The sequence below is a fragment of the Dipodomys spectabilis genome, unplaced genomic scaffold (genome assembly GCF_019054845.1).
Source record: "Dipodomys spectabilis isolate Male_0828 unplaced genomic scaffold, ASM1905484v1 ptg000365l, whole genome shotgun sequence".
In the NCBI taxonomy this organism is placed as follows: domain Eukaryota; kingdom Metazoa; phylum Chordata; class Mammalia; order Rodentia; family Heteromyidae; genus Dipodomys; species Dipodomys spectabilis.
In genome coordinates, this window is record NW_024871042.1 from 9,791,578 (window position 1) to 9,915,761 (window position 124,184).

Sequence of the window (124,184 nt, forward strand, 5' to 3'; positions counted from 1 at the left end):
GTGTGTGTGTGTGTATCTGTACTTTGTATGCATGTGAGTAAAATTTTTTATTTCTCAAGAACCAATCATTACCCCTTTGCAAGAGACATTTCCCCATCAAAAATGTGCTACAAGGAAAACTACTTTCAAGTTAATGTATATAGAGTCGCTCCAAACTTCCTAAATACCTTGGAAACGAAGTAATTAGTAGTTGGAGAAAATGTAAATCTCACCTCCATCTTTTCACTCTCTAATCCTCTGATACCTCTTGCCCTACTTTAAACAAACAGGCAAATAAATAGAAAAGAGTTCCTGACTTTTGTTTAGTTGAGATAGAAGTAGTATCTTTTCCTGTCTGGGTATAGGGATGTTTTCTCTTCTAGAACATAGAGGATGGCTATTGAAACTTAGTTGCTTCATGGTGCTATGTTTTTCTTATAGAATATATTTCTTCTTTTTTGTCAGTTGTGGGGCCCTATAGAATATACTTCTATTGGTATAGACATAAGCAATCCATTGTTGTGCTTTCGTATGTTTTTCAACTTTATGTATTCCATATAACACGTACTGTCCGTAATCACTTAGAGTCAGTGCTATCAGAATATTCTCAGAAGTCTAGGTTGGCGCTCTCTCTGTCTCGCTGTCTCTCTCTCTGTCTCTCTCTCTCTCTCTATTTATATGTATATATATGTGTGTGTGTGTGTGTGTGTGTGTGTGTATAAAAAAATTCAACATTATTTGCATGCATATTTAAAATCAAAGCTCTGTTTCTATAAGATAGAGTAGAGTTTGGCTAAAAGCCCTAATTGGATTTCTCTTTTACCTCAATCTTACTATAGTGAAGGTCATCAGCAAGTCTTACTGCCTTTTTCTCCCAAATTCATTATCCATCTTACCTTTGGCAAGAGTGATCCAGAAATATTCCTTACATCTCATTAATCCTCAGTTCAAAATCTTCTTGTGTGTTGGTTCCATATCTTAGCTATGGTAAATAATGCTGCAATAAACATAGTTGTGCTGGTAGCTTTAGCGTGGTCTTGTTTGTAAACATTTGGGTAAATGCCCAAAAGTGGGATTGCTGGGTCATAGGGGAGTTCTATGTGAAGTCTTTTGAGGAACCTCCATACTGCTTTCCAAAGTGGTTGAACAAGTTTACATTCCCACCAACAATGAAGTAAGGTTCCTTTCTGTCCACATCCCCTCCAGCATCTGTTGTTGTTAGAGTTCTTGATTTTTGCCGTTCTAACTGGAGTGAGGTGATATCTTAATGTTGTTTTGATTTGCATTTCTCTTATGGCTAGGGATGTTGAGCATTTTTTCATGTGTCTATTGGCCATCCTTCTTTCTTCTTCAGAGAAGTTTCTCTTTAAGTCTTTCGCCCACTTATTTATTGGGCAGTTGTTTCTTTGAGGATTTGTTGTTGGGGGGGTTTAATTTTTTGAGTTCCAAGTATATTTTAGATATGAGACCCTTGTCCGTTGTATGGCTAGTAAAGATCTTCTCCCAATCCGTGGGCTTTCTATTGATCTTGCTAGCTATGTCATTTGCCCTGCAGAAGCTCTGCAACTTTATGCAATCCCATTTGTCCAACCTTTCTTTGATTTGTTGTGTTTCCGGGTCTCTATTCAGAAAATTTCGTCCTGAGCCAAGGAGACCTAGGGTTTCTCCTATTCCATCCTGTAATGTTTTCAGAGTGTCTGTTTTGAGTTCAAGGTCTTTGATCCATTTGGAGTTGATTCTGGTACAGGGTGATATATAAGGATCTAGCTTTAGTTTTCTACATGTAGTTAACCAATTTTGCCAGCACCATTTACTGAAGAGGCTGTCTTTCTTCCATTCTATTGTTTTAGCTCCCTTATCGAAGATTAGATGGCTATAGGTCTGTAGGTTCATTTCTGGGTTTTCAATTCTATTCCATTGGTCCTGAGGTCTGTTCTTATGCCAGTACCAAGCTGTTTTGATTACTATGGCTTTATAGTAGAGTTTGAAATTTGGTATTGATATTCCTCCAGCATTGTTCTTTCCGTTGAGGAGCGTTTTTGCTATTCGGGGTCTTTTATTGTTCCATATGAATTTTTGGATTGCCTCTTCTATTTCCTTGAAGAATGAGGGTGGAATTTTGATAGGTATTGCGTTGAATTTGTAGATAGCCTTGGGAAGTATTGCCATTTTCACGATGTTAATCTTTCCAATCCAGGAACATGGGAGGTTTTGCCATTTTTTAAGTTCTGTGTTGATTTCCTTTTTCAAGATTTTGAAGTTTTCATCGTAGAGGTCCTTCACTTCTTTAGTTAAGTTAATTCCTAGGTATTTTATTTTTTGTGGGGCTATTACAAATGGGGTTGCTTTCCTAATTTCAGCCACACTTTTCTCATTGTTGGCATACAGAAAAGCCATTGATTTTTGGGGGTTAATTTTATAACCTGCTACTTTGCCAAAGTTTTGAATCAGCTTGAGTAATTTGGGAGTGGAGTCTATGGGATTCTTTAAATACAAGATCATGTCATCTGCAAAGAGGGAGAGTTTTATTTCTTCTTTCCCTATTTGGATCCCCTTTATGTCTGCATCTTGTCTTATTGCTATAGCTAGGCATTCTAATACTAGATTGAAGAGAAGTGGAGAGAGTGGGCATCCTTGTCTTGTTCCTGAGTTAAGAGGAAATGGCTTTAGTTTTTCACCATTGAGTATAATTTATCATAGCTAAGATATGGAACCAACCCAGATGCCCCTCAGTAGATGAATGGATCAAGAAAATGTGGTATATATACACAATGGAATTCTATGCCTCCATCAGAAAGAATGACATTTCCCCATTTGTTAGGAAATGGAAAGGCTTGGAAAAAATTATATTAAGTGAAGTAAGCCAGGCCCAAAGAAACATAGGTCCCATGGTTTCCCTTATATGCAATATCTAGTATATGTATGAGTCAAGCGGAAAAGGTCAGATAATGTGATGTTAGGAATACGATCCCTTAAATATGTATTTTAATGTTTTTTTTCTTTCATGCATGTGTTTCTAACGCATTTATAAGATTATTTCTTTGTTGCTTTATATGTCCCTCCCCCACAGTGTAACCCCCGCTTTCACTATATTTGATGTCAGTATAACTTGTGGAGGAGATGGGGACAAACAAGTCGTTTAAGGATTCAGGTGGACCTGTTGCAACAATGAGAAGTACAAAATGTCATGTCAAAAACGAGCTTTACAATGTCGGTGTGGGGGGGGGGGAAGGATTGGGTAGGGGGGAGGGGGGAGGCTGGGAAGGGAGGTGAAGGGTAAACAAAGGAGGAGGCTGCAATGCTTGGTAAGAAATGTATGCATTATCCTGCCCATGTAATTGTAACCCCTCTGTACAGTATGCTCTCAAATAAAATAAAATAAAATTAAAAAAAAATAAAATAAAATCAGTTCCTAAATCTTGAAAAAAAAAAAAATCTTCTTGTGTGTACTGTTTAATATGGTAGCCACTAGTAAAATGTGGCTATGGATTTTAAAGTAAATTAAAATAAAATTTAAATTTCAGTTTTTCAATTATATTAGGCACATGTGGCTAATAGTTACTTTATTGGATCATTTAGAATAAGACATTATAATTATTACAAAACTATACTGGATAGTGTTTATTTCCAAATTGTATGTAAGGTAAACTCCCAAATCCTTTTAATGGCTCTTAAGACACCAGATCATGCATCTATTGCAGCCAGTTCCTATTCTTTCATTCTGAATTATATTCACTTAGTACTTTTATTTATTTATGCCACTCAAGGCTGGTGCTCTACCACTTGAACCACAGTTTTACTCCTGGCTTTTTGGTAGTTAGTTGAAGCTAAGAATCTTATGGACTTTGTAGACGTTTTTACCCTGGCCTGGACACCTACCTTTCCTCTCCACTCACCTAACTACTCTTTGGATCTTGTCTCCAAATGTCTTTAACTGTCAATTCCAAGAGAAATTGAATTAAGATGCTTTCTGTTTTTAAAATTTTTATTTCTTTTATTGTTTTGTTTATGTGGTACCATGGAGTTGAACCCAGGTCCTCATGCATGCTAGGCAGACGCTCTACTGCTAAGCCACATTCCCAACCCCTAAGATGCTTTCTTATAATTTTGACTTTTTCTTTTTCTTTCTTCTTTTTTTTTTTTTGGTTGGTCACGGGGCTTGAACTCTGGGGTTTGGCACTGTCCCTGTGCTCTTCAGCTCAAGGAGAACACTATCACTTGAGCCACAGTGCCACTTCCAGTTTTTCTAGTGGTTTATTGGAGATAAGAGTCTCACGGACTTTTCTGCCCAGGCTGGCTTTGAACCGTGATCCTCAGATCTCAGCCTCCTGAGTAGCTAGGATTACAGGTGTGAGCCACTGGTGCCCTGCTTGACTTTTTCCTTTTTTTTTTTTTATTGTGAAAATACCATACAGAGGGATTACAATTACATGGGCAAGGTAATGTGTACATTTCTTACTGACTTTTTCCTTATAAGAAGAAAAACCTATTTAATATTTGTGTCTTCTCCCTAACATTTACACAGTTAGCTTATAATTAACTTTCAGTTGTTTACAGTGTTTAAACTGTTGTTTACGGTTGTTTACCTTTGTTGGCTATGTTATGACTTTAGTATGTAAATTTTACAAAGACGTATCAGAGTTGGACTGTTCAGCTAGTTTTGGCATTACCATCATGACTTTGTGTATATAATTGATATAAATGCGGATATATTAAGTTGAAATAATTTCAAGTTGATTTGACTAGGACATCCTTACGTTTTGTTCTCATTTGGTCTTGAGATAGGGTCCCACTGTAATTCAGGCTAGCCTCAAACTTACTCTTCCTTCCTTATTCTCAGAATGTTGGGATTTTAAACATATGTTTCTGTTAGAGTAAATTAGACAGCCAGAAAACCACTCAGACATACAGGTACAAAGAATAAAGAAAAGGTTTATTGCCAATAAAAGGACAGGCAAGACCCCTTCTCACAACAGAGAAGAAGTAACAGCTATTGTGACTTTTATAACTTCTGAGCTTTTGGGAATCTTGCTGCCTTATATGGTTATAGCTGTCCCAAAGGAGTGCTCACTCAGGTGACCCATAGGTTTAGGGGATCTTGCTGCCTTATATGGTGCTAGCTGCCACAGACCAGTGCCTTTTCTAAATGGGCCTAGTTTTTGCCTAGGGAAAGAGCATGCTAAGCTATGAGAGAGGAGGCTATTGGGCTAACAGTTTCCATGCCTGGCAAGTTTTGGGAGGACCACTTCACTAGGTTTTGGTTGAGATAGCCTGGTAGTTGAGATAAATGGCAAGATGAGTTATCTTTTTGTCCTGTATAAACACTCTCTGTAGGTAGGCTTGGACACAGCCTTTCATTCTTTTCCAGAGGTCTTTGAAAGGTTTTGAGTAGTTTGTTGTTGTTGTTGTTGTTGGTGGTGGTGGTGGCGGTAGAGCTTGAACTCTGTGCCTGGGTGCTGTCCCTGAACTCTTCAGCTCAAGGTGAGCACTCTACCTCTTGAGCCACAGCGCCACTTCTGGTTTTCTGGTGGTTAATTGGAGATAAGAGTCTCAAGAACTTTCCTGCCTGGGCTGGCTTTGAACTGAGATCCTCAGATCTCAGCCACCTGAGTAGCTAGGAATACAGGCAGGAGCCACTGGTGCCCAGCACAGTAAAAAATTTTTTTTGGGTCCAGTTGTGGGGCCTGAACTCTGGACCTGGGTGCTGTCCCTCAGCTCTTCAGCTCAAGGCTATCGTTCTACTACTTGAGCCACAGTGCCACTTCCGGCTTTTTTCTTTTTTCTTATGTGGTGCTGAGGAATCGAACCCAGGGCCTCATATATGCAAGGCAAGCGCTCTACCACTGAGCCACCTTCCCAGCCCATCAACAGAGTAAAATTTTTAAGGAAAAAACCCCACTCCTCTCAAACAATTGCATCTTTTCTCCCATGGAGACAGGAGAAAGAAAGTAAAAAAAACAAATTGAAATCCTCAAAATGAATTCTGAATTTGGATTCTTATCCTGGATTGACTATGGCTGCTTTGTTGGGAAGGAGGAAGAAGTTTTAATTCCAAGCTGGTCTCAGTTCTAGTGTTCCAGAGATAATTTTATTATTGATTGCTCTTGAAGCCATTTTAAAGAACTTCATTTTATTTTGTTAAAAAATGGTAGGCAGGCACTGATGGTTCATGCCTATAATCCCAGGTACACAGAAGGCTGAGATCTGAGGATTGTGGTTCAGAGCCAGCCCAGGCAGAGAATCCTGTGAAATTCTTACCTCCACTAAAGTAGGAAAAAATAATTGGAAGTAGAGCTATGGTTCAAATTGGTAGAGTACTAACTTTGAGCACAAAAACTCAGGGACAGTACCCAGGCCCAGAGTTCAAGCCCCATAACTGGCAAAAAAAAAAAAAAGTGGTGGTGGGTGAAACCCCCTAAAAAGGGAAAAAAAGTGGATTTTTTTTTTTTTTTACTGAATCTGGTAAATCAATTAATACCAGAGCTAATTTTCATGAGACGAGCATGTTGGTTTATTAGTTTTTTATATGTATAAGGAGGTCTTCCCAAGAAAGAAATTTGAACACATAGCAAAAGTATATTTATATTTTAAAGGCAAACAACAGAAAATTCCTGAAGGAAGAGCAGGACAAATGGCTATCTGGACTAGTCGAGTAAGTTCTGGGAATGTGATTAAGACAAACATGGGGAGGAGATTACAAGTTAGTGAAAGATAAGTCACTTTCATGTGTTTTCTTAAGGCTCCTTGTGTTACAGGAATTAAAGAGGCTCAAGGGAGGTTTCAAAAAAGATGAAGGCCTCTATCTGGCCTTCACTTTGTGTACCAAGTTTATAACATTGTCACAAAATAGAATTTTAGGACACACTGAGGTAGAGATCAAGAAATTTGTTTGTCTAAAATAAGATACCATGTATATGTGATTGGTTCTGCTTCTTTCCTCAGTTCCAACGCTATCACCAATGTTTGAAATGATAAAAACAGATAAAATAGATAAAAACATGTTTGAAATGATACCCACAGAAACAGCAGAACAATGGATGAACCACAGTAACATTGATACTCACTTGACACTATGTTGGATATGAACATTACAGCTTGGTTGGGGAGGGGGAGGGAAGGGTAAGTGGGAGATAAAGAGGGACTGGGTAACAATGATTAAAAACAAATGTACTTATTGCCTTACCTATGTAACTGTAACCCCCCACAGCTCATCACCTTCTCAATAAAAAGTTAAAAGAAAAAAAGACCTTCAAGACTACCCTTCTCACTCCATTCCAGTGTCCAAGAGGGTAGGAAGACTGTCACTTGAGTATTACTTGTATTCAAGTGGTATAGTGGCCAAAGGTGGAAACTTTGAATTGATTAGATCTGGGAACTGGGAAATACCCTCAGCAAATATTTTCATATATACATGTAATATACTTGGGCCAAAACCACCTCCTCTGTTATTGTTTCTTCTCTTCTTCTCATCCCTTCCCTTCCTTTCCCTTCCCTATTTTGAAGCAGCACATTTTTGCAAGTCTCATTTGCGTCTTCTTTCAATCTTTGACATATCATGTTCTTAGCCTCTGTAGGCTTGTGGGAGAATAGTTATGAAAAAGCACATAATGTCTTAGTATTGTTGTTCTTCTGGTTTCTCATTGCTGTAGTAACAGATTGCCACAAACTTAGTGGCTTAAGACAATGAAAACTTATTCCCTTGTAGTTCTAGAGGTCAGAGGTCAGAAATGAGTTTTTTGGGATTAAATTAAAGGATTAATAGGGTTGCAGCTTTGTGTAGGCTCTCAGATGAGGCACCGTGTTTCTCCTAGAGGCAGGAGTGTGTGGGCTGGGGCCTCATTCATCCAGTCTTTTCTATCTTTGAGAGGCTACATGTGTTCCTTTCCTTTTGTCTCCATTTTCTATTATTCCACAATGTGCCTCAGTCATCGTATCCTAGAGAAGAAGGTGATATGATGAGTGAGGCTCCTCTGCCTCTCTCTTCTCAGGATTCCTGAGATTATATAATAATACAGGATGACTTCCCTTTCTCAATACCTGTAAATTAATTGTATCTGCAATTTCTCTTTTGCTATGTAGAAAAGGTGCATTATTTGAAGGCCATTGTCTAAACAGTCATAGTTGTGAAACATTTTCACGTTATGGGCTACCTGAAATAGTCTTAAGGACCCCTAGAGGTTTCTGGATAATCCTTGAGAAACAATTGTGATGGAAGAAGTAGAAGTTGGCATCTGTGGGGTGCATATAGCCTGAACTTGTGCTGACAAATGGCATTGAGTTAAGTGATTGACATGGCTCTCTTCTCCCATCATCACATGTAATGCTTGAGTGAATCCTGAGCCAATGTAACTTGCTTGTGCCTGTGATTTCTGTAGTTTTGCCTTGTCCTGGATCAGATCTGGGCCATGTTGGAGCTGAACTGGAGCTTCTTATTCAGGGAAAGACACTCAACTTTCTTAAAGATGAAGTGTTAAACAGTGACTATGGTTGCAGAGTGACTCCACACACTTACTATCTATGTGATGATCACTAATGAGACTTTTCCCTGGACCCTCACATGTTACCTTGCATGTGACTTTCTCAATACTATACTCTTGTCCATTGCCTGATGTCTGCTTTCCTGCTGCTGCTAGCAAACATAGGGATTAAGGTCCATGTGATTTGCTGAGTTGTTTCAGGACAAAGAGAGTGAGGAAAGCAGGGCAAGACAAAGATATGGCATCTAGATTCAGCATGAATTGATGGGAAGTTCTGGGACATAAATTGTACCACAGAGCTGGTTCTGCAGGCTGCTCTTTTAATTCTCATGTCAGTCATTCATTGCTTATTGGCTGTCTGACTTTGAGGTTTATCCTAGAGCAAGAGTATATTAACATGCTCAGATTGTCATAACAGAATGTTGTATACTGGGTGGCTTAAACAACAGGAACTTATTCCTTACAGTTCTAGAGGCTGGAAGTTCAAGGGCAAGGTATTGAATGACTTAATCTCTTTTGGCTTGTTGATGGCTGCCGTCTTCCTGTCTTCACATGGCAGAGAGCAAGTTTTCTAGTGTCTTTTCTTATGAGGGCACTATCTGTGATGAAGACTCCACCCACATGACTTTATCTAAACATATTGCATCTTAAAGGCCCCATGTCCAGATACTGTCACATTAGGGGTTAGGGCTTCAACATATGATTCCCACCCCCACCTTCCTCACCCCCTCCACCCCCTGTCCTGGGACTTGAACTTAGGTTGCTGTCCCTGAGCTCTTTAGCTCAAGGTGAACACTCTATCACTTGAGACACACAGCACCACTTCCGGTTTTCTGGTGGTTTATTGGAGACAAGAGTTTCATGTACTTTCCTGCCTGGGCTGGCTTTGAACCACAATCCTCAGATCTAAGCCTCCTGAGTAGCTAGGATTACAAGCGTGAGCCACCGGCACCTGGCTTCAACATATAAAATTTAAGGGAACGTAATTCAAGCCAGAGCATAATTGTAATTGCTAAGAGCAGCTCTCAATAATATGAGGATATATCTCTGGAAATGGGGTGTTGAGAGTCCCTAGCTACAGCCAACAATCACTGCAGCTGGGAGTGGCTACCCATGCCGGGAGTCTGAGAATGACATTGTGGTCTCAATTCTACCTGTAGTCCTGGTTTACATGCGAATCACCTGCTGCATGCTTCTCTGCCTCCTGAATGTGTCTGGGGCTACATCTCTTCACCAGAGACAAATGGGCAGTGAAAGAATCCAGATACTGCTGAGAGTAAGGCAACACAGATATGATTTTTACTGTTTTATTTTTGTTTGGATCACCATTACTTATCTTTCTCACACTGGTATTGTTTTTTATACTTAAAATATCAAATAAGAAGTTGTAAGTCTAGGTTTTAGTTAAAAATTTTTTTTTGTTGGTCCTGGAGCTTGAACTCAGGTCCTGGGAACTGTCCCTGAGCTCTTTTGTTCAGGCTAGTATTCTACCACTTTGAGCCACAGCGCCATTTCTGGTTTTCTAGTGGTTAATTGGAGATTAGAGTCTTGTAACTGTCTTGTCAAGGCTGGCTTTGAACCAGAGGTGTAAACCATCAGTGCCTGGCTTGGTTTTTATTTTAATTAATTAATTAATCAATTAATTTTGGCAGTCCAGGGGGCTTGAACTCAGGGCCTGGGCACTGTCCTTGAGCTTCTTTTGCTCAAGGCTAGGACTCTACCACTTGAACCACAGTGCCACTTCTGGCTTTTTCTGTTTATGTGGTACTAAGGAATTAAACCCATGCGTGCTAGGCAAGCACAATACCACTAAGTCATATTCCCAGCCCTTGGTTTTTTATTTTGTGTGTCTAAAATTTCAGTAACACCTGGACTTGTCTTGACTCTGTGGTATATTTTGTTTCTCTTTTCAGTCTGGTTTTAGCAATACTCTTGCTGTTGTATTACCTTTGGACACAGGCAAAAAAAGGAAGTCTTTGCTTTAGAGGGCCCCTTTTGGCCATTCTTCAGTTGTTTGCTCACAGACAGGTGTCTTGGGTCCAGTTACCTGGAGTTCCTGCCTGCCCTTTGGTCTATACTATGAGTTTCAAGGTCTTGGATCCCCCACCAGTGGTTCCTGCTCCCAGGGCCTGCATAGACCTTATTTACAGTCTATTCTTCTGAGACTTGCTCAAGGATATAGTGTGGTCAGATGTTCCTAGGAGTCCTGTGATGTGCTCTGTGCTAATATGCATGTGGAGTAGCTCACACTGTGTGGGGCTCAGTGGGAGCTCCCATCCTCTCCATTTTATGACAGGTCAACATTTTTATATCTTTCCCCAAGAGCTCTAAAAAGAAAAAAATTGTGATGATCAGTGGGAAATGGAACCAAAGTGTTGAAGACATTTGCCGTTAAAAGGTGGGAGCAGAGAATCTAGGAGTGAGGAAAGACAGGTTTTTACATTGTAAATGCTCTATTGTTCTAGGATAGATAGATATAAAGGACAGATATGATAAACATAGTTGAAACACTGCCTGCTGAAATTCGTCATGGCAGTAGACTGCTCCAAAATGGTAGCCTTCAGAGATTATTTCCTATATTTGCAGAACCATGTCCTTAAAAACAGCATTTTGTTCTTTTTACAGGGTTCCCCCAAGAGACTTGGCTGTGCTGCTGTGCAATAAATCCAGTGCATTTTACAGCTTTGGCAAATGGAATGAAGCATTGCTTGCTGCCAAGGAGTGTCTTCAGTGGGACCCAACCTATGTGAAGGTATGAGGTGATGTCTTGTTTCCCTGTATTCTTTATTTGCTGTCTTCTCACCCTTCTTTTAAATATTCATTAGCTGTTTTCTCCTCTTTCTTTTAAATATGGACGTGCTAGGAATACTTTTTCTTCAATGCCCTGTGCACTTAAGACAGAGGCCCATAGTCAGGGGAGCATTATCTCAAGAAGAGCAGAGACATACTTGTTGGAAATAGTGGAGCTTGGCTACCTAGCAAATGAAGTGCAGTGAGATTATAGAAGGGTTCATTTTGTCCTGATATAGTTACACAAATACTTACAGTATGTGTTCTGCACTGTCTATGTGTTTCATTTTAGTAAAGCTTTGTAGAAGATATGATGTTAATCCAGAAAGCATTTCTGAGAGTAGAAAACCACCCTCTTTGGAGGGACTAAGCAAGTGTCACCATTCTTGGTGCTCAGGAAAGTCAGAGGACTGGAAGATTCCATCCCCACTTAAACTGGAGAAAGGAATAGCATGAAAGTAAAATAACATTTAAATTAAATAGCTTTAAATTAAATGGCAATTCTGGAGCTATCTGAAGTAACAATTATGTGTCAAATTAGTTGCCTAGATGACAGTTTATAGAGAGACTCTATGATAAAGTGGGAAAAGCATCAGTTTTTCTGTCTCACATTTCTCCTATGAACTGGTTTCAATAGCAGCCACATTACTCTTAAGCTTTAATTTCCTCAACTGTAGAATGAATTAATACTTGCACCTTTGAGTTGCTTCAAGGGACAAGGAGATACTAAGTTATTAGTACTCAGTAACTAGAATTTTTTTATTATTTTGTATGACTCCTGTCTCCATCTCTTTTTCTTCCTTCCTTTTCCCATTCCTTTCTTCTTCCTTTTTTGAATTGTTTGGGATTGAGTGTTTTACCATGGAGCCACACCCCTAGCTCAGAAAATGGGAGTACATTTCTAAGAAATTCTTCCTAAGGACATTTTAAGATGTTTCCACCCTCTAGGTAAGATTGGGTGAGGCATAGTTAGGGTCTGTCCAGATTCCTGAGATTGTGGCTCTGGTCTAAGGCCTGATGATACTCCCAGCTTCACTAATGGCCAAACCTACAGCAGCAGCCCCTAATAGTATAACAACGTGGGCTACTTTCCCTTTCTTGCCTAGAGTTCTTGGATACTTCTCTTCTCTTTCCCTTTTCCACACTTTTCTACAGAGAAAGGACTCAAGTTTTTTTCTCTGTGTATTTAGGTTCAGTGCCTGTGGCCCTGTGAGTTTAGAATGACAAAAGATAGATTTGCAGGAGAAAAGCACACCTATTTGATCTTATTTTATATGATTTGGGGACCTTCCTAGAAAAGAAGTGAAGATCACGAAGAAAGGAACTGGCCTAAGAACTTACATACTATATATATATATATATATATATATATATATATATATTTAACAGAGTTAAAAATAGGTGATAAACTGTGGTGACATGACAAGACAAAGGAAAAGAGTTTTCAAGCTGCAGACTATAAAAACCGCAAAAGCCAAATGTATGAGGAAAACAAATGGAGGAAAAAGGCTGTTTTAATTTTAGCAAGTTTTGTGCAGGCTCATCTCAGTGTTTACCTCCTGTTTCTTTATGAGCAAAAACTTCTCTAAGGGCTGGGAAGGTAGCTCAGTGGTAGAGTGCTTGCCTTGCATGCCTGAGGCCCTGGGTTCGATTCCTCAGCACCACAAAAGCAAAAAGAAAAAAGCCGGTAGTGGCACTGTGGCTCAAGTGGTAGAGTGCTAGCCTTGAGCTGAAGAGCTGAGGGACAGCACCCAGGCCCAGAGTTCAGACCCCACAACCGGACCCCCCAAAAAAAACTTCTCTAAGAGAGGGGATTTATGGTAGTCCTCATTTCTTAGGAATTTCTGCTTTTAGTTAGGAAACCTCTATGAAGGCTTTATTTGGCATTTATTGAATCAAAAATACCTTCAGCTTAATATGTCATAGTGGTATATTCTGAACACCTTCACCTTTCTCCAAAATAAAAAGATGGAACTTGGATTTGAGGAAGCAAAGAAGTGGAGATTCTATATAAGCTTGCCTAATTAGTTAAAAAAAGAACACACACATATACAATACAAAATACATTTTTTCTTTCTTTTACTGATTGTTACCTTAGGTCTTTGACTTTCAAGTGAAGGTTAAAACAAATAATCAGAACTCAATGTTAGGTGGAGTTTTTAAGTATCTGCTTTTAAAGAACCCAGTGTGTGAATATGTTCTGTTGACTAAAAAAGTGTTTCAGTGGACCCTGGTGCTGCATTGTATAATTATGGTGGAGAAAGCAGAATCATATTACTCTTATTCTAGAGTCTTACAATTTGCGTAGAGGCAAAACTAGACTCCTTTTCCCTATTAGTCATAATTTCTTCCTTCTACAAACATTAAAAAATGGCCTATTGTGTATCTTGTTTATAATGTGGAACTCAGTAAATCAAATACATGTTTGTCATTACAACTTTTCTTATATGCCCAGTGGAAATTACGTTTATTTTACTGAAAGGAGCAGACAATAACTTTTGTGTCTACATGAAAATCTTATTTTCCTTAATGCTAGTCATAGTATTTTTTAATTTCTCTGTTCTGGCTCAGATTGTGATTAGAAGTATGATAATAAGCTGAATACATAGTTGAAACTAGGCCTGCTTCCTTCTTTCAGTATCATATATTAGATATGTTAGTTATGGGTCTGCAAATGTTTATGTATTTTCTTGGCAGTGTGTGGGAGAGGAAAAATATGGTACAGAATCAAAGCTTTTGCAAAGAGTCAAAGCTTTTTGCAATCTTAATTTTCCTTTTAGTAGCAGACTGAAAGAGATAGGGCCAATACATCTTTGTTCTTTATCCTGTTGCAGGGATACTACCGAGCTGGTTATTCTTTACTGCGCTTACATCAGCCATATGAAGCTGCTCGTATGTTTTTTGATGGTTTACGACTTCTGCAGAGCAGCCAGGACCAAGCACAAGTTCCTGATTTCCTTGTTGGGATCTTCACCACTGTGAGCAGTAAGTTGAATTGGGGAAGATTTTTTAGTGAAATAAAGTCATATATTTATTATTAAAAGCTGTACAGAGGGGCTACCATTTCACAAATTGGGTTATGAGTACATTTCTTTTTTTGAACAATGTCACTTTTTCCCTTGCTTTTCCCCAGATTCCCCCTCCCACTTCTGCCGACAAGCTATGTAGATCATTTTCCACATAGACTGAATAGCATGATTGAATTTGTTCATCCTTCTCTCCCTTTCTGCATCCCTTTATCCCCTCCCAAATGAGAAAAAATACAAAGCAAAAACACAACCTCCATCACCATCACCACTAATAATAACAACAAAAAAGCTATACTTCATTTCCTGGAGTTTGTTTCAATAAATAAATGTTCAGAGAAGTTATACCTTTGTGTTCCAGAGGGTTTAAATTTTTAAGTCCTTGTTATTTTATTTGAATGCCTTTTGGGGAGATAATTATAATTATAGTATATTTCTTTTTTGTACTTGATGGATATAGTCTGAGTGAGACTTAGTTTGTTCCTAGAGCTTGACTGATCTTTTGTGCTCAAGGGTAGCATGCTACCATTTGAGCAACAGCTTCATTTGGTGGTGAATTGGAGATAAGAATCTCACAGACTGGGGCTGGGAAGGTGGCTCAGTGGTAGAGTGCTTGCCTTGCATGCCTGAGGCCCTGGGTTCGATTCCTCAGCACCACATAAGCAAAAAGAAAAAAGCCAGAAGTGGCGCTGTGGCTCAACTGGTAGAGCGCTAGCCTTGAGCTGAAGAGCTGAGGAATGGCGCCCAGGCCCAGAATTCAGGCCCCATGACCGGACTCCCCCCCCCCCCCCAAAAAAAAAAAGATCTCACAGACTTTCCTGCCTGGGCTGGTTCCTAACCTTTATCATCAGATCTCCTTAATAGCAAGGATTGCAGATGTGACCCATTGGTGCCTAGCAAGACGATTTTTTTGTGTGTGTCTTTTTTGGGATTGAACCCAGGATGTTTGCTAGGCGTGAGCTTTACCACTGAGCTATGTTCTAGCCCCAAGACTATTTTTATTAGAAAGTGTTTTGGTAGATTGGGTAGCCTTTGTAAAGATAATGAAGTCCTATTACACAAATGACTTAAAGATTTTTGAGTTTTGTTTTGGACCTGGTATGTTTTCTGTGTTCTGTATAGATAGCTCTTTATTAATACTTCTTTGTTTTATATGATTTTTGCTATTTCCTGTCATCTTCATATGTATTTTTCCAATCTTTGAAAATATAATGTTGTTTGCTGTATAAAAATAAAAGTTACAGGTTCATATCTGTAATTCTAGCTACTCAGAAAGAGGCTGAGAGCTGCAGCTCATGGTTTGAAGCCAGCCCAGGCAAGAAAATCTGTGACTTTGAGCTCCAATTAAGCATCAGAAAAGCTGGAAATGGAACTGTGGCTCAAGTGGGAGAGCTCTAGACTTGAGCACAAAATCTCAGAGACAGTGCTCAGGCCCTGAGTTCAAGCCCTAGCGCGCACGCACACACACACAATAATAATAATAATAATAATCTGGAAGGGTCAACAGAGTTCTGTGACTCTACTCTGAGTGCTTGTTTTCACAGTTGTGATGCTTCTTGCCCAGTAAGGATTTTTCAGGCTGGTGCATTTGGTTTAAGAGGACTCAGAGGCAACCTTTTTTATCTCTACATTAGATTACTACTTATGACTGATCTGTGAGATGACTGTCTCAGAGTCCTAGATTAGGCAAAACAGAAACTTACATATAAACCCTTTGCCAGTAATGATCCAGTCTAAAGTCCTGCCATTATCCAAGATATTGTTTTTTTAATACTGTTTGATCAAATTTAAACTGCACTGATTTAAGAGTTTAATTTATGCTCAGCCAATAAAGACAGCATTACTTGTAAGATAACACACCTATTTCAAAGATGTTAGAATACAAAAAATGACAGCAGAATCACTGAAAAGTGTTTTTTGACTTTAAGAAGTAGAACAACAAGTGATTCAACTGTTACAGACTCAATTATTCCCATTGTTATTGTGTATTCTCTGGAAGGAGTCTTACAGATTTTGACAGGCCTAGAGAGGGGATTAGCAAATTATCAGGCATCAGTGGTAAGTACAGCCTTGGATCCCAGACAGGAAATGAAAGGTCTTTAGATAACTGCTGATGAACCACAGCTTTCTAGTTCACCTTTTGCTCACAGTGGCCAAAGGTGGCTTCCCCCTCCCCTACCAATCTAATGACTTGGCCCATTCCTTGAATTTTCTACCTTTTCTGGTCTTTCTGTATCTTTTTTTTTTTTTTTTTTTGTCACATTGGGGCTTGAACTCAAGACCTTGTACTCCCACTGAGCTATTTTGCTTATAGTTATCACTTGAGCCACACCTCTAGTTCTGGCTTTTTGCCAGTTACTTGGAGTTAAAAGTCTGATGGATTTGTCTGCTTAGGCTGCCTTCAAGTTTTTTGGTTTGGTTGTAGGGCTTGAAATATGTGCCTGGGCCCTGTTCTGAGCTCTTCAGCTCAAGGTGAGCACTCTACCACTTGTGCCACAGTGCCACTTCTGGTTTTCTGGTGGTTACTTGGAGATAAGAGTCTCACAGACTTTCCTGCCCAGGATGGCTTTGAACTGTGAGCCTTAGATCTCAGTCTCCTGAGTAGCTAGGTGTGAGCTACTATCACCTGGTTCAAATTTTTTTAATTTAAATTTTATTGTAAAGGTGATGTACAGAGGGGTTACAGTTACATAAGTCAGGTAATGAGTACATTTCTTTTTGAACAGTGTTAGCCCCTCCTTCATTTTCTCCCACTTTTCCTCCTCCCAACCTCCCTCCCCTCAAATTGTAAAGTTCATTTCCAACATAGTGTATAGTGATTATCACTGTGGAATTGGCTTACCCTCTGTCCCATCGTTTTTGTGACTCCCCTTCCCTTGCCCAAATCAGATAAGCTTATATACAAGACAAAGAGTACAGAAATAAGACAGTGACATCAGAGAATAAATCAAAGGGAAAAAAGAAAAAAAATAAACTTCAAACTATACAATAAAAAAACCTCTTGTTTCCATTTCTTGGAGTTCGATAAGCATCATTTTATATGGTCATGTGCACATAGCTATTAAGCCATTGTGATCCTTTCCTAAGAATAACCTAGACTTATTCTACTTAATAGAAATGAGGGAAACTATGTTTCTTTGGGTCTGGCTTATTTCGCTTAATATAATTTTTTCCAAGTCTTTCCATTTCCTTATGAATGAGGTAATGTCATTCTTTCTGATGGAAGTATAGAATTCCATTGTATATACATATCATATTTTCTTGATCCATTCATCCACTGGGGGGCGCTACTACACTGTTGGTGGAAATGTAAACTTGTCCAACCACTCTAGAAAGCAGTATGGAGATTCTTCAAAAGACTTAAAAATAATAGAGCTTCCCTATCACTCAGCAGTCTTACTCCTGGGCATTTACCCAAATGTCCACAATCAACCTGCACTAAAACCACCAGCACAACTATGTTCATTGCAGCATAATTTACCATTGCTAGGATATGGCTTCAAATTTTTATCATCAGTTCGCAGATTCCTAAGTTGCTAGCTTTATAGGTGTGAATCAGCAGTGCCTGGCTTTTATGAATATCTTGTAACAGTCAGTGTCCTGTAAGAAGCCAGGAATAACATGGGAATTCACACAACTGCTTCTTGGTAAGTATACCCTAAGACAACCTGGGTATACTCACACTAAGAAAGTGCAATTTTGAGGCATGTATTGGTTATTTTTCTACCAAGGTACTATGTTTTGCAGGGTGGATGTATGCCTATGGTTCAATTTCATACTTTTTAATAGAATATATGTTTTCATATTCACTTACGTTTTGAAATTAATAAATGTAAGGTACCATGTATTCTGCCCCTTAACCTGTCTTCTTGGACATTCTCATCTAAGTTTGAAAGATGTAGTTTGGAAGATCATGAGTTGCAGTGATGAGGTACTAGGTTAGAAAAATAGGTGTTAACTAAAAGAATTGATAGATCTGGGTTCCAGTCTTGATTTTTTATCAGTTAGCTACATGAGAGTTCAGCATAGTGGCTGATTTTCTAGCACTTGGGAAGCTGGGACAGATCATGATTTTGAGGACAGCCTGGGGTACATAGTGAAACTCTCTCTAAAACATCCATATCCTTTATCCAAAACCCCTACCACCAAAAAGAAAAATCTTTCAGTTAATTACCTAATAATATGCCATGAAACCTGCATTTATTTAACATAACTTCTGTCAGATAACAATAATATTTATTATAGGAAGTAAGAATTTTTTTCTCAAACCTCATTTAAACTTACTGTGTCAATGGAAATAATAGGCACTGTCTTAATGGTTTGTTTGAAAGATTAAATATAAGCTCAAAATACTGGGTTCTACAACCAGACAAGCCAAGTGAATGTTAGCTTACTTTATACTGCCTGATTCTTTGAGATTGATTATATGGATAAACTTAGAAGATTGCTACCTCAGTTAATTATAAAGACATAGGTATTTTGAAAATGCTTGTTTTTCCTGGTACTGGTGCTTGAACCCAGGGCCTCATGCTCTGGCCTGGCTTTTATTGCTCACAACTAGTGCTTTACCTATGCCTTCACTTATGGTATTTTATTGGTTAATTGGATATAAAATGTCTCTCAGATTTGTCAGCCTCAAGTTGCTGTGATTATAGGTGTGAGCCACTGATGCTTGGCAATGCCTTTCTTTTTAATATGTTTACTTTACTATTTGTCTATATGGTTCTCCAGTTTGTTTGGGGGACCTTGTGTCTCCCACTGTCTTCATTGGTGGACTTTCCGCTTACTGTTCCAGACTTTTCCACACTAAAATTTCTAAATTATAGAACTTTCTTTCAGGTGACTCCATTGTTTTGCAGAATTTCTTGCCCTGCTTTGATCATATTTTCACTACTGAATTTTCAACAGAGGTGTGGCAATCTGCCATAGAAAAGTTGGCAAAGAAAGGATTATGGCATGTGAGTAAAAAGAGATGCTCTGTTTTGGAAAGTTCACTCGATTAAATGATTTTTTTCTGTTGTCACTGAGGGATTTTTACTATTTATCTTGTACTTACTTATCTTGATGCAGAATAACCTTTTAATTCAGATATCATTTAAGGTATTGCTATGTTGCTGTGTTGTCACTAAAGCAGTAAACAGTTCATATGCTTAGTGGTATTTTGAGATGAGGAAAATAAACAATTTCATGCTCATCTTCATCAGCCTTTTTGTTTTGTATTAGCTAATGTAGGCCTGGGAAACCTATCTGTTCTGCACAGAAAGGCTTCTGTATAGTTTGAAGAGATTTCTATGAAGTCAAGCTAAATATAGTTTTAGCTAAATGAGATATAGCTATAGTCTACCTACTAATTTGGGCGAATTTACTTCCCCTTTAAGCCTTTTTCATTTGTAAGTTGTTCTTTTAGGTTTTGTTGAGAATTTAGAAGTAATGGACTAATGTATCTATTAATAATATCAGCTAATGTCTTATAATGTGCTAGGTACTGAGCTAAGGAGTTTTGTAATACCTGACATATGCTAAGTGTCCAGTGAATACTGGAGTTTTTGTTATTGATGAGTTATAAATTCTTAAGAGAATGGACTAGCTGAGACTGGGAGTTTAGTTAGAAAGGGCTTGATAGACTTTTTAGATTTGAGCAGTTTAGAAAAGTAACCAAAGGCAAGGGCAACCTGTTTAAGTACTGTAGGCCAGGTGAGTTGAATGACTTTAGAATAGAGAATTCTGTCATTTTTGTCAAAGTCATGAATTCCATTGGAAGTGTAACTTAATGTATGGGGCTCCATTTACATTTATAGACAACTATATATTATAGTTTCAGGTGGTTCATGGGAAACCCCCAAACAATTAATTATGAATTTCCTGATGTTTGCTCCCACATTAAAAGATCTTGGGAGGTCAGGTAGTTAGGATAAGGAAAGGAGACTATACTCTTAGGGAATGGGGTGTCAGAAATCTTGGCCCTGTTAAAAGACATTTGGGATCTTCTCTTTTTTAATAAGGTATCTAGACTAAGGGATCTATAAGAATGTTTGCATTTTTAATATATATTTTTTATTGTAAAGATACTGTACAAAGGGGTTACAGTTACATGAGTAAGGTAATGAATACATTTTCTATCGAGCATTGTTACCCCCTCCTTTGTTTTTCCCCTACCATCCCTTTCCTCCTCACTTCTCCAACTTCTCCCCTGCCCCCCCCCCCCCCCCCCAAGCTGTAAAGTTTGTTTTCAACATAGTGTCTGCAATTTTTAGGACTAAACTTTTTAAATATTTGCTTATTGTTCATTTAAAAATATTTTTGTTGTCTTTAAGTAATTGTACAAAGAAGTTGCCATTCAGCAAGGCAGTTTATGAATACAGTGTGTCTTGATCAGTGTTACCCCTTTCAACATTCTCACTAAACTCTCCCAACCATACCCCTTCCCTTACTTTTCTCAAATTTGTGGGATACTTATTGATTTTTTTTGCTATTTAACAAAGCAGTTTATGTATACAATGCATCTTGATTTGTGTCACCTCTTCTACATTTTCATCTCCCCCTTCCCTCTACCCTTTCCCAAATTTTTCTTAATTTTGTGGTACGTACAATGAATTCTTGACTGTATTCAACCCTCTTTTTTACTTTCATTTGTCTGCCCATCTTCCCTTGGTCCTACCCTCCTGAGTTGTACCTTTATTTAAAAAATAGTTCTGAAATTCTGTGATTCCCACTGGTAGGGCAGGTTTAATATGTTAGAGGCTTTAGTCCTCCTTAGTAGAAACGTAGTTCCATTTATGAGCCAGACCTCTTAGTAGATTATCACCTTATACAGTCAAAGGAAGGCCATAAAATCCAGCACAACTGGCAAGTTTAACATCCTGGCCTAAGTGGGACCCCAGTAATTCTTTAATATTGGAGAACAAGGCATCTTGTAAAAGCCTGGCCCCAACAATCAGTATTGCTTGAATCCTGAATGTGTCTTCTGTGGTTGACTATAGGGAATAAGTCTGTTTAGAATGCACATTTAAAGGTAGATACAAAGCTAAGAAATCAAGTAACAAGATGTGGCCATAGTCTCAGTTCCTGTGGTCCTTAGTCTGCTGGCAAGGGCATGCACAAGGAAGACTGAAGCTGAGACTAAACCTTTAGTTGTCATACATGAGCCTGGATTCTTAGGTTTGTTAGCATACATGGATGATCACATTAGGAGCCTCTTGGGATGTGCTGTGTGACTTAGGAAAAGTTTCTTAATCTCTCTGAGATTCAGTTTCTTCAAGGACTTTATATAGGGGTTGGTGGTTAAAAATACTGACTGTGGTAGGAAGCATGGTGGGTGGGAGTATTGATTCATAGCATATAGAAGTTTCTGTAGAGTAAGTATTCTCATCAGGACCATTTTCAGCCACTAATATGACATTCAGGACTTGAAGTTGGGAAGAGATAGATACAGTTATCTCACTAGTGAATAGGAGCTGGCTGTAACATACTACTTGATAAGGTCTAATGGATCCAAACTACTTGACCTTGTGGAATCTAGATATGCTAAAGAATGGATTGGGAAGAGATATTTCAGCAAGATTTGAGTCTTCTGTTATCTATGCTTTAAGAAGTCTGCAGAAATTACTTTTTTAAAAACCTTATTGCCACTAATCTCTGTAATGGTGCTCAACCTCAGCTAGCCTTGAGGACATATGGAGTGCATTTAGCCCCCAGTAAGACAAATAAAATGACTAGACAGAGACACTTGATTTTCATAGATCAGGCTAACAAACTTGGTGAGTAGTTTTAAAAAGAGAGAACTAGAAGATATTTTGTTTTTACTGATTTTGTTTAAAGCTTAAAATACTTTTTTTGCTCTAGTAAATTATACAGAGAATATTAATGTTCCAACCTTCTTTTTAAAAATTCTTTCCTATCAGTCATTTTTACTATTGTCCACAAAGAAAGACCAACTGCCAAGAAATATCCATGTCCCTGAGTTATCACTGAAAAGACTCTTTGAGGTAAGAAGTCCTTTTGAAACATGTGGCTTCAAATCAGACCACTTACCTGTGTTTAGGGCTTTCCTTTGAACGGATGTATTTATTACATTACAATGTATTATGGTATAATATTATATTATATTGCATGTATATATGATATATGTACACATATATGTATATACATATATACATATGTATTTGCCAGTACCAGGATTTGAACTCAAGGCATTACATTTACTTGGCTTGCTGGCTTAGCTGGAACTCTACTTGAGCTATACCTCTTGCCCAGCTTTTGCTGGTCATTTTGGAGATGGATCTGGCCTATAGCCACCTGAGAAGTTAGGATTACAGGTAGGGGCCACTGGCACCAGCAATTTTTAAAAATTTTTTTATTCTTTTTGGTACTGAGTATTGAACCCAAGGCTTTATGCATATTCATTTACCACTTGAGCCATAACCCCAGCCCTTTTGTTTGTTTGTTTGAATTAGAGCCTTATTAGGCTGGTCTGGCCTTGAACTCACTATCCTCCTATCTCTGCCTCCTAAGTAGCTAGGATTACAGGTGTACATCACCACATATGGCAAAATACATCATTTATAGAATCTTGGGCTTAAGTTATAGAGAATAGGTTTGACTGATTCCAAATTATGTAGATGAAAGACTTAAGTTTTATGTTGATGTAGCAGTTGATTTTTTCCAGAAATATGTCTTCATTGGGATTTATGAAAAAATGGAACAGGTGCCCAGATTGGTCCAGTGGCTGATCTCCATTGGTGCAAGTGTCGAGACCATAGGACCCTGCCCTCTCCATGCCCTCATGAGGCTCTGCATTCGAGCAGGTGAATGTTGTCCTGTCAAACGCCCACCCCTGTGTCATTTTCCAGCTCAGATGGAGCGCCAGGACCCTGCTGAGCTCAAGTGAATGCAAAATTTAGCTGCTTAAATATAGACTATTCAAATTGTGTTTTCAAATGGATAAAAGAAACAGGGGAAAATCACTTTTATTTCTTTTATTTTTTCTTTCCCCCCCGACTTTTTTTTTTTTTTTTGCCAATCCTGGGGCTTGAGCTCAGGGTCTGGGCACTATCCTTGAGCTTCTTTTGCTCAAGGCTAGCGCTCTACCACTTGAGCCACAGCACCACTTCTGGCTTTTTTCTGTGTATGTGATAGTGAGGAATTGAACTCAGGGCTTCACACATGCAAGGCAAGCACTCTACCACTGAGCCACATTCCGAGCCCACATCACTTTTATTTCTTATGGGACTTAGTAGCCACACAAGAGGTCAAACTGAAAGGATTTTGTTTTTTTAAACACAGACTCTTTTGTATTTAAGGTAGGAACAGCTGGGTGCTGGAGGCTCACACCTATTATCCTAGCTTCTCAGGAGGCTGAGATCTGAGGATCCTGGATCAAAGCCAGCCCAAGCAGGAAAGTCTGTGAGACTTTTATCTCCAATTAACCACCAAAAAGCTGGAAGTGGAGCTGTGGCTCAAGTGGTAGAGTATTCATCTTGATCTGAAGAGCTCAGGGACAGCTCCCAGGCCTAGTTTAAGCCCCATGATGGACAAAAAAAAGAGTGAGCAGCAGAGTGGAGTCCTTGGACTCAAGGGGAGTATTTGGAAATGAGAGCTGTTGCTGATAGCACCTCCAAGAGAGCTGTAGTCTCTTTCTGCTAGCAAAAATAGAGTGTGTGGTTTCCTATTCTCCAGATTTATTTTCTTTCTAGCCCAGAAGATGCTGTAATATTGGACTGTAGTTGGGAATTTCTAAGGGAAGCATGGGGTATTACTGATCGAATTTTGTTGTGGCTCTTTTGAAGGACAACTATTTTCATGAAATCATTCTTTTTAAAAAAGTTTTACGATATAGTTATAGGGCTTAATTTTTAAAAACATTTTTATTCTTTCATTTCACTTAAACACACACACACACACACACACACACACACACACACACACAAGTTTTTGTGTTTCCTTGCCAAGCATAGGGAGCATCACTGGTGAAATCCAATCATACCATTTTAGAGCCAAAGGGGCCAAGGGAGCTTGTCTAGTTGGCCTTTTAGTCTGTGCCATCTTCCTAGAATGGGTGTGGGTGACCATCACTTTAGGCTTTAGACACTAATCTTCGTTTTAGCCATACTTTCCCTGCCATTTCTATTTCATATATTGGGGAATCCATAAGAGATTTTATTCTTACACAAGGACTGGTTGACAGAACATTTAGAAGATCGTCTGATTGAAAGCAGTTTAACCCAACTGTCCCATTTTCAAATTAGGAAACTGCAACACAGAGAAGTGTGCCTTTGGTCATAAATGTCATGACTTCTTGTGTCTGCTCTTTAAGTTAGCCCCTGCAGTTACTGGCTGTCTTGATAAGACCAAGTCTTCAAGTTTATCCCTAATTGGCTTCTCAAAGGATAATTCTGACATGGTGACATTTGGTGTTCATAGAAGTGGCTGAGGTGTGTAGCTTTCCTAGATTTCAGGAGCTATAAGGAAGATGTCTGAGAAAAGAATTTAAAATATATGTCCTGCTGATAGTAATGTAGTAATGAATCATGCTGGCTTGATGACTGAAGTGGAGGCTGCTGATGTCCCTCTTAGACCAGTGCTCTGTCCCTGCCTGCTGTCAACATTGGCTGCTAACAATGATTATCTGCCCTTTAGGCAGAGAATAATACCTTGCCAATAAACATCACTTTGAAGGGAGCTGCTTCTTCAACTTTGTTTTCTTCCTTGATAATTCTGTAACTTTGGACTGACAGCTTAGGGGATGCAAAAGGCTGGCCCCATGCCCCAGAGTGTGTCAGTGTGGTGGTTCAGATCATGACCCAGAGCTGTTCAGGGGCATCAGGCTGGAGCTGATTGCAGCTGTGACTACTTCCTTGCTTAGTTCCTTCATCTACCCTGTTCTGTTTCTCATTCTTTTGAGTTTAAATCACATGTATGAGAATGCTTGTCTTAGGATTGCAGCCCCCTGACCTAAGGAATATTTTTTTCATCATTCTGGTTTACAAATGTCTGTCTCCCCTACCCCCATACTTGTTTGTGGTGAGTGGGAATATGTATTGAATTCCTCTTTTGGTTATGTTAGCATGGTGCATATTGATTTATTTCCTGACTTTGTGTATGCAGAAAATTATATTTATAACTTACTTTATTTCACTTCAGGTGAAAACCAACTTTTTAGATGGCTAATGAACAGCAGGCCTGAGTGGAAAGGCCGCATCAACCAGAAGGACGAGGCTGGTTGCACTGTCCTGCATGTTGCTGCTGCCCACTCTCCAGGATATTCCATCAAGCGTAAGTAATAACATGGTACCAGAGGGTGTGTTGTGTGCCAGGTGATCAGGCATTAACACCACTGCCTTCTGAATTTTACTTATCCTATCCTTCATCAGGCTCAAGGCCTAAACTTTCCCTTGTACTCTTTTGGCTTTAAATGGCTTTTTGTGAGGGTGAAGGATTCAACGACATGGGTATATTCAATGACATAGCTGCATATTTTCACTTCCTCAGTTGTAAAGTTCTTTTATTAGCAGCCTAAGATAAATTGTGAGCCAGACAATTAACATGCTTTGGCCCTTCATGGCATTTAGAACTTAACATGGGAATTATACGCTACCATACTCCTAGGGGCCAATCAAGCCAATGGAAGGGATTGGCACAGGTAAGGAAAAGTTACTGTGACAGGTACAGCCTTGTTAAACTGCGAGTCAGGAAGACTCTTTACTCCCAAGGAGTTCTTTGATGGCATGAATTTTCCCTTATACTTTCAGATCTGTTTTTGTGTGTTTTCTGTTTTGAATGGAGAAAAAACTTTTCTTTTTCCATAATGGTAATGGAGTTGGTGGGAAAGAGGTGATAGAATGGTGAGCTTATACCTGGTACTGCTACAGCCTGGAGCTATCTTGCATCAAATGATGTGTAAGATCTTCTGATGGAAAAATATTTTGAAATCTGAATTAAAAAAATTGAAATTTTGGGATTTTCAAATCTTGGATCAGAATAAAATGTTCCTGTGGATTAGACATGGCCTATAGCCCGCCTCCATTTGGGGCAACCTAGGAAATTGCAACTTTTCTATTTCAGTAGGTCTCAAGAAGAGCCAATAAGGCTTGTTTCTTTCTTTTTTTATTGTCAAGGTGATGTACAGAAGGGTTATAGTTACATAAGTAAGGCAATAAGTATACTTCTTGTCAAACTTGTTACCCCTTTCATTTTTTCTCCTACTTTCCCTTCCCCCTAGTCCTCCTTGCAAGTTGTATTAATCATTTCTGACATATTGTCTTGTGAATATCACCGTTGCATTGGTTCCCCTCTTGTCCTTTGTCTCTTTAATGTCATTCCTCACTGGCTCTGGGTTTGAATTTAGGGTCTAACATTCCTGCTTGGCTTTCTCTCTCAGGGCTGCTGCTCTACCACTTGAGGCATGTCTCTAGTTTCAGATTTTTTCTGGTTAGTTGAGACGCATAGATTTATTTATATGGCTTCAAACCACAATCCTCAGATCTCAGTCTTCCTCCTGAGTAGCCAAGATCATGGGCATGAGCCATCAGTACTTGCTTCTAGTATAGGACTCTCTCTAGCATTTCTCTTTTATTCCGTTCCCTTCCCTCCCTTCCCCTCCCCTTCTTTTCTCTCTCTTCCCCTCCCCTTCCTTTTTCCTCCCCTCTTCTTCCCCTCCCCTCCCTTCTTTTTCCCCTTCCCTCCTCTCCCTTCCCCTCTCTCTCTGCTCCCCTCCCCTCTTCCCCCTCCCTTTTCTTCCCTCCCTTCCCCTCTTCTTCCCCTTTCTTCCCCTTCCCTCTCTCCTCTCCCCTCTTCTTCACTTCCCTCCCTCCCTCCCTCCCTCTCTCTCCCTCCCTTCTTCTTTCCTTCCTTCCTTCCTTCCTTCCTTCCTTCCTTCCTTCCTTCCTTCCTTCCTTCCTTCCTTCCTTCCTTCCTTCCTTCCGTCCTTCTCTTTTCTTTCTCTCCTTTTCTCTTCTCTTCCTCTTCCTTTTCCCTTCCCCTTCCCCTGTCCCTGCCCCTTTCCTTCCCCTTCCCCTGCCCCTTCCCCTTTCTCTCTTCTCTCTTCTCTTTTTCTTTCCTTATTTCCTCTTTTCTTCTTGTTTTATTGCTGGGATTTGAGTACGGGGCCTTGCCCTTGCAAAGCAGGTGCTCTTCAGACATATCTCCCAGTCCTTTATGATCTCTCCTTATTTTTCAAATAGGGTTTTACTTTTTGCCCTGATCAGCCTGGACCATGACCACTCTATTTATACTTCCCAAATAGCTAGGATGATTGGTCAACGCCTTTGGTTGAGATGGGGGAGGGCTGTCTAGTGAATTTTTTTGTACCAACTGTCTATCCTACAGATTTCTGCCTACTGAGTAACTAATAGCCATCATACTCTACTCTCTACTTTTAAACATTTCTGTAGGACCCATCTGATGGTGATAAATCTCAGTTATTGCTTATCTTAGAAAATATTTCTTCTTCATTTATGATAGATAACTTTGCTTGATGTAGTTTTCTTGGTTGACATTTTCTTTCAGTATTTCCAATGTATTATCCCATTCTGTCTTAACCTGTTAAACTTTTGTAGAGACATTTGCTGTTTGTCTAATGGCAATTACCTTGTAAGTGATTGATGATTTTGTAGTTTTTAGAATTCTTGCTTTGTATATTAGTTTTGACAGTTGGACTACATTATGCCTTCGAGATCTGCCATTTTTTTCAGATCCATTTGGGGGCCTTTTGAACTTCTTGCACCTGGATGCCCATATTGTTGAAAGGTTTTCTGACTTTTCCCTTCCTTTCTTTTTCAAACATTCATATTATGGTTGGTCTTAAGCCCAGTTGTAGACTAGTTCTTATAAACATTGAAACATCTTCACCTTTCTGAAATGGACAGAATAAATGTGAAGGTCCATTCTTTATGTAGATTTATGTATAATACAGCTGCCTTCATGACTTCTGCTGAAGTTAGACCTAGAAATTCTTATATAGTTTTCTTCTTTCCTTGTCTTTCTCCTCTCTCTTCTTCTACTTTCAGCTTTTCACTGGGGAAACTAATCATTTAATTTTTTTCAAACTAATTTAGACTTACAGAAGTAATTTTATTTATTCTTCACCTAGCTTCTTATAATGCTAGTATATTCTACAATCAAAGTTGAATTTCAAAATTGACAAAATAACATTTTTGGGTACTGGTGGCTCACATTTATACTTCTAGCTACTCAGGAGGCTTAGACTGAAGGGTTGTATTTTGAAGCCAGACCAGGCAAAAAAGCCCATGAGACTCTATCCCCAATTAACTAGCAAAAAGCTATGCTGGAGGTGTGGCTCAAGTGATAGAACACCAACTGTGTGCAAGCAAGCTGAGGGAACTTAAATTCAAGCCCTGTAATCAGAAAAAAAGAGAAAAACATTAACATAATACTAAGATAACCAATATATACTATTATGCAAATTCTACTAGCTGTTTTCATGAATGTATCTTTTCTGTTTCAGGATTCCATTATCTTATATAACTTTGACCCTTTTAAAAGAATATTATTTTGTAGACTTCCTATCAGTTTGGGTTTATTTGATGTTTTTCCATATCAGAATGAGGTTATACGTATTTGGCAAGAATATGATAGGAATAATTTTGTCTTCTCAATGTATCATAGAAAGGCATTTACAATGTTAATATGTCTTATGTTGCTATCCTTAAACTTTTGATTAAGGTGTAATTGTGAGGTTTCTTCATTATAAAATTACCTTTCCAAAATGAATAAATAAATAAGTAAATAAAGTTATCTTTCCAATTGTAGTTAATAATGTCATGGATGAAATACTTTGAAGTTAAACAAAAAATTCTTTCTCCTCATTGTATATAGTATTAGGGATTATTTATAGAGTAGATTTTGTCAGTGACAATTAATACTTTGATTTTTTTGAGAAAGTATTTTACGTGCAACCAAGGTTGACCTCCATCTTTTAATCTTACTGCCTCAGCCTCTGGAGTGCTGGGATTATGGGTGTGTACTACTATACTTGGCCCTCGTTTAATCTTAATGTTGATTTTCTTCACTGCTTTGATTTCTCTTGTTATAAAGAGCTGTTCCTTCTCTACATGTGTTTGTTTATTCAGTTATAGAATTATTTAAGTATAGACTTATGGCTGGATTATTGTATTCTGTAGGATAAAATGCAGTATCTTTATAGTTCGGATGGCTCCAGCTTTAGCAATGTGTTAGTCCTTCAGATTAATACCTATGTTTCTTCAACAAACCTCCATCCATTATTGAGCATTTTTAATTTTCAGAGACCATAAGATATTTCAGGTTCGTCTTGAGTGTTACCTGTTCCAGCCCTGGAATCAATCACTTCTCTAAGAATTTCTATTTTTTTTATTACTGGAAATAGTACAGAAAGCAAGATCTGGTAATAGGTATGATACTGCTAACTGGAATGTCATTATTAATAGGACTTCTCAGTATATAGAGCTAGAACATACACATTTAATAAAAACCCATAATATCGACATATGTGTTACTGCCTGTATATATATATGTACTAAAATGAGTTCATATGATTCTTTTGATTCCAGTTCAATTCCATGGTGATTTAGCTTTTTAAAAGTTGGAACTAGGGCTGGAAGGTGTCTCAGTGGTAGAGCGCTTGCTTTGCATGCCTGAGGCCCTGGGTTCGATTCCTCAGCACCATATAAGCAAAAAGAAAAAAGCCGGAAGTGGCACTGTGGCTCAAGTGGTAGAGCGCTAGCCTTGAGCTGAAGAGCTGAGGGACAGCGCCCAGGCCCAGAGTTCAGGCCCCACGACCGGACCCCCCAAAAAAAATTTCAAAAAGTTGGAACTATAAAATAACCCCCTTAATTACAGGGTTATAAAAACGAAAATTATAATATCTCTTACCTACAAGCTTTTATTTATTTGTTTGGGTCTATGAGTTCCAGATTTGTTAACTCACACTGCTGGAAGGAAACATATTACTGACTATATTTATGTTCATTTTTACACTTTTTTTTGTTTTCAGCTTTGGAGTATCCAATAAAATACTCTTTTATTCCGCATCTCCTGTACTATAGTTACATTATACTAAATTAAAAATTTTTGTATTACATTTTTGGGTTCTCTCCATATCCTGATTGATTTTTTTGTTGTTGTTTTTGCTTTGGGCATGTGAAATATTACTGTGAAGTTCTAGGAATCTGACCTTATAAAACAGTACACTAGAGAAAGCATGACTTCCTCCTCATCTCTGTTCTACTTCTCCAGTTCCCACTTCCCTCTCCTTCTGTAACTTACCCAGCTACTCCTGTATAAAACCAATGTTTATAACTTCAGGCATTTTCCTCTTGGATTTCTTTTGCTGCAACAAATGGATACATGTGTATTTCATCTCCTTTTTTGGGGGGGGGTATGGTCGTGGGGCCTGAACTCTGAGCCTGGGCACTGTCCCTCAGCTCTTCAGGTCAAGGCTAGCGCTCTACCACTTGAGCCAGAGCGCCACTTCTGGCTTTTCTCTTTTTGCTTATGTGGTACTGAGGAATCGAACCCAGGGCCTCAGGCATGCAAGGCAAGTGCTCTACCCAAGCGCCACCTTCCCAGACCCTTATCTCCTTTTTTACAGTCATTTTGTATAGATGTTCCTTGGCACGTTGCCTTTTCTAATCACTTTATATGAATTCATAGGTATATATGCAGTTTCAGTTGGTATTATCAAGTTTTCATGTCAAAAGGCTGTAACAATTTCATTATGACCAACAATGCATAAAGCTGCTATTCCCACATACTGAACAACAGATTTTTTGTATTTTTTTCTGGTCTGATAGATGGGAATTATTATTTCAATATTTTTAAAATTTATGTTTTTGTAATTAAATATGTTTGAATTTTATCCCTTTATAGCCATTATATATATTCATTGTTAATTCTCAATTTTAATAATTCTTTGTTTCATTATATCTTTGTGGCATGCATTATGAACATTTTCCAGTGTGTCACTTGTCTTCTGACTTTGTCCTTTTCTTGTCATGTATTTTTCTTTTTAAATAGTCAGATTTGTTAGTCTTTTATTTTATTGCCCTTAGATTTGGAGTTAGAAAGTTCTTCCCTACAACAAGATTAAAGAGGTTCATACTGGGTTCTGGTGGCTCTGTAATCCTAGCTACTTAAGAGGCTGAGATCTGAGGATTGTGGTTCAAAGCCAGCCCAGGCAGGAAAGTCTGTGAGACTCTTATTCCAGTTAACCACCAAAAAGCTGGACGTGAAGCTGTGGCTCATGTGGTAGAGTGCTAGTTTTGAGGGAAAAGCTCAGGGACAGAGTCCAAGCCCTGAGTTAAGATTTACAAATACCTACTTCTAGTGTCTCTGTCTTTATTTTTGCACTTAAATTACTGGACCTTTGGAATTTAATAAGAATCAAATGTTGTCTTTATCTAAGCGGTTGTCTCTGCTCCATTAATTTAATGGTCAGTATTGACTTAAGTTACTTCACATGCCACTAATTCTGGACTTTCTGTTCTCTTCTGCTCATCTTTGTACTTGTTTATACATTTCAGAGAAGTCTAGTTAAAAAATTTAAGGTACAGTTTATTCCCAGTAGAATGACTAAAATAAAACAAAAACAGCAGTAACAAATGTTGACAAGTATGTGAAAATCTTAGAAAGTTCATTTGATGATGGATTAAAAAATGGTGTTTTAGAGACTGTATCAGTGACTGAAAAGTTAGTTATCATAAGACCTAGGAATATACACTTAGATTTATAGTTAAGAGAAATATAAGAATATACCCAATCAAAAATTGCATTTTATAACTTTATTACTTATAATAGCCCCAAAGTAGAGACAAGTTAAGTCTCTATAAACTTACAAATGTAGACAAAATGTAGTATATGTATATAATAAAATATTCAGTCATAAGGGGCCAACACTTAAGAATGTTATCCCTATTATAGGCTAAATGTAGGTAATATATTGTGTGATTTAATTTATGTTCAATGTCTAGAATAAGAACATTCTTAGATACAGAAAGTAGATTACTGGTACTGGTTTCCAGAGGTTGGGGACTGGAAATAGAGAGTAATTGCTAATATATATGAGATTTCTTTTTGGGATTAAATTGTTATAGAACTGGATAGTAGTGGTAATGTACAACTTCATTCCATTTAATATACTACACCCATTTAATTATATACTTTAAAGAATGAATTTTTGATACGTGAAGTATATCTCAATTTAAAAGTATTTATGAGCACAGGAAGGAACTTCCTTAACAGAGTCCTAGGGTCACAACAAATTGGAGAGAAACTCGACAAATGGGACTACCTTAAAATAAAAAGCTTCTGCACAGCTAAATCTATTGCAACCAAGCTAGAAAGACAACCAACTAATTGGGAAAAAATATTTACCAGCAATATATCAGACAAGGGGTTAACATCCAGTATATACAGGGAACTCAAGAAACTAATCCCTCCCAAACCTAACAAACCAATTACTAAATGGGCAAGGGAACTAAAGAGGGACTTCTCAGATGAAGAAATAAAAATGGCAAAGAAACACATGAGGAAATGTTCACCATCCCTGGTGGTGAAGGAAATGCAAATAAAGAAAACCCTGAGATACCACCTTACCCCAGTCAGAATGTCCCACATCCACAAATCAGCCAACGACAAATGCTGGAGGCGATGTGGAGAAAGAGGAACCGTATTACACTGTTGGTGGGAATGTACACTTATACAACCACTTTGGAAAGCAGTCTGGAGGGTCCTCAGAAAGCTAAAGATTGACCTCCCTTACGACCCAGTCATACCACTTCTAGGCATCTACCCTGAACAACAGGAAACAATATACAAGGACACATGCACCTCCATGTTTATTGCAGCACTGTTCACAATAGCTAGGATATGGAAACAACCCAGATGTCCCACCACAGGTGAATGGATCCAAAAATTGTGGTATCTATACACAATGGAATATTATGTAGCCATTAGAAATGACAAAATAATGGCATTTGCAGGGAAATGGATGGAGCTAGAAGAAATCATGTTGAGCGAGATAAGCCAAGAGCAAAGAGACAAACGGTACATGGTCTTCCTGATAAGTGGATATTAAATCCAAAATGTTAGATGAAACGACAAAATTAACAGGACTTAAGAAACAAAGAACTTCCACTCATCTGGTCGAACCACTACTAAATAACCCCATGCTGCTGATCACATGTATGGTGTATTTGTGTACACCGTTATATGTTATAGATCGTGATAGACAAGTTGCTCCAGGAAAGTTAGAATGAGCTTGTGACTTTAAATGAGCACAATACTGTGAAATTTGGGAAATTGTATAATCACTTAATCACAATAATAAAAACACCAAAAAAAGTATTTATGAGAGGGAATGGAAAGATTATGCTCTTGGTAAAAACAAACAAACAAGCCCTTCAAAGGATATGTGACCAAAAGTAAATCCTTGCTGGGCACTGGTGGCTCAAACCTAAAATACAAGCAACTCAGGAGGCTGAGGTCTGGGAAATTTGGTTTGAAGTCAGCTTAGGCAGACAAATCTTCAAGAATATTTTAACCAACAAAAAGCTTCACTTCTGGTGAAAGTGTGGGCCTATGAGTGGAAGTAGATGAGCAAATGCACAAGGGCCAGAGCTCCAAGTACTTACACACACACACACACACACACACACACACACACACACACTGTGTGTGTGTGTGTGTGTGTGTGTGTGTGTGTGTGTGTGTTGCCTACCAAACTTATTTTGAGTCTTCCTAGTCCTAGTATGTATTTATAAAGCCACTTTTCCCTTTTAAATATAAATTTAGGCATACAGTAAATTTTGTTCAACAATATATACTGACCATCTTTCTCTGATATCATGATGCTGTCTATTGTGACCATATGCTACTATTGAGTGTTTAACTATTTTTTTTTTGTATTGAAGAAATGCTCAGAGACCACTGTAGCTACACTTCCTAAATTTGTGCTTATGTAGGACAATTTCCTAGTTGACAATATCACTTATTTTTAGCTCTTTGGATAAATATAAATTGTATTCAAGTTTAAAATAGTGTATATTATAAGATTAAAAGGTACCAGTTGTGTATGTGGAGAAACTATCCTTCAGTCATTTGGGAACAAATGTTACTAAAATTTTATGTTTTCTTCTTCAAGTATTTTATGATGTACAAATAAAAACATGTATATTTAAAATTCCAGCATAATTGTTCTATATTTTGTCTTTGAAAGCTATTGATCCAAAGAAAGGTTGCTGTAACAGTGAATGATATTATCTCCATATTAAGCATTGAGCTTTTTTTTGTATGTGAAAAGTCAAGAACTTTTCAGATTCTTTTATCTGGTCTGAATGTCAAATGTATGATTTGATATAGTTGCAACATCATTAGGGCCTTGATATCTTCAGTTTTGTTGATGTTTTGGTGGTTTCTAGTTGCAATTTAGAGCATTTAATGAAAATACTCTTAGTTCTGATGCAGAATGAGTTTAGAGGCCTAGGAAGATAGCATCTCAAGGAATTGATTGGGAGGCAGGAGCAAACCCAAGAGTAAAAATGGCTATCTCCTAGGATTGAAGAAGTGAGGATTTAAAGGAGCTTCTTGGAAGTCACAAACTCAACCTGGTTTAGAAAAGAATGAGAACAATTTAACTGGCTCATATGAATGAAGAGGTCTGAATTTGATTCAATGCTTGCTTCAATGATATCTTCAAGTATATGTCTACCTTGAATCTGCTTTTTTAAAATTAATTTTATGCTTAGTCAGGTGTTCTTTCAGTTTAGGCATTAGAAAATTTGTCTGAATTAGAATTTAAGTCTGCCAAGTTTTGCTTTCATTCAGGTATACCTCTTCCTGATATTTCATTAAGTCTTAACAGTATTGACCTGACTGTGGTCACAAAGGATGGAATGATTTGGTTGGGTAAGTCTTAGTCAAGTGTGAGTCTTTGAACAGTGTGATGTGACAGAGCTGGCAGGATAGGATGATTTGATCTGCTAGGTTCTGGCAAGGCCTTTGCTTCTTGAAGTGTCAACTTTATATTTGTAGAGTTTCATCACCTAGATTAATAGTTGACTGAATAACGGGGAGGTATTTATATAACATGAATCAGGAGTGTTGGGTGCTTAGAATTCTGCCTACCACAGTAAGATTCTTTTTTTGGAATATTTGTATGCAAATAGTTGTACAAAGGAATTGCCATTCACCAAAGCAATTTATGAATACAGTGCATCTTGATCACTGTCACCCCTTTCAACATTTTTACCCACCCTCCCAACCTACTCCTTCCCTCACTTGTCTTAATTTTAGTGTATGTATGTATGTATGTATTTATTTATTTTGCCTTTTAACAAAGGTGGGTCAAAACTTTTTATGTAAAGATCCAGAATCACAACAAATGTAAGAAAGATTGGATTAAGTAGGATTGTATCAAACTAAATAGAAAACCCACAGAATGGGAGAATTTTACCAGTTATACATTAGACAAGGGCCTACCATCCAAAATATACTTAACCCCCCCCCCCAAAATAAACTCAAAGAAACAGCAACCCAATTAATAGAAGTGTTTAGTGACTTCTCAAAAGGGAAAAAGAATGGCCAATAGATACATGAAGAAATGTTCAATATCTCTGGCCATAAAGGAATGCAAATCAAAACAACATTGAGATTTTATCTCACCCCAATTAGAATGACCAGTATCAAGAAAGCTAAGAATAACAAATGCTGGCATGGATGTAGCCAAAGGTAAACCTGTTACACTGTTGGTGGGAATGTAAACTTGTTCAATCACTCTGAAAAGCAGTATGAAGGTTCCTCAAAAAACTAAACATAGAGCTTCCCTATGACCCACCAATCCCATTCCTGGGCATTCTTGATGTATGAATTTTATTTCTGTAAAGCAAGTGATTGACATGTGTAACTGGGGAGATGGAAAAAGAGACTGCCCTGATGAGCAGGGATGATATTTGGAATAAAGATGACAAACTGAGTTTTAGTAAAGGTTACATGTGGAAGTTGGATCTCAAGTGTTGATTTATTTAACTCTATGTGCCTACTTAAGTCTTTGGGTAGCCCCAGGGATATATCTGTTTCATTCTGAAAACTGTTGCATCTGTGGTCACAGAGACACCTTGATGCTTGGCAAATAGATAAATCATAGCAACAAATAGAACTGACAGCTAGAGGGATGGGGTTGGAAGGGTTACAACAACAAAACCCCTGATGCCAAAGCATTGCTTCTTTTTTCTTCTGTCCTCAGGCAGGCTTCCCTCCCCCCCCCCCCCCCCCCCCCCGCAACAATATTCTATTTCCACTCTAGGGAATAAAGAAATCTGAAGTCACAGCTTGCTCTTATCCTTACAGCTGTAGCGGTTGCCTAGTAACCAGATTTCCCCTCTCCTTGCCTTGTTGCCAAGGAGAGGGGAGAAAGGTAGAGAGAGGAGCGCACTTCTGAACCTCTTAAAAGCTATTGTCCTTCCCACTCCACATAGGACTTATTGCTTTGGGGAGTTGGGTGGACTGCTAAGGCTGGTAGTTTAGGTTCCTTAAACAGGGAGCCTGGTTCTTTTGCTCCAGGCAGCTAGGAGCAAGACTACTCATGGGCACATCTCCTTATGGAAGGAACCATGACAATCCCCCCTTTTCATTTTGGCCTGACCTAGGACAAACAGAGAATGTGCAGATGCTCTTGCGCCTTGGAGCAGACCCGACTATTCTCAATCGACAGTCTCGGTCTCCTGTGGATGTCCTGAAGAGGAATAAGAACTTCAAAGCCATTGAGAAAATCAACAGTCACTTGGAAAAGCTGGCTACATGTTCTAAAGACCTATCAGGTATAGCTACAGTTTTTTTTTTGTGGGTGGTTGGGATAAAATTGGTTCTGTGATACTAGATACAAATTAGGTTATCTCTTCTTGATATACACAGATGGAAGTGAGACTCCTTGCTTTCCAGTGTTCAGAAACTTAACTTTTTTTTTTTAAAAAAAGGCAGAGACAACTTTTACTTAGAGATATTCTGGGAACATTTCCCATCCTACCTCTGGAGAGTATGGATGATTTCTCCATGCATGCATAGAACAGAAAAGTCAGACATAATAGGAAATGACAAAAACCAAGGCTACTCCTCAGAAATAATTATGTTGACAATTTGAAATACTTTGATCTCCATTTCTTGATTTGATTGCTATGTTAGATAAAACATTTAGGTGTTAGTCCTATTTGCTGGGATTTATCTTGTAATGTCATCAGTATCATCTATATCTTATTCCTTAACTCTTTAAGTTTTTCATGCTTCATCTATTGACCAATTCTAAAAATTGAAAACCAGTGGGTAGCATTTTCATGATAGTATGATATACATATAAACATTATTCTTAAAAAATTTAAATTGTTATTATTATAAAGTGATATACAGAGGGGGTTACAGTTACATAAGTCATGGATTAAGTATGTTTCTTTTTGGACAATGTAACCTTTTCCCTTGCTCTCTCTCAGTTTTCCCCTCCTGTCCCCACCACATGGCTGGACTTATAAAAATGAATTACTGAATGTCCTGAAACTTTTACTTTTAAAATGGCCTCTAATAATTGTAGTTTAATGAAACATGGATGCATTTCTATGGTTCCTGTTTTTCTTGCCCTTATATATGACTCATGTGGCTCTTGTGATCTGCATAGATTTTTTTTTCTTGATCTACTAGAGAACCTACTCAAATTAACCTGTTCCTCCTCATGGAAGAGGTATAGATAATATAGTTAAGGACTTTTTGAAAATATATTTTATTCCCACATTGGATCATTTGTTTGAATATAGGCATTGAATTTTATTTATAGCAAGTTACACTTTCCCTTTTACCATCTTTGAAATTAGAATATGTTTTACAATAGTAACATGTCAGTTTAATTGCAACCTTTACTGTCTGTAATATTGTGTTCTATAGCTCATATATCTTTAGATTCATACACTATACTATATATAACCTTGTCACTTTTACATTTTACATTACATTTTACATTTATAAAGTATACTATAATTAACCATGTCACTCAAGATTGTGAAAAACGCTTTAGTTGCTACTGATTAGATGTCTGATGTCCTTCTCATATCTGCCTCCTCTGTAGTGGTCCCTATTCTTGAGTTCTGAAATTGCCTTGGGAAGAGGAATCAAGATGTGGTTCTTCATTCATTTTTCTAGCTCAGTACTTGCCTGGTCCCTTTGAATGTCTTTCTTATCTCAGAGAAAATATTTTCAGTTGTTTTATTCTTTTCTATTATTTCTTTTCTCATTTTTCCAGTAGCATTAAGTGGATGAAATTATTGAATTGATAATATATCCCTTTGTTTTATATTTTCATTTATAATTTAGTTTATGTATTGCTACATTTTTAAATCTGGAAAAATCATGGTTTTATTTTCTAAGAACTATTTTTTCTGATTGCTTCTTGTAGCTCCTTCTTTCTTTCCTTCCTTCCTTCCTTCCTTCCTTCCTTCCTTCCTTCCTTCCTTCCTTCCTTCCTTCCTTCATTCCTTCCTTCGTTCTTCCTTCCCTCCCTCTTCCCTCCCTCTCTCCTTTCTTCCCTCCCTCCCTCCCTTCCCCCCTCTCTTTCTTTCCTTCTCTCTCTCTTTCTCCCCCCCCTCCCCCTCCCCTTTTTTGTCTTTCAGATTGAACTCAGGGTTTGGTATTTGCTAAGCAAGCACTCTACCACTTGAGCTATGTCCTGAGCCTAACATCTTATTCTTGTTTTGCATTTGTCCCAGCTTTTAAAATTGCATTTAAGAATATTATTACCTGATTGAAGAATATTTTCTTCCTGAATCATGCATGTTAGTTTCAGGGATACTTGTTTTTTTTTCTTGCTTCTCTTTTGTGCTTTTCCTTAATCTTCTGTGGTCTGATAATATTTATGAATGAAGGACTAATTGATCAAAGTGTATGAAATCATTATTGTTCATATCTTGTAGATATTTAAATTTGTTTCACCAGAAACACTCCCTCCCATGAATGGGTAGGTGAAAACAGTCTGCAAGGGATGTGTGTTGGGAACAGGAGACAGTTTGACATGAATGATTACATTTCTCTACTTGTGTTTTATTTTTTACCTATTTAAATATTTTGTGTTTTATATCTGGCCATGATAGTGAGGAGAGAGAAGTCAATTTGTAGAGTTTTTTTTTTGATAGATGTTCAAGTTGTGATATACCAGTGTTTTGTTTTGTAAAGAATTCATATTTTAATGAATTGTGATTTTATTTTATTTTATTTTTGCTGAGGTAGGGTAAATAACAAACCATTGTGAAATGCCTTTTCTGTTTCCACAATTTGAGAAATTTAAAATAACTAAACATGTTACTTTGTTCATGAATTTCTACGTTTGAAAATAACAGTAACAAAAGGGATCACTAGTTAGTAGTAGAAAATCCTAATTTATTTTCAAGATTATCTTTTATTCAGATTTTATGTTTAGTATCACAGTTTTTTTTTAACTGTATCATTTGTTTAGTTTTTAAAAGTTTAATTGTTTGAATATTTGCTAATCCCAAACATACTCCATATAAGACAAGTTTTGTTTTTCTTGTCCTTCCTTCCTTCCTTCCTTCCTTGAAGTCCTTCCTTCTTTCTCTCTTTCCCTCCTTTCTTCCTTTCCTTCTTCCTTTCTTCCCTCCCTCCCTCCCTCCTTCCTTTCTTCCTTCCCTCCTTTCCTCCCTTCCTTCCTTCCTTCCTTCCTTCCTTTCTTTCTCTCTCTCCTTCCTTCCTTCCCTTCCCTCCCTTCCCTTCCTTCCTTCCTTCCTTCCTTTCTTTCTTTCTTTCTCTCCTTCCTTCCTTCCCTCCCCTTCCTTCCTTCCTTCATTCTTTCTTTCCTTCCTTCCTTTCTTTTTGCTCTCTCTCCTTCCTTCCTTGAAGTCCTACCTTCTTTCCCTCCTTTCCTTCCCCTCTTCCTTTCCTTCTTCCTTCCTTCCCTCCCTCCCTTCTTCCTTCCTTCCCTCCTTCCTTCCTTCCCTCCTTCCTTCCTTCCCTCCCGCCCTCCCTTCTTTCCTTCCTTCCTTCTTCTTTCTTTTCTTTCTCTCTCTCTTTCCTTCCTTCCCTCTCCTTTCTTCTTTCATTCCTTCCCTCACCTTCCTTCCTTCCTTCCTTCCTTTCTTTTCTTTCTCTCTCTCCTTCCTTCCCTCCCCTTCCTTCTTTCCTTCCTTTCCTTCCCTTCCTTCTTCCCTTCCTTCTTTCCTTCCTTCCTTTCTTTTTTCTCTCTCCTTCCTTCCTTCCTTCCTTTCTTTTCTCTCTCCTTCCTTCCTTCCTTTCTTCTTTTCTTTCTTCCTTTCTTCCTTTCCCTGTTACCCAGGCCTTGCCAGGCAAGGCAAGTGCTCTTCTACTGAGCTATCCCTTCAGCCCTCAAAAAGGGTTCTTTTTATTTTTAAAATTTTTATTGTGAAAATACCGTACAGAGGGGTTACAATTACATGGGCAAGGTAATGAGTACATTTCTTATCAAGCATTGTTGTCTCCTCCTTTGTTCCCCTTCCCATCCCTTCCCATCCCCCCTCCCCCCACCAAAATTGTGAAGTTTGTTTTTTTGACATAATCTCATTGTTTCAATAGGTCCACCTGTATCCCTATTTAAACAATTTGTTTTTTTCCCTTCCCGTCCACAAAGTATACCAACATCAAATACAGTGAAAACAGGGGTTATATCGTGGGGGAGGGACATACAAGCAACAAAGAAATAATCTTATAAATATGTTAGAAACAATCTTGGTTCTTGATCTTCCACTTTTCCTTCTTTCCCAGTTAAATCATTAGTCTTGGTTTGGAGCTAAGAGAAGACTCAATAGTAATTTCAGCTTGCCCCTTTAGAATTCAACTGTACTTGCTTGGCAGAAAACTGTATACAAAAGAAATGTCTAACATTCCAGGCTAGCTGGAATATCACCAGGTAGGCTGGGGTAATGTGTAGGCAATCAAGCCCAAATCCTCCATTACTCAGTGACATTCTTATTGTATGTTTGATTACTTGAAAGTTTTCCAAAGCATTGACCATGAAGATTTTCTTGCCATATTAAAGGAATATTGGAAGACTATATGGGAACACTAAGTTAAAAGTGAAGAAAACTGATAAACCCAAACAATGATGACTAGTAATTTGGAGTCTTCTTGTATTTTCCTTAAGTTCTTCTAGTGGTAGAACCCCTATTGAAGTCAATCTTGGAGTGTGATTTCTGAGTGTGATTATGTACCAACTATCAGTGCTCCGTTATAAGTTTGTGTGACTGCATAGGGTTGTAAACGTACATTTTGTGTGTAAGTTTTGCCCAATGCAAAAATCTTTCTAGATCAGCTCTCTGCCATATAATTTTTTTGGGGGGGTCTGGTCATGGGGCCTGAACTCTGGGCCTGGGCGCTGTCCCTCAGCTCTTCAGCTCAAGGCTAGCGCTCTACCACTTGAGCCACAGTGCCACTTCCAGCTTTTTTTCCTTTTTCTTATGTGGTGCTGGGGAATCGAACCCAGGGCCTCATTCATGCAAGGCAAGCGCTCTACCACTGAGCCACGTTCCCAGCCCCTGCCATATAATTTTCTGATGGAAATGTTTGAACGTGCCTTGTCTGATATGATAGTCATTAGTCTCATGCAGTACAGTGCATCTGAAGCATCTGGTGCATCTGAAGAACTGAAAATTTAATTTTATTTAATTAGCTTTTATGTAAATCAGCTGCTGGCCACTGTATTTGACAGTGTAGTTTTAGACTTTAGTCCCCTTAGATGGTGGGAGAGTCAAAGAAAAGGGCCTTGGGCAATGAGAATGAAGATGGATTACTTTGTTTTATGGGACTTAATCTGTTGAGTACCCTCAGAGGACAGAAAGAGGCCTCTTCTTTGGGAGGAGCTGCTGCTAAAATGTTTGTACCTTCATTCTTGAGTAGTCTGACTGACTTAATGTCTATGGTCCCGAGTACAGCACCATTAGGACATGAGTGTTTTATACTCAGACAATTTATTCATTCTTTCTTCTTTCTGAAGTTCTCTGTACTCTGCTAATCTCTTTAGTTAGTGATGCTTATGACATCTGGATGGGAACAAAAGGCTTAAGAAATAAATATTCTTTAGGCAGAGTTTTGCTATTCTCTAAACAGGAACTTTCTCAGTATTGACATGGGAGCCTATTGGGATCTATTGGGAGCCTATTAAGATGCGGATTTTGATTCAGAAGATTTAGAGCAGACTCAGACTCACTTATTGCCAAAGTGGTGACCACATTGAATAGCAAAGTTTCATCTTTAAAAATAGTCAAGATTACAGAATTATCTTTTCCTGTCTTTTGATGGCCACCACCAGAGGGCAACATGTTCACTTTCTCTAGTAGCTGTTCTTGCTCAGCTCTTTCTTTAGGACCAAGAACAAGATTGGATGGAGCTTTTGTCTCACTGCAGCTTGCATTGTCTCTGGTTCACTAGTGCTTTGTCTTTTCAAGTGAGTATAGATCCAAGCCACTGAAACAGAGCTAGATGTTTAAAGTTCTTTTTAAGAGAATGTATGTAATGTAGGAAATAGAATACTGACTTTCAACAAATCTACCTTCCCGAAAAATAATTAATGCATTTATGAATTGGTCATTAGTCTTTTTATATTTCAAGCATTTATAGTTAACCATTTTTATTTTATAAAAATTAGATTAATATGTTACTTTAGCCTGATGAAATTGTGTGCAATACTAGTTTTGCATTTTGTACCTTGAAAGAAAGATTTTGAGCAAAAATGTAATCTTTTTAAGATTTATTTTTTCTAATACTTTTGAGCATTGTTGCAACATCAGGAGAGCCTTTTCAATTTTAATTTCAAAGCTACTTATGTATATTTTCTTAATATGATTATTATAGAAACATTTTAAAACAATTTATGTAACAAAATTATTGTTTTTTTCTCTCACCTTTAACTTCACATGTGCCAACAGGTATTTTTTTGTTTATTTTATTTATTTATTTATTTTGTTGGCTGTGGAGCTTGAACTCTGGCCTGGGCGCTGTCCCTGAGCGCATCAGCTCAAGGCGAGCGTTCTACCACTTGAGCCACAGTGCCACTTCTGGTTTTCTAGTGGTTTATTGGAAATAAGAGTCTGGCGGGCTTTCCTGCCCCGGCTAGCTTTGAACGGCGATCCTCAGATCTCAGCCTCCTGAGTAGCTAGGATTACAGGAGTGAGCCACCCGCGTCCAGCTGTATTTTTTGTTTTTTGTCGGTTGAGGGGCTTGAACTCTGGATCTGGGAGCTGTCCCCCAGCTCTTCAGCTCAAGGCTAGCATTCTACCACTTGAGCCACAGTGCCACTTCCTAAATAGCAAAATTATTGTAATTATACCTTTTACATTATAGTTTTATACATTTTTAAATTTCATTGTTTAGTTAATAACCATCTTTAAAAATATCTGTTATTATAGTTTATAAGAAACTTAGTATCATGATGTTTTATCTATTAATATTTTCTTGTGGGAAATTTAGGAAAAAACCCCAGAAAACTTAAGAGTAATAAACAAGTTACCCAGAGCTTTCCAAGGACATTTGTCATATTTAGAACTTCTCTTATATGAATTTTTATATTGTTGATAACATTCTCTGATTTATTACCCTAATGGCTAGAGTTTTCTCTAAATTACAATTTCCTCTTAACTAAATCATCTAATTATGTACTTATTATACAGCTACAATTTGATTGTTTCTGTTGTCAAGCTAAGTACATTTCTGTTCAATTTTATGTGACTTTTATACTAAACTAATTTTCTTTGGGGAGTGATCTTTCTGAACAGCTTTTTAATAGCATGGTACAAGGTGGTGAGCAGCAAGTTTTCATCTACTTGATAATGAAGGAAGTTCTCCTTTTACAAAATGTTCTTTTTATTCTGTCAGTTATTGTTTTCTGTGTCTTCAAAGGTATTTTAGGATGAAGGTGGAGGCAAGACACAGTAATGCTAGCCAGACATTGTTATGCCAATTACATTTTCTATTTCAGAGTAGCCCTCCCAGTGAAGATAATGTGAGTTTGCCCTTGGAAAGTGGTGATTGTGTGTGTGTGTGTGTGTGTGTGTGTGTGTGTGTGTGTGTGCGCGCACGCATGCGTGCTCACGTGCGCCAGTCCTGGGGTTTGAAGTCAGAGCTTGGGCACTGTCCCTAAGCTTTTGTGCTCAAGGCTGGTGCTCTGCCACGAGAGCTACAATTACACTTTTGGCTTTTTTGATTGTTAATTGGATATGAGTCTCACAGACTTTCCTGCCTGAGCTGGCTTTCAACCATGATCCTCAGAGCTCAGCTTTTATCTTTTATGAAATGTGGTACTGTAGTAAACCCCCATTTTTCTGCCTACCACCAGAAACTCTTGACTGGTTAGTTTGCTCTAGAAGTGTTTGCCCTAGAAATTTGTGTATGAATGTTTTTGATGGTCTAGAAATATGATACAGATGTGTATCAGATAAAGTTGGAACTTTGCTGGACCCCTTATTTCTCTTTATTATTACTATCTGCGCTTGACATTGTTGTGCTTTTACAATCAAAAGCCATCACCTAAAACTTTTTCTCTTCTCATTGAGTGTTGGACTTACAGAGCCTGTGTTACTCATATTTCTTCTAGTGAGAAGTGCCTGGATACTGATAGATCTGAGAATATGAAAGTTCATTTCACTTATTTATCTTGCTTTGCAAGGGGATAGCTCTGAGGTATGACTCATACTCCAGAACTTTTTTGTGGATTTAGACTGGAGCCACCCTCTTCGAGACTGCCTGAACTCACATCCTCACTTGGCCTCCTCCTCCTCTTTTTTTAAAAATTCTGTTTCTCTTAACTTCTTGCTTGTTTTCAACTCCTTAATAAACTACTTGTACATAGCTCCTTGACTCAGGGTCTGCTGTTGGGAAGCTTGTTTGAAGAAGGGTACTTTCAATTTTTTTCTTCCATTTCAAATAGTTTGTCTTTTAATGTGTTTCTACTGAGGTAGAACTTGACATTGAACATTAATTCATCTCTTTACAGTCATGAAAAGATAGTACTTCTGAGGTGAGCCAGGTTCAGTTTTGTTCCCTTATCTGTCCAGTAAGATTCTGCTTAAACTAAGTGCTTTTGGGGCTGGGAAGGTGGCTCAGTGGTAGAGCGCTTGCCTTGCATGCCTGAGGCCCTGGGTTCGATTCCTCAGCACCACATAAGAAAAAAAGCCGGAAGTGGCGCTGTGGCTCAGGTAGTAGAGCGCTAACCTTGAGCTGAAGAGCTGAGGGATAGTGCCCAGGCCCAGAGTTCAGGCCCCACGACTGGACCCCTCCTAAAAATAAAACCAAAGAAACTAAGTGCTTTTGGAGAATATAATCTGTGTTTAATTACCTTGAACCAAAAGGATATTGTCTTACTTTTCTTGGCTGAAGAGATTACTCCTTATTTAACTGCTAATAAAGCATACAGATATGGGTGTCTGGCATATAGTTGGATGCTGCCATGGCACTAAGATACATTTCTGCACTTACTCTCCTGAATTATTGTATTGGCTATTTAAGCAAATTATCCCAAAAGCTTAATGCCTTAAATAAAAAAGCATTCTAAAGACTGCTGATCTTGGCTGGACTCTAATATCTCTGAGACCTCTGGACAACTGGGTTGGTTACTCTTTGTTCTATGTTGTCTTATCTCCAAGCAGGCTAGATGGGGGATAGCTGTTCTCAGGGCAGAGGCCAGGGTCTCAAAAGAACAATAGAAATAACTTCCCAAGCTTCTTTAGCCCTAAACTCAGACATAAAAGTTACATCTCCTGCAGTTTGTTGGCCATGCCAAATCATGTAGCCATCAGAACTAAAGGAGAGTGAGCGGGAAAATAGTCCCTACTTCTTGATGGAAGGAGTTGCAAAGTCGTGTTGCAAAGGATATGGACACTTGGGGAGAGGAGGATTGTATTTGTTCAGTATCCCACAGCAGTAATCTGTATTCAGAAGCATCACCTGGTGGTATTTTTCAGGACTCAGAAATGGTGATGGATCTATTACTGATGGTGACTTTTTCCGGAAGACTTCTGAGCAGCTGGTGCAGTACATGAACTCAGGAAACTGGTTATTGCATAACAATTTTCTGAAGGAAGAAGTAGTTCAGAGGTTCTTACACCTTCTTTCTTCTCTGCAAGGTATTTTTCTTCACAACTTTCAGCTGTGTTAAAGATGATTTATGCTAATTAAAAACATTCTACTAGTAGGGTTGAGTGTGGTGGTTCGTGCTCGTCATCCCAGCTCTTTGGAGGTAGAGACTGGGAGGATGCTCATTTGAGGTTCATATAGGCAAAAAGTCAGAGAGATTTCATCTTAACAGATAAGCCAGGTAAGATGGCATGTGCATGTCATCTTAGCTATATGCAGAGTTTAAGTAGAAGGATCTTGGTTTGAAGTTGTCTCAGACCAAAACACAAGAACCTATTAAAAAATAACTAAAGTAATAAAAAGGGATAAGGGCATGGCTCAAGAAGTAAAAAAAAAAAGTAGACTGACTGTTTAGCATGTACAGTGTCCCATCTTCAAACCCCAGTACTTCCCTAAACCAAAACAACCACAAATAAACTTTTTGCCTAAGGGCTAGGGCTATAGCTCAGTAGTTAAACAGATGCTTAATATGCCTGAGGTCTGCGTTTGAACTCCCCAGAACCACAAAACAAAAACAAACTTTTACAATATCTTTATTACTTTATACAAATGAAAGTAATGTAGATATATGTAAAATACTTAACACAGAAAGTTCTTCAGTGAAAAGTGATTTTAGGTTGTGTATCAGATCTTTTTTTTTTTTTTTTTTTTTGTCGGTCGTGGGCTTGAGCTCTGGGCCTCGGAGCTATCCCTCAGCTCTTCAGCTCAAGGTGAGTGCTCTACCAGTTTGAGCCACAGCGCCACTTCCGGTTTTTTCTGTGTATTTGGTGCTGAGGAATAGAACCCAGGGCTTCATGTATGCAAGGCATGCACTCTACCACTGAGCCATCTTCCCAGCCCCTAGATCATAATGTTTTGAGGATTGAAGTTTTGCATTTGAGTTTTGGCTCTACCATTTGCTTAATCTGTGATCTTGGGCTAGTTTGTTACATCCTAAACTTTAGTCTTGCCATCTTTGCCTCATCTAGGGACCAATCTCAGGAAAGTGTGGAAGTCCAGCACTTAGTCTGTATATAATACTCATTAACTATTAGGACAAATGGAGACAAATTAGGTTGTTATGATTGGCTTTTCTTTTTTGTGTAGGAGTATGTCAAAGATAAGTGGCCCACTCAAGACTCTCTTGCATGAGATTTATTAGATGTAGACATTCTGTACAAACTACTTCTAGGGAGCCTTTGAGTATTTTTTAAAAATTAGCATCAATTAGTTGTGTGGGAGCATACAATGCTTCTTGATCAGAATCACCCCTTTTATCAGTATCTCTTTTCCCCACTTTCTAAACTAATCTCAGCAAACTTACTTGTTCTCTTTTCATATATGCACATTAAGCATTTTGACCCATATTTACCTTATTTCATCATCTCTGTTTACCTGTTCCCATAACTAGTTCCTCAGACAGGACGTGTTCCAGCTTCCTAATATACATTTTTGTTAAAATGCAAAATCAGTTATTCAAAGTGGCTTCACTATAGTGTCTCACACATGCATATATCATACTTTTAGTCAGATTGATGCATATGTATAAGACACTGTATATGTTCATGTATGTTTATTTTGGGTCTAATATCCACAGATGAGGGGAGAACCTAGTTTACTTTTCTTAGTATGGAGGTTATCCATCTGTTTCCCTGAAAGTGATATAATTTCATTCTTCTTTATGGCCAAATAATACTCCATTCTTTCTCTGTGTGTGTATGTGTGTCTGCATGTGTGTGCCTGTGTATCTGTGTATATTTGTGTGTGCATCACGTTTTTTTGATCCATTCATCAGTTATAGGGAACCTGAGTCATTTCCATAGCTTGGCTATTGTGAATAGTGCTTTAGAGAACATGGGCATGCGGGTGCTCCTATTGTCTCATTCCTTCTTGTCATTGCCCAGGAGTGATATTGCTGTATTGTAGGGTAGTTCCTTTTTTTTTTCAGTGCTGGGCCTGGGTTTGAATGCAGGGCCTGGGCACTATCCTTGAGCTTTTTTTTTTTTTTTTTTTTGGTTAAAGATTTGCACTCTGATACTTGAGCTACAGCTCCACTTCTACTTTTTGGCAATCAATTGGAGATCAGAGTCTCAACAGACTTTCTGCCTGGGCTGGCTTTGAACCATAATACGTAGAGCTTAGTCTTCTGATTAGCTAGGAATACAGGCATGAGCTACCAGTGCCCAGCTTCGTTTAGTTTTTTCTTTTTAAATATATTTTTATTTTCTTTAGGTAGTTTTACAAAAGAGTTGCCATTCAACAGAGCAGTTTATGAATACAGTGCTTCTTGATCAACGTCACCCCTTTTAACATTCTTATACATGCTTCCAACCCCCATCTTCATTTGCTTTTCTTAATTTTTAGGTTGTGTTGAATTTTTCTGCCATTTAACAAAGCAGTTTATGTGTACAATGCATCTTGATCTGTGTCATCCCTTCAACATCTTCACCTCCCTTCTTCCCATCCTTTCCCTTATTTTCCTTAGTTCTAGGGCATATACAATGCATTAGTGCCTGCATTCTACTCATTTCCTTCATTCATTCTTCTTCCTCTCTCCTCTTGATCCCCTCCTACCTCACAAGTACCTATTTCCTAGTACTCATTTTGTTTGGCTTGGATTTAGTCTTTCTAAAGAATTATACTATTTGTGTTCTCTATAGGTTCTACTACACTTTATTTATAACTGCTTGGACGCCACCTTGTGTACTTTCTTGTACACACATTCTAGTCTATAGGCACATTCTAGTTCCCACTAATGAGGGAAGCTGTGCTTCTTTGGGTGTGGTTTACTTCATTTATAATTCTGTCCAAGTCTTGCATTTCCTTATGAATGGTTCAATGCCATTCTTTCTGATGTATGAGTAGAATTCCATGGTATACATATATCATATTTTTTTGATCCATTCATCCATTGAGGGGCATCTGGGCTGATTCCATATCTTGGCTATGGTAAGTAAAGCTGCAATAAACATGGTTGTGGTGGCTTTGGTGTATCCTTGTTTGTGCTCTCAAAGAAACAATAACCCAATTAACAAATGGGCTAATGGCTTACAGATTTCTCAGCAGAAGAAGTAAATATGGCCACTAGATAATGTTCATAAAGGAAATGCAAATCAAGATAACACTGTGATTCCATCTCATCCCAGTTAGAATGGCCATTATCAAGAAAACTAACAATAACATGTGATGGTGGGGATGTGGCCAAAAAGGAACTCTATTACACTGTTGGTGTATTCCACTCTGGAAAGCACTATTGACAGTCATCAGAAACTACATAGAATTACCATGTGACCCAGCAATTCTACTTCTGGGCATTTTTCCAATAGAGCACAAACAAGGATACTTCTTTTAGTTTTTTAAGAAACTTCTATACTGTTTTCTGTAGTGGTTGCATGAATTTACATTCCCACCAGCAGAGTATAAAAGTTCCTTCCCCTTGCAAGCATTTGTTATTGTTTGATGATGGCCATTCTTACTAGGGTGAGATGGAATCTTAGTGTCATTTTGATTTGCATTTCCTTTATGGTCCTGGATGTTGAGTGTGTCTTTGTATATTTATTGTCCATTTGTACTTCTTTTTAGAAGTATCTCTTCAGTTCATTTTCCCCTTTATTACTTGGATTATTGATTCTTTCACATTTTACAGTAAGATTTTTTTCTATTTCCTGGAAGCATTAGGATTCTTGATCCACTTTGATATATTCTTTGATCCACTTTCTTTTCTCCAGTGTACATTTGGGGTATAGGTGCGTGGATTCCTTTCTGGCCCTTCTAATTTATTCCATTGATCCTTAAGTTCTTTTTCTTTCCTCTTGCCTATACTTTGATGTTTTTGTTATGGCTCTGGAGTGGTAATGGTCTTCTTTTTCTCCTTTTCTTTTTGTGATCTAGATATTGAATTCAGGGCATTGCATTTGCTAAGTACATTGCATTTGCTAACCATTTGAGCCATAGTCATTTTATTTTTATTTTTCAGATAGATACTTATGCAATTGTGCCTGGGCCTGGACTTGAACTGTGATCCTTCTATCCCTGCCTCCCAAATAGCTGGAATTACAAGCATATACCAACAGGCAATACTACTTCATTAGTTCCCTTTGTGTCTTTATGGTTTGTGTTCCCAGGCTTTTTGTTTTTCTGAGAAGGATTATGTATATTGATAAGGGTTCTTCTTTCTTTGACTAGAATAATTTTTGTTCTTGCTCATGTTTTTTGCTCTCTCTGTCTTTAATGACCTTCCAGATCATTTTTGAGTTGAATGGGTTTCCAATCATTTAACTCTTTGGTCTCTCTTTCCCTCAATTTTTCCCTTTCTTTTTTTTTTCTGTGGATCTTTAACTGGCCATATTGTGAAATACCGGAAGTGAGTCATATTGGCTTAATTGTAAAGCAAAAAAGTGATTTTTTGATCATATGCTAGAAAAGTCAGAGTTGGCTTCATTATCACTGGGACTCATCCTCTTCTTATTTTTAATTCATCTGTCCTCAGTTTTAATCTCACACTCTCAGTGGAAACAAATCTAGGTAAGTATCTACCTGTGACTTAGCTAGCATTTTTGGACTTATGTGCCTATCCCACCCTCCACCCAAATAATTTGATCAAAACTTCTATCTTCCCTCAGAACCAATACCTTTTAGTAGGAGGTTTGGAGGTCTTGATGGGTTTAGGCCCAGATTTTATGTTGCCTATCCTTTCTGCACCCCAGGAGGTGTGTGGGAAGGTAAGAGTATTGTTACCAGAGATACATGAACAGATTCTGGGAGTTAAGGCTGCAAATCTCTATCTAAAATGTTTGCTTTTGCATTTGTATTCTAATCCTTGATTAAATAGGATGATAGACTAGACTATATTTAACTTTTATTCTTTAAAATTTGGAAAAGATGAGAAGCAAAATTTAGCAAATACAAAATAAATTTCTCTTTTTAGATAATCTTTGACTTCTTTCCATCTGGTTTTTCCCCTTGCTTTCTTGTTGGTAAGATTGTCTGACCAAATACAGAATGTCCAGTACAGTTTGAATCCCAGATAAATAATATTTTTAATATAAAGGTGACCTGAATATAGTATTAGATATACTAAAAATCCATTAACTTGAAATTCAAATTTAAGTGATGACCTATATTTTTATTTTTTATATTTTTATCTGCTAAATCTTGCCTTCTATTTACTGAGGATCTATGTTTTTCCTTTAAAATTATCTTTAAATAGTTGTACAAAGGGGTTTCAATTCAACATGTCAATTTATGAGTACAATGTATCTTAATCATTGTCACCCCTTCCATCATTTCACTTTCTTAGGATCTAATTTTTGAATTCCCCCCCTTTCACCAGCAGTATGAAAAGGCTAACCATTACTGTGTTTCTAGAACTCAAAGATCAGATGGAAATACAGGTCAGATTACAAAATTAAGAATTGAGGGATATATCATCTCCTCTTTGTTACCCTACCACTTGACTTTTTAATTATTCTATGTTGTCTCCCAGTATTCCATAAGTTTATAAACAAGGTATAATATTAATATTGTGAAAATTTGAGTCAGAGTTTTACCTGACAAGTATTTGTGCCAAACTCAGGCATTGTGCTTTCAGACACAATCATTGTTTTTCTGTCTCTGGGGCAGAAGTTCTGTGTTCTCCCTAGGGGGGTTTTAACCTCTAGAAGTTTATGAAGTCAATGTGTATGCTGATGTTCATTTGTTGTTAAGTAACTTGCCCAAACTAATTAGGTACTTGTTTAGAGTAAGTAAAAATGTTTATTTTAAGAGCTTTAAGCTTTTTAGTGTTCAGAAATATTGGCTGTAATCTATGTTGAGTTGAAGTTGGGAGAGGAAGAGAGAAATCATGTGAACTTCTTTTAGAATGTGTTTTATTTTTATTTTTGAAAGAAATTCCTCCTGATTTGATCTGTGACATTAATCAAGATTGTGCCAACACCTTCATTAAGTTCTTACTGGAAAACCAGAAATGGCCTGAAGTACTTTTGCTGCTGACTCGAAAAGTGAGTGGGGAGCCACCACTGGGAGATTGCCTCATCAAAGACTGCAACCTTTCAGACTTGGACATTTGCACAGTCATCCCCCACCTCAGTGCCTGGGACCAACGGAAGACACAGCTGCTAGGTTGTCTGATAGACAGTGGAGGTAAGAAGGCCTGGATGAAGAGCATTAAGGAGTTGTCTTGGAGTTGTCTAGGGTACAATTTGGTTTTCCCTTGCTTTTAGAAACATTATGAAATTCTGCCTCATTGTCTCCCTTGTATCTTCTTGTTTTGAAACAGTGATGGAGCTAACGCCTCATAATGTCCTGTAGAAACCCTACATTTTCCCCTGAATTCCATTAAGCCTTGTGTCTTTCCCTCTTATGTAGGAAACAAGTTATGTGGAGGGTCCTTGGCTTTGATTCAACCCATAGTGGTTAAATCCATCTGGCCTCTAACTAGACTTTTCCCTGTCTTGGATATATTGTGTGGCTCTTCGTAATTCTGTGCCATTCTTTTCTAATCAATAGATTAGAATTTGAAGCCTGATTTTAGAGAAATAACTAATTAGTTGCTGAGTAGAAACATCTGCTGCTTTAATCAGAACAATCACCAATGGCCAGGTATATATCTAGAGTATGTAGATACCTTGGTAGATTGAATTTCATTTTTAAAATAACTTAAAAACACCAGCCTCCTGCTACACTCACCCTCAGCATCCCTACTCATCAAACTACTACTTACTGTATGCCCTTGGCCATGCTGTTCATGCCTTTACCTCACTTAGGAAACTGGAATATAATAATTTGTCTTTCTTACAGCTGAATGTTAAATGAGTTAATGTTTTATAGGATCTTAGGAGAGTACCTTAGCTCTGTGTTTTTTACTTACTTTTTCTATGAAAAGAACTGTAGCATATTGGGTTTCAGCCTTTAAAGTGCCACCACAATATAAAGCCTTTACCCACAGTGTAAATAAAGCCTTTATATAGGAGGTAGATGGAGTGCGTTATACAATTTTTTTTCATGTTCCTTCTTTACATGCAGAGCTACTTTCTTTGCTTCAAAACTATTGCCATAGAATATATAGTTTGTTTTTTGTCTCAGCCAGCACTTACCAAGCATCTCCTAGGATCAAATGCTAGGAACCAGGTCCCCAAAGGCACACAGCTGCTTTAGGAATACAGGAAGAGTTGCAGAACTACTGGGTTGTACTGCCTTCAAGTGGAGGCTAGGGAGGCTGTAGTGCAGAGGGATGTGTAGATTGAGTTCAAAGGAAGATGGTGTAGGGGGTTGAGAGGTATCAAGGAAGATGACTATGAAGGGTAGAAGCTTAGTAGAAGCAGAGGATTAGCAAGTATGCTCAAGTGCTGATTACTGACTATGCTAAGAATGGTGTTAGGAACCATTAGAGTGTTCTTTTTTGTGTGCTCTGTCCTTTCCCCAGTGAAGCAGTTTATGGTATGAACTAGAGTCCTGTAGTGGGATAAGAAGATAGGACAGGAAAGGTGAGAGTGACATGGCCCATGTATCCCAAGAACACTGGGAGGGATGCTTCCCAAAAATGGTGGTAGTAGAAGCAGTGGTAGTAGTAGTCAAGTCAGCAACTTAATGGCAGGAGCAACCTCCTCACCTCAATGAGACAGGCTCTCTTCCCAGGGACAGATCTCATGGTACCATCTCTTCTGCCTTTTTAGCCCTGCCAGAGGGCCTCCAGGAGAACCAGGGGAGGCCACTTCTCATGTGCCTGAGACACAAGGACTTTGAGTTGGCTTTTCTTCTTTTGACCAAGGGTGCAGACCCCCGTGGTATTTCTCTCACAGAAGGTGATACTCCCTTACATGCTGCACTCCACATCTTTCTAGATATCAATGGTAAGCTCTATTCTATATGCAGTCTTTTTTCTTGAGGCAGAAGCTGGATATTAGAATTGATGCTTTGCTTTTTGGTCTTGCCATTTGGGAAAAAGTTTTCTGAAAAAAGATCAGTTCTTGTTCATACCTGCCCATATCTTCTAGCTTCTCTCTCATAACATGAGGTCGGGGGGGGGGGAAGTGATCAATATGGTGAACAATAAGTAGATGCAATGAGGATTTTTAAATTCCAAAGTTGCTTGTCTGTTGCTGATAAATACTTCCATTTATTTACATCATTTTCAAGAATCAAATTCAAAAAGGATCTTGCTCTAGAATATCATAAAGTTAGTTCAGGAGGTACTATGACATTTGGGCTGGGTAATATTTTTAAGGAGCTTACTTGTGCAAACCAGGCTATTCAGAAGCATCCCTGCCCTGTACCTATTGGCTGCCAACTTTCCTGATTGTGACAATTAGGCTGTCTCCAGACATAGTCAGAAGTCCCATCCCATGGGTCAAGTCACTTTAGTTGAGAGCATTGAGTTATTTAATGGGTATCAGATCCTTGGAGGATGTCAGTGTTATAAGTTGACCTCTCTCAAACCCAAAGTCTTCTATCTCCTGAGAAGAATGACTCTACATTCACAGTATTTTTTTATCTTTCAGCTGACATTGGCTTTAACTTCCTCAGTCACCTGTTGGACTTATTTTGGTCTAACCCTGCGGAATTTTACTACCTGAACCCGAATATCCAGGATAGCAATGGGAACACACTGATGCACCTCCTCTTCCAGAAAGGCATGCTGAAGCGTACAAAGAAGCTGGTCGACTTGCTGGTGAAGTTTGACATCAACTTTAACCTGAAGAACAAAGAAGGCAAAGATGCACGGTACCGGATTAAGAAGAATGATGCCCTGCTTTTGGCCTGGAACAAAGCACTAACAGAAAGCAAGCGGAAGAGCCGGCAAGATTCTGCTGCCCACTTTGGGAAGCTCTCGAAGCCTTCTGCCCCTTGTCATATGTCTCAGCTCAAGTCCCAGGGTTCCTTCAAGTCACTACCATGTGACATCTCTGCTAGAACCCTCTCTGCAGGAGCCACAGTTTCTAATATCTGGGAAATTCTCCCTGATACCCAGGTGGGCAGGCAGGATCCTGAAGCTACCAGGCCCCTCTCCCTGAGAGATCGCCTTGTGCAAGACATCACAGTTTTGATTCAGCAGGTTGAATTGGATATGTCTCTCTCAGAGGACTGCCCTCAGCACTCTGAGCCTCTTGAGGTAGGAACTGGCATGAAAGGAAAGAAAGATAAACTCCAGCAAACTTCGAATGTGGGAAGTTCTGATTGTAGTAGGAACAATTCTGCTGTCCCAGAGGCCAAGGAAGGAGCTATTCAGGTAGGCTCTGGGGCCTCACAGCTTGTTCCTAATGGTAACAGAGGGAGGGAGGGCAGTGATGACCAGGACAACCAGAGCATGCAAGACATTGAGGATTGCCTGCAGGACTTTGATAACATGACCTGGGAGATCGAATGCACTTCAGAAATGTTAAAAAAGCTGTCCAGTAAGATGATGACCAAGGTCTTAAAAAAGAAAGTAATCTTTACCATCCAGCAGCTGGGTAATGGTGAGTGGACCCAGAGCTTGCAGAAACGACTGAAGCACTCTAAAGGAGACATCCAGCTCTTTGAAGCAAAGCTGGACAGAGGAGCCCGGATGCTGTGGGAGCTTGCCATTGACTTTTCTCCTAGATGTAGTGAGAACCCAGAGAAGGTTGTTGCTACAGATCGGAAAACATGCTCCATGGAGAAGTCAGGAAGAGTCTACACAGAAATCATCCGGATCTGGGACATTGTCTTAGATCATTGCAAGCTTTCAGATTCCATCATGGCCATCTGTAGTGCCTACAACCGAGGTTTGTCCTGTGTCCTGCGTAAGAAGCTAAAGGGTATCAACAAAGGCCAAGTGTCAGCAAACATGAAAATCCAAAAGCGAATACCTCGCTGCTATGTGGAGGACACAGAGGCAGAGAAAAAGAGGCAGTACGTGGATCCTGAGTATTTTCCACCGGCTAGTGCTGTGGAGACAGAGTATAACATCATGAAGTTCCACAACTTCAGCACCAACATGGCCTTCAACATCCTCAATGATATGACAGCAACCATGGAATACCCCTTCCGAGTGGGCGAACTTGAATATGAAGTGATCAACCTCAACCCCAGGCCACTGGAGCCCATCATCCTCATTGGGAGGAGTGGCACTGGGAAGACAACCTGCTGTTTGTACAGGTTATGGAAGAAATTTCACACTTACTGGGAAAAAGCTGATCAGGCAGGAAGCCCATTGCTGGCCAAACAGGTCTTGCCAAAGAGAAAATTAGAAGAGGACCCTGGAAAGGAGGACCCATGTAAGGAAGAAAATGAAGAAGAGGAATGTTTTTTCAAATCGGAGACAGTAGAAAGCATACATGAGAAGCAAGAGAGTGAGTCTTGTGTAGCAGGAGCTGGAGTGGAGCTTGCAGAAGGTGGCCAACTGGAAGAAGGGTATGTACCAGAACATCCCCAACAGCTGGAGCATCTACACCAGATATTTGTAACCAAGAACCATGTCCTATGCCAGGAAGTACAAAGAAGTTTTATTGAGCTTTCCAAGTCTACCAAGGCCACTAGTCACTACAAACCACTGGATTCCAGTGTCCACAAACTTCAGGATCTGAAGGATGAGAACTTTCCTCTGTTTGTTACTTCCAAACAGCTCCTTCTTTTGCTTGATGCCTCTCTACCCAAACCATTTTTTATGAGAAATGAAGATGGCAGTTTGAAGAGAAGCATATTGGGATGGTCCACACAGGAAGAGTTGAATATCCCCATTTGGCAAGAAGATGAAGAGGAGGCTGAGGCAGATGGGGACAATAGTGAGGAGGATAAATCTGCAGAAGCACGTTCAGGTGACAGTGATCCTCGGATATATGTGACATTTGAAGTGTTCACTAATGAGATATGGCCCAAAATGGTCAAAGGAAAAACTTCCTACAATCCTGCATTGATTTGGAAAGAAATAAAATCTTTTCTGAAGGGTTCTTTTGAAGCCCTTAGCTGCCCCGATGGGAGACTCACTGAAGAAGCATATAAAAAATTAGGGAGGAAACGATCCCCCAATTTCAAGGAAGACCGGAGTGAGATCTACAGCCTCTTCTGTCTTTATCAGCAGATCAGATCCCAGAAAGGGTATTTTGATGAAGAGGATGTTCTGTACAATTTGTCCCAGAGGCTGTCAAAGCTCAAGTTACTCCCTTGGTCCATCCATGAACTCTATGGTGATGAGGTTCAGGACTTCACCCAAGCTGAGCTGGCACTGCTGATGAAATGCATTAATGACCCAAATGCCATGTTCCTTACTGGAGATACAGCCCAGAGCATAATGAAGGGTGTGGCCTTCCGTTTTAGTGATCTTCGATCTCTGTTCCACTATGCCAGCAGAAATACGGTAGATAAACAGTGTGCTGTTCGGAAACCCAAGAGGATCTACCAGCTGTACCAGAATTACAGGTCTCATTCTGGTAAGTCTAGGCCTTTGGCTCTCCTGCTGGTGAGGTGCTTTGGTATTGACCTTGAGCTGCTTTTGAAGCTGCGGGCTAGCTCTTGTTATATTTTTGCAACTGAAGTATGAGACATGTTTTGGAGTTGTTAGTATATGTTTGTGAACAAGAGATCTTTCAGCTTCTGTGACCGCTCATTTGTAATTTAATCATGTAAGATGTGGTTAAGTAGAAGTCGATCTTTAAATAGTCATATCTTAATGGGTTTCACATGACATGAAAACATTTCAGAGGAACATTTAAATCACTTTCAAACTTACTTAATCTATGTAAAATAATATGCCAGTTATAGGTCATTAATTCTTAAAGCAGCTGTTCTCCAAAAGAGAAGCAAAAATGGTGATGGTAGGAGATAGCACACACTCCAGTGTTTTTAGTGTTTTTCTCAGTTATGCCTTTTCTCTGTGCCAGGCATGATGCTAATCAGTTCACAAACAATAATGACACTTAGTCTTCACAACACTACAAGGTAGACAATGTACCAGTTGTAGACAGGAGGAAATTGAAGCACAAAAGGTTTAAGTAATATGACACCAATACCGGAATATTTCCTTCATGGTTTTATAGATGCTTACAAATTCTTATCCTATATCCTACAACTAAATAATCAAGAGTATTACTTTAAGGTCATGCCATACGTATCTTTCTCCAACTGTGGGGTTTTGGCACAGCGAGGGTTGGGTCGGGGGGAGCAGAGGAGGTGCTGAGGCTTTGGTATGTTAGGTAAGTGCTCTACTACTATGCTACACTCATACCCTTTACTTTTGGAGAAAGTGTCTCAAAAAAGTCCTTGGCTAACTGTAGACTCTTGAATCTTTCTGCCTCTGTCACTAGAAGGTTGGAATTACAGGAATGTACTACCATGTTAACACAACTGTATTTTTTGCCAGATGTTGTGTTATTGAAACTTCTACAGGTTGATAATATGGTGTTCTAGTTCATACATCTCTAGTCTGGTTAGCATTACATTTTATGACTGTACCATTACATTTTATGACTATTCTCTATCCATTTTCCAGTTGTGGATATTAGGTTGCTATCAAATTCTTAGTGTGACATGATTCTGGACTGTAACTTCTTAAGCAAATCTTTTTGAATCTATAGTGTATTCCCAGATTTGTTCATTCCTGTTTTACTCCTAGTGAGTGTAAAATGACATCTGTCAGTGATTTTAGTTTTTGCTTCCTTGAGATAAGGACTCATAATGTGTTTGTTTACTGGACCTGTATTCTTCTGTGAATTGCTTGTTCTTATTCTTTGCTTACTTTTCTAATGGGTTGTTTTCTTATTGATTTATAGGATTATTTACAAATAATCTTTTAAAATCCTTTGCTGATTTTATTTATTGTAGCTTCTTCTCACATTTATTTCCTTCTGATCTTTTTAAAATGTGTATTATACCTGGCTATTACATAATATTTATTGATATATAGTGAATAAATATTGTTTAGTAGATATTTCCCCTATATGTTAGTTTCTTTTTTTTGTTAGATGTGAGGCTTGAACTCAGGGCCTGAGTTCTGTTTCTGAGCTCTTCCACTCAAGGCTAATGCCTTACCACTTTGAGCCACAGTACCACTTCCAGCTTTTTCTGTGTAGTTTATTGGAGATAAGAGTCTCATGGACTTTACTGCCTGGGCTGGCTTTGAACTGTGATCCTCAGATATCAGCCTCTCCTGAGTAACTAGGATTATAGGTATGAGCCACTGGAGACCAGCTTTTAGTGTTTTGTTTTTTTTAGACAGAAATTCTTATAGCATAAAAGTCACCCATTTGAATTGTTCAACTGGTGATTTTTAAAATGTTCACAGGAATTTAGCCATTACCATTACCTAATTTCAGAACATTTTCATCACCCAGAAAGAAGCATCATAATTTAGCATCCACTTCAGATCATCTTCCTCACACCTCAAGGCAAAGAATCACTTATCTATTTCTATTGATTGGCCCTGTTGTAGACATTTCATATGAATGAAATAATATAATATGTGCCACTCATTTATCTTTTACTTAAGATAATGTTTCAAGATTTATCATGTTATAGTATATATTTGTACTTCATTCTTTTTTCTTGATTTAACTGTCTTAATCCTTGAATATAAAAAACTATCTACTTTCTTGAGTGATATTCAAATGGGTTCCAGTTTTTCACTACAATAACGTTTTATGACCTTTTCTGATTCCCTAATTAATGCAAGACTGGTTCTTACTAACTTTTAATGATTTGCTTAAGTTCACCAATCAATTTCTCCTAATACTCACAATGTTTTCTATTATGGGGTTTGAACTTAGGCCTTCTGTTTGCTTGTCTTGGCTGGTCCTCTACCAGTTGGGCTGCCTCCAGCCAGACTTTTTGCTGGTTAATTGCAGATGGAGTCTTGCAGGCTTTTCTGCCTTAGTTGGCTTTATACCTTGGTCCTCCAGATTTCAACATCTTGAATAGAATTATAGATGTGAGCCATTAGGTGCCTGTTTAGATTGTATTTTTTAATAGTTGTGATATTTGATAATAGCATTAGAGACACATAGGCCATTTCATGGTGTTCTGCCTTGATCATTGCAATTGATTTGGTGTTAGGCAAAGGGCACAAGGCCCCCAAGAAGTAGAGAGATGCAGGAAGATCTAAATTTTGATTCCATCATTTGAGGTTTTTATTAACTTTGGAAATCCCATTTATAAAAGTGTGATTGTCTCTCATGATTGTTGTGAGGATTAAGTGGAAGATTTTCATGAGAGTGACTGTTGTATGGTAAGCTTTAGTCAGTGTCCCTACAGAGCTCAGATAAGAAATGAGACCATAGGAAAAGCTGTTTGGAATTTTTTTTTCCTGTTCTGACAACTATTCTTTGTGTAGTCTTCTCTCAGCTAGGTGTAAACCTTGAGGAAAAGAGCAGTAAAGGGCTTGGTTGTTGTCCCTAGTTAACATCTATTACTGCTGGTACCATGGAAACCAGTGCTGTGTAAGGGCCAATCATGTTTTCTTATCACATTCTATCCTAGTCCCTTCTATGGGCACAGTAACAGCTCTAATTTTTTAGATTACATTTCTGCCTTGACTACTTTAGAAGGTAGTTTTCTATAAAATATGACTATAAGTTGGGAATGAGGTCACACAAACTCAGCACAGCAACATATTTATGCCTTCAACCACTGTACCTAGATTAGTGAGTCACAGTGACAAGCAAGTGTGGACCAGAAATTAGCTTACAACTAATATACTTCTAGGGCCAATATTGTTTCTTTTTTTTCCCCAATATTGTTTCTCAGGAAGAAAACAGCAAAACAATTTCTGAAGAACAAAATAACTGAAAAAACACAAAAATCCTCAGACATGTTGGCAGTATCTGACATGTATTTTCTATTTTATCTCAGGCATCCTCAATTTGGCATCTGGAGTGGTAGATTTACTCCAATTCTATTTCCCAGAATCTTTTGATCGCCTTCCAAGGGATTCTGGCCTCTTTGATGGTCCCAAACCAACTGTCCTGGAGTCTTGTAGTGTAAGCGACTTGGCAATTTTGCTACGAGGGAACAAAAGGAAAACCCAGCCTATTGAATTTGGTGCTCACCAGGTGCGCTTCTTGGTATTGTATATTTCAAAAAATAAAAAGGGAAGTTTGCAGTTTGAAAAAGATTTGAGAGGGTATATTATTCTGTAAGGCAGAATTCAGTAACCTCTAACCAAGAATAGATGAGTGACTAAATAGAATTAACATTTCTAAGGTCCTAGTTGATTAAGTTTATTTTGGCTAGTTCTCTGTAAAGATGTAGCCTATGTCCTGCTGGAGCTTTACCATTTAAAAAAAAATGAATCTGATGCTGTTTTGTTTTGTTTTGCTTAAGGTAATACTTGTTGCTAATGAAATGGCAAAGGAGAAAATTCCAGAAGAGCTGGGATTAGCTCTTGTGCTAACTGTTTATGAAGCAAAAGGATTGGAATTTGATGATGTCCTTCTTTACAACTTTTTTACTGATTCTGAGGTATGTCATACTGAATTCTTTTCAACAGTCCAAGTCTATGTATTAGCTGAAATTGTACTCTGGGAAAAAAAATTGGATCCAAGGCAAGAGTTTATTTTCAGTGCCTATTTGTGTTTTGGATCAACAGTCTGTTTATTGTATAGGTTGCATATTTAGATATGGATTTTGACAATGGGTTGCTTTACTGTATGGCATGAGCTAGTTCTCCCTGTGCTTTCCACTGGCTCTCTTATATTCATGCCCAGTTTGTTATTACTGTTATGTTTAGTTCTTGGGGATACTAAAGTTGGAGCAAGTTGTAATGAGAGGATTACAAACGAAGTTAAGGTTAGTAATATCCACTCTGTTAGAACAGAACTGGATATGGTCAATTCATAAAAAGACAACTCCTGGAAGCAAGTGAGTCTTGGTTCTTGCCTGCTGAGTCAGGTAATGTGGGGCGAAGGCCAGCCATCCCTGCCTAAGAACCCTTATCTGGCATGGCTTCACTATTGCTGCTTGCAGATCATGGCAGCTAGAGTCCCTGGATTGACTACTAGTTACCTCTGTGTTAGTCATTGCTTTAACATGGCTCCTGAATCCTTATGATGGTTTTCCTACCTATACTTAGTTTATTTTTTTTGGTAGAGCCACCAACTCAAGACCATTCTCCTAGGGTTTTAGCAACTCTTTTCTTTCTTTCCTTCCTTCCTTCCTTCCTTCCTTCCTTCCTTCCTTCCTTCCTTCCTTCCTTCCTTCCTTCCTTCCTTCCTTCCTTCCTTCCTTCCTTCCTTCCTCCCTCCCTCCCTCCCTCCCTCCCTCCCTCTCCCTCTCTTTCCTTCTTTCTTTTTCTTTCTTTCTTTCTCTCTTTCTTTCCCTCCTTCCCTCCCTCCCTCCCTTCGTCCCTCCCTCCCTCCCTCCCTCCCTTCCTTCCTTCCTTCCTTCCTTCCTTCCTTCCTTCCTTCCTTCCTTCCTTCCTTCCTTCCTTCTTTCCTATAGTGAGTCCCTTATTTTTATTGTTAAGTAGTTGTGACTCATTTCTTTTATCACCATCTTTTACTGTGGACTCAGATGGTCTGTTAGCTATGTTGGGGAATATTAGCTGTTGGGAACTTAGCTGTCTGTGTCTTGGTCCTTCTTGTATATTATTCCTATTTCATATGGTACATACTGGAAAAGGTTGCTTCTTATCTAAGTCAGAAGCACTGTTGGTTTTGGCATCTTAAAATCTGCTCCAGAGCTGACCTTTTAAATAAAAAAATTACTTTTTTCCTTGGCCATTTTAATGCCACATTTTCCTTAATATCTATAGCTAGTTCTGCAGGGCACTTTACAGTTTATGCAGTATGTTTTGTCAGTGTGTTGTCTTACTCCAGCAGTCCTCTGAGGTTACGTGTATTTTTTTTTTTTTTTTTGGGTCTGGTCGTGGGGCCTGAACTCTGGGCCTGGACGCTGTCCCTCAGCTCTTCAGCTCAAGGCTAGCGCTCCACCACTTGAGCCACAGCACCACTTCCGGCTTTTTTCCTTTTGCTTATGTGGTGCTGAGGAATCGAACCCAGGGCCTCAGGCATGCAAAGCAAGTGCTTCTACCACTGAGCCAACTTCCCAGCCCGGTTATGTGTATTTTTGTCACCTTCATTCTATAGAATTAAGCAGAAGGTATTGAGATTAAGTAAATTGTCCATAGTCATAATACAGGTAGCAGAGCCTGAAGACAAACTCAGATGCTTTCAGTACTGAACATCTTTCCTTTTTATTCCCTTTCTTTTAAAGCTTCGCATATGAATTGTCTTCCAAAGTCTTTCACAATGAGTATTTCATTGTCATTTCTTTTTTTATTGTGAAAATATTGTACAGAAGGGTTACAATTACATGGGCAAAGTAATGAGTACATTTCTTACCAAGCATTGTTGCCTCCTCTTTTGTTTCCCCTTCCCACCCCTTCCCATTATCATTGTCATTTCTATGTATACCCCTTTTCTACCGAATTTTTCAAATAAAATCAGAAAATACATATCCATAAGAATTTGGGGATTCTCTCCAAATGGATGAGTGAAGGTAATTGGAACCATAGAGCTTTTCTCATCCTCCTTGTTTGTGTTCCAGGCATGCAGGGTCTTGCAGCATCTGTCACCTAGGCATAGGATTGCCATGGACACTGGTGAAGGAAGATCCTTATTGCTATAGTGTGTGATTTTTCTTTCTAGGGGATCTATTTTGCCCGTTCAACCACATTACTATGGTAAAGGTATAAGAAGTAGTCACAACAATCCTTTTGCTTGTAGGATAGTGCCTCATCTTTGGAGAGTGATAGACTAGTTACTCTCAACTACCTTGGATATTTGGGACAAGAATTACCATTTTTTCTGTGTCCTGGAGTTCATTTCCATAAATATTATTTTATATGATCAGAGGCACATAGACATTGTGCCTTTGGAATTACCGTTTATACTTCTGTCTTTCGCACTTGTGTGAATGGGATGAAAAGATCTTTGAAAGCTGAATTTTCTAATGATGGCCTTGCTAGTAGAATCCAAGCCTTTTCTTGCACAATTATTGGTCCTAAGGGAAGAATCTGGAAGACTTTTATATGTTTCTTCCCTTTCCAAAGCCCTGAAATTTTGAAAGTTCAAGAAAAGAACAGGAACAAAAACTTCAAGATATAAGCATAGGTAAGCTTTCTCAATAGGACTCCAGTTGCTCAGGAAATAAGAACAAGAATTGACCAGCAGATGCTTCATCTTAAAAAAATTTGGCACAAGACATGCTTATTGGATATAACCCCTGTTTTCACTGTATTTAGTTCTGGTATGCTGCATCTTGTATATACATTTTTCTAATTTGGGAAGGGGAAGGGAAATAACAAAATGCTGAAACAAGGATACAGGCTGACCCATTGTAACAATGAGATGTATAAAACACTATGTTGAAAAGAACTTGTAGGGGGAGGAGTTGGAGAGGTGGGGAGGAAAGAGGTGGTAGAGGAAAAACAAAGGAGGGCATAACAATGCTCGATAGGAAATGTACTCATTACCTTACTCAAGTAACTTAACCCCTCTGTACAATTTTTTTTTGGGGGGGTCCAGTCGTGGGGTCTGAACTCTGGGCCTGGGTGCTTTCCCTCAGCTCTTCAGCTCAAGGCTAGCACTCTACCACTTGAGCCACAGCGCCACTTCCTGCTTTTTTTTTCTGCTTATGTGGTGCTAAGGAATCGAACCCTGGGCCTCAAGCATGCAAGGCAAGCGCTCTATCACTGAGCCACCTTCCCAGCCCCTCTGCACAATATTTTTGCAATAAAAATAATAAAAAATATGCTTACCAGAATCAAGAGACCACATACAGAATGGCAGTAAATCATTGGCAGCTATTCCTTAGACCAAAGATGAATGTCCAGAATATATGAAGGTCTTAAAATTGTAATAATGGAAAGTTCAAGTAATTCAATTAATAAACAGAGCAATAAATTGAATAGACATTTCTCAAAAAGTACAAATATCAAATAAATGCATTTAGAAATGTGTGACATCCTTAGCCATAAGAAAATACAAATCAAAATGGCATTGAGATTCCATTCACCTCTCAGGATGACAGTTATTATCAAATAAACAATAACAAACTCTGACAAGGATATGGCAATGGGATTTGAGGGAGCCCATCATTAGTGGGAATGAATAAGTATAGTTACTATGGAGACCAGTTTGGAGATTAATATAAAAAGCTAAAAGCAAAACTACCACATGACCCTGCTGTAATCTCCACTGGACATATATCTGAAGGAATGTATCAAGTAAACATACAATAGATACACATGACCACCCATATTCATAATAACATTATTCACAATAGCAAATGTATAGAATAAGTGTGGATGCCTGTCAACTGATATGTAAAGAAAACATAGCATATATACACAGTGGAGCAATAAAGAAGAGTGAGATTCTATTGTTTGCAGGAATATAAATTGAACTAAATCATGTTGAGCAAGACAAGGCAAGCTCAGAAAGACATATATTGCATGTTTTTGCTTATATGTGAAATCTAGAGCTACAAAGGAATAATGACACAATTATAATCAGTGGGAGGGGAGTGGAGGGAAGGAGAGGGTGATGGGTGAATAATATGGTTGAAGTAAGTTATGTATGTGTATGAAAATAGCATAATGAAACCAACTGAAAACTTGAAAAAGTAAGGAGTATTGAGGGAAGGAGGCTAAGACAATGAAATAGATTGAATTGATCTAAGTATATTATATGTATTCTATGCATAAATCTAAATATTATACCCTTTGTACAGTTAATATATACAATTAAAATGAAAAGAATGCTTAAGTTAATTAAGTTAGTTTAACCATATGGTTTAGTGGTAACCTAAACCAGGTAATCATCTGTATCTATTTCATCTTTTGGATATCCTTGAAACATTATATAAATATTTTTTGTTTTTGAGCCAATCCTGGGCTTGAACTCAGGGCCTGAGTGCTGTCCCTGAAGTTTTTTGCTCAAGGCAAGTGTTCTACTACTTGTACAACTCTCTCACTCTCTCTGTGTCTCTCTCTCTCTCTCTCTCTCTCTCTCTCTCTCCCTCTCCCTCCTTCTCCCTCTCTCCCTTTCGCTTTCTCTCTCTCTTTCTTTCTCTCTTTCTCTCTTGCTGGTCCTGGGGCTTGAACTCCAGGCTTGGGCACTGTCCCTGAGCTTCTTTTTGCTCAAGGTGAGTGCTCTACCACTTGAGCCACAGCACCACTTTTGGCTTTTTTGAGTAGTTTATTGGAGGTAAGATTCTTACGGAGTTTCCTGCCCAGGGTGGCTTTGAACCATGATCCTCAGATCTCAGCCTCCTGAGTAGCGAGGATTACAGGCATGAACTACCAGCGCCCCACCACTTCTGGCCTTTGTGTGTGTGTGGTGAGTTGGAGATCAAAGTCCCATGGACTTTCCTGCCTTCTCTGACTTTGAACTATAGTCCTCAGATCTCAGCTGCCTGGCAGCTAGGCACACAGCTACTATTGTATAAAAAGAAAAGCAGTGCACTGGAGACTCATGCCTGTAATCCTATTTAGGAGGCTGAGATCTGAGGATTGTGTTCAAAGCTAGCCTGGGCAGGAAAGTCTGTGAGACTCTTATCTTCAATTAACCACCAGAAAACCAGAAGTGGCACTGTGGCTCAAGTGGTAGAGTGCATGCCTTGAGCTGAAGAGCTCAGGGATAGTGCCCAGGCCCAGAGTTCAAGCCCCACGATGGGCCAAAAAAAAAAAAAAAAAAAGAAGAGTTAACCAGCTAATGCTTACCAGACAGTATAATATGAAGTCTTTAATTAAAACAAATTGGATTCTACATGCTGCATCTAATCTTGACATTTTACATTAACTTTGCCGGGGTCTGCCAACTACAGCTTACTGGCCAAGTCCAGCCCACTACCTGTTTTTATTTTATTTTCTTTAAATTTTATTTCATTATAAAGATTCTGTACAGAGGAGTTACAGTTACCTAAGTAAGATAATGAGTACATTTCTTTTTTTTTTTTTTCGGTCCAGTCGTGGGGCCTTAACTCTGGGCCTGGACGCTGTCCCTCAGCTCTTCAGCTCAAGGCTAGCACTCAACCACTTGAGCCACAGCACCACTTCCGGCTGTTTTCTTTTTGCTTATGTGGTACTGAGGAATTGAACTCAGGGCCTCATGCATGCAAGGCAAGCGTTCTACCACTGAGCCACCTTCCCAGTCCCATAATGAGTACATTTCTTGTTGAGCATTGTTACCCCTCCTTTGTTTTTCTCCTTAAATTGTTTTTATGTAGTTGATATACAGAGAGGTTACAGTTACACGAATCAGGTATAATCGGTACACTTCTTTTTGAACAATTTTTCTCCTTTTATCATCTCTCCCAGTCTTTCGCTCCTGTCCCCTCCCATAAGATATCCAGTTCATTTTCTGCTATTTTGGCCAGTGTCTGGTGAATTTTCTTGGTCTTTGCCTCTGCAACTTTAGCCATCTATTATCCATTCTGAAGCCACAGAATTGTCACCTCCTCACAGCTGGGGCTGAAAGCTTGCTTCTCTCCCCCCACATCCCATGAGGCTCAATTCTCTTGAAGCTTGGTAAAAACTGTTCAAAACATGTTCTGGGGGTTGGGAAGGTGGCTCAGTGGTAGAGTGCTTGCCTTGCATGTACGAGGCCCTGGGTTCAATTCCTCAGCATCACATAAGCAGAAAAAGCCAGAAGTGGCACCGTGGCTCAAGTGGTAGAGCATTAGCCTTGAGCTGAAGAGCTGAGGGACTGAGCCCAGGCCCAGAATTCAGGCCCCACAACTGACCAAAAAAGAAAACAAAACACCATGTTCTGTTGTTTTTTTAAATTTGTTATTGCTCAGGCTTACAAAGAATGGAAGATCATTTCCTCATTTATACCGCCATCTGACTCCAGAGAGGGAAACTGGCCATTGGCTGAAGAGCCCTTGGAGAAACCTAGCTCTTCTCAGGCTCGATCCCTCATGGTAAATCCAGAAATATACAAGGTGAGTTTTTGCCATATACTTACTTGACACAGCATCAGTACATAAGGTTTAGAAGGGAAGATGAGATGAAAAATGGAACCTTGAACTTGCCTCATTATTTTTTACATCAACAATGGGGAAGGGAAGGGAAGGGAAAGGCAGATATGTCAGTGCCAGGAAACTCCCTTTCTCTTAGCAGAAAGTTGGGCTTGATACAGTAGTCTGAAAGTGGAAAGGGACAGTACCTTCACCCCTGACACTCACTGTATTGAGAAATCATTTTTTGAGAACTAAGAGTCTGTCACGAGGGGCCACTTGGCTTACCTTGTTGTTGTGGCTTTGGTTTCTCCTACTTCCAGAGTTGGCTGTGTCCTAGTTTACTCCAAGTGGCTTTTTCTGTTTCAGTGTAGTTTTTTATCTGTGCTGTTGCCTCTTTGAGATTCTCAATGCTTTCCCTCTTTTTCTTTTTGTCTTTTTAAGTTATTTGTATTTGAGAAGGTTAAAAACAGGGGTTAAAGTTATGTAAGTCAGGCAAAGACTTTTTCTTTTTTCTTTTTTTTGGGTGCCAGTCCTGAGGCTTGAAGACAGGGCGTAGGCACTCTCCTTGAGCTGTTTTTTTTTTTTTTTCTCAAGGCTATCACTCTAAGCCACAGCTCCGCTTTTGGCTTTTTGGTGGTTAGCAAAGATGAAAATCTCACAGACTTTCCTGCCCAGGTTGGCTTCCAACTGTGATTCTCAGATCTCAGTCTCCTGAGTAGCTAAGATTATATGCATGAGCCACTGGTGTCTGGCTTCCTCTCATTCTTTGTTGACATAAAGCCTGTCCTTTGTCACCCAAACTTCTCATTTGTGGAGCTGCAGGGTAGAAGCTTCTATTCCACCATCTTACTTACTAATCAGAAATCTTGGTATGGAGGGCATGACTCAAATGGTAGAACACCTGCCTAGCCAATGCAAGGTCCTAAGCTCAAACTCCAGGACTACTGAAAGAAAAACAGAACAAAGGGGAGAAAGGGTAGGGGGGCCTGGAGAAAGAGAGAAAGAGAGATTTCTTGATATAGCTACAGAGCAGGTCTTGAGTAATTTGATACTAATGACAGTTAGATGCTATGGCTAATTTAATTTTGATAAAATGTCATAGCAGTTGTGTAAGATGTGTATTCCAATGGAATAAACTGAGAGTGAAGGACACACTATATATAGTATATAGTTCATATAAACACACATATATGATGTATATATAATATATCTAGTATGTCTTTTTTTCCTATCTTTGTAACTTCTGGTGAATCTATAATTATTTCAAAATTAACACTTAAAAAATGACAGCAAAGTCAAGAATCCTCTGATACTGGTGATGTGCCCTCTTTGTGGTATATTGTCTTCTATTTTTTATTGGAAAGGGGTGAGATTTCTTATTGGCTCATTTTAGAGCATCACTTAACCTGTTCTGAAGTGTCTGAAATCTTGGTATTCTATTCACAACTGTGCTAGACTTCTTTAAACTTTAGTGTGTTTATTTTTCAAAAATAAGACACTTGAAATGTATCATGATGTGCTACAGAGCTCATGTTTATCCTCAATCTTGACTTTAGCTACTCAATGGAGAGCTGAAGAAGCTGTACACGGCCATCACCCGGGCTCGAGTCAACCTCTGGATCTTCGATGAAAACCTAGAGAAACGATCTCCTGCTTTCAAATATTTCATTAGAAGAGATTTTGTTCAAGTAGTGAAGACAGATGAAAATAAAGGTAAGATCTTATTATAGGAAGAAATACCTCCTTCAGCTGTTCTTACAGTTGGGGTTAAAGGATATCCTTTTTAAATTTTCTGTTTTGCAGTGGTGGAGATGGAATTTAGGGCCTCATGTATATTAGACAAGTGCTATACCATTAAGTTTCACTCCCAGCTGAGGATGTAGCTTATTTTTTCTATTCACAATCTTCTGAGAAAGCACTTTCCTATTCATATGTTAAGGTGTGTCAGAAAGTGGTTGAAGTAGAATTGAGGGGATTAACTTCTTCAGAGAGTTGTCCTTTAAAGGTGTAATCTTAGCTTTTTGGGAGGACAAGAATGAGATGATGAAGGTTTGAGGCCAATTTGGGCAGAAAAGTTTTCAAGACTCCTTCTCAAGGGTGTGGTGTCATGGGCCTGGTATCCCAAGTTACGTGGAAGACTGAAAATGGGAGAATTGCAGTTGCAGGCCAGCTGTGGCAGAACAACTCTGAGAGAGTCTGTCTCTACTGAGAAAAGAGAAAAGCAAGAAGCTGAATGTGGTGGCTTATGACTGTGATCTCAGAATTATGAGAAGACTGAAAGAAGGTAGAATTAGGCTCAGGCATGTACCTAAGTAGAAAGTGAGATCTTGTCCTAAAAGTAGCTGGCCATACTGGAGGTATGGCTCAGCTATATGTATTAGCTTAGAAAGTACAAGGCTCTAAATTCAAATCCTTGTACTATTTTTTTTAAGTATGTATTATGGGCAAAGGTTAGATAAAATGGGACTTTTGTGAGCTTTTGGGAAGCATATTGGCAATGTCTATAAATATAGAGATTACATGGCCCTGTTTGTAATCATAAGAAAAACAGCCTAAACTCCTCTGTACAGTATGTTCACAAATTAAATTAAATTAAATTTAAAAAAAAAAAAAAAAAAAAGAAAAACAGCCTAAATGTTCAGAATACCATTAACCATTAAAAAGCACAAGGAAGTGCTGGGAAGGTGGCTCAGTGGTAGAGCACTTGCCTTGCATGCATGAGGCCCTGTGTTTGATTCCTCAGCACCACATAAGCAAAAAGAAAAAAAAAAGCCGGAAGTGGTGCTGTAGCTAAAGTGGTAGAGCGGTAGCCTTGAGCTGAAGAGCTGAGGGACAGCGCCCAGGCCCAGAGTTCAGGCCCTGCGACTGGACACCCCCCCCAAAAAAAAAAAAAAAGAACAAGGATTTCTGTTTACTGATATGGAAAGATGTTCAAGATATTCGGGGGGGGGGGTAATGGGGGGGAAGGAGAAGGATTGGGATTGAGGGGGAAGGGGGAGGCTGGGAAGGGATGTGAAGGGTAAACAAAGGAGGAGGCTGCAATGCTTGGTAAGAAATGTACGTATTATCCTGCCCATGTAATTGTAACCCCTCTGTACAGTATGTTCACAAATAAAATAAAATTAAATAAAAAAAAGATATTATTAGTTGACAAAAGGAAACTATAAAGCAGTACAAGTAGAATGATTTTATTTTTAAATAGCTATATATTATTCAAATAAAACTACAATATAGCCAGGTACCAGTGGCTTAGACCTATAATCCTACTCAGAAGGATGTGATCTAAGGATTGTGGTTTGGAGCCAGCTTGGACATAAAATCTCCAATACTCTTATCTCTAATCACCATCAAAATGCTGAATGGAAGATAAGTAGAATTAATATTGTCAAAATGGCCATACTGCAAAAGGTGACCTACAAATTTAATGTAATCCTCATCAAAACCCCAGTGATACTCTTTAACAAGTTAGAGAAAAAAACCCAAAATTCATATGGAATTACAGAAGACCTTCAATAGTCAAAGAAATTTTAGGCAAAAAAAAGCTAGTGATATCACAGCCCCAGACATCAAGTACCACAGAGCTATAATAACAAAAACAGCTTGGAACTGGTACAAAAACAGGCCTGAAGATTAATGGAACAGACTAGAAGACCCAAAAAGAAATTTGACAAGGAAGCCAAAGATATATGGTGGAAAAAAGATAACCTCTTCAATACTTTTAGGATCTCAATGTGAGATCTGAAACTTTGAAATTACAAGAGAGAGTAGGAAAAACATTAGAATTTGTAGGCGTAGGCAGAAACTCTTTGCAAAGAATCCCAGGGGCACAGCAGAAAGGAGACTTCAACGAGATTACATCAAAATAAGTTTTTGCACAGCAGAGGGCATAGTTACTAAACTAGAAAGATAACCAACAGACTTTACCAGTGAAGATCTTTACCAGAAGATCTTTACTGGTGAACCATCTGACAAAGGCCTAATATCCAAAGTATACAAGGAGCTCAAGAAATAACCCCCTCACCCCTAAAATGAGTAAACCAGTCAATAAGTGGTCAAAGTAGCTAAAGAGAGACTTCTTAGAAGGAAAAATGGCAAAGAAACATATGGAAAAATGCTCAGTATCCGTAGCCATAAAGGAAATGCAAATCCTGAGATTCAATCTCAACCTAGTTATATCGGCCAACATTGATAATTTGAACAATAAATGCTGGCAGGGATGTGGTGATTTGGTGGTTCTTCAAAAAACTAAGCATAGAACTTCCCTGAGACCCAGCTGCATCACTCTTGGGCATATTACCCAGAATATTACAAGTTAGGATTCTGTAGACACTTGCACATCCATGTTCAGTGCTGCACTACTCAAAATAGCCAAATTTCAGAAACAGCCCAGATGCCCTACAATAATGAATAGAAAAAAAATTCAGTACTTACAATGGAATTTTACTAATCCATTAGAAAGAATAAGATTATGTCATTTGTAGGGAAATGGATGGACCTAGATTAAAAGAGGTAAGCCAAGCTCAGGGGAAAAATGACACATGCTTTTTCTCATATATCTAAAATACACTGAGGAATGATAAATTATACAGGACGTTAGGCACACACACACAAACAGGGAGAATAAAAGAGGATGCTTTTAGGAGAGGAACTCAAAGGTACAACACCTGTGAACATTTAAAATACTATTTATCAAAATTAATTTGAGGAAATGGAAACATGGGTTTTGTTGTTTTTGTTTGTTTTAGATTTTTTATTTCTTCTTTCTGTCTTTTGAGGAGAGATGCAGAAATAGAGGGAGGAAGGATGAACAAATGCAGTCATGGTACTCAGTAGATACTATGTGGAAAATGTACTATGAAACTTGTAGGCAGCGACAAGAGGGGGAAACTGGTGGAGAGGGAAGGAAAAGATGACATTGTTCAAAAAGAAATGTACTCATTACCTGACTTATGTATCTTCTTTACAATATCTTAATAACAGTAAGATTATATTTTAAAATGCTGGACTGGAGGTGTGGGTCAAGTGGTAGAAAACCACCCGTGAGCAAAAAAGTTGAGAGAGCAAAAGCCTCTGAGTTCAATCTTCCATACCAGCGCACACGCGCACACACACACACACACACACACACACACACACACACACACACACACACACACAAGACTGTGTTTAACATACAACAGAATAGAATACTTACATATATATGCATCTAAACATATATCTAGATGTCTTTTCTGTTTATTTCCTGAGTTTCACAAAACAAGAATTCAGAAATAGGAATTGTCAGGACTTTATCTGTATCTGTTCAGCTCCTAATTATGGGTAATAGGATCTTTACATCTCTTATTTTTGGTGTAAATTGTTTATAGTGGTTACCCCTGGAGCTAGGATTAGTTAGCATGGAGCCGTTGAATAGCTATGCACATTTTTAACTTCTCATTTTTATACCTTTTGTGCTGTTTACAGGGCTTACAGAAGTCATTGTTATGTATTATTTTTATATAATTTGCAAAGACTAATTAAAAAATGAAATGAAGTTCTCCAGACAGGAGAAATAAACACCCTTCATGAAGGAGAAAATTACTTTCTCCTTCCTTCTCCCTTTTCCTTCCCTTTTCAACTTCCCCCTCTCTGCCCCTTTTTTTCTTCTTAGTATTGGGATTTTTAATTTAGAGTCTTATTCTTGCTAGGCAAGCATTCTACTACTTTGAAACCTTTGGGCTGGCTGGGACTGTGATTCTCTTATTTATGCTTTCCACATAGTTGGAATGACAGACACATTGAGATGGGAGTTTAATAAACTTCTGCTGGGGCTGAACCTGAACTATGATTTTTGCAGTCTCTACCTCCTGAGTAGCTAGGATTATAGGTGTGAGCCTATCATCCTAATTACCCTATTTCTTGAGGATCAGTTATTCAGTCTCTAAGGTAGGGGAAGGACTTGGTCACTGTAGGGGTTTTTAGGTTTTCTGAATATTTCTCAACTGGTTTCTTAAAGTCTATTTTGGTGACTTAGTTTGGGACCAGGATTAGCTGTTCTTTTCTAAGACCTGAAAAACTAGTCTTCTCCAAAAACCTCTCTACCCAAGTAGTTACATAACCTTGTTTAGGCTATACTTTCTCTCCATTGGTATTTGCTTCCTCAGCAAAAGGAAAAGGAATGAGTTGACCCTAGCAATCTTCCCTGTAGTGCATACTCCTTATAACCCCCAAATATGATTAACAAGGGGCATTCAATGTATGTCTTTTGGTAGCATTAGTAATGCAAGAAGAGCAAGTATAGTCTTACTCATAAGTATAGCTGCATGAGGTTCCACTGTGCAGGGGAATGGTGGGGGACTGAGTGCGGTGACTATTAGAAGTTGCATTTCTTCAGCATGGTGCCTACAGACTTCATTACTTTCTTCAGAGGTAATGAAGGGTTTTGCTGAGTGAATGAAATTTCAGTAAGTCAGTAATAGTACCATGAAGTCAGAACAAGACCTGTACTATCATCATTGCACCATTCCTCAGGAAACTAGCAGAGAGAGAGCAGGGCGGGATCAATTATGAAGTTTAATATATGTTTTTACACCTTCTAAATATGCCTGCCTGCCTTGCCCCACTGGTTGCTCTTTACTGGGCTAGATATCTCTGATTTGGCTGTCAGCATTGTCCTAACATTCATTGTCTTTCCATTATGTTTCATGAAGCTGTGCATTGTTACTCATATGGTGATACTCTAAGGGCCAGAGAATCAGCGGCAGGCTAGAGTGGAACAGATAGGACAGATTGCAGATTGGTTTTGGTAGTCTGTTTCCACTAACATATATGTGTCAGAGTATTGTCCTCATAAATTGACATGTGGAAATGAAACTTTATACCATTTAATGATAATAAAAATAAATATAAAAATAGTGGGAGAAAAATAAAGGAGTGGGTAACAATGTTTGACAAGAAATGTATTCATTACCTTATTCATGTAACTGTAACCCCTCTGTACCGAATCTTTTCAATAAAATAAAATAAAAAATTTGTTAGAATGCTTACTTTGATGAGAGCAAAATCTGTACATTTGGAAATACCTGTGGTGCCTGATCTATGATGGTTTGACTTGAGATTTCTCAATTTTACAATGGTGCAAAAATGATCATATTCAATAAAAACTATTTTGAATTTTTCAAAATTTTTTTCAAAAATTTTCCCTAGTATGTGATATGATGTGGTACATTACTCTGAAGATGCTAGACATTAGCAGTGAGCCAAAGCTGCCAGTCCCATGCAGCCTCAGTGAATGAGTAGCACTACACAGTTCAATGTATTGCTGAGCCATGATATTTGGTGGTTTAGATGTATTAACTCATTTTTGAGTTACAGTATTTTAATTTACCATGAGAATACAACTCCATCATAAATCAAATAGCATCTGTACTATGTACAAATATCCTGTTACTTTGTTCCTCACCAAGGCACTTACTAAGAGATATCTGGCTTTAGATTTTTAAGGAGGAATTAGTAATTGCTATTTGTATTTGTGTGTGTGTGTGTGTGTGTGTGTGTGTGTGTGTGTATGTGTGTGTTAATGAAATTTTTTTTATTGTTGAGAAAAGGAAAGTAGACCAAAATTTAAAAGCAAAACCATATCCTTTCTCACCTATACCTTCTTCTCTTAAACCTGCCCATGTAACCTGGCTTTGTAAGCTGAAATGTTTCTTTTTATTTCTTTTTTCTTTTGTCGGATGTGGGGTTTGAACTCTGGGCCTGAGTGCTGTCCCTCAGCTCTTTAGCTCCAGGCAAGCCCTCTACCACTTGAGCCACAGCACCACTTCCAGTTTTCTGGTGGTTAACTGGAGATAAGAGTGTCACGGACTTTTCTGCCTGGGCTGGTTTTGAACTGCAATCCTCAGATCTCAGCCTCCTGAGTAGCTAGGATTACAAGCGTGAGCCACCAGCACCTGGCAATGAAATATATCTTAAACAAAGACTAGAAAGATAACATAAGTGTGTTAGCCTATTGTGATTGTCATAAAAAATGCCATAGACTAACTGGCTTAAACAACAGAAATCTATTTTCCCATAGTATATAGTGGCTAGAGCTCCAAGGACAAGGAGTTGTCTGAGTTGATTTCTTTCTTCAAAGGTTTTTCTGTTTTGGCTTGTAAATGATCATCTTCATCATCTTCATTGACTCACTCTTTCTCTTCTCTCATTCCTTACTCTCTCTATGTGTGTGTGTGTGTGTGTGTGTGTGTGTGTGTGTGTGTTTGTGTGTGTGTGTGGTGTGTTTAATTTTCTCTCTTCACAAGGAGAGATTGGATTAGAGCCCACCAGGAAAGCCTCATTTTAAGTTAATCATCTTTTTAAAGGTCTCCAAGTACAGTTACATTTTGAGATAATAGAGATTAAGCCTTCAGTACATGAAATTTGGAGTGGTGTATGGAAGACACAATTCAGCCCATAACATAAGTAAATGAATGATTGCCCAGAAAAGCAAACCTACTTTTTATTTTAATTTTAGACTTTGATGATAGCATGTTTGTCAAGACATCAACTCCTGAGGAGTGGATTGCACAAGGAGAGTATTATGCTAAGCACCAGTGCTGGAAGGTAAGGAGCTGGGCCAGAAGCCAGGGGTGAGGGGTCTCTGCAGTTGTTCTCCTTGTTAAGCCTCAAAGGCAAATCTCTCACGATTACATGTCAGCAGGACAGGGTGAGGATAAAGGTGTGTGTGCCACTTCTTTGGAACCATCAGGGTACTCTGGAGATGAGAAGAGCTCATGTCCTGTTCCTTCCCTTGTTAGTGGAGGTGTGACAACCTTCATTTTGGCCTTTCTCCAACAAGGAAGCTTCCTATTTATTTTTCTTCTATGCTTGAAAGCTTTTGTTGTAGTGGTGGTTCATTCCTGTAAATCCTACCTACTCACGAGGTGAGATTTGAGGATCCTGGTTCAAAGCCAGCCCAGGAAGGAAAGTTAGTGAGATTCTTTCACCCCCTCCCATGTTTTCTTTTTTGCTGTCATTGTTGGTTGTGGGGCTTGAACTCAGGGTCTGGGTGCTGTCCCTGAGTGAGCTCTTTTGCTCAAGGCTAGTGCTCTACCACTTTGAGCCACAGCACTACTATGTGAGATTGTTATCATCAATTAATCACCAAAAAAAAAATAAAAGCCAGAAGTGGAGCTGCGGCTCAAAACTGTAGAGCACTAGTCTTCCACAAGAAAGCTTAGGGGCAGTGTCTAGGGTCTGAATTGGCACGCCCGCACACAACTTTTGTTATCATATTGCATTATAAAATAGTAAAAGGTTTGTTTATGTTTGCCTTTTGAAATGAATCAGCCATAGATTTTGCTGCTAATCTGAGGAGTGTGAGCATGGTAAAACTTTGCTTCTATATTTCAACGACTGACTTCCAACCTCAGGCTGTCTTGGTGAACTTAAATAGTTGTCTTCTAGAAAATGCTCTGTAGTGGGCCCACGGTCAGAAGCCTTACACATCACAGGGTTTCAAGTGGGCACCACGGGCACATGTCTCCTACAAGGTAGTAGGGATGCTTTCACCTGTGGTCTGTGAACATCCTTCTAGAAGAGCAGTGTTAACTTTAAAAAAATCCAATAACAAGATGTCTGATTGCAGGATTGATTTTGCAGTTCAGAGAAATCAACATGTACTCAATCTGTTTGCATCTCTTCCTGTGTCATCTGCAGCTTGTCAGAGATGTTCCTCATCATTGTTGAATAATGGCTGAGAATATGAAAAATGTAATGTTCTCATGCTTTTAATTGGTCAGTGCTAGGTCACTTGCCCCTCCCAGCTGCAAAGGCATTTGGCAGTTTCAGCCCTTAATGGATTATAAGTTCTTCCATCTGGAAAGAAAGGGAGGAGAGTGCTGTAGTAACCAACAATGTTTGCTGCCACAGTCAGAGCCCCCAGAAATGTACTTTGCTAGGGTTTGATTGCCTTTTTTTGAATGCCTCTGCCAGAAACTGCAAGGATGCTTCCTGAAAGAATAGCTGGGCTGAGTTTTGGCAGATGGTTTCCTTTACTTCTGGCCTCAGTGCACATATTGGGGGTTAAGCTCCTTAAGGGTCACAAGGCAAGTGGCTATGCTTTCTCTTCCGCTTCGAGCAGATGTTTATTGAGACAATGATTTCTCTGGAGGGCTTATTCTGATGCTCCAGGGATCCTTCTTCTCCCTGGAGTTTCATGGAGCTAGGCCTCAGTGAAAGGACTAGACAATTGTGAGTGATGCCTACAAGTCAGAACTGACCAGAAGTCATAGGTGAGCTATTTGGTCTATATAACTATGAGAAAGAATTCCCAAAGCCTCAATTCTTAGAGGAATTACCAGCTGTGGCAGGGAAGAAGGTTTACATCTATAGCAAACAACTCACATCTGAGGTTTTTCAGTTTACTGAAGCTGTACAACAGCCCTCAAACTCAGTGTTCATGTTGCTCCTGATCTTTCAGGTTGTCAGTGTGAATTCAACTTAGTAGTTCTTCTGATTCAGCTATGGAACTCCTATGTCTACATTCAGGTCCCATCCAGCTGGGTGTATCTACTTCCGGGAATTGGGTGGTTCTTGGTTCCTGTGATGGACTCACAGGTTCCTGGATCACTGTCTTGCATTTTCCAACAGACTAGTCTGATTTTGTCCTTGTGATACCATTGTTTAAAGTAAGCAGAAATACTTTTATCCCTTTGAGGCTTGGTCTTGGCTGGTCCAGTATCACTTCTGCTGGGTTCTGTTGACTAAACCAGTCAAAATCCACATTGGAAAAGAGGAAGACAAGGAGCTCTCCTGACAGGAGAAGTCACTACCTTAATTGTAAAGGGGTATGGGTAGAGACAAGGAAGAATAAAGGACTGTGACCACTGTCGTCATTATTATATGAGGGGAGAAGACAGAATTTGTATTGTGGTAGGTTTGATATACAGAAAATAATTTTAAAAATATGTAATATTTAGTTGTAGAAGTTGAGTTTCAGACTTTATTCAGTGTTATAATTGGAAAGAAATACTGAATATTTGCAAGATTTCATTGATAGGGTGGAGGGTGGGCTTTAAGGAGGGAAGGGAGAGAGATATGGGCAGCAGATATCAGTATGAAATTGTAAAACTGTATCAAATCCTACTTTTATTCCTTTCAGAACACCACTGGTGTTGCTCATATGTGTTATTCATGGATTTCCAATTATTTACCCCTTTAAAAACACTTTTGAATGTTTGAATCTAAAATCTTTTTAGGGGAGCCGGCACAGATGAGAATGTTATAAAAGTCCTCCTCGCCTGACTTTATTTTGACCCTGCTAAAGGACTTCAGGACTCAGGTGGTTTATTGAGTTTTTGGCTGCATGTCAATGAATGTTTCAAAACCACCATACAAGATCATTCATTCAATAAATACTTGTTGAGCTATGGGCCAGGAATAAGATGGTGAGCAAAGTAGGCACACAGGGGAGTGAGGGCACAGTTCTAGCTGTTTCAGGCATCGTACGTAAGAGAACAGCAGCTCCCAGAGCTTCTGTTCTGAATAGGAAGGCCAGGAAAGCCTTCTTTAAGAAAACAAGTCTTGATCTGAGATCTGTATAATGAATGAATTTAATTAATTAGGCAGAGAAAGGATACAAGGAACAGTTAATTCAAAGGCCCTATGCTGAGGAGTATGGTGCAGGCCACAGAAATGAAAGGAGGCTTATGGGGCTGGGGAATCTGGAACAAAAAGCATGAGATAGAGAGAGACCAATTTGTCCACTATCAGAAAGTGCCTGTAAGTTCCTCCTATGCCCTCACTAAGACCCAATATTGAGCAGAATGTGAAATTTCTGCTCTTGTGGCTCGTGCTTTGAGAATTTGTGCAAATGTTCCTGCTTTAGAAAAATAGCTTTCTTCTGGCCAGAATCAGGGTTCAGGCCGACTTCCCTGTAACACTTATCTGCATACCTCATAATGAGAGGGTTTGGTAACATAGTTCTGCATGCTTACAGGAGCTGGGTATGCTATGGTTTCAGTGATTGCTACTCCATTTCTACCACTACTACCTGTACTATGGCTGTCTCACCAGCACACAGGTAGTCATTGTAGTTAGTATATATGTCAAAGCCCAGAAAAGCCTCTGGTTGATTTTGGCCAGTTGCTTCAGTGGCTGTGACCATTGTACTATTTGCAATGGAGAGGATGATGACTCTTGCATGTGGCTGTGGGAAGATTAAACAGGGTGTTATTGTGATGGCCTATAGAAATATGTAGCATGGACCCTTTCTGTGGCTTCTAGATACTTCCTAATGAACCCTTTGGATGTGTTAGCTGGCCACACTGCTAGGCTGAGTCTTCTGAGACTCCTCTTAGCATGCCTACACCTTCCTACTCCTCCCCCTCAGATTGGGCAGGGTGAGATGCAGGGCTCTATCCACATGAACATAGTGCATGCTTTAACTCCTGTTCTTTATGTCACTGCTGTTATTTTTCTGGGAATCAAAACCTTTGGCACATTCCAGGTTGCAGCCAAGTGTTACCAGAAAGGAGGTGCATTTGAGAAGGAAAAGTTAGCCTTGGCCCACAACACTGCCCTGAACATGAAATCCAAGAAAGTCAGCCCCAAGTAAGTGTCTCTAGATCATTTCAGGTATGTTCTGATGAAAATAATAGGATAAATATATATTGGTATTAGGTCAGTCTTTCATGAAAATACTGTTTTGTTTTCCTTCCCGTAGGGAAAAGCAGTTGGAGTATTTGGAACTGGCTAAGACCTATTTGGAATGCAATGAGCCGAAGTTGTCCCTTAAGTGTCTAAACTATGCCAAGGAGTTCCAGCTCTCTGCCCAGTTGTGTGAGAGGCTTGGAAAGGTATGGCTTCCAGCCCACAGCTACTTGTAGGAGAATTGGTTTCACTTGAGCAGACTGAGGGATGGACCCCTCAAATTCTGTTTGTGGCAGAAAGTAAAAGTTATGAATCTCTAAGGGAAAATTTTACTGTGTCCTAGATAAGAGATGCTGCGTATTTCTATAAGCGAAGCCAGTGCTACAAAGATGCTTTCAGATGCTTTGAGCAGATTCAGGAATTTGATCTAGCTCTCAAAATGTACTGCCAAGAGGAGCTTTTTGAGGAAGCTGCTGTTGCAGTGGAAAAGTAGGTGGCTTTATTCCCTTGCATTTCCCTCTCTCCCCTACCTCTCTCTGGGGGCAGCTCATCCTATAACTTCTGTAGTGGCTTAACCATGTTTACCTCCTTTCACTTAAGTGGTGGCTGTGGTACTGGGAGCAGGAGTCTGTACTTCCCACTCTTCATAAGCTTAATAACAGTGTTATTAAGAGAGGGGGCTTGGGCTGGGAAGGTGGCTCAGTGGTAGAGTGCTTGCCTTGCATGTGTGAGGCCCTGGGTTCAGTTCCTCAGCACCACATAAGCAAAAAGAAAAAAGCCAGAAGTGGCGCTGTGGCTCAAGATGTAGAGTGCTAGCCTTGAGCTGAAGAGCTGAGGGACAGCGCCCAGGCCCAGAGTTCAAGCCCCACGACTGGACCCAAAAATAAAAAAATAAAAAAAAAATAAAGGGGGGTTGCACTGTATTTGTAACAAGTAAAACTGACTGATCAGTAGAATAAAAGTGGCTCCAGAGTTTCGTTAGTCTCTCTTTCATTAGATTCCAACTGCATACATACCTGGAAAAAGGGGAGAATCACAAATTGTATATAAGGCAAAGCCTGAATCAACCAATAATGTGCGTATGTAGCATCCCTTTTTATCCTTTCCCATTAGTGTATATATCTACAATGATTATCATGCTATTATGAGAACAGAAGATTTTTTTTTAAATCGGTTGTGGGGCTTGAAATCTGAGCTTGGGTGCTGTCCCTAAGCTCTTCAGCTCCAGGCAAGCGCTCTACCACTTGACCCACAGAGCCACTTCCGATTTTCTGGTGGTTAATTGGAGATAAGAGTCTCACGGACTTTATTATTGCTTAGGCTAGCTTTGAACCACAATCCTCAGATCTCAGCTTCCTGAGTAGCTAGGATTACAAGCATGAGCTACCAGTGCCTGGCTATTCAAGAATAATTTCAGATCTAACTCCTACTTCCTTGAGTTGCAACTTTACCAACCAAGTAGAGGAATACTTGATTTCTTTGAAGAGAACTTATTGTTTATTAGTACTAATAATGCCTTGATGCTTTACATATTTAGGTCCTATTTTGTAATATTTGAATGTAGGAGCTTTATTTAAGTAGCTTTCTATTATACTTTGGAAGATACAGTTAGGTGACAATTGTATTCTGTCTTTGCAGATATGAAGAGATGCTAAAGAGCAAGACCTTTCCTGTTTCTAAGCTCTCCTATTCTGCTAGTCAGTTTTACTTGGAAGCTGCAGCAAAGTACCTGAGTGCAAATAAGACTAAAGAAATGATGGCTGTCCTTTCCAAGTTAGATGTAGAAGATCAGCTGGTGTTCCTGAAGTCTCGAAAATGCCTGGCAGAGGCTGCAGACCTGCTGAACAGAGAGGGTCGGAGAGAAGAGGCTGCCCTGTTGTTGAAGCAACATGGCTGCCTCCTGGAGGCTGCTAGGCTCACTGCTGACAAGGACTTCCAGGCCTTGTGTCTGCTGGGGGCCGCTCGCCTCAATGTGGCTAGAGATTCTGACATAGAACATACCAAGACCATTCTAAGAGAAGCACTTGATCTTTGCTATCAAACTAGCCAGCTCTCTGGCATTGCTGAGGCGCAGTTCCTGCAGGGAGTTATCCTGAAAGACTTTCAGAAGCTCAAAGATGCCTTCTTCAAGTTTGACATGCTTAACCATTCAGCTGGAGTGGTGGAAGCACTCTATGAAGCAGTCAGCCAGTGTGAAGCTGAGCCTGAGAAGGTTCTAGCTCTGGCTCCATGGGGCTTGGAAGTCCTTCTTAATCTAGTCAAAGCTCTCAAAAGAGTGACCAACAATGCTGAGAAAGAAATGGTCAAGTCTTGCTTTGAGTTTTTTGGAATTTCCCAGGTAGATACCAAGTATTGCCAGATAGCGCAGAATGATCCTGGGCCCATATTGAGAATAATTTTTGACCTAGACTTGAACTTAAGAGAGAGGAAAACTAAAGATTATTTTATGATAATGACTGACCAAGTGAAATTAGCCCTAAACAAGCACCTTTTGAGCAGACTGTGTCACATTACACACAGCCTGCTTGGAAGGAGCTACCCAGAGGTCTGCATGAGGTTTATTGCTGGCTTAAAATGTGAAGATGAAAACTGTGAAGATTTCCACAGGCCTCTGAGGCGCTGTGAGGCCAAATGTATGGTTCAGTCGAAAATGCACCTAGTGGCAATCAATGGATTGCTTTTGGAAGCCAAAAAAGTATTTCCTAAAACCTTAACTGAAGAACTTGAAGAAATAGATTGTATTTTGTCTTCAGATATGTATAGCCTTTGCAAATCCTTCCTAAATGTTCTCTTCCCTAGACATTTCCATCAGAGAGTTCTGTCAGAAAACCCTATGGCATGTAAAGAAATCCTCAAGCCAAATTACAAATCTTTCCGATTCTATAGAGTTGCCCTGAAAGCATACGTCCGTGATCTGTTTCAAAAAGAAAGCGCACGCAATCGCCGTGAGTCCACAGACCTGTGGCTGAGCGCCATGCAGGCTTTCCTTCTCTCCTCCAGTTACCCAGAGGAGTTTGAGAAGCTGCTCTACCAGGAGGAGGACAACTATAACAGGGAGCTGAAAGCTCTGGAGTCCAACAAAGAGGAAAAGGGCAGGGGGAGAAGCAGCCGCATGAAGGGCATAGAAGGAAAATTTGGCATGCTAGTGCCCAACAAGGAGGATGAGAGTACAGAGAAGATCTACCTATGCTTCATCCGGCTGCTGGAGAATTCCATTGACCAGCTGTATGTGCACAGGAATCCAGAAGATTACAAGAGGCTCTTTTTCCGTTTCATGAATGTCCTTATCAAGAGGTGCAAAGAGCCACTTATCCCCAGCATTGGCAACACGGTGGCACTGTTGGAATTCCAGTTTGTCCACTGTGGGGTGGTGCTGGTCCGCCTCTGGAAGAATTCTGTTCTGTGCCTCCCCAAAAGCTATATTGCACTCCTGCACTACTGGGAGTTCCTGTCTAGCAAGAAGGACAAAGAGGTTGGGGACGTGTTTTCCATCATTCAGGAATACAAGCCAAAGGATGTAAATAGAGCCATTCAAGACTTCCGATTTCATCTCTCCTATCTTGTCAAGGTGCTATGTGGCTATGAGAATGTGAACTTCAATGTCCTGCTTGATGCCTTTGGTGAAATAGACTATGTGGTCTCAGGTGAGGCTGAGCGGGCACTGGTGCTATGCTTGGTTATGTTGGTAAATGCTGAAGAGATTCTCCAGCCCTTCTGCAAGCCACTTTTGTACCGCCACTTCCAGGAGATTGAGACAAGGCTGCAGCTAATGAGCATGGACTGGCCTAACCAGGTTCCTGAGAGGCTTCGGAAGATTGTACGGCGAGTGTTAATGGCAGTCAGTGTGAAGTCTGTGGCTGAAGCACTCCAGGACCTACTCTTTGAGCGAGATGAAGAGTATCTGATGGACTGCCACTGGCGGTGGGACAGTGCTCATACTAAAGGGTCTGTGGTCCATGGCCTCTGTCATGAGGAGGTCAGACTAAACCGCTTGCTCTGTGTGGGTCCTGTGGACTACTTTAGTGAACTTGAGTGTGAATTTAGTCAGGATGAGACAGATGAGGTGATGTTGGAAGATCGAGATCACATTCTGGCTGCCATCCTTTCTCAAAAGCAGTGGAAGGCCTCCATCCAACGTAAACTCAGAAGAACCTGCCTGGTGGTGTCTTTGTGCATTAGTTGGAAGAGATGGGTCCAGACTAAGCACACCAATGAGGAGGTCAGGGAGCCTGGGGCCAGCAACTTCAAAAGGGCTGATGTGGACAGGACCCAGTGTGACCTCTGTGGAGTAAAGTTCACTCGCAAATCTGATAGCTACTTTGGCCCCAGCAAAGTGTTTGAGGGAGCAACCTCAGAGGTTGCCATCCTTTCCAGGGCAGAGCTAGAAGGGAAGGAATGTCGGGAGAGGAGCAGTGAGTCTTATGAGCAGCACATCAGTCTGGAGAGTCACCAGAAGCAGCAAGTGGCCTACCAGAAATACTTAGAATTTTTTCATGAGAAGGTGGACCCGGCCATTAGTCAAGGCAAACTAGTAGTGCAGGACATAGAGGAGAGTGTGTGGGTCCGCAGTCACCTGGGCTCCAAAGAGCACAGTCACATGCTGCAGAGGAAGATTCAGGAGCATATCAGAAGGGTTTCAGACTTGGTGGAGGAGCTCTATAGGCGAAAGGCCTGGGCTGAAGGTAAGGGCCTGTCAGATACTGAGAGTTAAGTTCTTTGTAGTGATGTAATGTTGGTGTTAGCAGAACTATGACTAAAGAATATTCCTTCTCAAATTACAGCACTGTGGTTAGGAACACAGTTTGCTAATTCATACTATGGAGAGGTTATCAGGAGAATGTTTAAAATATTTAGAAAACTTTTTTGAGGTTCCTCTGATTCATTCCTTCAGTGATCTTTCCTTGAGTATCTAGCATGTAGTAAATTCTATAATCATCACTGGAAGTACATAGTTTCGTCTTACGATATTGCCTTATGTTATGTTACCCAGTGTGTCTCGAGTAAGCATTCTATGTAGTCTTAAAATCAGCTTTCACCTAGCTTCCTCATAGCTATCTACTTCTTAGCAACACTGAATAGAAGTTACATGTATAAAATGAGTGGCATTTCATTTTTAAAATATTTTATAATTCAGATACTCTTTCCAGTGAAGGATTTAAAGACATTTTGAACCCAGGGTTCCTTGGAAGGCTTTTCTGTTGGCAGTCTTATAGATACTCAATAATGAGGTTGGCAATTTTTACTTGTGGCAGCAAAAGGCAGCTTTGGGCCTCTTACTCAGCAAGGAAGGCTGTTTCCCAGGAAAACACAGACTAGCTCTTAGAGCACAGGACATCATACTAGCACTTAATTTTCTAGCACCTGTAACTGCCTCTTCATGCTGAGCCCCTGTTTTCTGTTTTTTCATTTCTGTAGCGGAAGAGGCAATGGCTCAGCGGATCAGAGTTCTAGCCCTGTCAGTCAGGGATGCACAGGATTGGCTGATGAAGACAGAGCACCACTTAAAGGAGGAAGGTAAGAAATTCTTTACTGTAGGGACAGGTGACACTTTGGGCCCTATTTTTTTTTTTAATTCCTGGGTTCTAGATGAGTGTATAGGCTGTCAAAGATATCAAGACTGGCCCTTTGCTTCCTCAAGAGCAGCATTCTTACCCATAAGTCAAACTGTTAGTAACACAATTAGCCAGCTGTCTATGAAAGCCATTACTCTGGGCTCATGTTAATAGTTAAAAACCTCTTTTTCTGTTTATGAGCTGTTATTGATGGCATTAGTCATTGAGCATACTCATTACTGTGACTTCCAAGGATAAAGTACGGCAAAGTCATCCCTTGATGAATATGTTTACCTGGGCCAGCCATTAAGTCAGTGGGTGTTCATTGAGTTTCTAGTGTGTATCTATTTGTTTTGTAAACAAAGCAAAGTCATTGAGGGAATCTTTCAGTTATCTTCCTAGAGACCATTATAGGTTTGTATAGATGATTCAGGTTTCTTTGCTGGTAGTCAGAATTTTCTTGTCAATTCTGTATGATCTGAATGTCTTTCTTCTTGCCCTTTTCAACTTTTATCCCCTCTCAGCTGGATCACATTTCTTTCTGCTCCAAGTATTTAACAGCTTCACTTGTTCTCCCAAGTCCTAATCCAGATGCTACCTCCAAGGTGGGGGGGGGGGTGGAATTTGGCTTAAATGTTTGTAGTATTACAAAAATGTTTAACATGTAGTCCCTTCTGATAACTATGATTGTTCCAAAAAAAGATAATTGTTACACCAAGTTAAGATTATGTGGTTTAGATTTTACTTGATTTGTCATTTAAAAAAGCCTTCAAATTAAGACTAGAGGAACAAGCGTATAAATAACTTAATTCTGGAGAAGAGTGTTTACTTTGACTGTTCTTGAGAAGAAATAACAATACTCAAAAGAAACTTCTCTTTGATATTCTAGTAGGAGGTTTTATTTCTTTAAACAACATTATAGAAATAATGTTTTACTAGGGTCTAATAGTGGAATAAGAAAAAACGACTTCACTTTTTTTCATTTTTTGTCATATAGGTATTGTTCAGGAAGATGATTATGAGAATGAAGTTGAAGACTTTGGTGAGCTCCGTCCTAGAAGACGTTCACGGAAATGTGGAAAGCAGCGAAAATACTAGTGCATTTTCACACAATTACTGTCTCCTAAGCCTTCAGAACATTCTAACCTGTCTTAGAATTCTAAAGGTTGGGGCAGAAGAGAAAAGGAATCTAAATTAGCATTAAAAGAAGAGTAGGCCAACTTTTCTTTTTGTTCTTATTATTTATTTCAGTGGTGGCTTGAGATATAATTACTCCTTTACCTGCATGGTCCTCTTAAATGTTTATCAAGGCAAAGTCTAGCAGTATTGGTCCCCATAGCATGTCCATTTTGGAGGACTATAGTTGAAGGGAACATTGGGAATCCTCAACCTAAAGCTCTGGTTCATGACCATTTTGATTTGAGACAGTGGCAGGGGGCTAGACATTTGTGATAGACACCCTTCACCTCAGAGTGTCACTGCTCTGTGGCAACTTTTTGGCCCTCCCTTCCTCCAATTTTTTGTGATTAGACTACATCAGAATGTAGTCAAGAATTCACCTAGTACCATTTGGGATGTCTTTTCCCTCTAGGGGAATGTTGCTAGGGTCCTTCCTGGCTTGCTTCCCCAAAGTGGTCCTGACTCTGCCTTGCCTATGGTGCAGCTATTCCAAGAAGTTCTTTGAGTACAACCCTCTACATCTAAATTTCTTGGTCCTCTCTAGCAAGTTTGAAACACATGCTCAGGTTAACATCTTGAGTTTCTGACCTGTAGGGTTATAGATTAGGACAAATAAAAGGAGGAGGTAGAAAATCTTTACAGTGCCAGTTCTTTAGGATTTGACTATGGATTACTGCCATGGGGCCAATAGGCCCTGTAAGAGGGGGTTGTGATGGGCCTATTGGCAGGAGGCCTGAGTCCTCCTCACGCACTGAGCCAGCAGTCATCAGTCTGGTCCATTTGCAAAGGCTTCATGCCTCTTGGATAGTTACTGCCAATTCCCCCCCCTCTCCCCACTCCTGCCAGGCATGAATGGCCAGGCTTACCTGGCCTTCCCTTTTGTTTTCACAACAGAACCAACTTGTTCTCCATGTCTCTGCTGCATTTGCTACTTACTGTTTTCCTTTTACTGTTTTTGTAATTAATTTGTTTTCTTGAAATGCTTGAAATGCTTTGTTAGGTCATGTTTTCATTTTTATTCCAAGTGTTTTTTTATAAACTGTACTTTCCAGGAAAAATTGCTATATTACCGCATTTTTATAAAGTTAAAGCATCTCTCTTAGCTATTGCTGTCCTTGTGCTTATTTCCTGTTTCTATTGAGAATAAAGGTGTGAGTCTTGGAGCTGGTTCCATCTGGTGTACTGACTGCTGGCCAGTCAGTGAACAAGCTCTATGTGCTTTCAGAAATTAAGAAATCCAAGAGCCAGGCACCAGTGGCTCACACCGGTAATCCTAGCCACTCAGGAGGCTGAGATCTGAGGATCACAAATCAAAGCCAGCTTGGGCAAGAAACTCTGTGAGAATGTTATCTCCAATAAAGCATTCAGAAAACTGGAAGTGGCACTGTGGCTCAAGTGGTAGAGTGCTCACTTTGAGCTGAAGATCTGAGGGACAGTGCTCAAGCCTGGAGTTCAAGCCCTATGACTGACAAAAAGAAAAAAAGAGAAATCCAAGATCAGAGAAATAGGGCCAAGTGTGGGGATTCTGCTAACTGGAGTATTGTTGAGGGCCCATTTTGTGCATGTTGATTCCAATTTAGATGCTTCTCACTCTGGGCCCAAGGGTTTGGACTGCATGGAATTTTGTCAGTACTGTGTACCATAGCTTACCCCAAGCAAGAAGCATTGCTTTGGGAGATAACAGACCTGGAATCATATCTCTTTTCTGCCCCAGTGAGCCATACAACCTATGTATGGTAAGTAAATCTGTCAATACAATGCCTAAGTGCAATATCACCATCCAGGACTTCTTGACCTAATGTGGGAGAGATAATGACATGAAAAAACAGTGATGATAAATACATGTACTGTATGGGGAAAATAGCATTTCCATAATTCATCTGGGCCTTAGTTTTCCTTTTGGTAAAATTGCTCTAAGATCCCTTCCTACTTGACACAAAGTGGTTCTGTTAGTTGGGTTTCCTGTGATTTTAGTGTTCAAACAGGATGAGAAGGATATCTGAGTCAGGGAAAGCCAAGTGTCCAATCCTGTACTTTAGAATTTAAGAGGTTTTGCACTGAGTCAGATGAACTTGCTGCTATCTCCATCTCACCGTCAGTAGTTCCTCTCCTAAGAACCCACCTCTGCATCTTAGAAGGCCTTCAAAGCTGTTTGTGAAAATGAAAGACTGAAAGCAGGAGGATTAGCAATGCTACTCATGGCTTGAGCTCATTAGCCTAGTCCAGTAGCAGGGCCTTGATGTCCCAGATCTTCCCTGGAAGTACAAGATGTGAGTGAGTGAGTGTGTGTGTGTGTGTGTGTGTGTGTGTGTGTGTGTGCCAAAGGTCCCCGAAACTACTGTCAGGAGCATATCAGGGGCAGCCAACAGCAGGAATGGCACATGACGTTAAGTGGGAGGTACCAGGTACAACTTTCTAAGTCATTTCTGGAGTCACAGGATGACTTAGTTCCTCTGAAATGAGTTGTGATAATGTGTGTGAAATGTCAATCATGGAAACATTAGCGACAGTACTCAGGGATTTTATTGGGCCTAGTAATGTAGGGAGTATTCAGCCTATCGTACATCAGTTTCAGAAGGAAAGTAGATATTCAGTAGAAACTACATTTTGCCAGAGGTGGCTCTGTGCCTCAAGTAGTAGAGTGCCATCCTTGAGCAAAAGAAGCTCAGGGACAGTGCCCAGGCCCTGAGTTCAAGCCCCAGGACTGGCAAAAAAACCCCCTACATTTTATATAAACAGTATAGGCATTTCAAGCCACAGTTATCAATTGTGGGAATGATGTGGTTCAATATGCTTAGATCATCATACTTACTTGCCTAATGAGCTATCAGTATGTCAATATTTGGCAGGGCAACCTGCAGGAGGAGTAGATCCCTCTGACCATGGTTGTAAGGTTCTTTCTACTGAACTCCTAGGTTCTTATTCCCATTGGCCATTGACAAGAATATCATCACATAAGGGCGGGCCTGCCCCTAACAGCTGTGGGATCTGGAGTAAGAATACAAATGGAAACTTCTTGCACTTTTTCTTTTCCCACTTTACATTATTCTATACCTTGAAAGGTCTCTATGGCATGCATGGACCTTGAAGTCACACATCCAAACTCATTCCCTGTCCATATCCCCTCTAAAGTCATTCCTGGTCCATGTCAGACGCAGAGCATCTGGGAAGGGACCACATAAGTAAGGGGCTCTGGGTATTGGAATATGATTGGAAGATGGCCTTGAATATATACTAACTTATTTCAGGTTTGGGGTGCAATAATAAGCCAAAAACGCTTATTACTCTTTTTTGTTTCTCCCCAGGTATCCTCTTCTGCAAGCTTCCTGCAGAACAGGAACCCAGCATTCACAGCTTTCTATCTGTGACACCACCAAAATCTTCCTCAGGGCTTCCCCAGCAGGATGATCTTGGTGGGGGATACTTTAAACATGTTCTGAGATAAGTACCATGCAATTGTCACAAATCTATGTCCCATCCTTAATTTCAGGATTCTGAAGACAAATCAATACAGACAGATAGCCATCTCCTTTTTGCTACAAAAATCTTTCCTGGGAAAATTGAGACTGGTTAATCCTGTCACTCTAAATCTGCCTCAGATTCTGACTGGAACAAAAGACTGGGTGGGTGGTGTGAGAAGTCATGTCCCCCCTCCCCCTCAGCATAATCATTGGCACAGAGGCTATGAGTTCATTGCAAACTTCTCCATTTAACTTGATAGCCTTTGATTCCATATTGCAGAGGTACTAGACAGCTGATCCTCACTCCACCCACCACCTAGGAGAGTGTTTCTCATCAAGGAGGAGGGAGAAGCCATCAGCAAGGTACCTAGAGTTCTTTAGGTGGGTGGTTATTTAGAAACCTGTCTCCTCATGCTGCAGAATTCTAACCCTCTTCAGAATACGTTCTCTGCTTAAGATACTTTCATCTCACTCTTTGTGTTAACAATATGCTTGGATGGGGCTGGGAAGGTGACTCAGTGGTAGAGCGCTTGCTTTGCGTGCATGAGGCCCTGGGTTCGATTCCTCAGCACCACATAAGCAGAAAAAGCCGGAAGTGGCGCTGTGGCTCAAGTGGTAGAGTGCTAGCCTTGAGCTGAAGAGGGGACAGCACCCAGGCCCAGAGTTCAGGCCCCATGACCGGACCCAAAAAACAAAACAAAACAAAAACAACAATATGCCTGGATGATCTCGTAGGACCTTCTAAGAGGATAAGTGGCAACTAGGGATCAGACTGCTGATCTCTACTGATCCTTACATGTCTGAAGTGACATGTAAGATTAAATTTTGGCTTATTATACAGACTGAATTCAGAAACCATCTTTAAAGTCTCTGAACCCATTTGGGAGTTTATAAAATAGAACTAGTGACACAAGCTTTTGGCTTGGTTGTAATTACATGATCTCCCTCTCCACCTACTTTCCATAGATGGACCAAGAATATGAAAAGATTTCAAGTAGGGATTTGTTTCCAAGGCAGTGAGGGGGTGGTCACGAGCCATGAAATGCTAGCTACAAAGCTGGGTCAGCTTTTGTGTGCCCTTAATGGAGGTGGGAACACATTGAAGAGGGCTTTGTTCCAGGGCATCCAGCCTCTTTTAGAGATCCAGATTATTTTTGACCCAAGTTGTAGTGATTTGGTAAGACAGTTGTTTCAAGGAAATATGTAGGCCAGTCTGTTATTTTGCGAGTCATCATTTTTAAGGTTAGGGAGTGGGATGGGGAAGAGAACTAGAATAACTCTGGTGTTTCCTTCTTCAGGCATCTTCAGAGACTTACACCTACCTTGTAGAAGGCTGAATCCCAGATTTACTTTATAGCCACACTGGAGTGTCTGGATAGGGTGAAGCAGATGAACCTTCTTTGGTTACACTTCAGCTAGCTAGATAGCTAGCTAGCTAGATAGATAGATAGATGATTGTGTCTATTTCTCTCCTCTTTCCTCTCCACTTACCATTACCAGATCATAGAGGAGAAATATTGATAGAGACTTCTTGTGAAAGGGACAGTGACTGTGCAGCTGAAATGACCCATCCAGCATTGACTCCCATGCCCACTCCCTCAGCTGCTGGTAGCCACTCATCTGCTCTCTCTCTCTCTCTGTGACTTTGACTACTATAGTTGCAGCAAATAACTGGAATCATACAGTGTTTATCCTCTTGTGTCTGGTTTATTTCATTTAGCATAACATCTTCAAGGTTGGTAACATGTTAGCATGTGTGTTAGAATTGTCTTATCTCTCAGGATTTTTTCCATTGTTTGTATATATCCAGCATTCCCATGTATAGGTAAGTTTAAGACATAGAGAAAATTTTCTCCAAGTATCCAAAGAGATGTTTATTTCAGGAGTGTCTGGGAGATACAACATTTGGAGATACTTAAAAATAGATCTACATGTGTTGGCATAGAAATATGGCCAAGATTAATTGCTCAGTAAAAACTGCAGGAATGGATTTTTAATTCACTTTTGTAAAAAAGTTAAAATGCAGTTCTAAACGGTTGGTGATCTTAAGTATTCTGTAACAGCTGATTTAAAAATAGTTCAGATTACTTTTATAGACACACACAAACTAAAGGTGTTTTCAGAATTCAAAATAGAGGGATATAAGAAGGAAAATGTCTGCTACACATAGAACCCATTCCAGTGTCGGCATGGTCAGGGCTTTACAAAGCCATATGAAGAGGTATTATCATGTGATGATAGCAATCTAATAGGAAAGGATGCCTTCTGGAAATTCTCATAAATCTGACTTGGGTTCAGGTCTATGATTCTCATCCAGTGTATCTCTGGACTGTGATTCTCACCCAGTGTATCTCTGGACTTTCACAAATAAAATGGGATCTCAACTTCTAATGTTGTTTATAATTTATACCTTGAACTCATTTCCTAATCCTTCTATGTCTTGTTCTTGTTCGTCTTGGTGCTCTGCCTTCTGTCTTCCTCTCTGAGACAGAAAAGAGTCACTCCACTGATGGTTTCCTCCTGCTTCCTTCCCTGGCTTCTTTCAATGGCAAGCTGAATAAGCAAGCCCTTCATACCAACCCACATAGACTCTGAGTCCTTCAGGACTCTCCAGCACTATGGAAACAAGATGGCCAGAAACAAGATGGAAGTTTTCTTGAAGTTAAGGACATATTTTTTTTTTAATCTTCCATCACTTTCTTTCTGCTTTCTTTCTTTCTGCTGGTTTTTTTTAACCTGTTGGCCATTGCCATTATCACTCTAGAATATTCTACATCCCTCAGCCAAGAGAGGTCCAATTCTAAGTGTGGTAGGTTGACCCTTTCTAATACAAGCTAAGCCAAAGGAATGCAGTATGGACCTTCCAGGAGGCTGGACCTCCATATATCTTGCTAGACAGTGATTGGGACTAGGCTCATCTCCCCAAACATGCATTGAAGTTGGTGTTAAGGAGACCCGAACTCCAGCTTGGATTGTATACAGGCCCTGTACCTCTGGAAATAAAACTCATCTTTAATCACATTACTATTTGTCTGAAAAGTATAGCAGAATGAAAAACAAACCAAACACTTAGATCTGAATGTGAATTCAGGTTGCCCATTATTGGAGTCAATTCACTGTTCCCACCGGTGACCTTACTTATTTGGCAGTGGGAAGGAGGTGGAGGGCCTGTTTTTCTCACAGATTCCAACAGGAAGTTGTGATTCCCTGCCAGCAGCAGGCTGAACTACTCATAAAGTTCATTTTCCTAGAGAGGAGTCAGGGATGGGGAGCTCAGGGATTCATTCACCCTGGTCTTAGAGGGGGAACACAGGAGGTAGCCATCTCCAAAGAGTAAGTCCCTCACATAAGTATGTCTGGTTTCACAAGAGGAACAAAATTAAGTTGGTGACTCTGTCAACTTAGTTTCAAGCTACTAGGTCAGAAGAGGAAAAGACATTGTCCCCCTGAAACTGGGGCTGGTCAATGTCAGAGCAGCTGGATGAAAGGCAGAAGGTGCAGTCTGTCATCCTGGAAATGTATGATTCCAAACATCAAGGTTCATAGTACCAATGCCTGATTGCTGATCTGAGAAGCTAATATAAGAACTCAGCTCTCTCTCTCTCTCTCTCTCTCTCTCTCTCTCTCTCTCTCTCTCTCTCTCTCTCTCTCTCTCTCTCTCTCTCTCTCTCTCTCTCTCTCTCTCTCTCTCTCTCTATGTTTTCTTGAAGCAGGGCTTTACTACATAGCCCAAGCTGACCTTGATCCCAAGATTCTCCTACCTTAGCTTCTTGAGTGCTGAGATGATAGGTGCGGACTACTACATGCACAAAATGCACAAAATGCAGCTAAAAGCTAACCAGAATCAGCAAGGGTTGGCATGGGGACCTGGCCTATAACAGAGATACTGTCCACTAAGAATTCTAAACTTTCTTTTAGCAAAAGTTTTCAAGTAAAAATAAATAATCAAAGAAGTAGAACTCCTATGATTAAAGTACACTCTCTGCTGGGTGCCAATAGTTCATACCTGTAATCCTAACTACTTCGAAGGCTGAGATCTGAGGATCACAGTTCAAAGTCAGCCTGGGCAAGAAAGTCCATGAGCCTTGTATCACCAATTAACATCCCGAAAGCTGGAAGTGAAGCTATATAACACCGAGTGAAAAAAAGTAAGGATAGTATCCAGGCCCTGAGTTCAAACCCCAGTACTGGCACCAACAAAAAAAATAAATTCTGGAGATGCTGGGCTGTCATGTTGTAGGTGCTGGAGGAGGTAGGATGTGGTCCAAGTCCCTGAGCATAACTATGGAGTGGGCATGACACTTGCATATCTTCATGCATATGTGTGTGCCAGTCATTGTTTTTTGTTTGTGTGTGCGTGCATGCACACATGTGCATGTGTGCATGTGTGAGGAAGAGGGTGCCTATGGCCAAATCTCCTTCCTGTGTGACTTTCTTTATATTTTATCCAAAGGTGGAAAAATATACAGGTTGCCTTAGGTGTCCAGATGCAATGAAAAGCACTGAGTATTTACCTTAGAGAACTGCAACCTGGAAAAATATCTGAGGAGTCTTTGCCAAGGGACAAGTACTGTTTTGTTTATCCTTGTTAGGGGGATATTTAAAAAAAATACAGTGGAGTCAGGAGTTGGTGGCTCATGCCACCAACTCAGGAGGCTGAGATCTGAGGATTGTGGTTTGAAGCTAGCCTGGGCAGAAAAGTTTTCGTGCAACTCTTATCTCCAATTAACCACTCAAAATCCAAAAGTGGTGCTGTGGCTCAAAGTGGTAGAGTGCTAGCCTTGAGCAAAAGAGCTCAGAGACAGTGCCTAAGCTCTGAGTTCAAGCCTTATGACTGACAAACAAACCAAAAAACAAAAGAAAACTAGTGGAAGCTTGCAATCTGAAAGGATTTAAAAATCTATTTGTCATCCTGGCATTGGTGGGAGTAGGTGTCTGAGGGCTGGTCATAAAGGGGAAGGGTGTTCTGCACTCTCTGTGTGTGTGTGTGTGTGTGTGTGTGTGTGTGTGTGTGTGTGTGTGTGTGTGTGTAAGCCTAGATACTTTCCTTGCTGTAGCTGTCACTGCACTGACAATAACTAGTCACACTAGGTTACTAGAACTGCCCTAACAAAGTATGGCAGGCTGAGGGGGCTTAAACACCAATTCATTTTCTTATACTTCTGGAGGCTGGAAGCCCAAGATCAAAGCATGGGTAGGTTTGACTTCTCATAGGATCCCTTTCCTTGGCCTGTGAATAGCACTCTTCTCCCCATGTCTTCAAGTGGCTTTCCCTTTATGCTGTGTCTGTCTTCATTCTGATTTCTTCTTGTAAGGATTCTAGTCCTATTAAATTATAGCCTATCCTAATGACTTCATTTGAACTTAATTGCCTCTTTAACAAACCCCACCTCCAATATGGTCAAAATAGACAGTCAACATCTATGAAAACAAAACAGTAACATCCGTTGAAATTATGTTAGGAAGTGGGGAGGAGGTGATGGAGATAAAGATAGGGATTAAATGGAATACATTGTATACAAGTATGGAAATGTCACAAGGAAATCCCCCCTGTGGTTAGGGGAGATGGGGGAGAATGATGAGAGGGATAACACTGATTAAGATAAATTATGCGAGCTGGGATGTAGTTCAATGGCAAAGCAAGTGCAGTGTCCTGGGTTCGATCCCCAGTATCAAAAAAGAAAAGACAAAAAAATAGTTAAAAAAAGATGAATTGTGTTATAAACTGTCACATTGAATTGAAACCCCTTTGAACAACTACTTAAAGATAAAACAATAACAACAACAATAATAAGAAATCTCCTCTTGTATAGCTAATGTACACACACACACACACACACACACACACACACACACACACACACACCCTTAGCTTCATTTCCAAATATACTCACGTCCTGTCATATGGGAGTTAGAATTTCAGCATGAATTGGGAGAGACCCAATTCATTCCATAATGCTAGATAAAGGCATTATCTTTTCTGAGTAATGACTGAGGAGGAGTAGGCTTAGTTGAATCCAATTGTTTCGGTCAGTTGTCAATCAGAGACCAGAGCCTGTTCTGGTGAAGTTTTGGCTAAGGAAAGGATTAATGTTACTGTAGTGAGCAGAACACTACAGGTGCCACATGGCTTGGAGAGCTGGCCTGTCACAAGAGCATTGGGCTGCTCTTCAACTTCTGTCTTCTGCCTGTCTTTTCTGATGCCACCCCCAGGATGCTTTAACCACAGCTGTGATCTCACTTTGTCAACTCTGCTCAAGGTTGAAGTCTTGCTGCTCAACTCTTCTTTCAGGAACCTGCTATAACTAATACACTGAATTCAGCATGTCTCAAACCAAAGAATCTGGTCCATAATGCTAGCTTTGCTGGAACATTTTCTCATGAGACCCGGGGTCGGGCAGGTTCTTTGAGGGTAGGACTGGGCTGTTTTCTGCCACACCTCTCAGCTACTAGTAGGCACTCATGAGCTCTCTAGAGTCTGAGGGGATAAAACGCTAACCCTTATTTTGTCACTACAGCTAGCTTTCGCCGGCGTGTGCTCAGTTTCATTCAGCCTTCCTATCTCCTGCAAACATTTATGATGCATGTGCTGGCCTCTTTTTATTGCCTGAACTTGGGTGCTGGGGACATAGGACAGTTAGGAGGTTTGAGACATGGTATTGAGAACATGACTGTACTCTTCAAACTTTACCTCTCCCTAGACTCAGGGAATATTCCCTCTTGTCCGGCCCATAGCACCTGCCTCCTGAGGTGACCTAGTTTTCGTTGGAATTTGTTTCTTAGACACAACTGCCTGCTTCTTAAAGCTCCCTGGGGAGCTAGCTTTAAAAAGGTGGCAGCTAAGTGCCACTCAGCTGGTAGTCAAGCCCTCCTCAGTCAGACTGCCTAGCCTCAGCTCTCACTTTCCCAGCTTTCCCCAAAGATATTCCAGCCTCCCCCAGCCTCTGAACCAGGATCCTCCTACCTCTGCCTGGCATTACAAATATCTCATCACTCCCAGTTTATTTTTGAGACAGGGTCTCAATAACATTTTCCTAGTCTGGCCTCTATCTACAAACAATTCTTTTATTTCTGCCTCCCAAGTAGCTGGGATTAGAGGTACACACCACAGCTCCCAGCTCACATTAGCCATGTTTTAAGTGCTGTAGTTACCACCAGCCATATGTGTCCTATGGCTACATTGGATGACACAGGTACAGAGCACAGAACATCTCTGTCTTTGCAGAGATGTGAGGCACAACTCTCTGCATGGCTAGCTCCTGGATCCCTGTCCCTATGTTAACCACAGGGCTGGCACACAGTAGGGGTTCAACGAATTTTTGGTGGAATTGAACTAGATATATGTTTCAGAAGGAATAAGAGAATCAGAGAACCATTGAAATGAGGAAGAAACAGACAACCATTTGGTTCCCTGAGCAGTTCTACAGACTCCTGAAGTGAGCATCTGGTCCTGAGGGGAGATGGCAGGGAGAAAAAAGTGGTCAAGAGAAAGTACTTATTGATCCTCTGGCTTTGGGGAACTCCTTTGCAAGTTTCATGGGGTTGTTGAGATATGATATAGGGCTGCAGACATCTACGGTTTTGGACAGTTTCTTGTCTAGATGAAACTCATTTTGGTTCACAGCTTCATGTAGGCTCTGGACCAAGAGTGTGCACTTGAGTGAGCGCAGTGAAGACTGTCATCATGTTTGAGGTCTCATTGGTCCTATCTTATGACATTTCTCAGCTCTACCCAGCTAGGTATGTGGTTTACCAAGGACCAGGCTACCCTGAGCTGGGCTCCTGAGAGAAACATGGGAAGAATAGCAACAGTGAGGGGAAGAGCTTCTTCTCAGTCCTAATTTGGGTAATCTGCTTCTGTCAGTTTGTGCTTTGCACAGAGGCAGCTTCTTCACCATGAGAGCAAGCTGATTTCTCTGGGAAACCAGGCTGCAGATCCTCCATTGAGAGTGGAGGACAAGGTGCTGAGCTTTGTTGGGTTTAAATCAAGCATCAGATCATTCTGCCCTTTCAAACTTTGCTGCCTTCCCTATAAACATTCTGGTGAACTAATAGCAAGATTTTTTTTTGACTGAATAGTGTTCCATTGTGTATAGGGACCACATATTATCAATTCATCAGTTAATGGATGCTAGGTTGTTTCCATTTTTGACTATTATGAATTCCGTGGCAATTAACACGAATTCAGGCGTTTATTCAACATATTGATTTCAATTTGTTTTTTTGTTTTGTTTTGTTTTGGGGGATCCGGTCATGGGGCCTGAGCTCTGGGCCTGGGCACTGTCCCTCAGCTCTTCAGCTCAAGGCTAGCGCTCTACCACTTGAGCCACAGCGCCACTTCCGTTTTTTTTTCTTTTTGTTTATGTGGTGCTGAGGAATCGAACCCAGGGCCTCATGCATGCAAGGCAAGCGCTCTACCACTGAGCCACCTTCCCAGCCCCTTTTTTTGGGGTCCGGTCGTGGGGACTGAACTCTGGGCCTGGGCGCTGTCCCTCAGCTCTTCAGCTCAAGACTAGCGCTCTACCACTTGAGCCACAGCGCCACTTCTGGCTTTTTTCTTTTTCTTTTTGCTTATGTGGTGCTGAGGAATCAAACCCGGGGCCTCAGGCATGCAAGGCAAGCGCTCTACCACTGAACCACCTTCCCAGCCCTTCAATTTATTTTGATATATGCCCAGTAGTGAGATTTCTGGGTCATATATTAGTTTTCAATTTTAAAAAATGGCAGTACCTGGTTTGAACTCAGGTTATTGTGTTTGCTAGGCAGTAGCTCTCTCTTGAACCATACTCCCTTTTCTTTTGAATATAGTCTTGTGTTTATTCCCAGGCTGGCTTGAACCACAATCCTCCTATTTATACTTCCTGTGCAGCTGGGATGACAGGTTTATATCACCAGATACAACTTTTTTTTATTGATTGAGATGGAGTCTTGTCAACTTTTTGTGCCTCAAGTTTTGAGTCTGAGTAGCCTCAACCTTCAGTTCTCTCCATCTACCCTCCCAAGTTATTATAATTACAGGCATGAGTCACCATGGCCATTTATTTTTACTTTTTTGAAAAACATCCCTACTATTCTCTGTAATGTTAAGCTCAAATCCATTGTTAAGAACTGACCTTTTCTGGACCACTCTGATGACTTCTATGCAAGGCATGTTTTACTTCACGTTCACCTGGGCTATGGCCATGGAGGTCCCGGCTTAAAGTATGGGAGTTTACTGGTGACCTTACTCTTGGTGGGGTCTAGACTGCCTTTTGTTTCCTTAGAGCCAGACTATAGTTTATCCCCTTAGTAGATAGATTTTTGGAATTGGAATATGGTACCAGAATAAATGCATCCCTTATTCTAGGCCCCCAGTGGTCTCCAGGATCTAATGTATTGCCTACCTACTGTGAGAGAAATATGACTCTTGACCCATGAGAAGGCCATCAGCAAACATACCCTGAGGCTAGACAGGATAGCAGGGCCCAGGACATTGACTGTTGGTCTTGGCAAGAGATTCTGTGAGTGACTCTATTCACATCCTCTCTCTTATCACTGAGGCTGAAGAAATACAGCTCCACAGGCTTAGGGTCGAATCTCAACAAGGGAGACCTCAGAGCAGGGAGCAGCATGACAAGTGTCAGGTGACAAGTGTCAGGTTTCCAACCAGGGAGAGGCACCTGGCAGCTTCCTGCAGACAGGAAGCCCCTGAGCTGTGCAGGAGAAGATGCCCAGTCTTTCTGGATTAAGTCTAACATTCAGTATTTTTATTGTGGACATGGCTGCTGGCAGGTGTTCTGGAGTTAGAACTGCCAATGCTGCCTCTTCCTCAGTGTTTCTTCTCCTCTCTCTCCTTCAAAGTCCTACTATCTGAACCCACGGAGAGGTCCCAAGATGCCCCTGGAAGGGAACTTTTCACTCAGCAGAAACTGGCTTTGCTCACCTGGGATAGAAACACTGTCAGATTTGCCTGTGGCTTGTCTGCGTTGCCTGGCAACAGGCTGGGATGACTGCAGTGGCTGCTCAAGTAACAGAGAGATCCACCCCCGCTCCACCCTCTCACCCAAGGTGTTTCTCTCTTTCCTCTGGAGGAGGCCACCACCTGACTAGGTTGGGCCCAGGACAATTGAGAGGCTCGCCTTCCTAACCCCTCACTCACTCTGAGTCACAGTTTACAGCTCGCTGTTCCCCTGATATCATTGGGAATAACTAGAAATGATATTCCTGAGTTGTGTTCTTCTTTATTCCCTCCCTTCACCCACTAGAATGTAAATTCCCTGGGAGTTAGAATTTTGCATTTTATTTGCCTCCTCATCCTCTGTGCCTGGAGCCTGCTAGATGTCCTCCCTCCATTCCCCAAGAGTGGGGAGAGGATGGGTGGTCAAGGATTTGAAATAAGAAGTTCTATAGAAGAAGAGAAGAAAGAGGTTGGGGAGAGGAAGTCAGGTCATGGACTGGGCGGGATGTGATGGCCATTAAACGAGAGTGTTATCATTGTGGCAGTTGAAAGTCCCAGAAAATGGCTGTTTCCTACCCCTACCACCAAGTCTTCGTTATTCTTGAGCCCCTTCCTGCCTCTCCTCACTTCCTTCCACTTTGTGGATTAGGCAAACACCACATGATCGTACACACTCCTTTGCAGGTATTCTGGACAAGGTCATCACCCATCCTCCTCCTGCTGGTCCCCTAAGCCCCCTAGAATGGAGCTCACCAGTCAAGTATGAAGGTATATAGAGCAGAGATTCTATCTTAACAGCGTACAGCATGATGCACAAGGTCTTTCACAATCCCCATTGAGTCCTTGTGAAAATTGCATTCATGTGTAAAGCCCTTCAACACAGCCTATAGATGGGCAGCCTAGGCATACTCAGGGGAGAAGGGAGGATAGCTTCCCTCTGACCTGTAGTGGGTCAGGCTCCCTTACAGCTCCTTTCCTCTTCTGGGCTTGACTTGTTCTTACCAATGCCACCTGCTTCTTGATCCACCCCACTGACCCAGCTAAGGCTGCATCTACTGTAAAACACCTGCCTCCATCAGAAAGAATGACATTGCCCCATTTGTTAGGAAATGGAAAGGTTTGGAAAAAATTATATGAAGTGAAGTAAGCCAGGCTCAAAGAAACATAGGCCCCATGGTTTCCCTTATTTGCAATATCTAGTATATGTCTGAGTCAAGCAGAAAAGGTCAGATAAGGTGGTGTTAGGGAAATGAACCCTAAGATATGTATTCAATTTTTTTTCTTTCCTGCGATTGTTTCTAACACATTTGTAAGATTATTTCTTTGTTGTTTTGTATGTCCCTCCTCCACAGTATAACCCCTGCTTTCACTGTATTTGATATCGGTATAATTTGTGGAGGGGAAGGGAAAAAACACATCGTTTAAATAGGGATACAGATGGACCCATTGCAACAATGAAAAGTACAAGTTGTTATGTCAAAAACGAACTTTACAACTTTGGGGGGGGCGGGGAGGATTGGGTGGGGGAAGTAAGGGGGGACATACAAAGCAAATTCAAGACCTGGGCCTGCCTGTCTCCTCTCATGCCCCTCCAGGCTATAACCTGGGGCTGCAAGACTGCACTGGCATAGATTTTTTTTTAAACCTCTTATTTATTTATTTATTTATTTATTGTGAAAATACCGTACAGAGGAGTTACAATTACATGGTCAAGGTAACGAACACATTTCTTTTCAAGCATTGTTGTCTCCTCTTTGTTTCCCCTTCCCATCCCTTTCCATACTTCCCCCCCACCCCCCACCCGACCCCTCCCAAAGTTGTAAAGTTTGTTTTTCGACATAATGACTTGTACATCTCATTATTGCAATGGGTCCACCTGTATACCTAGTTAAATGGTTTTTGTCCTTCCCCTCCACAAATAATACCAACATCAAATACAGTGAAAGCAGGGGTTATACTGTGGGGGAGGGACATACAAAGCAACATAGAAATCATCTTATGAATATATTAGAAACAATTGCATGAAAAAAAATTTTTGGTTGGTTGTGGGACTTGAACCCTGGGCTGGGTGCTGTCCCTCAGCTCTTCAGCTCAAGGCCGGTGCTCTACCACTTGAGCCACAGTGCCACTTCCAGTTTTCTGAGTGGTTTATTGGAGATAAGGAAAGACTTGGAAAAAATTATGTTAAGTGAAGTAAGCCAGGCTCAAAGAAACATAGGTCCCATGGTTTCCCTTATTTGCAATAACTAATATATGTCTGAGTCAAGCAGAAAAGGTCAGATAAGTTGATGTTAGGGAAATGAACCCCAGGATAAGTATTCAAACGTTTTTTTTCTTTCATGCGATTGTTTCTAACATATTTATAAGATGATTTCTTTGTTGCTTTGTATGTCCCTCCCCCACGGTATAATCCCTGCTTTCACTGTATTTGATTTTGGTATAATTTGGGGAGGGGAAAGGAAAAAACAAAGCGTTTAAATAGGGATACAGGTGGACCCATTGCAACAATGAGATGTACAAGTCATGTTGAAAAACGAACTTTACAACTTTGGTGGGGGGGGAGGATTGGGTGGGGTGTGTGTGGGAAGGGATGGGAAGGAGAAACAAAGGAGGAGGCAACAATGCATGATAAGAAATGTACTCATTATCTTGCCCATGTAATTGTAACCCCTCTGTACGTATTTTCACAATAAAAATAAAAATTAGAAAAGAAAAAGAGTCTCAGATTTTCCTGCCCCGGCTGGCTTTGAACCACAAGCCTCAGATCTCGGCCTCCTGAGTACCTAGGATTACAGGTGTGAGCCACCGACGCCCGGCTTACACTGGCATGCTCTATGAAGAAGTGTGGCAGTTTTGTTTTTGTTTTTAAAATATTTTATTTTATGTGCTAGTACTGGAGCTTGAACTCAGGGCCTTGATGCTTTTCTTCAACTTTTTTTTTTCTTAAGTAAGACTGGCACTCTACCACTTGAGACAGCTCTACTTCTGGCTTTTTGTTGGAGATAAGATTCTCATGGACTTTCCTGCCCTGCCTAGCTTTGAACCTTCATCCTCAGGTCACCATCTCCTGAGTAATTAGGATCAGGTGTGAGCCGCCAATGCCCAGCTTAAATTTATCTTTTATTAGTGTATATTCACTGTCCAAAACAAAGAGTTTCATTTTGGCGTTTTCATGTGTGTATATAATGTACTTTGAATGCATTTCCCCTTGTTACCTTTCCCTTCCTGCTGGCCACGGGGCAATTTCAAAACTAGAAAGGACACTTCAAAGTCTTGATTTCATGCTCATTTCCCCTCCATTTCATGAAGCTTACACTTGGAACTTTAGGACAAAAGTTTATCACTGGTTTTCCCCCTCAAATCCCCCGGCTTTTCTTTTTTCCCTTTTTTCACATCCCACACACCAAGTCTCCTCAAGATTTAGGCGAGCATGTGCACAGAACAAGAGGGTTTTTGGAAAAGCCTGCCAAGATGCACACATTTGGTAACTGCTGTGTTTGGCTGTTGCCATAGCAACTGCTCATAAACTGGAGCAGAGATAAATCCCCAGGGTATTGCTTTTCACTTCCAGAAGACACTTTTTAGCCTAACACCTAAGCCCCTACCATGCACTGTGGAAAGAAGAGTGAATTTGTTTTGATGAGAGTTGAACAATACCCAGTGTCCTAAAATAGCACAGATGAAATGGTTTACTGATAATATTTTTTTTCCTCTCAATCCTGAAGGCTGGGAAGTCCAAGACCAAGATTCTGGCAGATTTGGTGTCTGACAAAGACCCGCTTCCTAGTTCACAGAGGACTCTCTTCTCCGTATATATGATGGGAGGGACCTATTTTATAGAACCCCTAACATCAATCCCTTGCTATCAAATACCATTGCATGAAGGATTGGATTTCAACTAAAGAATTCTGAAAGATATCTCTGAAGAAAGACAAATACAGAGTTAGAGGGACAACTCCTGATGGTACTTAGACTTTAGCATTAACTACCCTCTGGGTCAGGTAACACACAAATTATATTTTAGTTTCTATTTTCTTCTCTTTTTATATTAGTCTATATTACTTGCACTAAGGAGTTTCATTGTGACATTTACATTACAAAAGATGTCTTGTGCGTGCAGCTATGTGTGTGTTGGTGTGCCAGTACTGGAACTTGAACTCAGGGCAATAGCTCCACTTAGGTCTTTTTGGTGGTTAATTGGTTTCATGGACTTTTCTGGGCTGTTCCTTTTGGACTTTTGTCTGTTTCCTGTTTCATCCTACTTCTTTTGAGAAGACTACTCGGACTCCAACTCTGGGTTTGAGCCCTTGTCTGTGCCCATAAAATGTGCCCATTTTCTTGTCTGCATCCTCAACTAATCATGGGCTTCTGTATGTTGAGGACCATGCCCATTTTGCTCACTTATGTACCTTTTGCACAGCATAGGCATACAATGTAGTCACACACAGGGATATTTATTCTATGAGATGTCATTGACATAACTGCCTTATCATCTTCCAAAAAGCTTGATGTATATGTCCCACAAATGATGACAGACATTTTTCTTTTTTTTCTTTTTTTCTTTTTTATTGTGAAAATACTGTACAGAGGGGTTACAATTACATGGGCAAGATAATGAGTACCAGACATTTTTCTACATGACCATGGTATAGACATTGAAGTCAGAAAATTAAGTTGATGGACAGATAAGCCTAAAGACTGCAAGTTGCTGAGCTGGCTACTGAGTGGCTTGGCCCAGGACACTTTCCATGAGCATCTGGGCATCACAGAGCAGCTGTGGGTGGAGTCAACTCTGTCCCAACGTGCCACTCAAGGAGTTCCCGGCTTTTTTGGTGAAGACGAAGGGGATTCCTAAGTCTACTGCAACTACAGACATGCATTTCAACCAGTTGGAGGTATTTATGACTGCTCAAACCAAAAAGCTCTGTAACGGATAGACATTTGACATTACAAAATATTTGATAGATATTTTGATATACCAAAATATATGAAAATTATCTTGCAAATTGTTCCTTGAAATCATGTAAATTCTGTTCGGTAAATTTTCAGTGTAATTGATCTATTTGTTTGTATCAGTACAAAATCATGTATTCCTACTTTGTTTAATGGCTTGTGTAGTCTATTACTATCATTATGTATTTAACATAAACAGACTGCCTTCATATAGTACATATTTTGATTGCAGAAAATGATGGTAAGTGATCATATGAAAGCTTTCTAGAATGAAAGCGGAAGATAATTACATAGCTAAATGCAATAGAACTCTTTTTTTTTCTGTACCAGTCCAGGATATTGAACTCAGGGCCTGAACTCATAGCTTCATTTAGAGATTTGGGTTTTTTTGGTGCTTAATTGAAAATTAGAGTCTCACAGACTTTCCTGCCCAGGCTGGCTTCAAACCACAATCCTTAGATCTTAGCCTTCTGAGTAGTTAGGATTATAGGCATGAGCCACCAGTGCCCTGGTCCTGCAATGGAGAAAAGGAAATAATGACTTTCAATTGTTATCAGTTTATTCATATGCATTTTTATTTTTAAATTTTAATTAATTAATTTACCTTATAGATTTTTTTACACATTTATGGGATGGAGGTTCACTATGATTATTCCATCCAAGTATATAGCACACTTTGAACAAGTTCTCCCTCTCCTTTTCAAATAGTGTTTGGTGGATTTTAATTTAATTTTATTGTAAGGGGGATGTACAGAGGGGTTATAGTAGATTTTATTATGTCATTTTATATATATATATATGCATTCATATACATGCACATACAGGTAAAGATACATATATGTACTCACAATACATGTCTCTACATATATGTATAACATGTCTATATACACATATATGTAGAAATATAAGTATATATCTCTGAATATATAAGCTTATCTTATCTTGCTCAACATGATGAGCTTTAGATCCATTTTCCTTTAAGTCTTATTAATTTGTTTTTCATTATGGCTGAGTAGTAGTCCATGTTGAGTGTGTGTATGTTGTGTGCATATGTACACATTTACATTTTAAAAAATGTTCACGGAAGGTCTCAAACTTGTTATATCATATATATTTGGGGGAATATTGAAAAGAGTAGCGTGATAAGTTTATTTTGAAAGTTAGTATTTACAATTCACCAGAACTTGCATTTCTTGCAATGAAACAAGCTTACAGTGAAAGATTTTACATGATATATAAAAATGTATGGAAAGTGAATTTAATTTTTCACAAGTAGTTTAGAGGAGGATGTATACAGACAAGTGGGGGAGAAAGACAGAAACAGTTTTAATATGAAGATCTCAGCAGCAGAGACTCATGGACCATGGGGAGGTTGACAGCCTTCAGGCTTCATACTTTGCCACTCTAGTTGAATACCCAGGGGAGGAAATCTGGCTGGCCAAAAATAACTTATTTTCTCTGCTCTGTGGTCATAAAAAAAGCCCAGTGATTGTCAATTTACAAGAACTGTCTAAAGTGAAGAAGTGTGGGTGTCCTTGATCCAAACCAAAATACCATTACTGTACCACACTACATTTCTGGGAAGATTCACTTTTATCCCTCCTCTCCCCTCCCCTCTCTTTTCTTCCCCTCTTCTGCCCTCCCCTTCCTTCCTCTCCCCTCATTTTTCCTTCAGGACCCAGAGCTTTCATGGCTTTACAAGAGTGTTTTTTTATCTTAGTGGCTATATGTCTAATTTCCTCTTGCCAGAGTAAAAGGAACGGAGGATATTTGATATAATGCTTCTGATCTTTGATCAGTACTTGTGATATTTGACATAATACTTTTGACTCACAAAAGAAAATGGAGAGAATAGGACCCCAAGAAATCTGTGGATTCATCCCTTAGGAATGTCAAAATGGATCAGGCCTTCTCCATTCACAGAAGATGAAGCCACAGTCATAGGATCATTTTATATTTGTCCTGGGTAAAATCAGATTAATGAATCAAATTATTCTTGGTTGGCTCATTAGTATTTGTAACCAAAGGAATGTGATACAGCCATGTTGTTTGCTGGGATCTGAACGATTGTAGAGAAGAAGATGAAAAATATTTGAAGGGAGAGTCAGTTTTCTCTTCTCAAGCATCTGTCATCTCGACTGAGCTTTTGGCAGGCATATGAGAAGTGAAAAGGCAGCTGAAAGTAGAGTTTTCTGCAAAAGGTCTCAAGAAGAGGCATTGCACGTTTAGTACAAAATATTTACGTTTAAAGTTTAAATGCTTTCCTACATTTGTGGAATCTGTCTGCCTGGTGCTTTTTCTGAGCCAGTAGTTTTTTTGTTGTTTGTTTTTATCCACTGTGGGACTTGAACTCTGAGCCTGGGCACAGTCCCTGAGTGCTTTGGCTCAAGGCGAGAGCTCTATCACTTGAGCCACAGCACCACTTCTGGTTTTCTGGTGGTTAATTGGAGATAAGAGTCTCATGGACTTTCTTACCTGGGCTGGATTTGAACCGTGATCCTCAGCTCTCAGCCTCCTGAGTAGCTAGGATTACAGGTGTGAGCCACTGGCGCCCAGCTGAGCCAGTAGTTTTTAAACAAGGAGTAAATGTGTGTGTGTGTGTGTGTGTGTGTGTGTGTGCTTAGTCCTGGGTTTGAACTCAAGAACTAAGTACTGTCCCTGAACTTCTTTTTCTTAGGGTCAGTGCTCTATCACTTGAACCACAGCTCCACGTCTGGCTTTTTGGTGTTTAATTGGAGATAAGAAGTCTCAAGGACATTCTTGCCCAGGCTGGCTTCAAACTGTGATCCTCAGATCTCAGCCTCTTGTTTAGCTAGGAGTTACAGGCATGAACAGAAAGTATTTGCTGAGTTGGAGACATTTTTGGTTGTCCTCATTCAGGGGATAAGGAGCAGGACTGCAGCTTAACCCCAGTAGAATGCTTGCTTGAAATGCCCCTAGTGCTATGGCATACTCTAAATGTAAAACCTATTTTTGTATGGTCTTGATTTTGGATGACAGATGGAGGTGGGATAAAGAGGAATAATTTATTAATTGTATATATATATATATATATATATATATTAATTGAATGCACACACAGGTAACAGGGCTTTTGGAGTGACTAGCTGTTGCATAGTAAGGTTCCAAGTCAGCCTGCAGGATGTTTATTAAAAAAGGCTTAATGCTCATGGAAGCCACAGGAAGGAAACAGAAGTGAGCCAAGAAAGGTTGAGTTACACATTCAGCCAAAGAATAGCCTTGGATGATTCATTGGGGGAAACCTACAACTCCAAAATGCTTCAGAGTTTTCAGGTGTTGGCTTAACATGGCCAGGGTTTCTACACTCCCTAGTTTGATCAATTGTGTATTATGGGATGTCCAGGGAAGAATATGACCTTAAATGAGGAGGTATTTTTGCAGCCAAGGTGCATCAGCGTGGCTAATAGCTCAGGATTGTTCATGAGTGGCCTTCTAGAAGCTTCAAATCACAAGTTATTCCCTGAAGGAGATTTTGGGCAGGGAATTCCAGCATCCTGAAATTTTGAGCTTCAGGATTATTAGGAGAGGGAAGCATGAAGGGAATTCTGTAGTTAAGGGCATGAACTGGCCACATCCCCATTTATTCTTTCAGGGAAGACATGGAATCAAAAGGCTCTTTCAGAAGCTGGGGCTATCTTTGTTGGGTATCAAAGAGCAGCAACCTCAGGTAGCAGCACTTATATTTAACCTCCCTCATGAGACTAGGACCAGAGCCTCTCTCTGCAGCCTGCCCAGATAAGGATTCCAACCAAGATTCTGTAGAAGATTGCAAGATATGGGAAGCTGCTCCTTTTGAGGGAAAGGGAAATTACTTAAAAAAAGGTTTCAGTGGAGATGTAGTATTGAGAAATTTGTTGAGAATAAAGAATATGAAAGCAGGAGGAAGCAAGAGAAAAGACTGAGTTAGGAATGGGGACACATTCATGGAGGCCATTCCTTTTTTTTTTGGTCAGTCGTGGGGGTTGAACTCTGGGCTTGGGCGCTGTCCCTCAGCTCTTCAGCTCAAGGCAAGTGCTCTACCGCTTAAGCCACAGCGCCACTTCCAGTTTTCTAGTGGCTTATTGGAGATAAGAGTCTCATGGACTTTCCTGCCCAGGCTGGCTTTGAACCAGGATCCTCAGATCTCAGCCTCCTGAGTAGCTAAGATTACAGGTGTGAGCCACTGGTGCCCAGCGGCTATTCCTCTTGATAAGACTTAAGTCTCAGTCACACACAGCCCATCTTCTTTTCTACTTCAAGTCTATCTTTTTCTGAGATTGTCCAGATTGCTTGAAACTTACTTGTGAGCATTGGGAAGCTGGTTTGGCCCCGGGTGCAGATGGTAATACAGGGTGGCTCAAGGCAAGGTGATAACATCCACTCTCACCACATTATGGATTCTGGATCACAGAGCTTGGAGCCAAAATCTCCACTGTAGGCCCTATCTACCTGCAAACTCATGGGGGAGGATTTCAAGGGAAATAATCAGAAATCAGTTGCAAGGGGAAGGGAGCAGGACCTGGTTGTGTTAGCAGGGCAGATGTCCATGTGCAAGAGACGGTAAACCTGTAGTTCTTATTTGCCTCTCTAGGTAAGCATGACTACTTCTGATTAGTTAAAAAAAAAAGTGCAAGGGGCTGGGAAGGTGGCTCAGTGGTAGAGCGCTTGCCTTGCATGCCTGAGGCCCTGGGTTCGATTCCTCAGCACCACATAAGCAAAAAGAAAAAAGCTGGAAGTGGCGCTGTGGCTCAAGTGGTAGAGCACTAGCCTTGAGCTGAAGCTGAGGGACAGTGCCCAGGCCCAGAGTTCAGGCCCCATGACCGGACCCCCCCCCCCCAAAAAAAAATGCATAAGAGTAAACACTGCTACTTACAGTCACATGCAGTCTTTTTTTTATTTTTTATTTTTTTATTTTTATTTTTTTTTAATTTTGTTTCTCCCCCGCCCCCCAGTCCCTTCACATGCAGTCTTAAATGTAGGAAAAATCATGGAAGTTATTAACTTATGCTAAATAGCCAGTTTATTATTCTAGGACAGATTGAAATCCAGGGCTCTAAAGCTCAAGTGCCATGTTCCCCAATGACAGGATTTCCAGTCTAGAGCAAGGAATGGGGAAAAGAAAGGGGAAATGTTAGGTAGATAGGGATAAAAAGTGGGGGATATGGTCCGTGCCCCATCATGGTGTTTCTCCTTCCCATAGTGCCTCAGATTCCTGCTCAAGTGCTTCATCTTCCCATAATGCCCTAGGTGCTCACTCACCCAACTATTGAAAAGAGCCAAGGCAGTGAGTCCATGCACAAATTATAAGCAATCACTACAAAGCCCAAGGGAGAGCCTTGTATTATAAAAACCACTCTCCAAGAAGACTCCATTGAGCTGCTTTGGAGGCATCTCTCCTAATGGAGAGTGTTGCCACTTGACTTTCCTTTCACTTCCAAATAAATATACTGTTTACATTAAAAAATCATCAACACAGCCGGGCGCTGGTGGCTCACGCCTGTAATCCTAGCTACTCAGGAGGCTGAGATCTGAGGATCGCAGTTCAAAGCCAGCCCGGGCAGGAGAGACCGTGAGACTCCTATCTCCAATAAACCACCAGAAAACCGGAAGTGGCGCTGTAGCTCAAGTGGTAGAGCGCTCGCCTTGAGCTGAAGAGCTGAGGGACAGTGCCCAGGCCCAGAGTTCAAGCCCCACGACCGACAAAAAAAAATAAAAAAAAAATAAAAAAAAATCATCAACACAAAAACCCAGGTGGCAGATAGCATTCAAACATATGTACAAACACAAATACATGAAAACACATACATGCATACACACACACACACACACACACACACACACACACCCCTTTACAGATGAGGAACTGAGGCCAGAAAAGAAAAGTCTGAGCTAGAACCAGACTCCATTCACAGAAAGTAGAATGATCAATCATTAGTTGCTGCTCTCTGCTGGGTTTATCTCTGTAACACCTTCCTGAATGTTCCTCCTGTGGATGGATTGCACTTCCACTAGTGACATTTCCACCAGTAGCCATTTTGACTTGCTTCAACTCACGTACTGTGCTGTTCACAATGTATAAACATGAACTTTACATGCTTTCGAAGTTCCACCATTGCTCTTTTCCTTCTTCCATGAACAAGGTATGTCCTAGAGGGGGCTGATCTTTTAGCTTAAATCCCAGAATGCAGAAGACATCTGGAGAAATGGTGCTGTTTCTTATTAGGAAGGGGACCAAGACAAGGAGGCTTTCTGGGTCTTCTTGATGGTTCAGACAGGCTAATGAGCCAACCAGAGCCACTTTAAAGAAGCTCCAGTCATCAGCCACTCAAGAGGCCTCAGCTGATGAAAGGCTTCCTTGCTGGACTGAAAGAGGAGGAGGTATCACGTCCAGCATTCAGCGACCCACAGGACAACTATAGGGGTCCTCTCACTCTTTTCATACTTCCCTGTCTGCCCAGTAGCTGATTTGGATTCCTGATAAACCCGTGTCTCAGGCATCTTGTCTTGTCTGCTTCCAGACAACCCAACCTGTGACACTGGTTATATGGTGTTGCAGGAGTTCAGAGTAGAGTCAGAGGGACCTGGGCTGGAATCTGTCCCTGCTCTTCACTGATGGGTGGCCTTGGGCAAGCAGCTTCCCAGCCTTTGTCTCCCCATCAAGTGACAGGAATAATATCTTCCCTGGCAAGGTTGCTTTCAGCATTGACTGAACAGGGTTTTGTGTGTGTGTGTGTGTGTGTGTGTGTGCATCAATGTGTGCTAGAACTGGGTATTCAATTCAAGACCTGGTTTCTGTCCCTTTATTTTTAAGGCAGGCATTCTACCACGACTCCACTTCTGGCTTTTTGGTGGTTAATTGGAGGTAAGAGTCTCTCACAGACTTTTCTGCCCAGGCTAGCTTCAAACAATGATCTCAGCCTCATGAGTAGCTAGGATTAGAGCATGAGCCACCCACAGCTGGCTCTCAAGTGTCCTCTTTCATCAAGAATGTTTAAGCCCATGTGCAGAATAGGGAATATATACTTAAGGCAGAAAGTACAGCATGAGCAAAGGCCCTGAGGAATATCCTGGACAAAGTCTCAATGAGATCAGAGTGAGCAACTATGGGACAGAAGGCCTGAGAGATACAAGATAGAGGTAGAGTAGACCATGCAAGGACTTCATGGACCATGAAAAAAATTTGTATTTGCCCTAGGGGCAAGGGAAGCCACCCAAGGGTGGAGTCAAGATGGCCTTGGAAGAAAAGTCCAGGAGGATAGACCATAAAGACCAAGGATTCTTTGAACAAAGGCTGAAACCAGAGGTTTGCTTTTTTTTTTTTTTCTTAATTCTGAAAAGTGAATAGGAGTTAGGCAGATGGAGAAAGTTGGCATCTAAAAATGTTCTAGGCCAAAAAAAGGGCCAGATAGTAAATATTTCCAAAGAAGTGGGCCATATGATCTCTGCTGCTGTTATAGTAGCAACATGCCACAGACAGTATTTAAAGCGATTGGCTCAGCTACATTCTAGTAAATCCTTACTTATAAAATAAGTGGCAGGCTAGATCAGGAAGACTGGTCTGTGGAATATATTTGCCAACCACTGTTCATCACACTGAGGAGGGAAGGGTAGAATGAGGTAGTTGTATGAAGGAGTTTCAATTCAACTGTGGGTTTATGAGTATAATACATCTAGATCAATTTCACCCCTTCCATCATTTTCCTTCGTCTCTCCCAATTCCATCCATCCCCTCAAGTTACCTGGTTGGGAACCATTTGGGGGATAGAATAGACAAGACTTATATTAGATGCAGAAGAAGGGTTAGGGCCAGGTGCAAAAATATTGTCTGTAGAAATTGTAGTTAGCTCACTATATCTTTCTAGACTATGTTTCAGGTTTGCTACCATTACATTTACTTTCCTTAATTTTGTGTTGTTATTTTCAAAAGGCTGGAGAAAAAACTTTTTTGTTTGTTTTGGTGCCAGACCTAGGGCTTGAACTCAGGGCCTGGGTGCTGTCTTTGAGATTTTTTGCTCAAGGTCAGCACTCTATCACCTGAACCACAGCTCCACTTCTGGCCTTGTTTTAGTGGATGTAGCTTATTGGAGATAAGAATTTCATGGATCTTCATACCAGGACTGGCTTCAAAATCACAGTCCTCAGATCTCAGCTTCCTGAGTAGCTAGGATTACAGGTATAAGCCCAGCTGGAGAAGAAAATTTTGATTGGAAAAAAATGAAACATTTAGTATGCTAATCGATGTGGCCATTTTATTATCCATTTTTATTTGACTTTTCTTTCTTATTTTGTAGTTTCCAAATTTTTAAGGTCTAGATGACTCAGAAATGAAGTAATTGCCAAGAGCTATATAAATATGGTATCAATGATAAGAGGATTCATAGCAGTAGAGCCTTCTAGAAATTGCTAGGCTGATGGTGTACAGTTATAACATCTTTAATGACCTGAGTAGAGTTGAGTCAGCTTCCCCAGAATATACTTGAGATGGAAGGGACCTTGAAATCAAGGGAGACAACACAGTACAGAAACAGCAGCATGAATCCTGGCAAAAAAAAGTATGGCTCAAAGAGGATAGCCGTGAGTAGCTATTTCTTTTGTTCACATTTTTCATCTTTTAGATAAGCCAAAAATTGCTGTTTCCTTCCAAGGTATAACCTTTGATCTTGCTCATCACTGGGTGGCTCATGCCTGGAACCATCACTACTCAGGAGGTTGAGAACTGGAGGATTGTAGTTTGAAGCCAGCCCAGATAGAAAAAGGTCTGTGAGACTCCAGCTTTGATTAACCAGCAAAATTGCCAGACTGGAGGTGTAGCTCAAGTGGTAGAATGCCAGCTCTGAGTGAAGATGAGTGAGACGGAGAAGCATGGAGTTCAAGCTCTGGTAGTAGCACTAAATAAATAAATAAATAAATAAATATAATAAAGAAAAGTATAGGTCTGATCTTATTCAGAGCAAGAAGTTCTATTCCTGACTTTCACCAGAGGAACTTGTACCATGGGTTATCTGTCCCCATACTAACACAGGCCTTAATTATCACTCTTGTGCTCTTGTCCATATTTGGGTTGGAATGAAGAATGAAGCCCAACAGCCTTATCCTGATTTCTTTCCTTGGAAGGTTGCCCTGCCCTGTCTACCTGGAGCACACCAGCCCTGAGGCTCTCCTTTGCCTCTGGCTGCAGGCTGTGCAGGAAGAATTTTCGCTGGGAGTGTCATTAGCTGTTCCTTGGAATGTCCCTGGGCATGTTGACTGTTGCATGAGTTAGCACCTATGGGGTTGCTGGTGTTTATTGATAGAATAGCATTAATTCTGTCTTGGGGACATATCTTTTCCCAGGAAGCTATTTTCTTGTGAACAATTCCCATGACGCACTGACATCTGTCTCTAATGCCTTTAATGGTGGAACTTTTCATGGGGAATAGAGAAGTTTTTTTTAATGAACTCCCATAGTTATACTCTGGGGTTTTTCTTTAATTTCCTATCTGACCCAGATACTTTCCTCTTGCAATTTCCCAGATGTAAAGAGAGCCAAAGTGTGATGTTATCTGCTTGGAATCTAATCTGTTTCCTCTAGTATCCTTCAGCTGAGGACTGAGAATGTGTCTTTCAGGGCTTCAAATTCCTGCGGAGCATCTCATGGCCATAATGGCTCTCCATGATGATCCTTCTGAGTACAAGTTCTAGAAAACCAAGAAAGATTATGGGCTTCAAATTTGGGTAAAGTTGAACAAAATGTGTAGCTGTGTGATATTTGCTAAGTAATCTAGACAGTAGAGTTTGTAGCATCTACTTATAATAGCTCTTCAAGTTGAGAAGTGTTCAACATAAGGTCAACAGCAAACATTCATCATCAGTTTCTTTCAATATTCTCAAGGACAGAGAAATATTCATACATGCAAGTGTATGGAAATTTTTAACAGACTTTTTAAAGCTAATTACCTTTGGGGAAACAAGAGGAGGCAACAATGCTTGATAAGAAATGTACTCATTATCTTGCCCATGTAATTTTAACTCCTCTGTACGATATTCTCACAATAAAAAAAAAATTGTGACCTTATGAAATGATGTGGTTTGTGTCTCATCACATTTGCCAGAATGGAAAACTGTGAGAAAGAGATTCTCATCACTGTTACTATCTTATTCTCACTGTATCAAATGACTCTGTAGCTGTTTCCCCCTGCCTCTCTCTCTCTCTTCCTCTCCTCTATTCTTCTCCTCTTCCCTTCCCTCCCCTCTCTTCCTTTTCCCTCCCCTTCTCTCCCCTTTTCTCTGTTCACTTCTCCTCCCCTCATCCCTCCCCATCTGTCTGTCTGTCTGTCTTTCAGTGGTATCAGGGATTGAACTCAGACTTGCTAGGAAAGGGCTCTACCACTTGAACCACAACTCCAGTCCTATTTTTCTACATCTTCTAAATAGTTGCTAGAGCTGGGCACCAATGTTTCATATCTGTAATCCTATCTATTCAAGAAGCTGAGGTCTTGGAATCATGGTTCAAAGTCAGCATGGGCAGGAAAGTCTATGAGACTTTTATTTCTAATTAACCACAAAAAAGCCAGAAGTGGATCTGTGGCTCAAGTAGTAGAGCATCAGCCTTGAGCAAAATAGCTAAGGGGCAGTGCCTAGGCCCTGAGTTCAAGCCTCAGTACTGACATCCCCCTTCTCCCACATCCAAAAATCGATACTTGCTAGACTTCTGGCTTTTCTTGCACTCTAGATATTAGGGATTGCACAACTCTAACTGCTATAAACTCTTATTTAAAAATTTGGTGTTTCTAAATAGCCTCATTGTACTTATTTACCTTTAGCATAAGTACACTGTAACTTTGAGCATATAAGAATTAATGTTTGCCAAGAGAATCCTGCATTGTTATTGATCTGATTTATTAAAGTTTTGTGTAACACCTTACATGAAGGAGATTCTGATGAATCTATTCCTCTTGAAAAAAAAGAGATTGTGCTTTTAAAACAAGCCAAAACACTAGTTTGCTATCATATGTCAAAGATCTGTCCACTTCTTCTTCAGTAGCCTACAAAACTTTTCATCTTCTAAGAGCCAGTGAGAAGATTCTGATGTTGTCCATCTGGCCAAAGTAGGCAGGGTCTGTGAATTTACAGCTCACCAACCACCTGGGCATCACAGATGTTAGAAATGGAGATGGTCAGGCCCCATCCCATACATCAGGAGCCAGAATCTACACTTTAAGAGTTTGGGGAATCACAGGAATAGAGAAACACAGTCTTATCAGCTAAAAGATATTGTACAGTTTTCAGGCCCATCATTGAGTTAGCTGAATAGTCTTGGGTAAGTCACTTAACTTCTTTTTTAAGCCGTGATGTTATAGAATTTTTTCTATTCAATTTTATTGTAAAGGTGGTGTACAGTTACATACATAAGTTGCATTTCTTGTCAAAAATTGTTATCCCCTCCCTTGTTTTTCTCCTACTTTTCCTCCCCAACTCCCCTCACCCAAGCTGTCAAGTTCATTTCTTCTTAGTGTCTTGTGAATATTGCTGTTGCATTGATTCATCCTTTGTTCTTTGTCTCTTTGTTGTTCCAATGTCTGATTCTTTTGAAACATTTAAAATGAGTATGACATCATCTCTGCCTTATAGGTTCTGTTCAGGGGATGAAGTGACCTAAGATCTGGAAGCATACACTGTGACAGGGTCCTCAAATGAGAATCAGTACTAAAATGGCATTGTTACTGGCCTTTATAATTTGATGAGCTACAACTCTTTAGTCTTATGTAAGATGTCTGGCTCCCACATTTTGCATTCCAATACCACTTCATTTACCCAAATCTGTTTTGACTTAGTTTCTGGGCATAGCCAATTAGACATTCATACTAGGTCTCTTTAAATCAGTAACTTGGATATGAACTTTAATTCGCTTATTTTCTTCACTATTTATATTGGAAACTCTACTTCTAGGTAAAGAATAGACTAACCAAAGCAGGAGTTTCCTTAAGTCTGTGTTCACAGGAAAAGTATCAGAAAACATCTATAGTAAAAGATGGAAAATATATACTGGTTTCAAAAATGAGCATATGGGAAATGGTGGGACAAAGGGTGAACAAATACAGCAGTGATATTCACTAGACACTGCAATGAAAATGAACTATACAATTTGTAGGAGAGGTAGGTCAGGAGAGAAAAACCAGGAGAAAATGAGGGAAAAGGTGACACTGTTCAAAAAGAAATGTAGTCCTTACCTGACTTACGTAACTGTAACCCCTCTGTGTATCACTTTTACAATAACAATAAATATTTTAAAAATGAGCATGTGGATGAAGAAGAAGAAATATGGTCAAAACATTTGTGTGCAAATTGAACAATGAAGTTCCTTGTGATTGGTTTGGAAAGGGATGAGGGGAGATGAGGGAGAGTTCATGGGGCTGGGGGTGAGTTTAACCAAGGTACATGATATGCATATATGGACATGTCAAAGTGAAAACCCCTTATATTATTATTATTTTTGTCAGTTGTGGGGACTGAACTCTGGATCTGGGCACTGTCCCTCAGCTCTTCAGCTCAAGGCTGGTGCCCTACCACTTGAGCCACAGTGCCACTTCTGGCTTTTTTTTTTGCTTATGTTATGCATGCATGAGGGCCTCATGCATGCAAGGCAAGCACTCTACCACTGAGCCAACTTCCCAGCCCCCTACCTTGTATTATTAATTGACACAAACAAAAATGTGAGGAAAATGAGCACTACATTCAAAGCAAAAATGCAAACAGTAGATCCAATCCATAATTATCAAAACGAATCACTGAAACAGGTGTAGTATGTGCATAGTTTATAATACTTATATTCTCTTTGGTGATTAGTGTTTCCAGTCTACCTTTTAGATGCAAAGCCTTGATTGGTTTAGGCATTCTCCATCAGTGTTTTTATTGCAACTTTACTGGCATCCTGTAGCATCTCTGAGAAGGATTTAGAGATACTCTATGCCTCTGAACTTTGCAAATTTGAATTGTACACCTTCTGTACACTCTAATTTTAGTTGAACTGAACATCACCAAGTGTTCATATCTTCTTTCTCTGAAGACTTTAGAGGCTTTGCTCGACTCTTTCCAGTGGGAAAGGCTTGGAAGCCTCTCTCACTGGCTTATATTTATTATTATGTGTCATTTAATTTTACCATATATCTATTTTGTCTTTACACTTGAAGTTCAGTAAGTTTTCAAGAAATAGCTCAATGGGGGGTTATTCTGAGCTTTTAAAAACTCATATGTATTTTTAAAATCTAGGACAGTTTTCTTCCATTACATACTGCTTTCTCATTTCATTTGTTCCTTGTATTTCATTTGCTTGATGTGTTTCCTATAATTGGCTTTTATTCTTTTCTTAAACACTTTTATTTTCTTTAAGTAGTTGTGTAGAGGAGATGCCATATAACAAAGCAGTTTATGAATGCAGTGCATGTTGATCATTGTTACCCCTTCAACAGTCTCACCCCCACATTGACCCACTCCTTCCCTTACTTTTCTTAATTTTGTGGTACATACAATGAATTCTTGTTGACTTTTAGTCTTAATAGTTTTTTCAATACTGTTGAAACATTCTCGGTTCAGTTTTCTGATATCTGTCAGAACTCTACATGCTTAATTCTGTTTCCATTGATGACTGTTCTTATATTTTCTAAATTAGTATGATTCTTCATTTTATAAAAAATTAATTTCTACCTGCACTTGTTTTCTGAGCTCTACACCTTCCCTTTCTACCCTTTTTTCTATTAGATCATCATTGTTTCTCTGAGCTCTTGTTTTAGACACAGATTCTTTCATTTGGTTGATACAATGGACAAGCATTTGTTCAAAACTTCCTACTAATTCATGGTGAACTTCAACTGTGTGTTCATTTTTTCCTTCTGTGATAGTTAGGCTAAGTCTAAAACTGATTGTTTCTCAATATTGTTCACCTATAAAAGCAAAGATTCTCTCCCTGCTGAAGAATATCAAGGTTAAAAAAAACTTCAGTAAACTAGATGAAAAGTGTTAGCTTGGGTCATTTTCTCACATGCCCTTCCATGGCCTAAGAAAATAATTTTGCCAGGGCTGAACAGTGGTTCTGCTTGACTCATGTAAATACACGTGCCTTTTAATTTAGCTGGTGAACATGGGGACCTGCAGAGCTGATTTTCATCTTGTCACAGGGCCTGGAGCCCAAAGTTTGCAAAAGCAAGAGGATCTGAGCTCCCTCTTGCTAACCCCACTCCCACCCCCCATCCTCTCCAATCATTCCAAGAGAAGCACAACTCAGAGATGCTCCTAGTCTTTTCTCTCAGAAAGGCCTAATGGTTTAGTCCATCAGCTCTGTGTTTTCCCTGGTTTCTTCTTTGGGTCTGTAAAGATGCAAGTTCTCATCCAATATCCTTCCTTCCTCTTTTGGTTCAAATTTTATTGCACTTGACAGCTGATTGTGCTAGACTGAGGAGTTAAATATTTGTTATTTCTTAGTCTTGCCAGAGGCAGTTATTTTACTCTGCTTTCCTTTAGCTTCAGAGAAGAGAGCTTTATTTTGCAAAATTTAACTGCAAATCAAAAATTACATATTTTTTCTTTCTAAAAAGACTTAGTTTTTTAAATGCAAACTCCCTAATGCAAAAGAGAATGGTGAAGTGATTTTATTTATTTGTTTATATTTTATTGTAAGGGTGATGTATAGAGGGGTTACAGTTATATATGTAATGAATACATTTCTTGTCAAACATTGCTACCCTCTCTCTCTTTGACTCCCCTCCCCCCACAAGTTGTAAAGTTCATTTCCAAAATAGCATCTTGTGAGTATCAATGTTGCATTGGTTCACCCTTTGTCCTTTGCCTCACCATTTTGTTATTTCCTTTCCTTCCCCCCAGCTCCAATAATCGCATATACAAGACATGGGGTACCAAAATAAAAAACAGTGAAAACAGGCTATAAATCAAAAGGAAAACAAAACAACAAAAAGGAAAAAAAGAAGTAACTTCACACAGTGCAATCAAAACAAAAAGAAAACCCCCACCTCGTTTCCATATCTTGGAGTTCATTTTGATTAGTATTATTTTATATGGTCAAATATACATAGCTTTTGAGCTATTGTGATCCTGTGATAGGAGTATCCTAGACATATACTAATTATTACAAATGAGGGAAACCATGAGGCTGTGTTTCTTTGGGTCTGGCTTACTTCACTTAATATGATTTTTTCCAGTTCGTTCCATTTCCTTATGAATGGGGCAATGCCATTCTTTCTGATGGAGGCATGGAATTCCATTATGTATATATATATATATATATATATATATATATATCATATTTTCTTGTTACATTCATCTACTGAGGGGGATCTGGGTTGGTTTCATATCTTAACCACGGTAAATAATGCTGCAGTGAACGCAGTTTTGCTGGTAGCTTTAGTATGGCTTTATTTGTGTTCATTTGGGTAAATGCCTAGGAGTGGCATTTCTGGATCAAAGGGTAGTTCTATGTTTAGTCTTTTGAGGAGCCTCCATACTGCTTTCCAGAGTGGTTGATCCAGTTTACATTCCCACCAACAATGTAATAACGTTCCCTTTTGGTGAAATGATTCTTGTCCACTAACATCACTGCTATGCTGGTGTGTACTGATGAATACCACCATGCTGACTTCAGCAGTGTGGAACTCTGTGGGGTCTGTGTGAGTCCAAACAAATACAACAGTGTCGAGAATAATGCTGACTAAATCATGAATCACATAGGCCATATCATGACTAGAATACTGGAAAGGAACTGGTCAATGATTAAGTGGGAGAACAAATTACTGATTAAACTTAGACTGAAAAAAAAGCATGCATGTCCAAGTTACAAGGGTTACTTAATAGTGCTAAAGTTTAAACCTTAAGTATAAACTTACAGTGCACAAGTTACAAAGAAGAACAGAGAAAAGGGAATAAGACAAAGAGGAAAAAAACCTATCAATCCAAATAAGGCAAGAAGGAATGAGAAAATAAACTCAAAATTGGATAAGTAAGAAACATATAATGAGAAAGTATAGATTAATTATAAAATAATATCTCCAATGTAGATACAATAAACTATAGTTTAAACATTTTTCAGACCAGATAAAAATTTTAAGTCTGATATTTGAGCTCAGCTAAAATATAGAGTTAGAAAGATCTAAATTCAAGGTAAAAAAATATAACTAAATGAAAGCTTCAGTAGTTACGTCAATAGTAGTTAACACTATACCTTGAAAGTGCTATTATAGCTGTTCATGGTGGCTCATACCTGTAATCTTTGCTACTCAGGATGCTGAGATCTGAGGACTGTGGCTTGTGTCTAGCCTGGGCAGGAAAGTTTGTGAGACTCTTGCCCCCAATTAACCACCAAAAAGCCAATGTGGAGCTGTTAAGTGGTAGAGTGCTAGCTTTGAGCAAAAAAACGTGAAAGAATAGTGCTCAGGCCCTGAGTTCAAGCCCCAGGACCAGCACACATGCACATACAAAACAAAAGTGCTACTATAGATAAAGGGAATCACTATGTAATGATAACATATTTAACTTTTTAGGAAGACATAATCATTTAAAATGTATAGAATAAAGCTATTAGATTAACAACAAGAAAAAATCTACTATCATAGCGAGACAGTAAAAAGAAAACTCATCACAACCATTAATAAGTGAACAGTAAAAAGTTATGAAGGATAGGAATTTAGAAAACCCAGCCAAGATTAATCTAAGGACACACAGACACATGGCATTTAAGGACACGCAGAGCATTTAAGAGCTGGTGAATGTCTGTTCTCCTCAAGAACATAGAAAATATAAAATAACATTGGTCATAAAGCATCTTTAAAAAATTTCACATATTGTATACACATATAATTGTTAGAAATTATAGCTAGGAAAATATAGCTAGGAAGACATTATATGTTTGATTTTCAAAAAAACCTTACATTCTGAGAAAACATCTCTATCATGCTAAAAATGAAGCCATAATCAAAATGAGAGAATGCTTAAACCAGAATAGAACTTGTGAATATTACTTAGAATAAAATGTATAACTTTAATATACTTATACAAGAAGAAAGCTTTCAAATGAACGAACTCAATACCTGTATTTAAACAACAAGAAAAGACAATATAAGTCCAAGGAAAGTAGAAATGCATACAGAAAAAAATGAGAAATTAACAAAACATAAGGGAGCATAAAATAGGTATTGAGAAAGCTTAAAATGTCTTTAACTAATAAGATTTGCAAAAGACAGAGTACTATATGTCATACTCAATGACAATAAAAACATAATTAGCATTGCAGAAATTAAACAGAAATTAAGAGCATATTATGAATTACTCTTATGCCAATAAATAAAAGACATAGATTAATGAGAAAATTCTTAGAGAAAGATGACTTGTACAGATCAAGAATCAGAATCTGAAAAAAACTGAATCATAAAATAAATTGAATGAATGTTTGCAATCTTTCCACAAAGAAAATTCTTTTTTATATAAGTTTTTTATTGTGAAAATACTGTACAGAGGGGTTACAATCACATTTCTTATCAAGCATTTTGCCTCCTCCTTTGTTTTTCCCCTACCATGCCTTCCCTCCCATCTGTAAAACTACATACCCCCCCCCTACATTGTAAAGTTCGTTTTTTGACATACCATCTTGTACATCTCATTGTTGCAATGGTTTAACCCGTATCCCTATTTAAACAATTTGTTTTTTCCTTTCCACTCCCCAAATTATCCCAACATCAAATACAATCACAAAGAAAATTCTTGATTCACATGGCTTTATAGGAAAATGTTATGGAACACAGAAGGAACAGTTAATTTTAATATACAATTTTCTGCTTTGAATATAAGAAATTAGAATAATACCACCTCACCCCAGTTAGAATGGCTATAATCAAGAACTCTAATAACAACAGATGCTGGAGAGGATGTGGACAGAAGGGAACCTTACTGCATTGTTGGTGGGAGTGTAAACTTGTTCGACCACTTTGGAAAGTAGTATGGAGTTTCCTCAAAAGACTCCACATAGAGCTCCCCTATGACCCAGCAATCCCACTTTTGGGCCTTTACCCAAACGATTACCAACAAGATGATACTAAAGCTACCAGCACAACTATGTTTATTGCAGCACTATTTACCATAGTTAAGATATGGAACCAAGCCAGATGCCTCTCAGTAGATGAATGGATCAAGAAAATGTGGCATACATACACAATGGAATTCTATGCCAC

At 39.7% G+C, this 124,184-nt stretch overlaps 1 protein-coding gene across 1 annotated transcript; it reads left to right on the plus strand.

Annotated features, from left to right (window-relative positions):
• Nucleotides 1–6,610: 6,610 nt before the first annotated feature.
• On the plus strand, nt 6,611–87,771 carry Trank1 (tetratricopeptide repeat and ankyrin repeat containing 1). The gene is made up of 24 exons (XM_042666428.1): nt 6,611–6,631; nt 6,735–6,805; nt 11,082–11,208; nt 14,081–14,231; nt 19,112–19,230; nt 22,174–22,257; nt 22,938–23,076; nt 25,412–25,543; nt 36,910–37,080; nt 46,219–46,380; nt 52,256–52,510; nt 54,043–54,219; nt 54,868–57,756; nt 61,169–61,368; nt 61,640–61,777; nt 68,120–68,263; nt 69,838–69,994; nt 76,776–76,864; nt 80,751–80,854; nt 80,967–81,099; nt 81,237–81,382; nt 82,532–85,575; nt 86,309–86,407; nt 87,443–87,771. The coding sequence occupies exons 1-24, from the start codon at nt 6,611–6,613 to the stop codon at nt 87,541–87,543; spliced, it is 8,853 nt and encodes a 2,950-aa protein (XP_042522362.1). The 3' UTR covers nt 87,544–87,771.
• Nucleotides 87,772–124,184: the final 36,413 nt, after the last annotated feature.

Bases quoted from the DNA above. Each gene is read 5' to 3' on its own strand.
- Trank1 (XM_042666428.1), top strand. From the start codon at position 6,611: ATGGCTATCTGGACTAGTCGA. The intron at 11,209-14,080 runs GTATGAGGTGAT...ATCCTGTTGCAG, and splicing joins GGGACCCAACCTATGTGAAG to GGATACTACCGAGCTGGTTA. The intron at 61,369-61,639 runs GTGCGCTTCTTG...GTTTTGCTTAAG, and splicing joins TTGAATTTGGTGCTCACCAG to GTAATACTTGTTGCTAATGA.